This window comes from Apodemus sylvaticus, chromosome 2 (assembly GCF_947179515.1).
Source record: "Apodemus sylvaticus chromosome 2, mApoSyl1.1, whole genome shotgun sequence".
NCBI lineage: Eukaryota > Metazoa > Chordata > Mammalia > Rodentia > Muridae > Apodemus > Apodemus sylvaticus.
Genome location: NC_067473.1, coordinates 47,743,350 through 47,887,528, shown reverse-complemented (window position 1 = coordinate 47,887,528; position 144,179 = coordinate 47,743,350). Strand labels below are relative to the sequence as shown.

The window sequence follows — 144,179 nt, the reverse complement described above, 5'->3', positions numbered from 1 at the left end:
TGTATTGTGAGTTAAAGGCATTATTTTTCAACATAGTATTTTTTTATTATTTTGGATTTTCAAACAATGTACCCAATCATACATGCTTCACATCTCTTCCAGATCCATGCCCTTGTGTTCTTTCCTTCTCCAAAAGCAGAAAAAGAAGAGGAAGAAGAAGAGGAAGAAGGAGGAGGAGGAGGAGAAAGAAAAATAAAACAAATCCAATTTATATTGCCCATATACTCACTACCACAAGTCAAACTCCCAGTGGCCAGATTCTTAAAGAAAACTGAGCCCCTGTGAAGAGCTACATTCAGCATCCCTGCCACAATTTTTAAGGGCTCTCTTCAATAGCTTCCTGTTTAGACTGTTTCTTTTCTTTTTTTAGGAAGCAGGAAGTTGTCGCAGAAGCCTTCAATGTCCCTCATTCTCACTGTGAGCTTGTAGTCATGGACACAACTACCAGAGAAGCGTTCTTGCCTGTAACAGACAGAGGTAGCATGGATCATGGACTTCCATGTGGTTTCTGACAACAACACAGCCCACCAACAGCCACTCATCCTTCAGTAGCAACATGGATTACAAACCGCAACATGGCCCTTGATGGGTATAGGGGTACATGCCTTTATTCCCAGGATTCAGGAGACAGAACCATGCAGATCTCTGAGTTCAAGGTCTACATAGCATGTTCCAGGACAGCCAAGATTAGGCAGTAAAGGAGTTAGAAAACTGAAAACTGGTAAAAAATGTAATAGAACAAGGGGCATGTTCCAGCCCCAGCAAGCAGTATAACTTGACAGCTTTGGCCACGTGGCTCTAGTTTTAGAGTTAAGAATAGAAGAAGTTACTGGGACAGATGGTGTTTGTTATCTGGAGCTAAGAAATTAATGGTGATTAAGAAGAGATTTCACTGAGGTGAAATCTTCTGGGACGTTGTTCTCTGAGAGCACAAAGAAGCTGTGTTCCAGAAATAGCTAAGGTTGTACCTTGTGCTGCAGCTGAACTTGGTAATGTGTAAGAGTCACCCAGATGGTTCTGGTTTTTAGGGGATGAAGGGCTTATGGAGAACAGCTGAGGTTTGGTACCGTGAGAGGCCAGGTAAGCCCATTGGTGAAGGTTCGGGTTGAATTTCAGTTGATGACCTAGGACTAAAGGGGTACTGCAAAGGGGTTGAGGCTTTGCACCATGAAGGGAGCCTATGAGAGGCTATTGGTGAAACCTAGTTGCATCAGAAGACTCCAGGTATTGGAAATGCCAGTACAATGGAATGGCCACTAAGAACAGCAGCAGCACTACAGTGGAGTCAACCAGAGTCTAGAGTACTACAGGAGTCAGAACTGGAAAGGTGACACCAGCCCTTTGGAGAAGCCCAGAAGTTAATGTGTGAATCCCAGAGACTGGAACAAGAAACTGTGAAGTTCAAGTTACCTTGGAGACACTAAGATGTTAGAGATGCCCCAGCCCTGGGATACCTGCCAAGGAAAGCTGCTAATAGGAACTGGAACCAGCCCAAAATAAAGAAATGTGTTGTAGTCCTCAAGGCTGAAAGGAGTTGGACATCAGACAAGGAGATGCAGAGTTTAGATTTTGCCCAGCTGGGTTTTGGTCTTGCTTTGTTCCAGTATTTCCTCACTATAAAGCTTTGGAATGATAATGTATATCTGTCATGTTGGAGGTATGTAATCTGCTCTGTGATTCTGATTTTATAGTGGATTACAGTTAAGTGATTGGATGAATCTCAGAAGAAACTTTGAACTTTATACTTTTAACATTGTTGAGACTGCCATAGACAATGGTGGACTTTTGGAATTGGACTAAATGTATTTTTTTATTATGCTATCACTAGGTATGGCCCACAGAGATTCATGTGTTTGAATAAGCTTATGGGATCCAGTGAATGGAATGTGGTGGTTTACAGTAATAGAAACCCTTGGCTCATGGGAAGTGCTACCATTAGGAGGTGTGGCCTTTTTGGAATAGGAGTGATCTTGCTGAAGGAAGTGCATCATTGTGGGGGTGGGGATGGGCTTTGAAACTCTGCCTAGTGCAGAAGAAAGTTTCCATTTATCTTCTTGAGGATGCCAGTCTTCTCCTGGTTTCCTTTAAAACAAGTTGTAGAACTCTCAGCTCCTCCAGCACCATTCCTGCATAGATGCTGTCATGGTCCCACCTTGACAATAATGGATTGAACATTTGAACCTGTAAGCCAGCCCCAATTGAATGTTGCCCATTATAAGAGTGGCCTTAGTCATCGTGTCTCTTTATAGCAATGGAAACCCTAAGACACACACAAATGTATACCCAACACACACACACACACACACAAGCACTAAACAAATATTTTATGAAATATAAGCCAACTGATTGTACAAAACTCATAAAAATGCTGTGTTTATCTTATGAAAATGTATATAGAAAATAGAGATAATAAATACTCATGTAAGTACTTGTTGCCATAATTTACTTCTATACTTCATATGGAACGTGCTCTAAATCTATGTTGCACTGTACATATTGCAATAGTGACTCCATAATAACTTTTACACAAAAGTTGAAATAAAATTTAAATTAAGATTTTTGAGTGTCTGTTTATGTAGTGGATTACATTGATGGATTTCCATATATTGAACCATCCCTGCATCCCTGGGATGAAGCATACTTGATCGTGGTGAATGATTGTTTTGATATTTTCTTGGATTCAATTGGCAAGAATTTTATTGAGAATTTTTGCATCAATATGCATAAGGGAAATTGGTCTAAGGTTCTCTTTTTTGTTGGATCTTTGTGTGGTTTTGGTATCAGTGAAATTGTGGCTTCATAGAACGAGTTGGGTAATGTTCCTTCTCTTTTTTTATTATATATTTTTTCTATATTCTTTGTTTACATTCCAAATGATTTCCCATTTCCCAGTTTCCCCCTCCCCATATGTCCTATAAACCTTCTCTCCACCCATTCTCCAATCGCCTCTCTCCTTTTTCTCTGTCCTGATACTACCCTCCAATGCTAGATCAAGTCTTTCCAGGATCAGGACCCTCTCCTTACTTCTTCATGGGAGTCATTTGTTATGCTAATTGTGCCTTGAGTATTCAGAGCTTCTGGGCTAATTAATATCCACATATCAGAGATTGCATTCCATATGTATTCTTTTGTGTTTGGGTTATGTCACTTTGGATGATATTTTCCAGATCCAACCATTTGTGTAAAAATTTCGTGAATTCATTGTTTTAAATTTCTGAGTAGTATTCCATTGTGTAAATATACCACATTTTCTGTATCCATTCCTCCACTGAGGGACATCTGGGTTCTTTCCAGCTTCTGGCTATTATAAATAAGGCTACTATGAACATAATGGAGCATGTGTCTTTATTGCATGCTGAGGAATCCTTTGGGTATATGTCCAGTAGAGGTATAGCAGGGTCCTCTGGAAGTGTCATGTCCAGTTTTCTGAGGAACCACCAGACTGATTTCCAAAGTGGTTGTACCATCTTATAACCCCAGCAGCAGTGGAGGAGTGTTCCTCTTTCTCCACATCCTTGCCAACACCTGCTGTCTCCTGAGATTTTAAACTTAGCCATTCTGACTGGTGTGAGGTGAAATCTCAAGGTTGTTTTGATTTGCACTTCCCTAATGACTAATGATGTTGAGCATTTCTTAAGGTGCTTCTCGGCCATCCAAATTTCTTCAGGAGAAAATTCTTTGTTTAGATCTGTACCCCATTTTTAATAGGGTTATTTGGTTCCCTGGGGTCTAACTTCATGAGTTCTTTGTATATATTGGATATTAGCCCTCTATCACATATAGGGTTGGTGAAAATCTTTTCCCAAGTTGTTGGTTGCCATTTTGTTCTTTTGACAGTGTCCTTTGCCTTACAAAAACTTTGTAATTTTATGAGGTCCCATTTGTCAATTCTTGATCTTAGAGCATAAGCTATTGGTGTTCTGTTCAGGAACTTTCCCCCTGTGCCTATGTCCTCAAGGGATTTCCCCAGTTTCTTTTTTATTAGTTTCAGTGTGCCTGGTTTTACATGGAGGTCTTTGATCCACTTGGAGTTGAGTTTAGTACAAGGAGATAAGAATGGATCAATTCGCAATCTTCTGCATGCTGACCTCCAGTTGAACAAGCACCATTTGTTGAAAAGGCTATCTTTTTTCCACTGGATGTTCAGCTCCTTTGTCGAAAATCAAGTGACCATAGGTATGTGGATTCATCTCTGGGTCTTCAATTCTATTCCATTGGTATACTTGCCTGCCACTGTTTCAATACCATGCAGTTTTTAACACTGTTGCTTTGTAGTATTGCTTGAGGTGTGGGATACTTATTCCCCCTGAAATTCGTTTACTGTTGAGAATAGTTTTAGCTATCCTGGGTTTTTTGTTAATCCAAATGAATTTGAGAATTGGTTTTTCTAACTCCGTGAAGAACTGAGTTGGAATTTTGATGGGGATTGCATTGAATCTGTAGACTGCCTTTGGCAAGATAGCCATTTTAACTATATTAACCCTGCAAATCCACGAGCATGGAAAATTTTACCATTTTCTGAGGTCTTCTTTGATTTCCTTCTTCAGAGACCTGAAGTTTTTGTCATATAGATCTTTGACTTGTTTGGTTAGAGGCACACCAAGATACTTTATATTGTTTGTGGCTATTGTGAAGGGTGTCTTTTCCCTACCTTCTTTCTCAGCCTGCTCATCCTTTGAGTATAGAAAGGCAACTGATTTGCACTTTGCTGAAGTTGTTTATCAGGTGTAGGAGTTCTCTGGTGGAGTTTTTTGGGTCACTTAAGTACACTATCATATCATCTGCAAATAGTGATAGTTTGACTTCTTCCTTCCCAATTTGTATCCCCTTGACCTCCTTATGTTGCTAATTGCTCTAGCTAGAACTTCAAGTACTATATTGAAAAGATATGGAGAGAGGAGGCAGCATTGTCTAGTCCCTGATTTTAGTGGGATTGCTTCAAGTTTCTCTCCATTTAGTTTGATGTTGGCTACCGGTTTGCTGTATATTGCTTTAACTATGTTTAGGTATGGGCCTTGAATTCCTGTTCTTTCTAAGACTTTTAGCATGAAAGGATGCTGAATTTTGTCAAATACTTTTTCAGCATCTAATGAAATGATCATATGGTTTTTTCCCTTGAGTTTGTTTATGTAGTGGATAACATTGATGGATTTCCATATATTGAACCATCCTTGCATCCCTGGGATGAAGCCTACTTGATCATGGTGGATGACCGTTTTGATGTGTTCTTGGATTCAGTGGGCAAGAATTTTATTGAGTATTTTTGCATCAATATCCATAAAGGAAGTTGGCCTGAAGTTCTCTTTCTTTGTTGGATCTTTGTGTGGTTTTGGTATCAGCGTAATTGTGGCTTCATAGAATGAGTTGGGTAGTGTTCTTTCTGTTTCTATTTTGTGGAATAGTTTGAAGAGTATTGGTGTTAGGTCTTTTATGAAGGTCTGATAGAATTCTGCACTGAAGGCATCTGGTCCCGTGCTTTTTTTGGTTGGGAGACTTTCTCTGATCCCCTTTATTTCTTTAGGGGTTATGGGACTGTTTAGATGATCTATTTGATCCTGATTTAATTTTGGTGTCTGATATCTGTCTAGGAAACTGTCCATTTCCTCCAGATTCTCCAGTTGTGTTGAGTATAGGCTTTTGTAGTAGGATTTAATGATTTTTTGAATTTCCCCAATTTCTGGTGTTGTATCTCCCTTTTCATTTCTAATTTTGTTAATCTGGATACTGTCTTTGTGCCCTTTGGTTAGTCTGGCTAAGGGTTCATCTATCTTGTTGATTTTCTCAAAAAACAGCTCCTGGTTTTGTTGATTCTTTGTATGGTTCTCTTTGTTTCTACTTGATTGATTTCAGCCCTGAGTTTGATGATTTCCTGCCTTCTACTCCTCCTGGGTGAATTATCTTCTTTTTTTTTTTTCTTTTTCTTTTTTTTTTTTTATTATTCGATATAATTTATTTACATTTCAAATGATTTCCCCTTTTCTAGCCCCCCCACTCCCCGAAAGTCCCACAAGCCCCCTTCTCTTCCCCTGTCCTCCCACCCACCCCTTCCCACTTCCCCGTTCTGGTTTTGCTGAATACTGTTTCACTGAGTCTTTCCAGAACCAGGGGCCACTCCTCCTTTCTTCTTGTACCTCATTTGATGTGTGGATTATGTTTTGGGTATTCCAGTTTTCTAGGTTAATATCCACTTATTAGTGAGTGCATACCATGATTCACCTTTTGAGTCTGGGTTACCTCACTTAGTATGATGTTCTCTAGCTCCATCCATTTGCCTAAGAATTTCATGAATTCATTGTTTCTAATGGCTGAATAGTACTCCATTGTGTAGATATACCACATTTTTTGCATCCACTCTTCTGTTGAGGGATACCTGGGTTCTTTCCAGCATCTGGCAATTACAAATAGGGCTGCTATGAACATAGTAGAACATGTATCCTTATTACATGGTGGGGAGTCTTCTGGGTATATGCCCAGGAGTGGTATAGCAGGATCTTCTGGAAGTAAGGTGCCCAGTTTTCGGAGGAACCGCCAGACTGATTTCCAGAGTGGTTGTACCAATTTGCAACCCCACCAGCAGTGGAGGAGTGTTCCTCTTTCTCCACACCCTCTCCAACACCTGCTGTCTCCTGAATTTTTAATCTTAGCCATTCTGACTGGTGTAAGATGAAATCTTAGGGTTGTTTTGATTTGCATTTCCCTAATGACTAATGAAGTTGAGCATTTTTTAAGATGCTTCTCCGCCATCCGAAGTTCTTCAGGTGAGAATTCTTTGTTTAACTCTGTACCCCATTTTTTAATAGGGTTGTTTGGTTTTCTGGAGTCTAACTTCTTGAGTTCTTTATATATATTGGATATTAGCCCTCTATCTGATGTAGGATTGGTGAAGATCTTTTCCCAATTTGTTGGTTGCCGATCTGTCCTCTTGATGGTGTCCTTTGCCTTACAGAAACTTTGTAATTTTATGAGGTCCCATTTGTCAATTCTTGCTCTTAGAGCATATGCTATTGGTGTTCTGTTCAGAAACTTTCTCCCTGTACCGATGTCCTCAAGGGTCTTCCCCAGTTTTTTTTCTATTAGCTTCAGAGTGTCTGGCTTTATGTGGAGGTCCTTGATCCATTTGGATTTGAGCTTAGTACAAGGAGACAAGGATGGATCAATTCGCATTCTTCTGCATGCTGACCTCCAGTTGAACCAGCACCATTTGTTGAAAAGGCTATCTTTTTTCCATTGGATGTTTTCAGCCTCTTTGTCGAGGATCAAGTGGCCATAGGTGTGTGGGTTCATTTCTGGATATTCAATCCTGTTCCATTGATCCTCCTGCCTGTCACTGTACCAATACCATGCAGTTTTTAACACTATTGCTCTGTAGTATTGCTTGAGGTCAGGGATACTGATTCCCCCAGATTTCCTTTTGTTGCTGAGAATAGTTTTAGCTATCCTGGGTTTTTTGTTGTTCCAGATGAATTTGATAATTGCTCTTTCTAACTCTGTGAAGAATTGAGTTGGGATTTTGATGGGTATTGCATTGAATCTGTATAGTGCTTTAGGCAAAATGGCCATTTTAACTATATTGATTCTACCGATCCATGAGCATGGGAGGTTTTCCCATTTTTTGAGGTCTTCTTCCATTTCCTTCTTCAGAGTCTTGAAGTTCTTGTCATACAGATCTTTCACATGTTTGGTAAGAGTCACCCCAAGATACTTTATACTGTTTGTGGCTATTGTGAAGGGGGTCATTTCCCCAATTTCTTTCTCAGCCTGCTTATCCTTTGAGTATAGGAAGGCCACTGATTTGCTTGAGTTGACTTTATAACCTGCCACTTTGCTGAAGTTGTTTATCAGCTGTAGGAGCTCTCTAGTGGAGTTCTTTGGGTCACTTAGGTAGACGATCATGTCGTCTGCAAATAATGATAGTTTGACTTCTTCCTTTCCAATTTGTATCCCTTTGACCTCCTTATGTTGTCGAATTGCCCGAGCTAGTACCTCAAGTACAATATTGAAAAGATAAGGAGAAAGGGGGCAGCCTTGTCTGGTCCCTGATTTCAGTGGGATTGCTTCAAGTTTCTCTCCATTTAGTTTGATGCTGGCTACCGGTTTGCTGTATATTGCTTTTACTATGTTTAGGTATGGGCCTTGAATTCCTGTTCTCTCCAAGACTTTAAGCATGAAGGGATGCTGAATTTTGTCAAATGCTTTTTCAGCATCCAACGAAATGACCATGTGGTTTTGTTCTTTGAGTTTGTTTATGTAGTGGATTGTATTGATGGATTTCCGTATATTGAACCAACCCTGCATTCCCGGGATAAAGCCTACTTGATCATGGTGGATGATCGTTTTGATGTGTTCTTGGATTCGGTTGGCAAGAATTTTATTGAGTATTTTTGCATCGATGTTCATAAGGGAAATTGGTCTGAAGTTCTCTTTCTTTGTTGGATCTTTGTGTGGCTTTGGTATCAGCGTAATTGTGGCTTCGTAGAAGGAATTGGGTAGTGTTCCTTCTGTTTCTATTTTGTGGAATAGTTTGAAGAGTATTGGTGTTAACTCTTCTTTGAAGGTCTGGTAGAATTCTGCACTGAAGCCATCTGGTCCTGTGCTTTTTTTGGTTGGAAGACTTTCTATGACTCCTTCTATTTCTTTAGGCATTATGGGACTGTTTAGATGGTCTAGTTGGTCCTGATTTAATTTTGGTATTTGGTATCTGTCAAGGAAATTGTCCATTTCCTCCAGATTCTCCAGTTGTGTTGAGTACAGGCTCTTGTAGTAGGATCTGATGATTTTTTGGATTTCCGCAGTTTCCGTTGTTATATCTCCCTTTTCATTTCTAAGTTTGTTAATTTGGATACTTTCTCTGTGCCCTTTGGTCATTCTGGCTAAGGGTTTATCTATCTTGTTGATTTTCTCAAAGAACCAGCTCCTGGTATTGTTGATTTTTTGTATGGTTCTCTTTGTTTCTACTTGATTGATTTCGGCCCTGAGTTTGATGATTTCCTGCCTTCTACTCCTCCTGGGGGAAATAGCTTCTTTTTGTTCCAGGGCTTTCAGGTGTGTCATTAAGCTGGTAATGTATGCTCTCTCCATTTTCTTTTTGGAGGCACTCAGGGCTATGAGTTTTCCTCTTAGCACTGCTTTCATTGTGTCCCATAGATTTGGGTATGTTGTGTTTTCATTTTCATTGTGTTCTAAAAAGTCTTTAATTTCTTTCTTTATTTCTTCCTTGACCAAGGTATCATTGAGTAGAGTATTGTTCAGTTTCCACGTGTATGTGGGCTTTCTGTTGTTTCTGTTGCTATTGAAGACCACTTTTACTCCATAGTGATCAGATAGGAGGCATGGGATTAGTTCGATCTTCTTATATTTGTTGAGGTCTGTCTTGTGACCAATTATATGGTCGATTTTGGAGAAGGTACCATGAGGTGCTGAGAAAAAGGTATATTCTTTTGTTTTAGGATAGAATGTTCTATATATATCTGTTAAATCTAATTGGTCCAAAGCTTCAATTAGTTTCATTGTGTCCCTGTTTAGTTTCTGTTTTCCTGATCGGTCCATTGAGGAAAGTGCAGTGTTGAAGTCACCCACAATTATTGTGTTAGGTGCAATGTGTGCTTTTAGTTTTAATAAAGTTTCTTTTACGAAAGAGGGTGCCCTTGCATTTGGGGCATAGATGTTCAGGATTGACAGTTCTTCTTTTTGTATTTTTCCTTTGACCAGCAAGAAGTGTCCCTCAGGGTCTCTTTTGATGACTTTGGGTTGAAAGTCAATTTTATCTGATATTAAAATGGCTTCTCCAGCTTGTTTCCTGAGACCATTTGCTTGTAAAATTGTCTTCCAGCCTTTTACTCTAAGGTAGTGTTTGTCTTTGACCCTGAGGTGTGTTTCCTGTAAGCAGCAAAATGTAGGGTCCTGTTTACGTATCCATTCAGTTAGTCTGTGTCTTTTTATTGGGGCATTAAGTCCATTGATGTTAAGAGATATTAAGGAATAGTGATTGTTACTTCCTATCATTTTTGACGTTATTTTAAAAATTTGATTGCTTAACTTCTTTTGGGTTTGATGAAAGGTTACTATCTTGCTTTTTCCAGGGTGAAGTTTCCCTCCTTGTATTGGTGTTGTCCTCCTATTATCCTTTTTAGGGCCGGGTTTGTGGATAGATATTGGGTAAACTTGGTTTTGTCATGAAATATCTTAGTTTCTCCATCTATGGTGATTGAGAGTTTTGCTGGATATAGTAGTTTTGGTTGGCATTTGTGTTCTCTTAGAGTCTGCATGAGATCTGCCCAGGACCTTCTAGCCTTCATAGTCTCAGGTGAAAAGTCTGCTGTGATTCTGATAGGTCTTCCTTTATATGTTACTTGGCCTTTTTCTCTTACTGCCTTTAGTATTCTTTCTTTGTTTAGAACATTTGGTGTTTTGATTATTATGTGACTGGAAGTATTTCTGTTCTGGTCCAGTCTGTTTGGAGTTCTGTAGGCTTCTTGTATATTCATGGGCATCTCTCTCTTTAGGTTAGGGAAGTTTTCTTCCACAATTTTATTGAAGATATTTGCTGGCCCTTTAAGTTGTAAATCTTCACTCTCATCTATGCCTATAATCCTTAGGTTTGGTCTTCTCATTGTGTCCTGGATTTCCTGGATATTTTGGGTTACAAACTTTTTGCATTTTGCATTTTCTTTAACTGTTGAGTCCATGGTTTCTATGGAATCTTCAGCATCTGAGATTCTTTCTTCTATCTCTTGTATTCTGTTGTTGATATTTGTATCTCTGTCCCCTGATTTCTTCCCAAGGCTTTCTATCTCCAAAGTTGTCTCCCTTTGAGTTTTCTTAGTTGTTTCTACTTCTGATTTTAGATCCTGGATGGTTTTGCTTAGCTCCTTCACTTGCATGTTTGTGTTTTCCTGTAATTCTTTAAGAGATTTTTGTGTTTCCTCTTTCATGAGCTCAGCCTGTTGACCAAAGTTCTCCTGTATTTCTTTAAGAGATTTTTGTGTTTCGTCTTTCATGACCTCAGCCTGTTGACCAAAGTTCTCCTGTATTTCTTTAAGTGTTTTTTGCATTTCCTCCTTGTTGGCTTTTGTATTCTCCTGGATTTCTTTCAATGATTTTTGTGTTTCCCTTGCAAGGGCTTCTAACTTTTGATCCATTTTCTCCTGAATTTCTTTATGTATGACCTTCATGTGTTCCTGTACCAGCATCATGACCAGTGATTTTAAATCCAAATCTTGTTTTACTGGTGTGATGGGGTATCCAGGACATGTTGGTAGAGGAGAATTGGGTTCAGATGTTGCCATATTGCCTTGATTTCTGTTAGTGACGTTCCTGCGTTTGCCTTTTGCCATCTAGATCTCACTGGTGTTAGTTTATCTTGTCAGTGCTGGACTCACCAGTGCAAGCTGCCCCTTCCCAGTTGGCCTCTGGTGCACAGCTTACCTCCTGCACTGCTTGTAGACAGTGTGCTGCTGCCCAGGCTGTTCCGATCCCAAAGCAGGCACCCGAAGGCTCTCGCTGGGGCCCGCTGGATTCACTGGAGCACACTGACTTCTCCCAGCTGGCCGCCCGGAAGCCCAGCTAGCCACTTGCAGGACTTGGAGATGTAATGCTGCCGCCCAGACTGATCTGGATCCGGAAGCGGAGAGAGTAGAGCTAAGGGCTTCTGCCTGAGGCCTTGCCCCAGATTGTGTCTGTGGAGCAGATGGAGCCCGTGTGCACTCCCAGGGAGTGCCGACGGTGTATGCTACTGTGACCTCCCCTGTGTTCTGCTCACTCCGCTGGGCAGCCGATCTGCCAACCGGGCTGTCGCACACAAGGTTAGCCTGGCCGCCCAGTCCCTGAGTCCAGGCAAAAGCCTGGGAGGCCAAGGTCCGAGCAAAGTTCCCCTAGGGCTATGACTGTTAATTGGGTTTGCCAGGTGACTACGATGGCGGGCGTGCGCGCCCGCGCTCCCTGAAAGCGCCGGGAGAGTCTGCTTTGCTAACAATCACCTGGGCGGGTTGACTCACAGATGGCCCACCAAGCCGCCCAGTTCTTGGGGTCAGTCCTGTGCCTTTTGGGGCCTGGGCCCCTGCTTTGTTAGCCTTAGGCTATGCCTGTTACAGGTCTGCCCGCCTGAGCTCTCTGTCGTCCTGCAGGCAAAATGGCGGCGGCGCGCTCGCAGGCCTGGGCAAAAAACCTCCTGGTTGGGTTGGCACCCCGATGGCCCCCCGACCCGCCCAGGGCCTGGGTGCAGGCCAACGCCCGTCGGGCTCAGACCACCACGGTGTTGGCCTCGGATTATGTTTGTGTACCTCAGTCTGTCCGATTCCTGGAGTACGGAACCAAGATGGATACTCCTCTCCTGACTGGTGGGAGGCCGAGTTCTGAAGTGGCCTCCGTGCAGGAAAGGCGCCGCACAACTGCAGCTGCTTGCTGCCCGGCTGGTCAGCGAAGGTCAGTGGTCGTGGGCGCAGGGCCTAACTGGTCCCTGTGACGCCTTGGTTCCACTGCTGATGGCCCTTCAGCTGGAGCAGCCACTGCTGCCGCTGCCGCCGCTGCCCGAATTATCTTCTTTTTGTCCCAGGGTTTTCAGGTGTGTCATTAAGCTGCTAGTGTATACTCTCTCCATTTTCTTTTTGGAGGCACTCAGGGCTATGAGTTTTCCTCTTAGCACTGCTTTCATTGTGTCCCATAGATTTGTGTATGTAGTGTCTTGATTTTCATTAAATTCTAAAAAGACTTTGATTTTTTATTTCTTCCTTGACCAAGGTATCATTGAGTAGAATATTGTTCAGTTTCCACGTGTATGTGGGCTTTCTGTTGTTTTTGTTGCTATTGAAGACCACTTTTACTCCATAGTGATCTGATAGTAGGCATGGGATTATTTTGATCTTTTTATATTTGTTTAGGTCTGTCTTGTGACCAATTATATGATCAATTTTGGAGAAGGTACCATGAGGTGCTCAGAAAAAGGTATATTTTTTTGCTTTAGGATAAAATGTTCTATATATATATCTGTTAAATCTAATTGGTCCAAAGCTTCAATTAGTTTCACTGTGCCCCCATTCAGTTTCTGTTTTCCTGATCGGTCCATTGAGGAAAGTGCAGTGTTGAAGTCACCCACAATTATTGTGTTAGGTGCAATGTGTGCTTTGAGATTTAGTAAAGTTTCTTTTATGAATGAGGGTGCCCTTGCATTTGGAGCATAGATGTTCAGGATTGAGAGTTCTTCTTGTTGTATTTTTCCTTTGACCAGCAAGAAGTGTCCCTCAGAGTCTCTTTTGATGACTTTGGGTTGAAAGTCAATTTTATCTGATATTAAAATGGCTACTCCAGCTTGTTTTCTGAGACCCTTTGCTTATAAAAATTTCTTCCGGCCTTTTACTCTAAGGTAGTGCTTGTCTTTGACATTGAGGTGTGTTTCCTGTATGCAGCAAAATGTAGGGTCCTGTTTATGTATCCAGTCTCTTAGTCTATGTCTTTTTATTGGGGCATTGAGACCATTGATGTTAAGAGATATTAAGGAATAGTGATTATTACTTCCTGTCATTTTTGATGTTATTTTTTAAATTTGATTGGTTATCTTCTTTTGGGTTTGATGAAAGAAAGTTACTATCTTGCTTTTTCCAGGGTGAAGTTTCCCTCCTTGTATTGGTGTTTTCCTCCTATTATCCTTTGTAGGGCTAGGTTTGTGGAAAGATATTGGGTAAACTTGGTTTTGTCATGGAATATCTTAGTTTCTCCATCTATGGTGATTGAGAGTTTTGCTGGGTATAGTAGCGTTGGCTGGCATTTATATTCTCTTAGAGTCTGCATGAGATCTGCCCAGGATCTTCCAGCTTTCATAGTCTCTGGTGAGAAATCTGGTGTGATTCTGATAGGTCTTCCTTTATATGTTACTTTGCCTTTTTCTCTTACTGCCTTTAATATTCTTTCTTTGTATAGTACATTTGGGGTTTGATTATTATGTGACGGTGGGTATTTCTGTTCTGGTCCAGTCTGTTTGGAGTTCTGTAGGCTTCTTCATATACATCTCCCTCTTTAGGTTAGGGAAGTTTTCTTCCATAATTTTATTGAAGATATTTACTGGCCCTTTAAGTTGTAAATCTTCACTCTCATCTATGCCTATAATCCTTAGGTTTGGTCTTCTCATCGTGTTCTGGTTTTCCTGGATGTTTTGGGTTACAAGCTTTTTGCATTTTGCATTTTCTTTGACTGTTGAGTCCATGGTTTCTATGGTATCTTCAGCATCTGAGATTCCTTCTTCTATCTCTTGTATTCTGTTGTTGATATTTGCATCTATGGCCCCTGATTTCTTCCTAAGGTTTTCTATCTCCAAAGTTGTCTCCCTTTGTGATTTCCTAGTTGTTTCTACTTCTGATTTTAGATCTTGGATGATTTTGCTTAGCCCCTTCACTTGCTTGTTTGTGTTTTCCTGTAATTCTTTAAGAGATTTTTGTGTTTCCTCTTTCATCACCTCAGCCTGTTGTCTAAAGTTCTCCTATATTTCTTTAAGTGATTTTTGTATTTCCTCCTTATTGGCTTCTGTATTCTCATGAATTTCTTTCAATGATTTTTGTATTTCCCTTGTAAGAGCTTCTAACTTTTGATCCATTTTCTCCTGAATTTCTTTAAGAGATTTATTTATGTCCTTTGTGTGTTCCTGTAACAGTATCATGACCAGTGATTTCAAATCCAAATCTTGTTTTTCTGGTGTGTTGGGGTATCCAGGACATGCTGTTAATGGAGAATTGGGTTCAGGTGCTGCCATATTGCCTTGATTTCTGTTAGTAAGGTTCCTACATTTGCCTTTTGCCATCTCGTTCTCACTGGTGTTAGTTGGTCTTGTTGTCAATGCTGGACTGACCAGTGCAAGCTGTCTCTTCCCAGCTGGTCTCCAGGTACACAGCTGACCTCCTGCACTGCCTAGAGATGGGGTGCTATGGCCTAGGCTGTTCCAGATCCTGAAGTGGAGACCGGAAGGCTCCCACCAGAGGCCTCAGGACTGGATCCTGTGGCCCAGGCTGTTCCCGATCCTGAAGCAAAGACTGGAAGGCTCCCACCAGAGGCCTCATGACAGGATCCTACAGGTAATGTTCCTTCTGTTTCTATATTGAAAGCTTTCTATATTGAAAGCTTCAGTATTCATATCTTTGGCAAAAATGACTCAAAATGGATTATAAAGCTAAGTGTAAAATATAATATCATACAACTACTAGAAAGACTCAGAAGAAAGTTGTCTAGGACTGGGATTGGTGAGGACCATGCAGGCTTCATACTGAATGTTAGTCCCTGGAAGAAAAAGAAAATACTTTTTTAAATTGACTTCATCAAAATGAAAAACTTGCCCTCATCAAAAGACTACATGTAAAGAAACTATTCCCCAATCACATCTTACCCAAATCAATATCTAAAGTACATAATGAAGTCCTAAGGGTCAATAAGCAATCAACAAAACTTAAAATGAGCAAAAGATACAAACAGACATGTCACAGAGAAAATAAAGATGTCAAATAAACTCATGAGAAGCCACTCAACACAACAACAAGAACACTGTGCTTAGGGGTGGCCTTCTGTCTGACATGCACAGGACCTGGGCTTGATTCCAGCCCTGCAAAGCAGCTTAAAGAATTTACATCACATAATCACACTACCAACCATAATCTAAGCACAAATTAAAACCATGAGCTATTACTACACAGTTGCTGGAATAGCTGAGAAAGAACAAAGGGGATGCCAAGTTCAGGTAAGGAGAAACTCAATGACTTAGTCAGCCCTGATGAGAATGTAACAGCCTCAGCCAGAGTAAGAAACAGGAATATGTTCTAAAAACAAAACTAGCACGTGACCCCACAAATATTGTCTTGAGAAAGCAAAATTTATGCTCAAACCAAAACCTACATCTGAATATTTATAGAAGCTTGTTTGTGATATTAAAAAAAAATTAGAAATCTGGATTCTTCAAACATATCAACAGCTAATTATAAATTATAGGCCACATCTCTGTGTTCTTACCAAGTTCTTTTACTATCTATCTATGTTAGATGCAGTTGGATTCACAAATTGTTTCTGACCCCACCCAGTGAAAGCAACTTCAGTGCTTTTGCTATTTGTGTTACCAATGTGAATGATAATTAGAGGAAAATCTATAAATATTCTTTTATAGGACTAGTACCTCTAAAACTGACAGCCCTCCCTGCCCCCCCTCCTCCAGCCACCAAAAACCAAACTGTGAAGACTGAGGCTGGGGAAGAAAAGAAATGTGATGCTTTAGTGAAGAATGTTGCTAGCCTTCCTGGCTATCGTTGAAATAAGGGTTAGCCGAACAGACAGATCCGACGCTCTGAACGTGCAGTAATGCCACCGTTCCTCCCTTTTCCTTCACAGCTTTCCGTTTCTCAATTCATCTGAGTTTTCATTACTTTCCTCAAAATGGCTAGTGAGCATCTCCTTAACACACTCAGCACATCAGTGCATTAATTGATAAATGTGTTGCAGTATAATTGCACGTTCTCAGAGGGTGTTCACACTGTTCAATTTTATGACTGTCTGATGAAGTACTCTTTATCAGATAAAGTGGCAGCCATGATTTGTCAAAGCAGACATTCCTGGTGTATTTCCATGTCTTCTCTATGAAGAGATGAAAATCTACATATTAGGATCTGTTCCAAAAAAATTGTTGATGTTTTCTCATCCCTCTCTTTATTCTCTCTGGAAAAATCTGATGTTTTCACAGTGCTGTCATCCTTTCAATTATTGCTTTAAATACTTGGGAGTGTATACAAATGATGACCAAGAGAACTGGAAGTTTTGGAAATCTCCAGTCATTTGGGGCTGACTCATTGTGGCAAGCATTGTTAAAAACCAAAAGTCTGTAATGAGCTTTAGGTTTTCTCTTATAATCCTTGTTTCATTTCTTCATGAAAATGTAGTGTCATCATAAATATTCCTACTGTACTGAGAAGGGTATATGAAAATTGGTCATGATATTTGGGAGGAATGCTATTCTATGGCTTTGCTAGTATGAGTTCATAAATACTTTGTTTATTATGAAAACGTATGCTCCGTTGATTCTAAAGAAAGCATAACTAAGACATTCTTTTGAAGATTTAACTGAAGGAAAGAGGGCCTCAGAATGGAAATGGTGGTGGAGAAAAATGTCTGAAAATTATGTAGGATGAAGACTTTGGTGCAATATTATCTAACATTATAGTGCATTCAGGTAATTTGCTGGAGTACTGTTATCTAATTTAATAGAAGGGGGGAAATTTTAAAGTACTAAGAGCCTGTGTTTGGTATAAAAAAAAATCCAGGTCTGAATGTTCTTGCTGCATAAACTTTGGTTGGGTTATTTAAAACCCTTTTCCTACTCTGTAAATTATCATAATTCTAGTGCACATCCCATTATGAGTCCTGATTTTGATTCTAATTTATCTGTCCAATTTTTTTCATTTAAAATTTTAATTTTAAAGAGTGTTCATTATCTTACCATGGCAGAGAAGATGTACTTTTGCCTGCATGGAAGACATTTTTATGCCAGAGTAGGACTGAGGACTCAATACCTTGTTTAATCCTCTTGGTAACTTGATTTTCCAGGTTTTGTCATGTTTGCTTGTCAAGGGTCATTTATATTAAGGTGTGTCTTTTTTTTTTAACTTCATCACACAATTTCACTTTGTAGTGTGCATTTATTTTAAATTAATAAAGACAGACATAAAAATCTATGCCTGAGATTAGGTTCCCAAAATGTGTTCATTTCATGACTGCAAGTTTGTACTGTTTGATCACATTCTCTTCCTCTCCCCTATGCTCAACCACCACCAGCCACTGTTTCACTCCCTGTTCCCATGAATTTAATAATTTTATACTATACCTGCATATAAAGTCTACAGTGCATGTCTTTCTGTGTCTGACTTATTTATCCTAGAATAATAGTCCCTCCATTCTTCAGTGTTGCTTCAAAATGGCTCAGTTTCCTTCCCTTTCATGCATACAGGATATTTGCCTATCAATAGACATTTAGGTAATTTGTATATGATAGCTACCCCAAAGTATGCTGCCACAAATATAAGGGTGCAGATATTTGTTTTTGAAATAGCAGCTTCATGTTCTTTAGATACAGACACAGAAATGGAATTGTTAGAGCAGACAGGCATTCTGTTTTTATTCTTTTAAGAAACTTCAATGGTCTTTCCAAACTGATTTCATCAATGTACAAGGCCACTATAAGACAAGAGTTCTAACTCCCCTGTAGCCTCACCACTGGCTATTCTTATCTTTGTAACAGTAGCCATTCCAACATGAAGGAAGTGTGATCATACTGAGGTTCCAATTTATATGGCTCTGATAACCAATTATATTGAGTATCTTTTCATTTATCTGTAGACCATTTGTGTATATTCCTGTGAAGTGTGTCAACTCAGCTTTTCTGTACAATTTTAATTTACTCTACACATTTTCATTTTATTATTACTATCATTTTCTTTTTAAAATTGTACCCACGTTACTTCCCTCCTCTATCTACTCTCTCCTTCCCCTCACAATGATGTAGTCCACTACTACCAACAATATGATAGCTTCCCCTTCTTTAACCATTGTTATACACACACACACACACACACACACAAATGTAAACTAATGCACAAATAATAATCTGCTGAGTCCATTTAATGTTGCCTGCATATTTCGAGGGCTTATCATTTGGTTTTGAATAGTTAACTGGGAGATCCTCTCTCAGCAGTTGATCATTTGTGGTGAGTCCCTGTGGGATTTTTTTCCATATAAGTTGGAATGGCAACTGTTATTAGAATTGTTCACTTCACATTTAGGAAGCCACGTGGCTGATACATCGTAGGTATAGCTAGAAAACACAACCTCACAGCAGACTTTTGGTCCTCTGGCTCTTACAACCTTTGCCCCCCTCTTCCATAGTGTTCCCTCAGTGCTGGGTGCAGCAGCTGTGCTGTAGATGTAGCAACTGAGCAGCGTGCCCCCAGACCGCTGTTCTCTGTATTTTGACTAGTTGTGGTTATTTGTAATAGTCTCCCTCAGCTTTAAAATTGATGAAGGAGGGAAAACCAAATTTATCTATGAGTATGAAGAAAAGTGTTTCAAATGCAGTTAGAAATTATACTGGTTTAGGAAAGTGGTGGTAGTGCGTTCTCCTCTAAGGTTCTTGACCTTACTACCCAGTGTTCACTTGATTCATAGAACCAGACATAATTTCTCTCCTGTTAAGTGGGCCCTGAGATAAATCAGATGTCAGTGGGTTACCAACAAGACATGAGTGTCCCTATTGCACCTTTAGGGATATCTTATCATGATGGTCACAGTTGTGGTTTATAGGTATCACTAGGACTGTTCCTTGCTGTCTTCCATTAGAAGCTTACATAGAACCTTCTGATATTATAAAAGGTAGTCCTCAGGAGGAGACTTAGAGTCAGTTCCAGCTCAAAGCTTTTAACTCCTGTGTCTAAGGTACATGGCATTTTTAGTAACAGGGACTCACTTTAAATAGGCTTATTTTCTTGCTTGTGCTTGCTTTGCTATTGAGTTCTGTTATACACAATATTAGTAGACTAATGGATAAAAATCAGGTTATCATGTCAATAGGTGTGACAAAATTCAGTAGCTGTTTATTGTAAAAAAATAATTCCATAAATTCGGCATACACTAAGTATGTCTCAAAAAAAATAAGATCATTGTGTTACACAAAGGCAGCTAGCACTATAGCTGAGGGTAAAAACACAGAAGTTTTCCCTTTAAGATCAAGAAGCATTCTCTTTAGTAGGGAGTGTAGATCCTTCTTCAAATGATCAGACAAGAGACCAGAGAAAAAGAGGAAGTGCAGCAAAACTGAAAAGAAAAAAGTTCTATTGTCTTTCTTTGCAGATGGTGATGGTCTAGCTAGAAAACCCAAAAGGCTTCTCCAAAACACCTTTAGAAATAATGAATAAATTCAGAAAAGTTGTAGTAACAAATCAATAAATATATAAAAGTCAGTAGCATTTCTACATATTAAGAATATATTTTCTGAATTGGTATTTTTTCTCATTGTAGTCAAAACTACAGACATAAACACCATGATGTGGGAAAATTAATGTGGGGTCAGAGTCACAGGTCTTTCTATCATTGTCTGGCCACATTCACTTGGGCAGAACACTGTAGCATTGTGTCAGAAAAGACTTACCAAGAGAAACCAGAAGTGCTAGGGACCATTTGGCACACTCCCAGTGCACTGTTTTCCCCGTTCCCATTAGCTCTACTCCATCTTTAAGAGGTTTATGACTTTTCAAACTGACTCCTTGTCTTAGTCAGGGTTTCTATTCCTGTACAAACATCATGACCAAGAAGCAAGTTGGGGAGGAAAGGGTTTGTTCACCTTACACTTCTGCATTGCTTTTCATCCCCAAAGGAAGTCAAGACTGGAACTCAAGCAGGTTAGGAAGCAGGAACTGATGCAGAGGCCGTGGAGGGATGTTTCTTACTGGCTTGCTTCCCCTGGCTTGCTCAGCTTGCTTTCTTATAGAACCCAAGAATACCAGCCCAGAGGTGGTACCACTCACAAGGGGCCCTCTCCACTTGATCACTAATTGAGAAAATGCCCCACAACTGGATCTCATGGTGGCAGTTCCCCAACTGAAGCTCCTTTCTCTGTGATAACTCCAGCCTGTGTCAAATTGACACACAAAACCAGCCAGCACACTCCTCTAGCTGCAGAACAAGTGTGCAACCCATTAAGCTCTGGAAGAAATTTCATATCGAAACCACAAGACTGTCAGAACAAGAAATATTACTACAGAGCAATAGTGATAAAAACTGCATGGTATTGGTACAATGACAGGCAAGTGGATCAATGGAATAGTATTGAAGACCCAGAAATGAACCCACATACCTATTGTCACTTGATCTTCGACAAAGGAGCTGAAAAGCATCCAGTGGAAAAAAGATAGCCTTTTCAACAAATGGTGCTGGTTCAACTGGAGGTCAGCATGCAGAAGAATACAAGCTCAACTCCAAGTGGATCAAGGACCTCCACATAAAACCAGACACACTGAAACTAATAGAAAAGAAACTGGGAAGACCCTTGAGGACATGGGCACAGGGGAAAAGTTCCTGAACAGAACACCAATAGCTTATGCTCTCAGATCAAGAATTAACAAATGGAACCTCATAAAATTACAAAGTTTCTGTAAGGCAAAGGACACTGTCAAAAGGACAAAACATCAACCAACAGTTTGGGAAATGATCGTCACCAACCCTAAATCCGGCAGAGGGCTAATATCTAATATATACAAAGAACTCAAGAAGGTAGAACCCAGAGAACCAAACAACCCTATTAAAGAGTGGGGTATGGAGATAAAGAATTTTCTTTTTTTAATTTATTGATATATTTATTTACATTTCAAATGATTTCCCCTTTTCTGGACCCCCCACTCCCCGAAAGTCCCATCAGTCCCCTTCCCTCCCCCTGTTTTCCCACCCAACCCTTGCCACTTCCCTGTTCTGATTTTGCCAAATACTGCTTCACTGAGTCTTTTCAGAACAAGGGGCCACTCCTCCGTTCTTCTTGTAACTCATTTGATGTGTGGATTATGTTTTGGGTATTCCAGTTTTCTAGGTTAATATCCACTTATTAGTGAGTGCATACCATGATTCACCTTTTGAGTCTGGGTTACCTCACTTAGTATGATGTTCTCTAGCTCCATCCATTTGCCTAAGAATTTCATGAATTCATTGTTTCTAATGGCTGAATAGTACTCCATTGTGTAGATATACTACATTTTTTGCATCCACTCTTCTGTTGAGGGATACCTGGGTTCTTTCCAGCATCTGGCAATTATAAATAGGGCTGCTATGAACATAGTAGAGCATGTATCCTTATTACATGGTGGGGAATCCTCTGGGTATATGCCCAGGAGTGGTATAGCAGGATCTTCTGGAAGTGAGGTGCCCAGTTTTCGGAGGAACCGCCAGACTGCGTTTCAGAGTGGTTGTACCAATTTGCAACCCCACCAGCAGTGGAGGAGTGTTCCTCTTTCTCCACATCCTCGCCAACACTTGCTGTCTCCTGAATTTTTAATCTTAGCCATTCTGACTGGTGTAAGGTGAAATCTCAGGGTTGTTTTGATTTGCATTTCCCTAATGACTAATGAAGTTGAGCATTTTTTAAGGTGTTTCTCTGCCATCCGGTAGTTCTTCAGGTGAGAATTCTTTGTTTAACTCTGTACCCCATTTTTAATAGGGTTGTTTGGTTTTCTGGAGTCTAACTTCTTGAGTTCTTTATATATATTGGATATTAGCCCTCTATCTGATGTAGGATTGGTGAAGATCTTTTCCCAATTTGTTGGTTGCCGATTTGGCCTTTTGATGGTGTCCTTTGCCTTACAGAAACTTTGTAATTTTATGAGGTCCCATTTGTCAATTCTTGATCTTAGAGCATATGCTATTGGTGTTCTGTTCAGAAACTTTCTCCCTATACCGATGTCCTCAAGGGTCTTCCCCAGTTTCTTTTCTATTAGCTTCAGAGTGTCTGGCTTTATGTGGAGGTCCTTGATCCATTTGGATTTGAGCTTAGTACAAGGAGACAAGGATTCCAAGAATTTTCACATGAAGAACTTCGGATGGCTGAGAAGCACCTTAAGAAATGTTCAACATCATTAGTCATAAGGGAAATGCAAATCAAAACAACCCTGAGATTTCACCTCACACCAGTTAGAATGGCTAAGGTTAAAAGCTCAAGAAACAGCAGGTGTTGGCGAGGATGTGGAAAAAGAGGAACACTCCTCCACTGCTGGTGGGATTGCAAGATGGTACAACCACTTTGGAAATCAGTCTTGCAGTTCCTCAGAAATCTGGACATGACACTTTTGGAGGACCCTGCTATACCACTCTTGGGCATATACCCAGATGATTCCCTGGCATGCAATAAAGACACATGCTCCACTATGTTCATAGCAGCCCTGTTTGTAATAGCCAGAAGCTGGAAAGAACCAAGGTCTCCCTCAATGGAGGAATGGATACAAAAAATGTGGTATATTTACACAATGGAGTACTATTCAGTCATCAGAAACAATGAATTCATGAAATTCTTAGACAAATGGATGGAGCCAGAGAACATCATACTAAGTGAAGCAACCCAGTCTCAAAAGATCATTCATGGTATGCCTTCACTGATAAGTGGATATTAGCTTAGAAACATGGAATACACAAGACATAATCCACATATTAAATGATGTCCAAGAGGAACTGAGTGGCACCTGGTTCTGAAAAGACTCAGTGCAGCAGTGTAGGGCAATACCAGAACAGGGAACCTTCGGGGACTGGGGAGCCAGAAAAGGGGAAATCATTTGAAATGAAAATAAAAAATATATCGAATTAAAAAAAAGAGATCTCTTTTTCCTCTGGTCAAAAAGTTATTTTAATGTTTTCTAGAAATGTTCATATATGAAATTTGACTATACTTTCCCTACACATTCCTGTTCAGTTTCATTGTCAAGATTATAGTATTATTATATGTCAGCATGACTTTATTGATATTAGACTCCTGTTGCTACTTTCTTTTGTTCTCACAGATCATTTATATTGGATGGATTACCTTTCATCTTCAGCTTTGTAAAAAATGATTGAATGAATCCATTTTTCCCTTACCATGTTCTAAAGAACATTCTTAAACATAAGCACAATTAAAGTAACTTTATGAAGTAATCCTACATATATACCCAATCTACTTACTATTCTATTAACATTTTACCATCTGATTTACTATATATATTATCTATTCATTGTTTAATATTTAATAGGCTTCTATTAGTTCTAAATTTTGATGCATAATACTATAAATCAATTGTTTTTATTTTTAATTATTTTATTTCATTCATTTTTACCTTAGTTTTTTATATTTTTTGGTCCTGAAATGGTTTTGTCTATTTATTTATTTATTTATTTATTTATTTATTTATTTATTTATTATTTTCTATATCCTTTGTTTACATTCCAAATGATTTTCCTTTCCCAGTTCTCCCCTCCCCCTAAGTCCCATAAGCCCTCTTCCCTCCACCCGCTCCCCAATCAATACCCTCCCCCCCACTTCTCTGTCCTAGTAATCCCCTATAATGCTGGATCAAGCCTTTCCAGGACCAGGGCCTTCTCCTTCCTTCCTTCTTGGAAATCATTTGATATGTGAGTTGTGTCTTGGGTATTCAGAGCTTCTGGACTAATATCCACTAATCAATGACTGCATTCCATGTGTGTTCTTTTGTGAATGAGTTACCTCACTTAGGATGATATTTTCCAGTTCCAACCATTTGCCTAAGAACTTCATGAATTCATGGTTTTAATTGCTGAGTAATATTCCTTTGTGTAAATATACCACATTTTCTGTATCCATTCCTCCATTGAGGGACATTGGGTTCTTTCCAGCTTCTGGCTATTATAAATAAGACTGCTATGAACATAGTGGAGCATGTGTCCTTATTGCATGCTGGGGAATCCTCTGAGTATGTGCCCAGGAGTGGTATAGTAGGGTCCTCCAGAAGTGTCATGTCCAGTTTTCTGAGGAATCCGAAACTGATTTCCAGAGTGGTTGTACCAGCTTGCAATCTCACCAGCAGTGGAGGAGTGTTCCTCTTTCACCACATCCTTGCCAACGCCTGCTGTCTCCTGAGTTTTTAATGTTAGCCATTCTGACTTGTGTGAGGGAAATCTCAGGGTTGTTTTGATTTGCATTTCCCTAATGTTGAGCATTTCTTAAAGTGCTTCTCAGCCATCCGAAGTTCTTCAGGTATCTTTGTTTAGCTCTGTACCCCATTTCTAATAGGGTTATTTGGTTCTCTGGGGTCTACCTTCTTGAGTTCTTTGTACATATTGGATATTAGCCCTCTGTTGGATGTAGAGTTGGTGAAGCTCTTTTTCCAATTTGTTGGTTGCCATTTTGTCCTTTTCTCGGTGTCCTTTGCCTTACAGAAACTTTGTAATTTTTGATGATGCTATTTGCTGTACTAGAGTGCTACCACATTCTTGCCTTGTATCTTCAAATGAGTTGACCATAATCTAGTTCATAAAACAAATTGCATTGAATAATAACAAACCAATGTTTGATATATCTTCTAAGCGCAATGAAATAAAAATAACATTGACTAAGACAGAAGTTGGCTCCAGAGAGGAGGGTATTGCTCAGACAGCTAAGACCATGCTTCCTGTTAGCAAAATGTGGATTTTGGACTTTGCCTTAGAATAGCAATTGAACATGTTAAGTGGGGATTCTGAGCCATACTAGAAGGAACATGGAAGACAGTGGTTCTGAGAACAATGTAGATTATGACAGCCTGATTCAAGAGATTTCAGAGAAGACGAATATTAGGACGTGGCCCAGAGACCATTCTTTTGATATTTTGGCAATGAATGTGAGTACTTTCTTCCCTGATCCAAAAAAAGTCTCTCTGAGACTAAATTCAAGTATGTTAGATTAATAATGTTGGCAGAGAAGACTTCAAGACAGCTAAGTATTGTCTTTGTAGTATGGTTGTGGTCATTCTTGTGAAGATGTATAATAAGAAGCAAACTGAGCAAGGAAAAATTTAAAATGTACAGTTTGAGGAGAAAAGGTGCATGAGGAAGTGTAATGGAGCTAATCCTATGCTCAAAGAGATAAAAGATCTAAAGAAAGGCCTGATGCTAAATGGAATAAAGAGAGTGAGATGGCTCAGCCTTTAAAAGTACTGACTGTTCTCCCAGAGGTCCTGAGTTCAATTCCCAACAACCACATGGTGGCTTACAACCATCTATAATGAGATCTGGTGTGTCTGAAGACAGTGACAGTGTACTCAGATACCTTAAATAAACAAATAAACAAATAAATAAATAATTTTTTTTAAAAAAGGGCAGAAGAGGGACTGGTGACCTAAGGGAAAGAACCTATCCAGCTGAGCTTTCACCTTGTGAAAGAAATTAAAGAAAAAATATTAAACAGAAAAACCAATCAACATCAACAAAAAGCAGATGCAAAGGTAAGTGAAAGAGGAGGTCAAGTTCCAGGCCCAGAAAGCAGCTAAACTCAGCAACTCTATGCTCCTGGCTTTAGAATCAGGGTACAAGAAAGGGATTGTGGAATTTTTCTCCAAGGCTAAGGAAAGCTGCTGAAATCTGGCATGCGTCAGGGGTGTCCCCATCTGTCAGGGGTGTCCCTGCCTGGAGGCCCAGAGAGGCATTTCATGAAGCTATGAAAGTGACCCCTGAATTTTGGTGGCGATGCTAAGACACTGGGAGATGTTGGAGTCGTGGGATATTTGCCAAGGAAAGCTGCACAATAGGCACTAAGCCCAGTCAATGACATGGGAAAGATTTACAAACCGGAAGAATGCTTTGACATCACATAGCAAGATGGCAGAATTTGGGGTTTGCTCAGCTGATTTTGGTCTTGCTTTGGTCCAGTATTTCCTCATTATGTTCCTTTCCTCCATTTTGGAATGGTGATATAGATTCTGTGACATTGTATGTTGGTAGTATATGAGCTGCTTTTTCATTGTGATTATATTTATTTATTTATTTATTTATTTATACACTCCGGATTTTTATTCCCCTCCCAGTCCAGCTGTTCTAGATCCCATACCTCCTCCTGCCCCTATCTCCATGAGGATATTCCTAACATCCACCCCCACCCAATCAGACCTTCCAAAAGGGCATGCATCGTATGTACTCACTAATGAGTGGATACTAGCCAAAAAAATAATAATAAAGTATAGAATATGCAAGATACAGTCCACAGAACTCAAAAAGATCAATAAGCTGAAGGGCCCAAGTGAGGATGGCTCAGTCCAACTTGGGAGGGAGAAGAAAGCAATCACAAGGCAGGAGGGAAGGACCTGGGAGGGAACGTGGACTGTGGGAGGGGCGACAGGGGAAGAGGAACCAGCTCTGGTGTTGGGTAAGGAAAAAGGACTGAAGCCCTGAGGGCCAGTAGAAAGAATGAAAATAAGAAACCTTGGGAGGTTGGGGGATCCTCCAGAATGCATTAGAGACCTGGGATACTTCTCAGGACTCAAAGGATGAGACCTAAGATGAAATGCCTGAGAGCAGGGAGAGGGAACTTACAGAGCCCACCTCAAGCAGAAAGACAGGTCATCAAGTGAGGGAGGAGGCCATCCCACAGTCAAAACTCTGACCCATAATCATTCTTACCTGAAAGAACTGCAGGGATGGAAATGAAGAGAACCTTGAGGAAAAGGAGGTCCAGTGACAGGCCCAAGTGGAATCCAGCTCAATAGGAGGTTCCCAAGGTCTGACGCTATTACTGAGGCTATGGAACACTCACAGAAAGGCACCGATCATAATCTTATTGGGAAAGACCCAACAAGCAGTTGAACAAGTCAGATGCATATATTTTCACCCAATCAATGGACAGAAGCTGCTGAGCCCTATGGTTGAATTAGGGAAAGACTGGAAGAAGCTGAGGAGGAGGGCAACCCTGTGGGAAGACCAGAAGTCTCAATTAACCTGGACCCCTGACATCTCTCAAACACTGGACCAACCACCGAACAGCCAGCATACACCAGCTGATATGAGGCCCTCAACACATATACAGCAGAGGACTGCCAGGTCTGGGTTCAGTAAGAGAAGATACACCTAACCCTCAAGAGACTGAAGGCCCCAGGGAGTTTTGAGGTCATTGTGATTTTATGAGGCGTTACAGTTAAGAGATTGCAATGAATCTCCAAAGAGACTTTGAACTTTAGACTTTTAAACAATGTTAAGACAGTGATAGCACTGTAGAAACTTCTGAAGCTGGACTAAATGCATTTTTGCATTATGCATGGTTACAAATCTATAGGTTCCAGGAAATGGAATGTGGTGATTTGAATAAGATTGGGCTCCACCTGCTCAAATACTCTTAGGGCTTGGTACTGTTTGAAAGGATTAGGGGGTGTGGCCTTGTTAGAGTGTGTGTGGCCTCATAGTGAAAGTGGCCTTGTGGGAGAGGGAGAGGGTAGGTGTGCCCTTGCTGAGAGAAATGTGTCTCTTGGCATATAAGTTTTGATTTTTCTTTTTCTTTTCTTTTTATTAGATATTTTCTTTATTTACTAGATAATTTCTTTATTTACATTTCAAATATTACTCTCCTCCTTTCCCCTCTGAAAACCCCCTATCCCCTCTCCCCTCCCCCTGCTCACTATTCCACCCACTCCTGCTTCCCTTTCCTGGCATTCCCCTACCCTGGAGCTTTCACAGGACCAAAGGCCTTTTCGCTCATTGATGTCCAACAAAGCCATCCTCTGCTACATATGCGGCTGGAGCCGTGGGTCCCTCCATGTGTACTTTTTGGTTGGTGGTTTAGTCCCTAGGAGCTCTGGGGCTACTGGTTGGTTCATATTGTTCATTCTTCTATGGGAATGCAAACCTCTTCAACACCTTGGGACCTTTCTCTAGCTCCTCCATTGGGGAGCTTGTGCTCAGTCCAGTGGGTGGCTGTGAGCATCCACTTCTGTCTTTGTCAGGCACTGGCAGAGCCTCTCAGGGGACAGCTGTATCAGGCTCTTGTCAGCAAGCACTTGTTGGCACCTACAATAGTGTCTAGTTTTGCTAACTGTATATGGGATGGATCCCCACGTGGAGCAGTCTCTGGATGGCCTGTCCTTCAGTCTCTGCTCTATACTTTGTCTCTGTGTCTCCTCTCATGGCTATTTTGATCCCTCTTCTAAGAAGGACTGTAGTATCCACACTTTGGTCTTCTTTCTTGAGCTTCATGTGGTCTAGAAATTGTATCTTGGGTATTCCAAGCTTCTGGGCTAATCTCCACTTATAAGTGAGTGCATACCATGTGTATTCTTTTGTGATTGGGTTACCTTACTCAGGAAGATATTTTCTAGTTTCATTCATTTGCCTAAGAACATCATGGATTCATTGTTTTTAATAGCTGAGTAGTACTCCATTATGTAAATGTACCACAAGCCCATGCTAGGCTCAGTGTCTCTCCTTCCTGCTGCCTGTAGATCTGGATGTAGAACTGTTACTTCTCCCATACCATGTCTGCTGCATACTGCCATATTCTCCACCATGGTGACAATGGATTAAACCTCTGAAACTGTAAGCAAGCCTACACAATGCTTTCCTTTATAAGAGTTTCTGTGGTCCTGGTGTCTCTTCCTAGCAACAAGAGTGAATGCGACCCCTAACCGTGAATGGCAAAAAGATATCTCAAAGAACTCCTACATGTATAGAGATTAAAGGCATTTCTAGGAAGCTTTAGTTCACATGTGTTTATACATGGTTAATCTTTAGTTCATGTTTTATCAGTGACTCGCCACTAACATCCCGGTGCCCATTACATTTGAGTATTTGAGTATATGCCAGCATGTACTTTTCTTTTATATTATATTATTCCAGCCTTCATTTTATGTCCTGTTATAATATGCAACAGTATTGTTTTTGTAGGTAACACTCTAGCATCATCAGCATGGGGCTGATGTTCTCAAGAGAGCAATGCTTTTCTACCAATGTCCCCCACTGTGGGATTCCACGCAGAGTTCAGTGGGACTTTCCTAGTCCGTGCATGCCTTCCTTCACATGTTTCATCATGTCTAAAAGCTGTCACCATCTGTTCCTGCTGTGAGTTGCTAAGAATCACTGATTTTTATTACTCAGATTTGCTCCTATCCAGATCTCTTGTTGTGCTTCTGGCTCTGAAGAGTGGTTCTTCGGGAAGTGGCCACTTAGACTGATGGTTTTGCATTTCTGTGATGACCTCTGCAAGTCAGAAGAGTATATTCCTCCTCCTTTAACTAGAGGATTTTGTTGTTGTTGTTGTTGTTGCTGTTGTTGTTCTAGATCATTTCTCCTGCTGCCCAGAACCAGTAAAATGAAGACTTGTGCCCTAAGAATATCATACGCCATGTGATTTCCTGAAGAGACAAACATCCACCTATGCCAGATAGGACACTAATGATAGAGTTAGAAGAAAAATTATTCTACTCAAGCTTAGCTCCATGAAAACAATGAGTTTAACTACAGTTATGAACAAAAGAATGGATGAAAGGTTACTTGCATGGGCAAGTTGTGAGCCTCTATACCACTCAAAAAAGCTCTCTGACGCCGGCTTTATGCTCTTCTTTCGTTCAGATACATTGAGTCCTCTCCCTAGTAACCATTCGCTGCCTATAAATTTTGGATAGGGGAAGAGGTCTTGTGAGTCCCTTTCCAACTCCTTTATAAAAAATCATGAAGCCTTCTTCAGGTCTTCTTGGATCTATACAAGCATAGATGCTGACAGTTCAAAAGATTAGTGTCCATCCATGCCCAGAGGACAGCACCTCCAATGCTGTACTTAAAGTCTCTTCCTTTTGTTAGTTGCAATATGTATAACAAATATAGTATATTTATTTACACGGATTGCATACTTTACTTCAAAGTAACATTTTTAACCTTCTTTCTTCATATACATTCAATGTTGGCCTCAACGATGTGTTCAAGGTGAAAAAATTAATTTAGTTCCGATTCAGTATTAGCAAGGTTGATGGTAAACAGGTTTTCAGCATTTCCTCTTGGCCTTGATATGCGGATTGAATTAAGATTTCCACAATACGTTAAAATTTGCATAATTTCAGTTATTATTTGCATAGACTATGGAAAATATGCAAAGATGTCTGAATGTAATTTACAACTTGGCTTTTAATGCACTTGAACTTATTCTATTGATGGTTTAAATTTTTAAATGATCTTTGCAGTTTATTTTGTTATTTTCCTTCTCCATTCACTTGATGGCATTTAGAAAAGTTAGACTCACTGCTTTGCATATTTATTGGCAGGTTTTTACTAACGTTTAAATAGCTTAGAGAAAGTATACATACAGCTTTTATACAGACTATGGAAACAGAGTTTTATTATATTTTCCAGCAAAATGGGATTTCCAATAGACTGTTGATTACAGACATTGGAAACTATGCACTTGTATTTGTTTTATGACTCCTGATGTAGTCATAGGTCACAGAAACAGCATATTCAGCTTTTAACTCTCTTTTGACTCAAATTACTTTGGCTAGTCCTTACTCTCCTCTGTAATAAGCAAGATTTCCTTTCTTACCAGTCTATACATACTATTAAGTGTTTACCTCATTTTCAGTTCTTTAAAATATCCTGGTAAATGTAGGACCATTTCTGCCAACTGTTATTCAGGCAGAGAAGGAAAGCAAACAAATTTAAAACCTCTAATGTGTATTGAAATTTAAAGCCTCTAATGTGTATTGGAATCCTCTGTGCCAGGAGATTCTGGGTTTTTTTTGTTCCATGTTTTTCACTTTGGAGCATGAGCTTGTCAGCTAATCCCTGAAAGCTTCCTTTTTCTCTCTCCCTTCAGTTTAGATAAGGATTTGTAAAAGTATCCTTATTGGCATATTAGTACATTTCTCCATTCTGAGTCTATTTTGTACATAGTAAGGTGCTTAGCAATGTATCTACCCTCTATCTTCTCAGTGCCAGGAGCAGCTTCATCTAATTCTGACAAAGAAAAATATACCTGAGCCTGTCCAACTGTCTCCTTGAGAATCAGAATAGCTTCCAGATCAGAGTAGCTGATGTGTGCCATATTTATTTGAAGATACGGTGCATCTAATTACAATTATACATTCAACTGACCCAATGTACAGAAACTACAAAAACAAAGATGGACGGTGTATAAGAAAATGTTTTCAAAGTTTACATTTTAAAAGAATAGGATTTTTTAATATCCTATTTCGACATTGATCTGATTTGTAAAAATAAATAATTCCAACGTGGAAATGATATTAATGGGACCAAGAGCATGTCATTAGAGCCACCAAGCTCAGCAGCTGCCTGTTAGGCCCTTCGTATTACACCAGTTGACATGCACTGCAATTTATTACTTTTCTCGGTAATTTTGAAATGGTTACTGTGCTCCAGAGATGGCTCAAAGCACAGTCACGAAAACAAAAGGGCACGGAGTCCTGTCTTCAGGGAAAATGGACAACAAATGCATTTTCTAAGCATACAAATTTAAAAAGCTTAATAATGTAGTCATAGCAGGAAAAACATGGATTACTATTTGCTAATCCAGTGCCTACTTTTTCATATGCCCCATAAAAGTAAACTTTCTGTGTATGTGAGGGCGTCCTATTCTACAAAAAGGGTTCTAGGCTGACCATGACAACATAGAGTGAGACCCTGTCTCAACAAAACAAAATAAAAGTAAAATTTTATTAATTAGTCAGTAAAACTGCAAAGTACAAAAAGATACATAATACACCCCCTTTAGCTTTTTATTGTTCAAACACAATTATTTTTAAATGATCGGTTTAAGACAACTGCCTTTATGACTAGATCAAATTACATTTGAGGGTTTAGAGGGGTTGTTTAATTAATCTTATTTTTCTTTCATTCAATATATTTCAGTTATATTCTTTATTCTCCCAAATCCTCTCAGATCCTCCCCTATCACTCTACCAACTCAATTACATGCCCTCCTAAAAATAACAAAAACTGTAAAAAGCAAAAATAAAAAAATTAAACTAAAACCCACCAAAACAAAATGCACTTGCACACACACACACACACACACCAAACAAAACCAACCAACCAACCAACCAAAAAACCTTGGGTTCCATTTTGTGTTGCCCTCCTCCTCCTAGGCATGAGGCCTGCATGAGAGTATGATTGACACACCCAGCGGCACAAATAGAAGAGAAATGGTGTTCCCTTTCCCAAAAGATATTACTTGCAAATAGCTTCATGATTAGGGGTGCAGCTTTGTGTAGAGATTCCTTTCTGCTTGCTGAGATTTTGCCTGGTTTAAACCTATACAGGTCTTGTATATTCATTCTATCACAGCTTCTGTTAGTTTTTAATCTGTATTAGTCCTGTCATATCTAGAAGACAAAAGAGTTTCTTTGGGGTCATCTACTACCTCAGGCTCTTAAAATCTTTCTGCTTCCTCTTCTGCGTGGATCTCTGATACCCTAAGGGAGGCTTTTGGCAAAGGCATTTCATTCAGGACTTATTGCTCTAAAGTCTCTCACTCTCTGCACATAACCCAGTTGTGGGTTGCTGTGATAATTACAAGCTACTGAAGAAGATTATCACCTATTATTGAGGGTTGAGCAATGCCCAATTTATGGGTATAGAAACTGAAGGAGCATTTCCTAATTTATTTTGTGAAATCACTATTATCTTGGTGTCAAACTACATAAAGACCCAATAAAAAGAAAAGTATAAATCAATAGCTCTTGAGAACATTGATGCAAAATTTCGCATTAAAATATTTGCAAAATGGGATCTAAGAACACATCAAAAAATATTGTACACTATGGTTGTACATCCTGAAGATTCACAAATAGTTTAACATATGTAAATAAATAGACATAAATATCACATAAACTAAGTCAGAGACAAAATACACATCATCATTGCATTAGATGCAAAAATGCTTTCAACAAAACTAAACATATTTTCATGGTAAAAGTCCTTTAGAGCCTAGGGGTGTAAGGAATATACCTCAAAACATTGAACCAACTAAATAGCAAGTCCACAGCCAACAAACATCATGCTAAATGGAAAGAAACTCAAAGAATCACCACTAAAATCAGGAATAAGACAAAAAGATTTATGCTCTCCATTCTGATTCAATATAGCAATTGAAGTATAAGTTAAAGAGTTAAGACAACTAAAAAGATCAAAGGGAAACAAATAGGAATAATTCAAATTATCCATATTTGCAGATGATATTCTATACATTAAAAAACCTATAAATCTTCTGCAATAGATAAATACCTTCAGCAAAGTAGGAGGATACAAATTTAACACACAAATATCATAACCTCTTATATACAAATGACAGATACACTGAGAAGAAAGTCAGAGAAAAGATACCTTTCACAGTGCCTTCAAAAAAAATCTTGGGATAACTCTCACTAAACACGTAAAAGACTTGTATAATAAAAATTTAAGACATTGAAGAAAGAAATTGAAGAAGACACTAGAATATGAAAATATTCCATGCTGAAGGATAGTAGGATTAATATTGTGAAAATGTCCATCTTACCAAAAACAATTTATATATTCAACGCAATTCCCATCAAAATTACATCACAATTCTTCACAGAAACAGACAAACCAATCTTCAACTTTATATGGAAACACAAAATCCCAGGATAGCTCAAACAATACTGAATTATATAAGAACTGCTAAAGGAATAACCATTCCAGATTTCTAGTTGTATTACAGACCTACAGTAATAAACACAATATCATACTGTTTTTTTATTTTATATGTGTATGTGTATGTATGTAAATATCTATCTGTATGTATATATACACATATATATGTAAACATATATACATTTATATATAAGTTTATATATAAATATATATGTAAATAAATATGCATTTATATATCATTTTATAAAATCATGTTTCCTGTGGCTTTATTTTATTTATCTCTTCTTTATCCCCTTCTCTCTGTAACAATATATAGTTAAGATATATCATGAAAAGATATATTTTATTCATGAGTAATGAATTTAAAATTTCTCTATAAGAATATGCTGGAAACATTTCCATTTACCAACTGTCTGTTTTGCATGGGCATAACAGAAGATCTATGATTGGGTAATATATAATGAATAGAAACTGTTTTATAGTTCTGAAGGTCAAAGTTCATTACACTCAATCTTTGAGAACGTGGATAATTTCTTATCAGATAATCTGATGGCTATCTAGGTAATTAGTGTCTCATGACTTCTGCTTATATCAGGATATTTTCTTAGCACAAGGATTATCTTAGTGAAAGCTATTAAGAGGTTATGGGACAATGACTTGGCTATGCAAACCTGAACTCTGATGTTCATACATACTTGCTCTCAAGAACTCTAGGAAGGAGAAAACAGCGTATTTTGGCTAAATTCTACAAATGGGGATCAGTGGCTTGCTTTTCTTGAGCCATAACACACTGACTTTCATTCTTTCAAATGCTAGAGCTGTTGTGTTTGGTATACTTACTTCTAAGCTTTCTGTCATGTTTTATTGCTTGGTTTTTCAAGTCCTATATCTGTTTCACCACCTTAATTAATGTGACAACCAATCAGAGGAACTATTTTTCTACTAATTTTATTTAAAAATATTTACTCATGTCCCAATTTCCTTCCTCATAAATATTCATATCCATTTATCTACTTCAAAGTAAACTATCAGTTTAAAAAATACTTCATTCTCTTTCAATATTTTCTTTAGCCTAACCTGTGGGTGTCCTTCCTGATCTTTTACCTTCCACTAAATCAGTGGTTCTAGAAAAAGAGCAGATTTGTCCATGTATATAGCATCTGTTTTTATCTGGAAAGCCTTTTATTTTCTCTGCTGGAGGGAGAGGTTCCCCAAGCATGGGGACAGAGACCTTTGTTACTGGAAATGCTAGAGTACACAGGAGAGCCTGCAAGAGACTTTCTGACTTCAAAACATAAAGGTACGGAACCCTGGTCCTTCAATGCAGGGAAATGAAGAACCCATTAGTTTGTGTATGCATGAGTACCTGTGTATTCATACAGATGCTACTGTGTAGTAATCAGAGTAGCTGGTTTTTACTTCTTTGTGGATTCTTTTTTCTCCACACTTTATCCACCCCCACCCCACCTGTTTTTCACCTCTATCACTACATAGGAGAGAAAGAAAGGTGAAGGGAGGAGAGAACTGAAGTTCTTTCTTCTTGTTTCTTCTTTGCTTGCAGCTGTTTTTTGATACTTTGTGGGTTCTTTTTTTCCCACCCTTTATACCCCACCCCCACCCCCACCTGGTTTCATCCCATATCTCTTAAGTATGAGAGAAAGAAGGATACAGGGTAGAGAAGGAGAGAGATCCTTGAATCTAATTTCTTTCTTCTTGTTTCTTGAACATGACTACTAACAAACTACTAACTCCCACCTGAACAACCAACAACCAACCATCTCACCCCCAATCATGGCTCTAGCATTTATAGACCCTCTGAAAATGCTCAGAATTCCAAATACTATAAAACTGCAGAAACTATTTGCAGAACTATGCCTCTGCTAGAGCACGAGGCAAATCATAGTCATCAGCTGTTGTGAAGCAGCCCCATATGTCCCAAACCTGGACTTAAAACCAAAGTGTATTCTTATAGTATTTCTGTTTTGTTTTGTTTTTTTAAGAAATTAGGGAAAGTCTAGAAGAAGCTGGAGAGGAGGGTGATCCCATAGGAAGACCAGCAGTCTCAACTAATCTGAGATGTCTCAGGCAGCATACCCTAGCTGATCAGACGCCCCAGACACATATTCAACAGAGGACTGCCTGGTCTAACCTCAGGAAGAGAAGATTAGCTTAACCCTCAAGAGACCTAAGGCCTCAGAGAGTGGGAAGGCCTGGCAGGGGACAGTGGGGATTGGGGGTTGGGGGGAATATCCTCTTGGGAAGGAGGAATGGGATGAGGAACTATGGGAGGGCAGACCCGAAAGGGGGGTAGTGACTGAACTGTAAATAAATAAATAAATAAATAAATAAATAAATAAATAAATAAATAAATAACAAAGAAAGAATGAAAAGAAACCAAAAGTTCAGAATTCTCCCTACAAATCAGTACCTTCTTAGCTGTTTTTCATTTCAATATTCTTCATTTGAGATTCTCATGGTAATTCTTAGAGCGATCAGCATTACAATGTTCATCTTGGCCTCGTGCCCTACAACTAGAAGAGAACATGATTGAATCATTAAGTAATTCAGAACCACAAAGTATTCACTGTGTTTGGGGCAGGGTTTAGGGAGGGGGCTTTGAGAAGATTATTTCTCTAAGTCTTTTGTTTCATTCATTATATAATATTTGTTTACTTGTTTTTATTTCTGATTATAAAAGATAAATAACTTTTTCCAGGTAATAACACACTTCCTATTTTTTAACATGTTACTGATATCTAAACACCTAAATCTAAGCATAGAGAGAAATTTTGTCTTCACATTCGTTTTAACACTTGATTTGGGAAGCAAATGTCTTTCCCTACTTGAAATAGAATCTAGAGAAAAACTTATAAAACATTGTAGTGGTTTACTGATGTAGAACCACCTGACAACTCGTTTTTTGTGGAGAAATTTGTGTATTACAGCAGGATGCCATTAAGCCTTAAACTCACTATCTGGTAGTAAACTGATCTGCAAGAGTTCTGACATTCTTTTCTACTAAAATCACTGATTTTTAAGAAATCATAAAGCTAGATATGGCTTATAGCCACATATGGAGGGCACAAGTCACAAGGGCAAGTCTGTCCACTTTGATATCAGACCTAGTGGAGTTATGCTTGAGTGTGCAAATAAATGCTTTATTGATTATGTGTCAACAATATGCAGAAAGACAGAGTTATGGACATACCTTCCTTTAAGTGGATTATTCTGCAATTCCAAGTACCTGGTTGGGTTCCCTTTGTCAATGTTTCTACTTGCAGATTCTGTATATGCTCTGTAATTATCATAGTATGCTAGGAGAAATGCTACATACCCATCTCCTGTGTGGCAAGCCAGAGTGGGGCATGCTCATATTAATAGCCTGGGCTACAAAAATTTGAGTGGAAATGGCACGTCACCCCCCTAGACTTTAGCAGGGGAAAGAAGCTATGTAATTCCCCAATCTTCTCTTCCTTCCTTGTATTACCTTGTATTGAGATATCAGTTTCTCCCTTAACCAAGATCACGAGTGACTCTGACACATCTTACTGTGAACATAAAATACGTTACAGAAACAAACCTACAGTGCAATCCTGGAATTAGTGTTAATGTCACTACCACGGCAAAACCTCATTTATCTGATTAATGCATGAGACAATGCTTCCTTGCTGGTGCTGTATGGAAAGAAATGTTAACTGTAACTATATTGTTGGAAAACAGAACCCTTCACTGTAAAAGTAATAATTACAATTCAGAGTTAACAGTTACAAATTCTATTACTAACACTATCATTATTTTCTGATGGAATTCGATTTCTGACTGTATTCAAATGTAATTCCAGTTTAGATACACAGATATCATCCAAGTCATTTGTCTTCTCATCAATAATAGCTTATAGAAATTAGGAATGACTATACAAGATGAGACTGTTCCTTTTGGTTGAGTCCTCGGCTGAGGAGGTTCCATGGAGATCCCTAAACAACCCAGACAAATGCTAAAAAGCCACACCTGTCGCTGAGGACAACTTCCACTCAGTTAATTGAATATAGGGAGATTCTGCTGATGCAGTCTTGAAGATATAAGATTCTCCTTTCTTTGGTGCAAGAAGGTACTCCAAAAACTACAGAAAGAGAAATACACCAACCCAGCCACAAGGCACTCTACTTACAATATATCCTTCCTGGAAGATGTGCCAGGGCAATCGTTGGTGCAGACTATATGGGAGTGGCCACTAGTGGTTGAACTTGACTCCTATGTCTCAAGAGGGAGCTCATACCCTATAAGGCCTGGATGGCCAGGAACCAGAGACAGGATAGCCTAGGACAGAAACAAAACAAAAACAATGAAATGATTTCTAATGCTGTTCTGATATACTCGAATATCTGTACCTTGTGAAATCATCATCTGAGTAGCTTTCTCTGTCAACAGATGGGAGTGGGTGCAGAGACCCACAGCCAGAAAATATGTGGCAAGAGAGTCTAAATTAGAGGTCTCCATTATGTTCCTTCCCTCAGAGATTGGGGAACCCCATGGAAAACAGGGAGGAAAGACGATAGGAGTCAGAAGGGATGGAGGACACCAGGAAAACATGGCCCACTGAATCAACTAAGCAGGGCTCACGTGTGCTCAGAGACCAGAGCCTGCGTGGATCTGCACGAGGTTCTCCTTGTATGTATCATGGCTGTTAACTTGGTGTGTCTGTGGGACTCCTAAGAGTTGGAGCAGGTGTGTCTCTGGTATTTTTGGTATTCTTGGGACATTTTTCCTCCTGTTGGGTTGCCTTGTCTAGCTTTGATTCGTGAGCTTTTCTATTGTCTTATATCTTATGTTCTACTTTCTCTTGAAGACCTCATCTTTTCTGCTAAGGAAACAGAGGAGGGATATATTTGAGAGTGGGGGGAAGTAGTGGGGAGACAAGACCAAAGGAGAGAGGAGAAACTGTGGATGGGATGTATATTATGAGAAAAGGATCTATTTTCAAAAAAAGAAAAGAAATTGGGAATGATGGCTATATACTACAGGCTGGGCTTTTTTTGTATGACATATTTAAATACAACCTAGATCTTGTCAGATCTTCCTGGGTGCATACAAGCAACTATGGATCCAGAAATATAACAGAAGATGATATGAGTTGACATTGTGTGCCTAAACTGCTTCCTTTCTTCTGCTTCCTTTCCTGACAATCAGAGAATATCTAGTATTTCTTTCCTATCTGACTAGCCATTTCATCTACATTTCAGAGGGAGAAGTGTTTTTGTTGTTGTTTTTTTTTTTTTACTAAAGCAAAGCTAAATCAAAAACTTTCATTTAAATTAAAAGAGAAACTTTACATTTCAAACACTCTAATATCAATAGGGACCAGATCTCAGTCATTTGTACAGCCTGAGTAATCCTTTTACCAAATCTCAGATGAGAAGGGATTTGTCTTCCTTTTCTGAGCAAGCCCCAGATCTTTAAATGCACCAGATTGTTATGCTGATCAAGTCTCTGAATCTTCTTTTCTAGTAATTGTCACATCAGGAAATGCACTTGTATGTATTTAACTCTAGAACTCTGTGCTACTAAATTACTCAAAATTACTCAGTTAAATAGAAAAATATATGGGTAGACCATAAGTTTAGAAAAAACTATATTGGTGAAAGGTTATGTAAATGATATATGCTAGCTGGTACAAAGATACAAACTATTATCAACAAATAAAGTAATTTTTATAAATTTTATTTATTTTCCCTTTTTATTAAAAATAGGTTCTGTTCTCATATAATCTAATCTAAATACAGTTTGCCTTCCTATAGAAGTAATTTATGGGGGCTTTCTGTTCCTACACCATCTTGTTTAGCTCTCAAGTAAACAACACAGAGACGGCAGAATTTATTAAAAAGCTGCAAACATAAACTGGGCAGGTTCTGAGACTATTATAACCTGGCTAGGCTAGTGATAATGGGACAAATGCCCCATTACTTGCCAACTGAGTCTTTCTCTGTTTTATGTGTGTCTTCCTTTGACTAAGTGTTCATGTTTTATCCTCATGGTTCATCCTGCCTCATGGCAACCTCCTTCTTCTACCTCCTCCCTCCTCTTTCCCTGATCCATACCTGAGACCCCTACTTGATCTCAAGTCCTATCTTCCTCTTCATCTTTGGCTGAGTCACAAGCTTGAGCCTTTTATTTTCCAATCAGAGATTATTGGGGATCATTTTTACAGCACATTAGTCAATACAAAACCCATGTCCAGACTGCAACCTGGTTTTAGGGCACAGAACTTAGCATCTGAATACACAGCACACAACCCCAACATCTTCCCTCCACTTCTCCCAGTTTCTCCAATCCTCCTCTCCCATTCAGGTTTTCTCCCTTTCTATCTCTCATTAGGAAGGAAGTAGCTTCTCAGACATAACAACAAAACATAACAAAATAAAATACAATACAATAAAATGAAATTGGACAGGATAAGCCAACAGAAAAATAAATGAGCCTCAAGAGAAGATAGAAGAATCAGAGACCCACTGGTTTACACATTCAGGAATCCTGTAAAAATACTAATCCTAAAGCTATGGTATATATGCATGGGAACTGGTGCAGAATCACACAGGCCTCATGCATACTGCTTCAGCCTCTGAGTTCAGTTGAAAAAATAAGGTATTTAAAAGCACAGTGTGTGTGTGTGTGTGTGTGTGTGTGTGTGTGTGTGTGTGTTGGTGCATATTTATGCAGGTGAATATGAAGGCCTGAAATCAGTCTTAAAAGTCATTCCATGGATCCTATCAATTTTTGGTTCTTGTTTTGTGGTTGGTTGTTGGTTGGTTGGTTGGTTGGTTGGTTGGTTGGTTGGTTGGTTAGTTGGTTGGTTAGTTGGTTGGTTAGTTGGTTGGTTGGTTGGTTGATTAGATTTTAGGCAGTGTACACTGTGTAGCCCTGGCTGATCTAGAATTCACTATGTAGACCAGTATACCCCTGAACCCATATAGATTCACCAAACTTTGTCTCTGAGTACTAAGATTAATATTTTGTGCCACCGAACCTAGTTTGTTTGTTTTTCTGTGTGTTTTTAATTCCGTTGTTTAAGATTTGGTTACTCGGTTGCCAGGGCTTCACTGATTAAGCAGGTCAGTGGGCCCCCCACCCCAGGATCCTTTGTCTCCACCTTCCAAGGCTGAAATAATGAGTGTGTGACACTGTGCATGGCTTTTTAGGTGGGTGCTAGAGATAAAATTTATGTCCTCAAGCTTATATGACTAAGGGATCCAGAAAAACAAAGACTTGCTTAGAAGCCCCAGTGTAAGGACAAAGGGAACTTTAGTTCTGTGTGCCCATCCAGGAGTAGACTTGAAAAGGCTAGTCTGACAAGGAACTCAGAAAAGACAAGGCTGTGACTTCTAAGACCTAACTCTTCTCCCTAAGCTATGGTTACCAGTCTTAGGGCAGGTGTGTCTGAAGTATCTCGTGTTCTCCTTGCCAGCATTGTCTGACTTAGCTCTCTGTTGACCTGGGCAATTCCACCCTCTACAAATAGTATACATGGTGCTGTACTTTATAAACTTGCTTGGCATGATTCATCAGTTTATGCAGGAACCTCTGGTCCTACTTACTGCTTTTGTCTTCTTTACTCCTCACTTTCTCCATTTCTCATCCCTGGTCTTCACATTTAACACCTTACCATTAGAGACCCTTGTTGCTTCTGGTTCAGATCATACAGCAAGCACTTTACCAACAAATCATCTCCTTGCCAGAAACATAACACTTGTGCTAGGTGGGTGTTCAGATTTTGAGTTATCAACACAGAAAAACTCCTATGGGTGCTATCATCATGTAAGACTTTTTTAAAAGTTGACATTTAAAAAGTTGAAATTGAAAGACATTTAAAAGTTGAACTCCTTCACTTATCAAGAAAGCATCAGGGCTCCTGCACCTTGTTCAGGATATCCCTAGAAAAGCTCGCTCATAGCCTGCTTGGACTTCCTAGCAAAGTGAGGGTTCTGCATTAAGGAGATAACAAGAGCAGATTTTGTTGACTTTTAAGGGGGAATTAAGAGGTGTTTATAGACTTCATCTTCTCACACTCATCTTTTATGGAGGAGGCTGCCAGCAGAAGATTCATTCCCCAGTTGGGCTACTGGGCAGATTCTTCTCAACACACACACACACACACACACACACACACGCACGCACACTGTGTGTATGTATGTATGTATGTATGTATGTATGTATGTATGTCTGTCTGTATGTATGTATGTATGTATGTATGTATGTATATAATTTTTCAGCCTGAAGTGGCACAAGAGTTTATTTAATTTGTGGTAGAGTTGAGGGCATTGTTATCTTCTGAATGTCTAGAAATCACTGTTACTTCAAATCTGACCTCCAAAGAAACTCTTGGCTCAGACATCAACTCCAACCTCAGCATCCCCTGTTCTTCTAGAATCTGGAATCATTTTTATCACCATGACTGATTTTAATATTCAAACAACATTAGATGCACTTGGCAATTTACTGTAATTTATGAAATTGATCTACAGCTATTAAATTAAACTATTTCCATCTCTAGGAAAAAAAACACAATCCAGCCAGATAATGACTGGTAATTAAAATCATACAATTTCTTCAATGTTTTGTTTTGCTTGCTGCTGTTTCAAACTGAATATCACTCCTTTGAACATATCCTTCCATCCCCCATGTCTGCCATCAGCATGATTTTGTTTTAATCAAGACATCTTTGTGATGTTTTGCAAAATGAAGAGCATTTTCTAAATTTTTTCAATTAAAATTAATAACTATGTATTTTTGTGCCTTTTCAAGGCAGTATTTTGGTTAGTCTTGGTTGTTAACGTTATTGAATCTGGAATCAACAAAGATTCAAACCTCTGCACAAATCTATGTCAGTTATTTCCTGGAAGGATTTACCAGGTGGAGACCTTCCCCCACAGAGTGAGCATACCTTCTGGAACTGGTCCAGACATAAAGAGCTTTCAAAAGGAAAACATGCATTTTTTTTTTTATCTGTTTGCCTTCACTTCTTGATGACCAGCAAATCTAATCAATCCCTACAACTACAAACATCATTTCCTGACATGGGAGCCCAGTTTCTTCCCTTTTAACACCTCCCAATTTGGGCTGAAGACCAGGAGCCCTCTGGCATCATAGGCACCTTCAGTGACATACTGAGGCCGCTAATGCATACAGCCTTATGGCTTGGAAAAGTATTTATTCTCAGCCTCTGTGGTATGAAAACAGCCAATATATGCCCAGGAGTAGTACAGCAGGGTCCTCCGGAAGTCGTGCCCAGTTTTCTGAGGAACTGCTAGACTGATTTCTGGAGTGGTTGTACCAGCTTGCAATTCCACCAGCCCTGGAGGAGTTCTTTGTTTAGCTCTGTATCCCATTTTTAATAGGGTTATTTGGTTTTCTGGGGTCTACCTTCTTGAGTTCTTTGTATATCTTGGATATTAGCCCTCTGTCAGATGTAGGGTTGGTGAATATCTTTTCCCAATTTTTTGGTTGCCAATTTGTCCATTTGAAGGTGTCCTTTGCCTTACAGAAACTTTGTAATTTTATGAGGTCCCATTTGTCAATTCTTGATCCCTACAAAGAATTTTCACCTGAAGAACTTCAGATGGCTGAGAAGCGCCTTAAGAAATGGTTGACATCATTAGTCATTAGGGAAATGCAAATCAAAACAACCCTGAGATTTCACCTCACACCAGTCAGAATGGCTAAAATCAAAAACTCCGGAGACAGCAGGTGTTGGCAAGGATGTGGAGAAAGAGGAACACTCATCCACTGCTGATGGGATTGCAAGTTGGTACAACCACTCTGGAAATCAGTCTGGTGGTTTGTCAGAAAACTGGGTATGATACTTCTGGAGGACCCTGCTATTCCACTCCTGGGCATATACCCAGAGAATTCCCCAGCATGTAATAAGGATACATGCTCCACTATATTCATAGAAGCCCTATTTTATAATAGCCAGAAGCTGGAAAGAACCCAGATGTCCCTCAACGGAGGAATGGATACAAAAACACTGTGGTATATATACACAATGGAGTAGTATTCAGCCATTAGAAACAATGAATTCATGAAATTCTTAGACAAATGGATGGAGCTGGAGAACATCATACTAAGTGAGGTAACCCAGTTTCAAAAGAACACTCATGGTATGCACTCACTGATAAGCGAATATTAGCCTAGAAGCTTGGAATACCCAAGTCACAATCCACATATCAAATGATATCCAAGAAGAAGGAAGGAGTGGCCCCTGGTTCTGGAAAGGCTCAGTGCAGCAGTGTAGGGGAATACCAGAACAGGGAAGTGGGGAGGGGTGTGTGGGAGAATAGGGGGAGGGAAGAGGGCTTATGGGACTTGCAGGGAGGGGGATCAAGGAAAGGGGAAACCATTTGAAATGTAAATAAAGAATATATCAAATAAGGCTAAACCAGAACAGGCAAGTGGGAAGGGGTGGGTGGGAGAACAGGGGGAGGGAAAGGGGCTTATGTGATTTTCGGGGAGTGGGGGACCAGAAAAGGGCAAATCATTTGAAATGTAAATAAAAAATATATCAAATAAAATAAAAATAATAAAAAAAAAAAGAACCGGGCATGGTGGCACACGTCTGTAATCCCAGTACTTGGGAGGCAGAGGCAGGTGGATTTCTGCGTTCGAGGCCAGCCTGGTCTACAGAGTGAGTTCCAGGATAGCCAGGGTTACACTGAGAAACCCTGTCTCAAAAAAAAAAAAAAAAACCAGCCATTATTGGACAACACAGCTTATATCATGTAGGCCAACCTAATGAATCCTCTTTTAATATATATTCTTTCTGCCCGTCTTGTTCCTCTACAGAACCCCAACTAATATTGGTAGTTTTTAATAGCAGTTGTAAAGATCTTGAATTGTAGCCCCTGGACAGCCCATAAAAGGAAGTGTGCAAATGTCTTTTCTTAGTCTTTTCTAAGTCCAATGATGTTTCAGAAAAAAAAATGCAAGCAAGGATTTCTCCCTGTATCTCTTGTCAGTCTAACAGTTAGGAAGATATGGTTTCATTCCCCAGCAAGTAATGGTTTGGAAAGAAAATAAACAGCTGACATCAGAAAGTGTTAAATCAAATTAATAAATTACAAAAAGTGGCTCATAGTTTTATTTTGTTAATTTCTTTAAGATTATGGATGTGGTGGCTAATCTTGGCTGTCAGCTTGGCACTCCCCTTAAGGGGGAACAACATCTGTGGAAATGCTTTGATCAGATTGGCCTGTGGGCATGTCTCTGGGGCACTTTCTTGATTGCTAATCAATATAGGAAATCCATGTCCATCATGGACACTCATATCCTTAGTGTGGTGATTTGAGTATACTTGGCCCATGGGAAGTGGCACTATTTATTGCCTTGTTAGAATGGTTGTTGGCTTGTTGGAGGAAGTGTGCCACTCTTTGAGGTCTCTATGCTAGAGCTTTGCCTAGTGTGGAAAGAGAGCCTCCTCCTGGCTGCCTGGGGAAAAGAGCCTCCTCCTGGCTGCCCTTAGATAAAGATATAAAACTCTTGTCTCTTCTAGCACCATGTCTGCCTGGTGCTTCCCACCATGAAGATAATGAACATCTCAAACTGTAAACCAGCCCCAAATTAAATGTTTTCCTTTATAAAAGTTGCTTTGGTCACGTTGACCCTTCATAGATAAAACCCTAAGACACTTGGGAAAGGGGGCTTCTTTGTATGTGGAAGGTAGCTTTGATGTTCTCCACCTCAGCAGGGTAGAGAAACTCCTGTTTCCAAGTTTCATTATAGAATACTATCCTGGCTCATTTGATAGTGGACTATAATACATATAAGCTGAAACTAACCTTTGCCGCCTTGAGTTGCTCTGGTTAAATTTATCACAGGAAGAGAAATCAAACTAAGAAACAAATTGGTACCAGGAATGTGGAGTTTTGCTTTGACGGACATTACCACATGCCTTTTATGTCATTAACTGCTTTGGGTAAGGATGATGTAGGACTTTGGAGTTGTGGTAAAGCAAAGCCATTATGTACCTATAGCTTAATGTACTCATATGAAAACTTGGAAGGCAAGCTGAGAGAATGCAGATGATGGAGGCCTGGCTTGTGAAGCTTCAAAGAGAAGCGTGGAGGCCCCTCACTACCATTCATGTGATAATGTGAATTAAGAATCTGTAGTTTCTGGTAAACTAGGTCTGGAAAATGAGCTGTGATTAAGAATAGGCTGTCACCAATATGGAGAAATCTTCTGGAATTTCTTCAGAGTCAACAGGGATGCAATGGTCCAAAGAGGGCCAAAGCTATATCTTTCTTATTTTTTATTGGAGGCCAAATTTAGAAATGGGAGAAGAACTCCCAAATTGTACTAGTTTAGGCATGAAGGTTGCAGAATTAAGTGGTTCATGGAGAGAGGCTTAGGCATAACACTATAAGAGTCTGGGAGAAGCCATTGGTGAAGATGAGCTTGGTTAAAGTAGATGCCACAGGTTACTGGAGCTGTACAGACCATGGATGTTTACCAAAAGGCAGCATCCCTCCATGGTTTCTACTTCAGTTCCTGCCTGAAGCTCCTGTCTTAGCCTCCCTTGATAAATAGCTATGATCCGTAAGCTACAATAGACAAGATTGTTGTGTCTTAAACCAGATTTTAAGTCAGTGAAAACAGATGAATTACATCTGATTGAAAATCACCTTTCATCCCTGCAAGTGTAACACCCATTATAACAAATAGTGTTTCTTAAAAGACAGTTTTCCATGTATAAATCTCGCAGTATCTCTCTGTTCTTATTCAAAGTCTCATAATCAGAGAATTAATTAGAAGAAAGTTCAGCTTGCAAGATTGTGATCTCCATTTCCTAGCAAGCATCCACCATGCCTCAGCTGGGTGCTGTACCTATTGTTCTTAAAGAACTCAAGAAGGTAGACTCCAGAGAAACAACTAACCCTATTAAAAAAAATGGAGTACAGAGCTAAACAAAGAATTCTCAACTGAGGAAATTCAAATGGCTGAGAAACACCTAAAGAAATGTTCATCATCCTTAATCATCAGGGAAATGCAAATCAAAACAATCCTGAGTTTTCACTTCACACCAGTCAGAATGGCTAAGATAAAAATCTCAGTGGACAGCAGATGCTGGCGAGGAAAACTCCTCCATGGCTAGTGGGATTGCAAACTGGTAAAACCACTCTGGAAATCAGTTTGGTGGTTCCTCAGAAAATTTGGCATAGTACTACCTGAGGACCCAGATATATCACTGTTGGGCATATACCTAGAAGATGCTCCAATGTGTAATAAGGACACATGCTCCACTATGTTCATAGTAGCCTTATTTATAACAGCCAGAACCTGGAAAAACCCTGATGTCCCTCAACAGAGGAATGGATACAGAAAATGTGATACATTTACACAATGGAGTACTACTCAACTATTAATAGCAATGAATTCATGAAATTCTTAGGCAAATGAATGGAACTAGAAAATATCCTGGGTGAGGTGACCCAATCACAAAAGAACACACATGGTATGCACTCACTGATATTAGCTGTGGATATTAGCTGAAAAGCTCAGAACACCCAAAATACAATTCATAGACCACCAGAAGCTCAAAAAGAAGAAGGAAACCAAAGTGTGGATATTTTGGTCCTTCTTAGAAGGGGGATCAAAATACCCACAGCTCACAGACAACCAAGAGACTGAGCATAGGTTCCCCAATGGAGCAGCTAGAGAAAGGACCCAAGGAGCTGAAGAAGTTTGTAGCCCCATAGTACCAACCAGTACCACCAGAGCTCCCAGGGACTATATCACCAACCAAAGAGTACACATGGAGGGACCCATGGCTCCAGCTACATAGCAGGTGATAGCCTTTTCAGACATCAGTGAGAGGAGAGGCCATTGGTCCTGTGAAGGCTGGATGCCACAGTGTAGGGAAATGCCAGGTCAGGAAGTATGAGTTGGAGAGTTGGAAAGCAGGGGAAAGGGAATGGGATAGGAAGTTTTCAGAAGGGAAAGGAGGAAAGGGGATAACATTTCAAATGTAAATAAAGCAAATATCTATCTATCTATAAATTTTATATATATATAAGTTTCGGTTGCACTGGCAACAACTAACATTAGCTAAGAACTGTACTGAAATGTTGCCTACTTGCTATTTCCCATAGCTTCCTCCATGACCAACACCAATGACAGGGCATCTTTTTTTTTAAGAGGGATGGTTTCTTCCATGTCCTGTATATTTTCTGAAGAAGAAATTCTCTTCTGTGAGGTTGGATTCATGAACTTAAACTTTGAGTTAAACTTTATAAAAGCTCCAGTTGCCCACATTTACTCTTACTACAAATCCAGATGTTTCTATATAAATGATGACAATGAGCATCTAAACTGAAGAAAGTAATAACTGTTTAATTTCTGCACGCCATGCGTTAGGAACTGTCTGAATTCTACCTGCAGTGTGTGGGTGGATGTGTGTTTTTTATTTGTCTTTCATTGACTTTTGTCCATTCTCATGACTTTTACCAATTGTAAGGTTTGTGAAGGCTTTTAAAAATTCTTTTTATGACATACTTTTTTTTTTACTCAAAATAGGATAACATCACTTTCCTTCCTCCATCAACTCTCTTCCAGCCACCCTCCATTGAATCCCTCCTGTCTTCCCACCTCTCAAGTTGGTAGTTTCTTTTTTATTGATTGTAATTGTTCCATAAATGTGTGTGTGTGTGTGCATGTATGTGTGTGCATGTATATGTTTTCACCACAAATTTTTATAAAAACAACCTGCTGGCTCTTTTCTGTTGTTTGTGTTCATGTGGTTTAAAGGCTTACCACTTTGAACTCGACAAGCAATAAGGGAGCTGATCCTTGGGAGTAGATAATTCCACTCCAAACAGTCATTAGTTTTCTGTAGTTCTTTGCATTGAGGTGGAACCCTGTGAAATTTTCTCTATCACCATTATTTGAGCCATTTTTAGGAGAGGCTGTTTCATAGGCATGCTGCTTCCTCAGACCCATCTTTACCAAAGAAATCTCTCTTTTCGGCAAATGGAAACCATCTGCAAATATCTAATAAAAAATAAATATAAAAACCACAATTGTACACAAGACAGAGATCAGCAGATTATGTGGGCCCCAGCCCCAATAAATATATCTGCTTCACAGCTCTTGCATCTAGGGCTCAGGGACCATCATCAAAAGGTTTATGTCAGTTTCTTTTGTATTTTTATTTAACAAAATAATGCAGATGTTTTTTCTTTCCTCTGGCTTCTCCTACATAAGTAATCTTTCTCCCTGAGAACATTTTGTCCTGCATATGATGAGTAAGAGATAAATAAGATTCTCTTATTAGAATTTTTCAACAGGCTTTTCCTATGTGAAAAGGTATCAGTTTTAAATGTTTGGATATTAAATATACCCAAAGTTCATGCATTGAGGCATGGTGTCCCGGCAGTTGCAGTATTGAAAGGTGTTTGTGTTGTGAGGGTGTTAGCTCAGTGAGCTATTGGGTAGTGGGCATAGGAGAGGAAAGTGGTCACTGGGTCACACCTATGAAGTCCATCATGTCTCTCCTTCTCTATGCTTCCAACTGTGATGAGATGATCAGCTCTTCTCTACCACACCCACACCCAGGCAATATTCTACTTCCCCATAGCCTAAAAACAATGGGTCCAGTAACCATAGAGCAAAATCTCTGAAACCAGAAGCCAAAGTAGATGTGTCCTCCCTTAACCTGTTTCCTTGGGTCCTCTCCACAGCAAAGGAAAGCTGACAGTTGTTTTTCATTTCACTATTCTGATTGGTATTCTGAATACCCAGCCTTCCCATTTTGTTTAGTTTGATATGAGTGTTGAATAATGTTTTCTTTCTTTTCTAAAATTTATTTATTTATTTATTTATTTATTTATTTATTTATTTATTTATTTATTTATTTTGTGTCTCAGTTGCTGCCTTCACCCTGGTCCAGTCCCTGCACAACACAGTCTCCTATAACACAGTCCCTCCTCCCATTCCCATCTCCTCTGAAAGAGTGGAGATGCTTGTTAGGTACCCTTCACACACACACACACACACACACACACACACACACACACACACACACACACACACGGGCACATCAAATCTCTATAGCACTAAGCACATTCTCTCCCACTGAGGCCATACAAGTCACCCAGTTAGGGGAGAGTATTCCATAGACAGGAAAGAGCTTTAGGGATAACCCTCACTCCAGTTGTTGGGGATCCACATGAAGACTGAGCACCACTGTGCAGGGTCCTAAATCCACCCTATATATGCTCTTTGGTTGGTATTTCAGTCTTTGAGAGCCCTTAAAGTTTCAGCTTAGTTAACACTATTGGTCTTCCTGAGGAGTTCCTATGTACTTCAGGGCCACCAATTCTTCCTCCAACTCTTCCATAAGAGTGTCAGGGCTCCATCCAATGTTTATCTGTGGGTCTCTACATCTGTTTTAGTCAGTTGCTGGATGGAGCATCCCAGAGGATAGCCGTAACACAGTATTATTAATAGTGTCAGGGATTGATGCTTGCCCATGGGATAGGTCTCAAGTTGGGCTGCTCATTAGCTGGTCATTCCCTCAGTCTCTACTCCATTCCCCCATCCCTGAATTTCCTGTAGACAGAATAAATTTGGGGTTGAAAGTTTTGTGGGTGGGTTGGCTGAGTAATGTTTCCAATGATAAATGTTGGCAGTAGAGATGAACTGGTATCCACTTTTCATCAAGTATGTGTGGGGTTTCCTAAGGGAAACAGCCCTTGCCAATTTCTAACATAGCTGCCCATTTTAATACATGCTCTATTCACTATGTCTTTCCAAAGTAAATCTGGAAAATACAAGAAAAACATAAATTTGCTCACTTCTATTCTGGCTTATATGAGTACATCCTAACTTATTTTATTTTCTCAATGTATTTATTTTTGTTTGAATAAAATTTGAAAGGCCACAATAAATCATCTTTGATTATTTCACAGCAATAACCTGTCCCCACCCATAGACCCACAGACACACATACACACACACTCAGAGTGGAAAATATATTTACACATCTATTCTAGAGAGACTCAGATATAACAATATTTATTATCGATTTGTTCTAATTCTTATGCCTTTGTGGAATACCTAATATACTCCTCAGCATTATATGGTAGCAGGTTTTCAATATTAGGAAGAGACAGTGTTCAGGCTAGAACAAACTATAGAGATGAAAACAGAAAGTCTTTTTGAGCAAATTATTCTCAAGAATTTTCACACACAGGTCATCCCATAGTAAAACTATACCTTTGGTGTTTTTCTAGGAACAGCATGACCTTCAGTGGTGATATCTTGAATATCCCAGTTTGGTAGATGACCACGAACATTGGAGCAACACATCACAGATATCTGTGAGCCATTTCTCTACCCACCCCCCACCTTAGCCTTTCAAACATCCTTACCCTAACCTGGAAGTTCACCAGAGCATCTGAGAGGAGCAAAGTGACTCTCAGAACAAAGAGTCTCTTTGCTTTATTTGTGAGGTACAATGATAGGATGGAAGACAAAGATGAAAACAAAACACACAAGCAAACAAACAACAAAATTCTGCAGGGGGAATGGTCACACACAAGGCTAAGTTCCTTGAGATGATGAATCACATACATACCATAAACTACTGTCTTCCAGGGTATTTCTTGACACGTAGCAGGTACTCAAACAAATGCATGAATCACTTCTATGTTTCCTTTTAATAGTTCACAGACTGTGAAACTAACAGTAAAATGTGTTATTGAACAGAATTTGTAATGACTACAAGCAATGTTTTCTCTTTAATTTAGTGGCTATTAAATGAAAATAAAATAAAGTCTTTAAAGAGAAGCAAATGAAAATTTAAAAATTCCACTCTGTTTTAAAATCTTTTAAGAAGTCTCCATTATACACAGTGCTTGAATCTGTAAAACATTTTAATATTCCTCATGATATATTTAAAAGAAACATGAACATAAGCAGAATGATTCATACCACTTTTCACTGTTATAAACTATGAGATAGAGTTGATGCAACCTGAACTGGTAACCCTAAAACCTCATGTTATACATTTGGTTCAGGATCATCTATTGTCAATTATTAATGACATCTTCTGATACCCACTGGGTCTCTGGTTCCCCTCCAGAAATACAAATTAAACAATCTCAATTGATTCAAAGAAAATAAAATTAAATGAGTTCTAGCAAATTAAAACAACTGAAAGTCTGTAGTTCCAATTTATCTGATTTGAGACAGGTATTTGACCAACTTCACAATGCTCTCACCAACCAAACTCTGAATTAGTTCAAGAATAGTGTAAGCTCCTAATGTAACATGAAGCTTTCTGCTACAATAATTTAAAGAAACAGAAACATTGGTGACTAAAATTATTTACAATATGTTTTATTTAATCCAAAATACTGTACAGTTTCATCATGTATCAATCCTGTTTTCAGTGTTCATTTAAATACCGCTCAAGTGCTAAAGAGAATAATAGTAGCTCATTTCATCCAACAGCAAAAACATGGATTTAGGTTGCCTTGAATGGTATGTTCTATTGTGGAAGAAGTTACATGACCAGGCACAGAATAAAACAGTGTTATAAACCAATGCTTTACCATATGCTTTAGTGGAAGCAAGAGTAGGCAGATTATAGCACAACAGGGAAATCGCTTCTGTGGGTTTCACATGCTATGTTACAACAGTCTTAGCTATAGAGTTGGTCAAAGCATGGAGTCGACTAAGTTAATGCATTCTAGATCTTTGAGCTAAGTATCACAAGGTGTTGAGCCAGCCATAAAGATTGTGAATAAACAGTAGCTCACAAGCTGCGCATGCATAATGGCTACCCTTTGCTTAGTACAGACCTAGAATTTTTTTTTTAGTACAACAAAGCCTATGACATATTCAAATATATATCCCACCTTATCTAATAGAACTCCTACAGAATAAGCACTCTGTATCAGCAGCTAGAAACAACCCAACTTCAGGTCACTGGACTTCTTGAGCATTTAGATTTGAGGAATGTTTTACCATTGTTTTCAAATAGTTTCTTCTACCCACTTTCTGAATTTAGCCTGGGACTTTTAAGAAACATAAAAGGTTAGATGATTTGATATTCCTGTCAGATGATTTGATATTCCTGTACTTGCTTCATCCCTACTTAAGGACCTTCTGATTCCAAACACTTCAGACAAGAAAAATACATGTACCATGTTCTGGCTGCTGTGAAAGATCTATCCCCAGAGATATATTTATCTCTGTATTTTTCCAAGAAAGTGTCTCAGATGTGTTGAGATCCTTGACTCTGTTCTACCATCTCAATTTTATGTTAATCATAGTCATGATTCTAGAACTTGCATTCTAAATAAATTTTAAAATGAATTACAGAGAACAGCAGGGGAAGAGACTCCCTGTGGCCATATTTGCTGCCTGCCTGCCTGGGCAGAAAAGCATCACTAGGTACAGTATTACCCTCCCCCCCCCCCAGCTTAAGATCTCTGGGGGTGCAAACCGCCAGGGGTGTGCCTGCGCCCAGGACCTGAGCACATAGCTGGTTCATCTGCCAGCCGATCAGGAGTGGGGCCTGTGTCCTGCTTGGAGAGCAGCAGAGGGAGCAACTTCCCACAGCCATCTTCGCAGCCAACTGGAGCAGAAAAGCATCATTAGATACTGTATTATCCCCAGCTTAAGATCCTTGGGGGTGCAAAATGCCAGGGATCTGCCTACACCACCAGTTGTGGGGCCTGTGTCCTGCCTGGAGAGCAGCAAAGGGAGAGACTCCCTGCGGCCATATTCGCTGCCTGCCAGGGCAGGAAAGTATCACTAGGTACTGTATTACCCTGAGCTTAAGATCTCTGGGGATGTAAACCGCCAGGGGTCTGCCTGCGCCCAGGACCTGAGTACATAGGTTGTTAATCTGCCAGCAGGTCAGTCATGGGGCCTGTGTCCTGCACAGAGAGCAGCAGAGGGAACAATTCCCCACAGCCATCTTCGCTGCCTGCCAGGGCCAAAAAGCATCACTAGGTACTGAATTATCCTGAGCTTAAGATCTCTGGGGGTGCAAACCACAAGGGTTGTGCCTGCACCCAGGACCTGAGAACATTGGCAGTTCATCTGCAAGCCAGTAGATCAGGTCGTGGGGCCTGTGTCCTACAGGAGAATCAACAGAGGGAGTGCTGTGCCAGAGGAAACCCAGTCATCCAGTATCATGGAAATAGCCTTAAAGGTCCACAGGAAGTTGAAGCACCAGCCAGTGACAATAATACCATCTAACACCAGTAAGAACTAGATGGCTAAAGGCAAACTTAGGAACTTAACTAACAGAAACCAAGGCATTAAGGCAGCATCTGAACCCAATTCTCCAACAACAGCTAGTCCTGGATACCCCAATACACCAGAAAAACAAGAGTTGGATTTAAAACCACTGGTAAGGATGCTGCTAGAGGAACACATGAAGGACATAAATAAATCTCTTAAAGAAATTCAGGAGAAAAATGATCAAAAGCTAGAAGCCCTTACAAGGGAAACACAAAAATCACTTAAAGAATTTCAGGAGAATATGGGTCAAAAGTTAGTAGCTAATAAGGAGGAAATGCAAAAATCACTTAAAGAAATACAGGAGAACTTTGATCAACAGGCAGAAGTCATGAAAGAGGAAACACAAAAATCTCTCAAGGAATTACAGGAAAACACAAACAAGCAAGTGAAGGAACTGAGCAAAAACTTCCAGGATCTAAAAACAGAAGTAGAAACAACTAAGAAAGCACAAAGGGAGACAACTTTGGAGATAGAAAACCTTGGAAAGAAATCAGAGGCCATAGACGCAAATATCAACAACAGAATACAAGAGATAGAAGGAAGAATCTCAGATGCTGAAGATACCATAGAAACCATGGACTCAACAGTTAAAGAAAATGCAAAATGCAAAAAGCTTGTAACCCAAACCATCCAGGAAATCCAGGGCACAATAAGAAAGCCAAACCTAAGGATTATAGGCATTGATGAGAGTGAAGACCTACAACTTAAAGGGCCAGCAAATATCTTCAACAAAATTATGGAAGAAAACTTCCCTAACCTAAAGATAGAGTTGCCCATGAATATACAAGAAGCCTACAGAACTCCAAACAGACTGGACCAGAACAGAAATACTTCCCGTCACATAATAATCAAAACCCCAAATGTACTAAACAAAGAAAGAATACATAGGGCAGTAAGAGAAAAAGGGCAAGTAACATATAAAGAAAGATCTATCAGAATTACACCAGACTTCTCACCAGGGACCATGAAAGCTAAAAGATCCTGGGCAGAGCTCATGCAGACTCTAAGAGAACACAAATGCCAGCCAAGACTACAATACCCAGCGAAACTCTCAATCACTATAGAGGGAGAAACCAAGATATTCCATGACAAAAACAAATTTACACAATATCTTTCCACAAATCCAGCCCTACAAAGGATAATAGGGGGAAAACACCAACACAAGGAGGGAAACTATACACTGGAAAAAGCAAGATAGTAACCTTCTTTCATCAAACCCAAAAGAAGATAACCACTCAAATATAAAGTTAACATCAAAAATGACAGGAAGCAATAATCACTATTCCTTAATATCTCTTAATATCAATGGACTCAATTTCCCAATAAAAAGACATAGACTAATAGACTGGATAAGGAAATAGGACCCTACATTTTGCTGCATACAGGAAGCACACCTCAGGGTCAAAGACAAAAATTACCTTAGAGTAAAAGGCTGGAAGACAATTCTACAAGCAAATGGTCTCAGGAAACAAGCCGGAGATGCCATTCTAATATCAGATAAAACTGACTTTCAACCTAATGCCATCAAAAGAGACACAGAAGGACACTTCTTGCTGGTCAAAGGAAAAATCCAACAAGAAGAACTCTCAATCCTGAACATCCATGTTCCAAATACAAGGGCGCCCTAATTTATAAAAGAAACTTTACTAAAGTTCAAAGCACACATTGCACCTAACACAATAATTGTGGGTGACTTCAACACTCCACTCTCCTCAATGGACCAATCAGGAAAACAGAAACTAAACAGGGAGACAGTGAAATTAATTGGAGCTTTGGACCAATTGGATTTAACAGATATATATATATATATATATATATATATATATATATATATATATATAACTTTTCATCCCAAAGCAAAAGAATAAACCTTTTTCTCAGCACCTCATGGTACCTTCTCCAAAATTGATCATATAGTTGGTCACAAGACAAACCTCAACAAATATAAGAAGATTGAAATAATCCCATGCCTTCTATCAGACCACTATGGAGTAAAAGTGGCCTTTAATAACAAAAAAACAACAGAAAGCCCACATACACATGGAAACTGAACAATACTCAATGATACCTTCATCAAGGAAGAAATAAGGAAATCAAAGATTTTTTTAGAATTTAACGAAAATGAAGGCACATCATACCCAAATCTATGGGACACAATGAAAGCAATGCTAAGAGGAAAAGTCACAGCTTTGAGTGCCTCCAAAAAGAAATTAGAAAGAGCATACATTAGAAGATTAACGGAACAACTGAAAGCCCTGGAACAAAAAGAAGCTAATTCACCCAGGAGGAGGAGAAGACAGGAAATCATCAAACTCAGGGCTGAATTCAATCAAGTAGAAACTAAGAGAATCAACAAAACCAGGAGCTGGTTCTTTGAAAAAATCAACAAGATAGATAAACCCTTATCCAGACTAACCAAAGGGCACAGGGACAGTATCCAGATTAGAAATGAAAAGGGAGATATTACAGCATAAACTGAGGAAATTAAAAAAAATCATCAGATTCTACTACGAAAGCCTGTACTCAACAAAACTTGAGAATCTGGAAGAAATGGACAATTTCTTAGACAGATACCAAATACCAAATTAAATCAGGATCAACTAGATCATCTAAATAGACCCATAAACCCTAAAGAAATAGAAGGGGTCATAGATAGCCTTCCGACCAATAAAAGCACAGGACCAGATGGTTTTAGTGCAGAATTCTATCAGACCTTCAAAGAACACCAATACTCTTCAAACTATTCCACCAAATAGAAACAGGGGGAACAATACCCAACTCCTTCTACGAAGCCACAATTATGTTGATACCAAAACCACACAATGATCCAACTAAGAAAGAGAATTTCAGGCCAATTTCCCTTATGAATATCGATGCAAAAATACTCAATAAAATTCTTGCCCACCAAATCCAAGAACACTTCAAAACGATCATCCACCATGATCAAGTAGACTTCATCCCAGGGATGCAGCGAGGGTTCAATATACGGAAATCCATCAATGCTATCCACTATATAAACAAACTCAAAGAAAAAAACCCACATGATCATTTTATTAGATGCTGAAAAAGAATTTGACAAAATTCAGCATCCTTTCATGCTAAAAGTCTTGGAAAGGACAGGAAATCAAGGCCCATATCTAAACATAGTAAAAGCAATATACAGCAAACCGGTAGCCAACATCAAACTAAATGGAGAGAAACTTGAAGCAATCCCACTAAAATCAGGGACTAGACAAGGCTGCCCCCTCTCTCCATATCTTTTCAATATAGTTCTTGAAGTCCTAGCTAGAGCAATTAGACAACATAAGGAGGTCAAAGGGATACAAATTGGAAAGGAAGAAGTCAAACTATCACTATTTGCAGATGATAGGATAGTATACTTAAGTGACCCAAAAAGCTCTACCAAAGAACTCCTACAGATGATAAACAACCGCAGCAAAGTGGCTGGCTACAAAATCAACTCAAGGAAATCAGTAACCTTTATATACTCGAATGATAAGCAGACTGAGAAAGAAATTAGGGAAATGACATCCTTCACAATAGCCACAAACAGCATAAAGTATCTTGGTGTGACTCTAACCAAACAAGTGAAAGACCTGTATGACAAGAACTTCAGATCTCTGAGGAAGGAAATTGAAGAAGATCTCAGAAAATGGAAAAATCTTCCATGGTCATGGATTGGCAGGATTAATATAGTTTAAAATGGCTATCTTGCCAAAGGCAATCTATAGATTCAATGCAATCTCTATCAAAATCCCAACTCAGTTCTTCATAGAGCTAGAAAGAGCAATTCTCAAATTCATTTGGAATAACAAAAAACCCAGGATAGCTAAAACTATTCTCAACAGTAAAAGAACTTCTGGGGGATTCAGTATCCCAGACCTCAAGCTTCACTACAGAGCAATAGTGATAAAAACTGCATGGTATTGGTACAATGTCAGGCAAGCGAATCAATGGAATAGGATTGAAGACCCTGAAATGAACCCACACACCTATGGTCACTTGATCTTCGACAAAGGAACTGAAAGCATCCGGTGGAAAAAAGATAGCCTTTTCAACAAATGGTGCTGGTTCAATTGGAGGTCAGCATGCAGAAGAAGGCAAATCAATCCATTCTTAACTCCTTGTACTAAGCTCACCTCCAAATGGATCAAGGACCTCCACATAAAAGCTGACACACTGAAACTAATAGAAAAGAAACTGGGGAAGACCCTTGAGGACATGGGCACAGGGGAAAAGTTCCTGAATAGAACACCAATAGCTTATGCTCTAAGATCAAGAACAGACAAATAAAACTACATAAAACTACAAATTTTCTGTAAAGCAAAGGACACTGTCAAAAGGACAAAACATCAACCAACAGATTGGGAAAGTATCTTCACCAACCCTAAGTCTGACAGAGGGCTAATATCTAATATATACAAAGAACTCAAGAAGGTAGAACCAAGAGAACCAAATAACCCCATTAAAAATTGGGGTACAGAGCTAAACAAAGAATTTTCATATGAAGAACTTCGGATCGCTGAGAAGCACCTTAAGAAATGTTCAACATCATTAATCATTAAGGAAATGCAAATCAAAACAACCCTGAGATTTCACCTCACACCAATCAGAAGGCTAAGGTAAAAAACTCAGGAATCAGCAGGTGTTGGCGAGGATGTGGAGAAAGAGTAACACTCCTCCACTGCTTGTGGGATTGCAAGATGGTGCAACCACTTTGAAAATCTGTCTGGCAGTTCCTCAGAAAACTGGGCATGACACTTCCGGAGGACCCTGCTGTACCACTCCTGTGCATATACCCAGAGGATTCCCTGTCATGCAATAAGGACACATGCTCCACTATGTTCATAGCAGCCCTATTTGTAGTAGCCAGAAGCTGGAAAGAACCCAGGGGTCCTTCAATGGAGGAATGGATACAAAAAATGTGGTATATTTACACAATGGAGTACTATTCAGCCATTAGAAACAATAAATTCATGAAATTCTTGGACAAATGGATGGAGCTGGAGAACATCATACTAAGTGAGGTAACACAGTCTCAAAAGATCAATCATGGTATGCACTCACTGATAAGTGGATATTAGCCTAGAAACTTTGAATACTCAAGACATAATCCACATATTAAATGATGTCCAAGAAGAATGGAGGAGTGGCCCCTGGTTCTGGAAAGACTCAGTGCAGCAGTATTGGGGAATACCAGAACAGGGAAGTGGGAAGGAGTAGATGGGGGAACAGGGGGAGGGAAGAGGGCTTATGGGACTTTTGGGGAGTGGGGAGCCAGAAAAGGGGAAATCATTTGAAATGTAAATAAAGAATATACCGAATTAAAAAAAGAAAAAAAGAAATGGATAATTGGAGTGTTTCAGGTCAGAAGTATTGCTAGGTTGATGAAGAAAAAGTGGAGAAGATTGTTGAGAATATTTTGGGGTACAATAAACCATAGGTCTAAAGCATTGAAAGGAAAAGAAGATAGCAGGGAAGAAATGGATGGCAGACTTAAAGTTACATTCATGATGATCAAAAGGACTACTTGAATTTATCAATAGTTATAAAAGTTTTGAGATGAAGATCTAAAGAATATCCCATTAGCATGGTAACTGAAACTTTATCTGGCTCTAAATTATGTGCACACAAAATTGGCTATCAAAATATTCTCAAGGTTAAGATATTATAATTTCCAGGTGAAAAATAACAGCATGACTTTTAATGCCCCACTCTATGTGAGATTCGAGCATCCTTGCTTGTGCCTTTATTCTTTTTTAGCTTCTTTGAGTCAGTGGAGTACACCACTGTACTATCCTAAATAGTCATAAGAGACAGATGAAGAAAGGAAACAGAATGGGAGAAGGGATAGGAGAAAAAAATGAATTACTTATAATTTTCATGCAATATATTTTGAACATGTTAACTTACCTCAAACCCTCCCCACTTCCCACCCACCCATCCCTTCCCATTCAATTATGAGATTGCTGTTTTCTTTCTTTTATTTCCTCATTGAGTTCAGTTTGTCTTTACTTCTTTGGGGGTTCGACCTTCTCTGACTGTGGTCATCCTACCATGGGTTGGATCATTTTAAAAACCTGACTCTCCCTCTCCCAGCAGCTGTCAAGTGGCACTATAGCAACTCTGGTAGTGGGAGAAGTGCTTATTCTCCTCCCCACTCAGGACTTGGATTTGTTATGGAAGGAGCATGCATTGGTCTTGTTCATGCGGCCACAACTGCTGTGAGTCCATATGAGCATCAGTTCCACTGAGTCTGGAAGAAGCTGTTTCCTTGATCACCCCAAACCTCTGACTCTCAAAATCTTTCTGTCCTCTTCCACAAAAATCTCTAGGCCATAGGATGAGATTCTATTTCCTTACTTATTGAAACATTTTATTTCTCTTTTCTTAAGAAAATACTTTTCTTTAGTATGTGAATATATATTTCTATAAATATTTAAATGTATTTTAATATCAATTTTACACAATTGTCTATTAACCTGATATGTATTTATATCTTAGTGAGGACAGAAAAGGGGGAATTTACATCTGTTTTTCTTAGAAATTTATCAGGCATTTTTTAAAAATTCTATAGTGGGCTATTAGGATAATATATTATAATGACTCTGGATTTTGTTATTTTTCTATGAATTTGTATTAAGTTTTACTCAATAGATAGTTCCACAATTGTCTGGTTACCTTGAATTTGAAGTTTGATTTTATATAATATGTAGCATATATGTAAAATTGCCAGTGTTTCCCAAGTCTCTTTAATTTGCTGGGTCTAAAACTTCAAAGGCTATTTTTTTGTGTGTGTGAATTTATTGTTTCTACCCTACAAAATGCTCCAGGTCAACAACTAGAAGTTATTACATCTCAAATGAGATCACATGACTATTTGCAAAGTTTTTCAAGTATCTCCTAATGGCTGAACTGGTAGTATCCATGTGCTCTGAGACATTCTCAACCCAAAGTACTCCAGGTTGTACCAAAACCTGCCATTTTAGGAGGATTTGGGAATAGGCAATTTTCAGTAAAGTCTATGAAAATATTTTGAAATCTGAAAAAAAAAAATTCTCCAAAAGCTTAAAAAGTTCTGGTTCAAGCATTTGTTTCAACCTGTATTATGTCCTACATGATTTTGACATATTGGATTGTTCTTTTCTCTTTAACCTCATAATCTCAATTCTCACTCATTTCTTTTTCCCTAAAGCATTCTTTTATCTTTTTCAAAACCTCCAAGTTCAGGGATACCTCAGACTTTCTTCACTAATATCATGTCCATAAAAATTATATGGTTGGCTCTCTTTTTCAGATTTAAGCTCAGATGCTGAATCCTTGCCTCTACCTAGATGGCTCAAGAACACTCCAAAAATTCTGTTTCAATTTCCTGATAGCAGTTATTAGTAGCTGGAATTTGTGTATTTATGTTACGTTTCACCCAAATTTGGATACAGAAACTGTGAGAGGAGGAACTTCCTTTAAGTTAGATCTCTAATTCCTGAAGCAATAGCTGGATCAATGCAGTACTGAATATTTGTTTTATAAAAATAATGATCTTAATTTTTCCTTAATGTTACTCATATTTCAGATGTACATTGTGCTACTTAATTTCAATATTATAAGTATACATATATCACAGTAGGTAAAATGTCTATATTAGTGTGTGTGCACTTGGGTATTTAGAACTAACATGCTATCTTGAGACTGAGCAACCAGGAACTATTGGGATTCATCAGACTTGACTGAGCTCCACTACATCTTTGCAAATGATCCCAGAACAGCATCACTGTTGCCTTTCTCTTGGTATTGACTTTGTCAGCACTTGTCCTTCCTCACTGAAACTCAACCAAATTAGGTACAGATGAACAATTTTTGTCTTTTGATGATTCTTTGTGTTTCTGACATTATTTCTGAACGTCTCATACACACAAAGTGCTTGAGAACTTGCTACAAATACCAGTGTTTATCTTATTTAGGAACAATCCTCCTAATCTGGAAAACAGGAGAAAACCTGGTGTGATATAGATGTCTAAAGAGTTGGAGATGCTGACTCTGAGTCAGGTAGTGTTGTACACTGAAGAACTTAACGGTTGGGGAGTCTGCAGGTATAAGCTGATGCTTTGGTCAAAAGCTTCTAGTTATTCTAAAACCACTTTGTTTTTACTTTACCTTACTCATGTAATAACAGCAGTATTATTTTTCAAAATGTGGACTATAACATGAACCTAAGTATTGCTAACCTGGACCCACAAAACTCATTAAAAACTCATATAATTCAATACAATTTCTATCCTTGAAACAATGCCTTCTCTGCCTCCTTCCTAATACTTGTGACATTCCTAGTGGCAAGCAGCCTACAGCAGTGCTATGGAAACCCACCTGCAGCCTGCCTGGGACATGCTCTCAGCCTTGGTAAGGTGCCAACCTAATTATGTATGTCAGGAGCCTTAACTCCCTCTCCAGAGAGGATTCTGACACTCTGCACAGGGTGTCTGAATAGACAAGATAAACCTCATTTCCAGCCTGCAAGTTTAAAGCAGTATTTTTTTTTTAAAAAAAAATGAGGTTTCCATCTGGATATCTCATAAAACACTACCTAAAACTAATTCAGCTATGTGCGAGAAAATATTAATAAAAACAGACTTGACATTTTGGAATGTTTTTATACATATTCTGGAAGACATGAGATCAGCAGCAGAGAAAAAGTTCCACCAAAGCTCATTAGTTGACATTCGAGTGGACATTCCAATGCTAGCTTCCTCCACATAAACTCCCAGGAATTGCTTTTGTAACCACAGGGGAGGGTAGTTTGCTTTTTAATGTTCTACATGATTTTACCAAAATAGAACCAACTTAATAAGGCTACTATATTTCAGAGGAGATGTAAACATATATTTTAAAAAAGGGTTGCTAAAATGATCAAAGAAAGTGAGGGTCTATGATGATGTTTTGATGTTTAATAGTGGGTATAAAGCCCTGAGGATGTTTTCACATTGATTTTTAGCATTTGGAGTGTGGCAATGTTCTGCTGGCTTTAAAAGGGTTGATTTCTTATTCCGTTTCCTAATACGTAGAATTGAATGAAATCCCATGTGCTACATTCTCACAGAGCTTGGAACTCCTATTTGGGACTAATACACGACTGTTTATTCCAAGGTGGCTGGTTGACAACAATTCTCCTAAAACTATAAACCAAACTTTCAGGGAAATGTGATGGAGGCATCTCTGGTACTAGCTGGAGACCTGGCATGAGGGAGTCTGTGGTGGGGTAAGCCCAACTAAGATTCCTACCAACTGGGGATATGAAGACTGAAGTGGCCACCTCCTGTAGCCAAGCAGAACTTCCAGTGGAGGAAGGGGGACACTAGCCCAACACCAGAACCTTCATCCCAGAGTTTGTCATACCTACAAGATGGCATGGCTGGGGATGGAGCAGAGACTTGAGGGAACAGCCAACCAAGACTGGCCCAACTTGGGACCCATCTCATGGGAGAGAGTCAACCTGACATTGTTGGTGATGCTCTACTGTGCTTGCAGACAGGAACCTAGCATAACTGTCTCCTGGGAGGTTTTGTCCAGTGCACATGGAAACAGATGCAGAGACCCACAGCAAAACATGAGGAAGAACTTGGGGAGTTTTGTTGAAGAGAACTGAGGCCCAACCAAACAGCTCAGGTAAGAGAAGGGGACCTAATGGCAGGCAACAGAGTCAGAGACAGTTGTTAGGGCACCCGCATGAGGACCAATTGTGCATCTGCTACAAATGTGTACTGGGCCTAGGTCCATCCCATTCATGCTCTTTGATTTGTGGTTTGGTCTCTGTAAGTCTCCACAGGTCCAGGTTAGTTGACGCTATAGGTCTTCTTATGGTGTCTTTGACCACCCCAGCATGTTCAATCCTAAAATAATCCAAATGTAAGCATTTGGCCTCCTCCACCTTCAACCCCATGAATAAATGCAAGGCCAGACAAATCTAAATTCTAACATTTCATAGCTGAAAGTCCTTTGATCCAAAGCTAAATGATGGTGTTCAATACCTGATAGGCTTTAAAGACTGTGTGGGTCCTGACAACAGATTCTGACCCTCTAAGAAGCAAAAGATCCGTACTCACTGTATAAATTCTGAGACTCCCAAATCTACAGCCAAGGCTAGAACTGCTCCTAGCCCCCACTTCTGTATGAAGGCCCCACTTCTGTATGAAAGAGAATGGATGACCTGTGTATGCGTAGGGAGCGGCAAAGCTGCTGCAGAGACTTTGCCCACAGGCTTTCCCATTTGTAGGTAGGTTAAAGCCATTGCTGCATTTGAAGCTGGAGCCATGGTACCCTCCATATGTCTTTTTTAGTTGGTGGTTTAGTCCCTCAGAGCTCTGCCTTATCGGGCATCAATGAGAAGGGAGGCCCTTGGTCCTGTGGAGGCTCGATGCCCTAGCATAGAAGAATACTAGGGGGGTAGGGAGGAATGGGTGGATGGGTGGGGGAGCACCCTCATAGAAGCAGGATATAGGGAGCAAGGGATAGGGGGTTTGTGGAGGGGAAACCAGGAAAGGGGATAACATTTGAAATGTAAATAAATAAAATAACCAATAAAAACATTAAAAAGTAATAAACAAAACAAAGCAACCTCTTTGCAGAGTTCACCTGAGGACCTCTGTGTAGGGGTGGGGGTGGGGGGCTGGCTGGCTGGCTGGCTGACTGACTGGCTGAAAGATTCTAATATCATTCACTTGAAGAAATCTGGGACAGTCTTAGTCTCTACCTGCCTTCTTTTTTCTTTTTTGTATGAAGCCACTTTAATGTTGCCCAAAAATGTTTTTTAAAAGGACAAAATGTCAACAAACTGTATTCAATCTTGATGTTTCATAATAGGACTGCTTGAAAGAATTAAACAGCTTAGACTTCTCTGAAAAAAATCTAGATAGGCATTTTTCACTCAGCTCCAAGTTTTAAATTTCTTTGAGGAAATCTGGGTGCCCTGGTAGAGAAAGTTGTAAGAGTGTCATTTAAAGTTTTCATCCTTGTCAAAGAGAACTAATACAGCAATCATATTTCCTGAGTTTACTTTTTATATGTTACCCTTTTTATTATGTGAACTTTATAGAAGAAAAAAAGCCAAAATAGGGAGAAACTAGTTCACTTCCTTTCTCCAGAGCATACAATTTTAGTGCCTAGTAAATGTCTTTTCATGATTATTTTTAGCAAAATTTTCTGTTTGAAGTATAGTTCATGGTGGTTTTATAAACATTCCTGTCCCTAGAATGCATATGAACAGACATCCAAAAGCATTGTCCTTCAAAAATGATGTTTAAATGAAATTTTCAACAGTACAGTGTAAGACTATGATTAATAGAAGATACTGAAATGATACATGTGATGCATTTTACATTCTGTAGACCATGGTGAGCTGATTTGAAGGAAAACCACACTTTTGTACACTGTCTTTGAATTAGAAATTTAGGTTATTTAGAATTAGGTTTGTTCTGGCTTTTTGTTTAAATGAAATTACCACCTTGGAAACAAGGTATCAAATGTCTATTTGGAATGGGTCTATGAAAATGTAGTGTAGACTTTGTGTCTTTTAACAATTAATGAAAGAAGAGCTCATGAATTTGAAAGTGACCAAAGAAGTATTTATGAGAGGATTCAGATTTTAAAAAAGAGAAATATTCAAGAGTCCTCCCTTAGGCCCTCCTGGTTATTTGGCTTCTTTGGATCTGTTGATTATACCAAGGTTACCCTAAACTTTATGGCAAATATCTACTTATAAGTGAATTTTGGCAATCTGGGTTACCTCACTCAGGATGATATTTTCTAGTTCCATCTATTTACCTTCGAAATAAATAATTCCCTTGTTTTTACTGGCTGAGTAGAATTCCATAGTGTAAATGAACCACATTTTCTTTATCCATTCTTCAATTGAGGGACATCTAGGTTCTTTTCCAGTTTCGAGCTATTACAAATAAAGCTGCTATGAGCATAGTTGAGCAACTATCCTTATGGGATGGTGGAACATCATTTGGGTATAAACCCAGGACTGGATCTTGAGGTAGAACTATTCTAAGAAACTCGCAAATTGTTTTCTAGAGTAGTTATCCAAGTTTTCACTCCCACCAGCAGTGGAGGAATGTTCCCTTTGCTCCACAACCTTATAACCATGTGCTGTCCTTCGAGTTTTTGATCTTAGCCAATCTGATGAGTTTAAGATGAAATCTCAGAGTCCTTTTGCTTTGCATTTCCCTGATGACTAAGGACATTGGACATTTCGTTAGGTACTTCTTGGCTATTTGAGATTCCCCTGTTGATAATTCTCTGTTTAACTCTGTACCCCATTTTTTAATTGGGCTATTTAGATGATTGGTGTCTAACTTCCTGAGTTCTTTATAAATTTTGTATATTAGCCTTTCTTTGGAAGTCTAGTAGAATTCTGCACTAAAACTATCTGTCCACCTTTTCTTTGAGACTTTTAATGGCTGCTTCTATTTTGTTAGGGGTTATAGGACTATTATCAAGATAGTTTACCTGATCTTGATTTAGTGTTGATAATTTGTATATGCTGTCTGGAAAATCATTTATTTCATTTAGATTTTCAAATTTTGTGGAGTACAGACTTTTGAAGTAAGATCTAATGATTCTTTGAATTTCCTCTGTGTCTGTTGCTGTTTCTCCTATTTCATTTCTGATTTTGTTAATTTGGGAACCGTGTCTCTGTCTTTTAGTTAGTTTGACTAAGGGCTTTTCTATCTTGTTCTCAAAGAACCAACTCTTAGTTTCATTGATTCTTTGTATTGTTGTCTTTGTTTCTAATTTATTGATTCCAGCCCTGAATTTGATTATTTCCTGTGATCTATTCCTCCTGGGTGTGTTTGCTTCTTCTTTTTTTTTTTCCTAGAGCTTTCTTTTTTTTTTAAATATTTTTATTTTCTATATTCTTTGTTTACATTCCAAATGATTTCCCCTTTCCCGGATCCCCCCTCCCCATATGTTCCAAAAACATTCTTCTCTCCATCCATTTTCCAATCACCTCTCTCCTTTTTTTCTCTGTCCTTATATTCCCCTCCGATGTACTTTTTGTTTTGTTTTGGATTTTGTTTGTTTGGGTTTTTTTTTGTTTTTTATTTGTTATTTTATCCTTTTACATTTCAAATGTTATCCCCCTTGACAATCTCCTTTCCACAAGTCCCCCATCCCCTCCTCGCTCACCTCTGCCTCTAGATGTACTTCTAATTTATTTGTATGAGAACTCTCCAATTTCATTATGAGGGAACTAAGTGCTATGAAATTTCCTTCTAGCACTGCTTTCATAGTGTCCCATAAATGGGTATGTTGTACACTAGTTTACATTGAATTCTGGAAAGTCTTTAATTTCTTTCCTTCTTCCCTGATCATTGAGTGGAGCTGTTCAGTTTCCATGAATATATAGGCTTTCTATTTTTTCAGTTGTTGTTGAAGTCCAGTTTTAATCCATGACAGACCTGTGATAATTATACCCAATTTCTCATCTGAGACTCTAAAAGCTAAAAGCCTGGACAGAGGTTTTACATACCATAAAAGACCACAGATGTCAGGCCAGACTACTCAGAATAATTTTCAAGCACCATAGATGGAGAAACCAAGATATTCCGTGACAAAAACAAATTTAAACAATACCTTTCCACTAACCCAGCCCTACAGAGGCTACTAGAAGGAAAACTCCAACACAATGAGACTAACTTCATCAAGAAAACATAAGAATTAAGGAATTTCACACCCTTAAAGACAATAGAAGAGAAACACACAGGTGTGCATGCATACACACACACACATACACTCAACTACCACCCGCATCAAAATAACATTATTAGCCATAAATATCTTTCAATATCAATAGACTCAATTGCCCAGTAAAAAGGCACTGGCTAACAGAATGGATATGTAAACAGAATCCATCATTCTGGTTTATGTAAGAAACACATCTCAGCAACAAAGATAGTCATTGTCTTAGTATAAAGGGTTGGAAAAAGTTTTCTAAGCAAATGGAACCACAAAACAAGATGGAGTAACCATTCTACTATCTAATGAAAAAAACTTTCATCTGAAAGCAATCAAAAGAAATAGGGAAGAACATTTAATACTCATCAAAGGAAAAATTCACCAAGAAGACAGTTGAATTATAAACACCTATGCCACAAATACAAGGACAGCCACATTTGTAAAACAAACATTACTAAGGCTTAAGTCATACATTGAACCCCACACATTAATTGTGGAAGACCTCAACATGTCACTCTCACTAATGGGCAGGTCATTGAGACAAAAGGTAAACAGAGAAATAAAGACACTAACAGAGGTTATTGTAGTAAGCCACCTTTTGTTCATCTCCATTACAAGATGACACTGGCCAGATGCAGCTGCCTGGTAGTAAATTACTTTAGTACATGCGCAGTGTGCTGTATTCATTATCACACTTACATGCTAATGAAGAATTCACTTAGTTTACCTATGAGGAAGCAGTGGGCTATCTCACTATGGCAGGCGGGGCTGAGTAGGCTATATAAGGTCAGGCAGGGAGAGGGCTCGGGGCCACCAAAAGAAGAAAATAAGCTTTGTTCAAGGTTCCCAAAATAAACTGCAAGGAGGAAGAAACTCCTGGTGTTGCGTCTTCCTTGCTGGCGAGGTTGGGCGTGACAGGTTATGATCCAAAAGGAACTATCAGATATCTATAGAACATTTCACCCAAACACAAAAGAATATATACCTTCTTCTCTGCACATCACATAACCTTCTCCAAAATTTGCCATATAATTAATTGCTCACAAAGCAAGCATTAATAGATATAAGAAGATTGAAATAACCCCATGCATCTTATCAGATATCCACAGGTTAAAGATGAATTTCCATTTTTATTTTAAATTTTCACAGTGTATTTTTATTGAAAATATATTTTTTTCTATAATACATTCTGATTCTTCACAACTCTACCCAGTTCTTCACAACTCTACCCAGATCCCATCCACATCTACACCCATCCAATACACATTCAATACATTTTTCTCCGTGTCATTGGATACAAAGAAACATTTAACATGATTATGATGATGATAATGATGATGATGATGATGAAAAAAGAAAATAGGTTAAATGAAAACAAACAAACCAGAAGAGGATACCAAACAAACAAACTAAAAAAACCTAAAAAAAAAAAAAAAAAAAAGCACAAGAAACTCAGGCAGACATGAAGTTACACACACATTCACACACAGAGAAATCCCATAAAACCACAAAACCAGAATCCATACTATATATGCAAGGATTTATGAGGGAAACAAACAAAAAAGTTACAAAGCATTATAAGGCAAAGAACCTCCAAAACTGCCATTAGGTTCTTTTCATATTGGCTATCTACTATTGGTCATGGGGCCTGGCCATAAAAGTACACCTGGTGGACTTTATTGGAGAAAACTAAATTATGAACAGTTACCAATTGGAGATAACTTCTCGGTTAGGGATGTTGACTTTCCCTCTCCAAACTAGGACCATATCTTAGACAGACATCTGCAGGTCCTATGCATGCTGCCTCAGTTTCTGTGATTTCAAAAAGTGCTTTGATTGTGTTGATTTAGAAGGCTTTGTTTCCTATATGTCCTCCATCCCTTCTGGTTCTTACATTCTTTTGACATCCTTTTCTGTAGGGTTCCCAAAGCCCTGAGGTGAGGGATTTGATGGAGATATCCCATTTAGAACTAAGTGTTCTGGGTCTCTCACTCTCTGTATATTGATTAGCTGGAAGTCTATATTTAGTCCCATCTATAACAGAGGAAGCTTTTCTGGTGATACTAAGCAAGATACTGATATATAGGTATAGCAGAATGTTGCTAAGAGTCATTTTTTTTTCTATTATCTTTCAGCAGGACCATAGTACCCTAGGCTTGTGGGCTGTCTAGTCTCAGGTTCTTGTCCACCTGAGCAGTATCAGGGTTGGGTTTCCTCTAATGGAATGGGCCTTAAGGTCAACCAGATATTGGTTAATCATTCCCACAAGCTCTGTGCTACTACTACACTAGCACATTTTTCAGGCAGGTTACCCATATGGATCAAAGGGTTTGTGGTTGGGTTGATGTCTACCATTATCCTTTGGTAACATGCAAAGTATTTCCAGTTACTGTGGACACTCGTCAGTAGGGTGGGCATCAGCTCAACCTTCTCTGTGTCCAATGTGTTGTTTTCTTTGGCAATAGTGTGGCAGTCCCTATTGGACTCCTGTGGCCAACAACACAATTGAGAGTAACCATTTCCAGAACTAGAGGCTTCATTTTGTGGTGAAAGGTATCCAGTTGGGACTTTGTCTACCCAGCCATTTGACTATTCCAATTAGATTACCTTCATATATTCATGCAATTTATTTTGACTATGTTTTTCTCCTTCTCCGAATCACTCAAGATCCTACCCATGTGTTCTCTCTCTCTCTCTCTCTCTCTCTCTCTCTCTCTCTCTCTCTCTCTCTCTCTCTCTCTCTCTCTCTCGAAGTAAAAGTCCATAAAAATAAAAATAAAAATAAAAACAAACAATAGAACCAGTAAGACAAAAATATGCCAAAAGAAAACAAACCAAACGTCAACAGACACCATGGGGTTCATTTTGTGCTCACTTAACTGCTCATGGGCATAGGACCTACCCTGGAGTATGGTTAATATACTCAGTAATATTCCACTTTAAAATAATAGACTTGACATTTTACATCAGGTACCAATTGCAAAGAGCTTCTTGGCTAAGTGTGGGCATTCTGCTCATTATTTCAGTGCTAGGATTTTGTCTGGCTTGAACCTGCCCAGGTCTTGTATTATGCTGCCACAGTCTTTATGAATGTGTATATACATCATTCTTGATGTGTGTGGAAGACACTGCTTTCAGGGAGTCATCCATCCCCTCTGGTGGAACAAAGGTTCTAGGGGTGACCAATCACAATTTGATTGGATTTAAGGATGTGATGGTATTCATACCTGATTAAAGTTGCCAAGAATTTAAGATGAGAAAGGGCATGAGCAAAGAGGGAAGCATGCTACTATTATTCCACCAAAGGAAATTAAAAATTTTTTAATTTAAATTTTTAAATAAATGTAATTGAACAACCTCAAGTCCAGCTATATGTTAAACTCATGTAGGGAATTTTATTTGCTAATTTACCATGAGTAGAGTAAGACAATGAGAACCTTCATTTCATTGGGCCAGGAAAGCTTTAAGGACTGGATTATTAGTTCTCCTGACATGGAAGTGTTTAAAAGTGAGAGGAAACACACAGGGATACCACAGAAGTCTGTTTGCATGTTCATGGATATCATTTTATCCTATGAACGTTTTAAGGTTAACCAAGATATTAAAGTGTCTTTTCTATTTTTAAACATGGGATATTGCTCTATATTTTTTATAAGTTACTTTGTACAAATTCATGGAGGACTTTGATTTTGATCTAAAATCTTACATACATATTTGTTTGGGCAGGGCTGTGAGTGATTTCTTTATACTCTTAGCTCAGGGTTTTGTACAGAAAAGTCTAAAGGTTGAAAAGGTGAACAGCCACAGAAACCTTCATGTATCTGATTCTAAATTGACAATCCGAAGATATTTTATGTATGATTTTCAGCTAAAGGTCCCCCTTCAACTTTGTCCAACTAATCTAGAACTCCACCAGTATGTTTCTCTCCTAACTTTGTATACTCTTTGGTTTTATAAAATAACTTACTGCATTGGTTATTTCTTTGTTGCTGTTATGAAGCACTATGACCAAGGGAAATTATGGAAGAAATAATTTGGGCTTATGCTTCCAGAAGGTTGGAGTCCTGAAAAAACAACATGGCAATTGAGAAGCAAGGGCAACAGGAGCCAGATGCTGAGAGTTTGCATCTCAAGTCACAAACACACAGAGCGGACACAGTGAACATCCAAGTAAGATGAGACTTTAAACTCTCAAAGTAAACCACAGTGACATTCTTCTTCTAGCAAGGCTACAGCTCCTAAACCTCTCCAAAGGGTGCCACCAACTGGGGACCAAGTGTCCACACAAGGGAGCCTATGAAAGACACCTTTCATTCAGATCAGCTTACATTGAATTCACTTAGTGTTTCCCATGTCTGCATGATTATGAAGGTATCCACTGGACCACGAGAAACCTACCAGTGGACAGAGTGCAGAGAAGAATGGCATTCCACAAAGAAGTTCTTAAGTTAGGGTTAGAGTCTTGAGATTTTCCTGGAAAAGTAAATAAATAAATAAATAAATAAATAAATAAATAAATAAATAAATAAATAAATAGCAATAATGGTAAAAACACAAAAATAACACACACACACACACACACACAAATTATGGAACCTTTTTCTTCTCAAACAACTCCTAAGACCATGAGTCCTGCTCTGGAGTGAAGTTGATAAATCCAGTGACACTCCACTGGAAGAAAATACATTTTCCTCTTCCCAGTAGTTATCAGTTCCAAATAGCTTCTTGGTTAGGAGTGGAACATCCCCTTCTCGGTGTTGGGATTTTGCCTAGCTTCATCTTGTGTATGCTCGTGTATGCTGTCACTGTCTCTATGAGTTTATATGTGCACAAGCTCTGTTGTGCCTGGAAGATGCTGTTTCCTTGGAGCCATTCACCATCTCTGACCCTCTCAATGTTTCTGCCTCCTTTTTCACATACAACCCTGAGCCTCGAGGGGGAGGGTTTTGATGAAAGCATCCCATTTAGCCTGAGTGTTCCAATCTCCCTTACTCCCTGCATAATGTCCCCTTGTGGTTATCTTGGTTAATTATTGTCTACTATAAGAAGCTTCTCTGAGGAGGGTTGAGTGATACATTGATCTATGGACACACAGATTCAAATCCTACTCACCAGCTAGGATTTTGTGTCCAGTGAGTTTCTATCAATGGTTTCTGGTGCCCATGAAACTCCATTATATTCGAAACAATTCAGTTCTACAAGATGTCACCACTATTCCCTGTAACCAAACGTCCCTTGAAGTTCTTTCCAAGAATTTCCCACTGTGACCATGTGACTCAATACTCCACAGGACTGTGGATGCTCCATTTTACATGTACTTCTAAAATAGATCATCCTCTATATGGACTCATTGCTGTCATGAGCTTTTTGCCTGGAAACCCATCACACTGTCCCTTTGACATGCTCAATGTCTCCTCCCAGTTTGAGTCATTATGACACTTTCTACTCCTTATGCCTTTCTCAGAGCAAAAAGGATGAATCAGGCAAGTGAATCCTCCTAAGGTGTACTTCAAAGGCTTTATTTAAGACTTGCCATAGTAGTTGTCTCTACACATCTATTCCTTCTGTAAGCATTTATCAAGACCTTTAAATGCTCCACTGCATTAGAAAAATTGGCCATACAGGGTCAAGAGTGATGACAGGATTCTAAGGATGGTAAACATACAATTGAGATCATGTCTCACCTAAACTAGATGAGCAGAAGGGTGTGTGTGTGATTATATCAAATACCTGCTCTTATGAATTGCTTCTAGATGACTTTCATTTTAAAGTTTAATAACAACAATTCCATCTCTACCTCAAAGTTTTATGACCATATCTAGAGGCGTATTTGAGGTGTACACTCAATAAATCCAGCTAATAGCTAATAACTCTCTAAGCTCACTCAATTGCTAAAGAAGACAGCACATAGTAAGTGTGTATTTGCAGGCACTGAAGGAAATTACTGCATTTTTATTTCATATAGGTAGAGGTTGAAATTACTAAAGATTTTAAACCCATTGCTAATCTATTTCTTTCACAATCAGTAACTACATTTTAATCTCATAATCAAAGAGTTAAACTGGCTCTTTTGGTGCACTAAAAAGTGAAAATTTAATATAAAAATAGTTAAAATCTTAACTTGGGGAGAAAATTTGTATGTGTGCCTGTGTGTGTGTGAAAAATCTCAATATGTCTATATTTCAAAGTAACATACTATGATCTAAATGAATATTTTGATAAAATTATGGAGTTATACACACAGAGACGTGTGTGTGTGTGTGTGTGTGTGTGTGTACATGTGTATGTGTGTTCTTGATTCAAGAGTTTAACCTTCTAACTAATAGTTGTCTAATAGCAATAGGTTTTATCCTTTGTCATAAGAATTGTATGTAGTTTGAAAAACTGACTAGTCACGGGGGAACAGAAAAGGGGAAATAATTTGAAATGTAAATAAAAAATATTTCGAATAACATAAAAATACATCGAAAAAAAGAAAAACTGAAAGAAAAACTGAAAAAAAGAAAATCCTTATCATTAGTAAATGAACTTCATTCCATTTGAGCATGATTTCCTTAAAATTCATTCCTCCTGTTTTTTTAATAGGTAAAAGAAGTATATGCATTTAGTTGTTCTTTGCAAAACTGAAATATACAAATAATGAAATCTAAACCCTCTCCTCTCAATCACCATTGTAGCCTCTGAGTAACTTATTTCATTAGTTTCTCATGCATTTTCTAAAGAAGCATTTTATATATATATATATATATATATATATATATATATATATATATATATCACATATACAAATATATTCACCACTGAATATGTAAACTCTTGCATACCTGTTTTTCCATTGAAGATTTTGTTAAAGGTATATTCACGTCACACTATAGCAAAGTGGATATGACATTTATTTAATCAATAAGCATTGAAGAAACTTTAGTTATTGTCTGAATTTTGCTAGTATACAATTTTAAATGAATGTTTCTTTCCATTATTTCAGTTTTAGAGTGAAATCATTGGGAGAACATAATCCTATAGATCCTTAACCTACATACATTAAACACATTTTAAGCATTCCATGCACTGTCTTCATGTGGTTCTTTACTGCACATATAAAATCATTCATTGGACAAGGGAAGGGCAGTGGACGTGAAGGGGGGATGCAGCCTGTGGTATATTTGTAATGAAAGCATACTAGATCCTGGAAAAGCTTAATAGGATTTTTGTATCTTCCAAGCTAAACTTTACTAAATGATGATCTGTGTCAAACCCACCATCAGAATCCGATACAGGTACACAGTCCAGAAACTACATGTACCTGCAGTAGCTGGAAAGACTATAAAAGGCTCTGAGCAGGTCACTCTGGATACATAGTGAGAACCTATGACTTCCAAAAACCCCATAAATTTCTATGTGCATCATAGGAACAAAGTAAAGATATACAACTCTAGACAGTAGAGAAGGGTTTTTTTTTAAACCTTTTAAGCCAGTGAATTATATTCCATTTAGAAGGATCATGGGGAACAGAGAATTTTGCAGAAGTTCATATGAAAGATACTAAGGGTTTAAAGGCCAGATATGAAGGTCAGAGCTGATAACCAGGAAGGAAAATTTTAACATCTACAGTTTTGCTTTATTGACTAAGAGAATAATAACAGCTTTATGGAGTTCAATGAAGGGAACCTTTGAAAAGGATGAGATAAATTTGAGTTCCTATGCCAGTGAGACATGTGACACATAGGGACATCAGGGTAAATATCCAACATTACCACTGGGTAAAGGACTACTTTAAGTAGCGGAAGGCATAGATATGATAATTTTTCTAGCTCAGCTAGAAATTGCCCTGTGTACCAGTGTGCATTAAAAATACAGAAATAGTTTTCGATGAGAACCCCCAGGCTAAGGTTGGGTGTTCTAGGGCTTGATGCATCCACTCCAGGACATGATGGTTATTCTTAGCATCCCGGACTTCCCACTCTACTAACCCGCCCAGCTGTTTCCAATCTTAGAGTCACTACCAGGCCATGAGATGGCTATTGTAGCTGTATTGTATGAAAGCATACACATTCAGGAATAAAAAATAAGGAATAACGGAGGACAGCCCCGTTCATGTTGATTATCTTTATTCCTTCTTTTATGAAGCTTTCTACAGAGGAGTCTGATATGGCTTTAGTGTATGTGTTTTTGGTGGCACACTGCCATCGTGATAAAACCAAAACTTTGGCAAAGGAAGAATATGAAACACTAAAGGTATAACTAGCCTCTTTTATTTTATTCAAAATATGTGAATTAAGGGTGGGGTTCATTTGAAGGCTGATTACTGTACAATTAACCTAAATATGTTCAGAATGTTCAAAGCCCCCCCCCCCTTTATTAGTCAAGATTTGCTGTTTACAGCAATCAACCGAGTTCATGGAAGGAGCAACATCAGGGGTAAAATGCTGTACGCTAAAAATAACACTCAGAAGCAAACTCTGTAAGATCAAGGCCTTATCATGGTTATAAGCAGTAAGACTGATTGCATTTTCACTGAACTGACAGAATACTTTTAATTTCACATAGGCTATTTCTCCACCCTCCATAAAGTACAGGAAATTAGAGCAGTTTATTTCTAACTTGCTATCAGAAAAGAATCTACAATATGCCTAAATTATTAAAACACACACATACACACCAATAATGCTATGAGTCTCCAAATCTCTACAAACAGATGGTGATCAAATGTGTTTTGGGTTTGGAGAGATCAGAAGTATAGGTGGGTAGGCAGATTCTCCCTTCTCTCCTCTATTTCCATATGTTCCCTACTGTGCGGTGGTGTTGTAGGATATTTAATAACTCCATTAGTTCCTATATGACCCTACCAGCCCCCCAATAATCAAGACATAGTCTTTACCAATTTATTTAATCAGCTTTACCACAAATACTGGGTGATTGCCCCTAAACTGTTTTTCTGCACGAGACTATTTCCCAGCTGTTTCTCCCTAATTACTAGTCAAGACCCTTCCTGTTTGTGTTTGATTCACTCCATTAGGCCGTTTCTGCCTTCCCATGCCCCACAGGCCTTGTGGTCCCTACCTTCAATTCCCAGCCCAGGGAACCAAAAGCCCACCTACCTCTCTTCTCTCCAGTAATTGGCTATCAACCACTTTTGTTAAGCCAGTCAGAGAATAAAAATGAGCAACATTTACATAATATCATTTGGTGTACATAAGAAAGAGATCATCTAGACTACAGCCCAGATTTAAGGCCAGTATTCGGAGATTGGGCGGCGGCGGCAGCGGCGGCGGCGGCAGCAGTGGCTGGTCCAGCTGAAGGGCCATCAGCGGTGGAACCAAGGCGACACAGGGTCCAGTTAGGCCCTGCGCCCACGACCACTGACCTTCACTGACCAGCCGGGCGGCAAGCAGCTGCGGTTCTGCGGAGCCTTTCGCTGCACGGAAGCCACTTCAGAACTCGGCTTCCCGCCAGTCAAGAGAGACTCACCTCCATCTTGATTCCGGGCTCCAGAGATCAGACAGACTGAAGTACACAAACATAATCCTAGGCCCAACACCGCAGGGGTCTGAGCCTGACGGGCGTTGGCCTGCACCCAGGCCCTGGGCTGTTCCAGTGGCCATCGGGGCGCCAACCCAGCCAGGAGTTTTTTTTTGCCCTGGCCGGCGCACGCGCCGCCATTTTGCCTACAGGACCCAGAGTGCTCGGGAGGGCAGAGACAGCTAACAAGTGTAGCCTGAGGCTAACAAAACGGGGGTCTAGGCCCCAAAAGGCACAGGACTGACCCCAAGAACTGGGCGACTTGGTGGGCCATCTGTGTGTCAACCCGCCCAGGAGGTTATTAGCACAACAGACTCTCCCGGTGCTTTCGGGGAGCGCGGATGCGCACGCCCGCCATCCGGGTCACCTGGCGGACCCAAATAACAGTCATAGCCCTAGGGGAACTTTGCTCGGACCTTGGCCTCCCAGGCTTTTGCCTGGACTCAGGGCCTGGGCGACAAGGCTAACCTAGTGTGCGCCAGCCCGGTTGGGGAAATCGGCTGCCCAGCGGAGTGAGCGGAACACAGGGGAGGTCACAGCAGCATACACCTTCGGAGCTCCCTGGGGGTGCACATGGGCTCCATCTGGTCCACAGACACAATCGGGGGCAAGGCCTCAGGCAGAAGCCCCCAGGTCAACTCTCTCCGCTTCAGATCAGCCTGGGCGGCCACACCACATCTCCACTTCCCTCAAGAGTCTAGTGGGGGCTTCCAGGCAGCCAGCTGGGAGAAGTCGGTGTGCTCCAATAAATCCTGCGGGCCCCAGCGGGAGCCTTCAGGTGCCTGCTTCGGGATCTGAACAGCCTGGACAGCAGCACCCTGTCTACAGGCAGTGCAGGGTATAAGCTGTGCACCAGAGGCCAACGGGGAAGGGGCAGCTTGCACTGGTGAGTCCAGCACTGACAAGACCAAGTAACACCAGTGAGAGCTAGATGGCAAAAGGCAAACGCAGGAACGTCACTAACAGAAATCAAGGCAATATGGCAACATCTGAACCCAATTCTCCTCTACCAGCATGTCCTGGATACCCCATCACACCAGTAAAACAAGATTTGGATTTAAAATCACTGGTCATGATGCTGGTACAGGAACACATGAAGGACATACTTAAAGAAATTCAGGAGAAAATGGATCAAAAGTTAGAAGCCCTTGCAAGGGAAACACAAAAATCATTGAAAGAAATCCAGGAGAATACAAAAGCCAACAAGGAGGAAATGCAAAAAACACTTAAAGAAATACAGGAGAACTTTGGTCAACAGGTTGAGGTCATGAAAGACGAAACACAAAAATCTCTTAAAGAAATACAGGAAAACTTTGGTCAACAGGCTGAGGTCATGAAAGAAAAAACACAAAAATCTCTTAAAGAATTACAGGAAAGCACAAACAAGCAAGTGAAGGAGCTAAGCAAAACCATCCTGGATCTAAAATCAGAAGTAGAAACAACTAAGAAAACTCAAAGGGAGACAACTTTGGAGATAGAAAGCCTTGGGAAGAAATCAGGGGACAGAGATGCAAATATCAACAACAGAATACAAGAAATAGAAGAAAGAATCTCAGATGCTGAAGATTCCATAGAAACCATGGACTCAACAGTTAAAGAAAATGCAAAATGCAAAAAGCTTGTAACCCAAAATATCCAGGAAATCCAGGACACAATGAGAAGACCAAACCTAAGGATTATAGGCATAGATGAGAGTGAAGATTTACAACTTAAAGGGCCAGCAGATATCTTCAATAAAATTATGGAAGAAAACTTCCCTAACCTAAAGAGAGAGATGCCCATGAATATACAAGAAGCCTACAGAACTCCAAACAGACTGGACCAGAACAGAAATACTTCCCGTCACATAATAATCAAAATACCAAATGTTCTAAACAAAGAAAGAATATTAAAGGCAGTAAGAGAAAAAGGCCAAGTAACATATAAAGGAAGACCTATCAGAATCACAGCAGACTTTTCACCTGAGACTATGAAGGCTAGAAGGTCCTGGGCAGATCTCATGCAGACTCTAAGAAAACACAAATGCCAACCAAAACTACTATATCCAGCAAAACTCTCAATCACCATAGATGGAGAAACTAAGATATTTCACGACAAAACCAAGTTTACCCAATATCTATCCACAAACCCAGCCCTAAAAAGGATAATAGGAGGACAACACCAATACAAGGAGGGAAACTTCACCCTGAAAAAAGCAAGATAGTAACCTTTCATCAAACCCAAAAGAAGTTAAGCAATCAAATTTAAAAAATAACGTCAAAAATGATAGGAAGCAACAATCACTATTCCTTAATATCTCTTAACATCAATGGACTCAATGCCCCAATAAAAAGACACAGACTAACTGACTGGATACGTAAACAGGACCCTACATTTTGCTGCTTACATGAAACACACCTCAGGGTCAATGACAAACACTACCTTAGAGTAAAAGGCTGGAAGACAATTTTACAAGCAAATGGTCTCAGGAAACAAGCTGGAGTAGCCATTTTAATATCAGATAAAATTGACTTTCAACCCAAAGTCATCAAAAGAGACTCTGAGGGACACTTCTTGCTGGTCAAAGGAAAAATACAACAAGAAGAACTCTCAATCCTGAACATCTATGCTCCAAATGCAAGGGCACCCTCTTTCATAAAAGAAACTTTATTAAAACTCAAAGCACACATTGCACCTAACACAATAATTGTGGGTGACTTCAACACTGCACTTTCCTCAATGGACCGATCAGGAAAACAGAAACTAAACAAGGACACAATGAAACTAATTGAAGCTTTGGACCAATTAGATTTAACTGATATATATAGAACATTCTATCCTAAAACAAAAGAATATACCTTTTTTTCAGCACCTCATGGTACCTTCTCCAAAATCGACCATATAATTGTTCACAAGACAGACCTCAACAAATATAAGAAGATCGAACTAATCCCATGCCTCCTATCTGATCACTATGGAATAAAAGTGGTCTTCAATAGCAACAGAAACAATAGAAAACCCACATACACGTGGAAATTGAACAATACTCTACTCAATGATACCTTGGTCAAGGAAGAAATAAAGAAAGAAATTAAAGACTTTTTAGAACACAATGAAAATGAAAACACAACATACCCAAATCTATGGGACACAATGAAAGCAGTGCTAAGAGGAAAACTCATAGCCCTGAGTGCCTCCAAAAAGAAAATGGAGAGAGCATACATTACCAACTTAATGACACATCTGAAAGCCCTAGAACAAAAAGAAGCTATTTCACCCAGGAGGAGTAGAAGGCAGGAAATCATCAAACTCAGGGCCGAAATCAATCAAGTAGAAACAAAGAGAACCATACAAAAAATCAACAAAACCAGGAGCTGGTTCTTTGAGAAAATCAACAAGATAGATAAACCCTTAGCCAGACTGACCAAAGGGCACAGAGAAAGTATCCAAATTAACAAACTTAGAAATGACAAGGGAGACATAACAACGGAAACTGAGGAAATCCAAAAAATCATCAGATCCTACTACAAGAGCCTGTACTCAACACAACTGGAGAATCTGGAGGAAATGGACAATTAACTTGACAGATACCAAATACCAAAATTAAATCAGGACCAACTAGACCATCTGAACAGTCCCATAAAGCCTAAAGAAATAGAAGGAGTCATAGAAAGTCTTCCAACCAAAAAAAGCACAGGACCCGATGGTTTCAGTGCAGAATTCTACCAGACCTTCAAAGAAGAGTTAACACCAATACTCTTCAAACTATTCCACAAAATAGAAACAGAAGGAACACTACCCAATTCCTTCTACGAAGCCACAATTACGCTGATACCAAAGCCACACAAAGATCCAACAAAGAAAGAGAACTTCAGACCAATTTCCCTTATGAACATCGATGCAAAAATACTCAATAAAATTCTTGCCAACCAAATCCAAGAACACATCAAAACGATCATCCACCATGATCAAGTAGGCTTTATCCCGGGAATGCAGGGTTGGTTCAATATACGGAAATCCATCAATACAATCCACTACATAAACAAACTCAAAAAACAAAACCACATGGTCATTTCATTGGATGCTGAAAAAGCATTTGACAAAATTCAGCATCCTTTCATGCTTAAAGTCTTGGAGAGAACAGGAATTCAAGGCCCGTACCTAAACCTAGTAAAAGCAATATACAGCAAACCGGTAGCCAGCATCAAACTAAATGGAGAGAAACTTGAAGCAATCCCACTGAAATCAGGGACCAGACAAGGCTGCCCCCTTTCTCCTTATCTTTTCAATATTGTACTTGAGGTACTAGCTCGGGCAATTCGACAACATAAGGAGGTCAAAGGGATACAAATTGGAAAGGAGGAAGTCAAACTATCATTATTTGCAGACGACATGATAGTCTACCTAAGTGACCCAAAAAACTCCACTAGAGAGCTCCTACAGCTGATAAACAACTTCAGCAAAGTGGCAGGTTATAAAATCAACTCAAGCAAATCAGTGGCCTTCCTATACTCAAAGGATAAGCAGGCTGAGAAAGAAATTAGGGAAATGACCCCCTTCACAATAGCCACAAGCAGTATAAAGTATCTTGGGGTGACTCTTACCAAACATGTGAAAGATCTGTATGACAAGAACTTCAAGACTCTGAAGAAGGAAATGGAAGAAGACCTCAAAAAATGGGAAAACCTCCCATGCTCATGGATCGGTAGAATCAATATAGTTAAAATGGCCATTTTGCCTAAAGCACTATACAGATTCAATGCAATACCCATCAAAATCCCAACTCAATTCTTCACAGAGTTAGAAAGAGCAATTATCAAATTCATCTGGAACAACAAAAAACCCAGAATAGCTAAAACTATTCTCAGCAACAAAAGAAAATCAGGGGGAATCAGTATCCCTGACCTCAAGCAATACTACAGAGCAATAGTGTTAAAAACTGCATGGTATTGGTACAGTGACAGGCAGGAGGATCAATGGAACAGGATTGAAGATCCAGAAATGAACCCACACACCTATGGCCACTTGATCTTCGACAAAGAGGCTGAAAACATCCAATGGAAAAAAGATAGCCTTTTCAACAAATGGTGCTGGTTCAACTGGAGGTCAGCATGCAGAAGAATGCGAATTGATCCATCCTAGTCTCCTTGTACTAAGCTCAAATCCAAATGGATCAAGGACCTCCACATAAAGCCAGACACTCTGAAGCTAATAGAAAAGAAACTGGGGAAGACCCTTGAGGACATCGGTACAGGGAGAAAGTTTCTGAACAGAACACCAATAGCGTATGCTCTAAGAGCAAGAATTGACAAATGGGACCTCATAAGGTTACAGAGTTTCTGTAAGGCAAAGGACACCATCAAGAGGACAGATCGGCAACCAACAAATTGGGAAAAGATCTTCACCAATCCTACATCAGATAGAGCGCTAATATCCAATATATATAAAGAACTCAAGAAGTTAGACTCCAGAAAACCGAACAACCCTATTAAAAAATGGCGTACAGAGTTAAACAAAGAATTCTCACCTGAAGAACTTCGGATGGCAGAGAAGGATCTTAAAAAATGCTCAACTTCATTAGTCATGAGGGAAATGCAAATCAAAACAACCCTAAGATTTCATCTTACACCAGTCAGAATGGCTAAGATTAAAAATTCAGGAGACAGCAGGTGTTGGAGAGGGTGCGGAGAAAGAGGAACACTCCTCCACTGCTGGTGGGGTTGCAAATTGGCACAACCACTCTGGAAAGCAGTCTGGCGGTTCCTCCGAAAACTGGGCACCTCACTTCCAGAAGATCCTGCTATACCACTCCTGGGCATATACCCAGAGGATTCCCCACCATGTAATAAGGATACATGCTCTACTATGTTTATAGCAGCCCTATTTATAATTGCCAGATGCTGGAAAGAACCTAGGTATCCCTCAACAGAAGAGTGGATGCAAAAAATGTGGTATATCTACACAATGGAGTACTATTCAGCCATTAGAAACAATGAATTCATGAAATTCTTAGACAAATGGATGGAGCTAGAGAACATCATACTAAGTGAGGTAACCCAGACTCAAAAGGTGAATCATGGTATGCACTCACTAATAAGTGGTTATTAACCTAGAAAACTGGAATACCCAAAACATAATCCACACATCAAATGAGATACAAGAAGAAAGCAGGAGTGGTCCCTGGTTCTGGAAAGACTCAGTGAAACAGTATTTGGCAAAACCAGAAGGGGGAACTGGGAAGGGGTGGGAGGGAGGACAGGGGAAGAGAAGGGGGCTTACGGGACTTTCGGGGAGTGGGGGGGCTAGAAAAGGGGAAATCATTTGAAATGTAAATAAATTATATCGAATAAAAAAAATGACAATAAAAAAAAATAAGCATGGGTGGACCTAGGCCTCTTGCACAAAAAAAAAAAAAAAAAAAAGGCCAGTATTCACATTTGAATACATACCAGCACCAGACCAACCCCCAACAGTGAGTAGACAAGTCTTTGGTAAGACAGAGGCTTTTTCTGTTGCTTTATAATAGGTTGTCATAAAATATAAACTGAATGCAGACATTAAGATAATCCATTCTTCAATCCCTAGAAGAAGGAAACTCTTATTTCACAGACAGTAACATCATTACAATGTGACTGACTATGGAGCTGTCAATCACCAGTGTATTAGGGACCTTGAAACTTGTCTCTAGAATTGATCTGTCCCCTATTAATGATGTCATCACACTGGAGAGCACAAAGGGACAACAAGAGGTCAGAGAAGTGAGGTTTTAAATGTAGTTTAACTGCTCATGGAGTGGAGGTTTAAGCTACCCACTTACATTTGAACCAGCTACTTGTGATTTTTATTTTTTCTCGTGATAAAAATAAATTCCATCTATAAATATTATGATCAGGAAATAAGTCATCAATCAAAACAATAAATTTTTAAAGCTAGCCTTCAAATATGATTCAAATCGTAAAATGTCTAGCATTTTTTATTCATATTTACCAATGCTTCCTTTTATAGTATTATGCTTTATAAAAGAACACAAATACTGTTAAAAGTACATATACACATACATATATGCACAGAGATGCTTTTAAAAGAACACATTTCTTGCTTTAGATTTTGACTTCACTCACTGTCAAATAGTCAAGCAATGTCAAAGTATGCTAAATATTGCATTTAACTCCAGACAACCTTTTTCATAGTCTCTGCCCATTATACATAAAAACAATTTGCTATACCTCGAATATTATCTAAAGAGATTAACTTTTGACATTCCTGATTTAAAAACATTGGTCCAGCTAATCACCCTATTTCTTTCACCACTTCTGCTGGGACACATTAATTTCCTTTTGAGTTGCACTTCTCTTTATCTTTTAAATTAACGCTGAGTCAAAATGTAAGTTTTATGTTTACATTATGGAAATTACCCCCATAAAATCTTCAGGAACTTTATTTTTTAGTAGATTTTGCTTCTCATAAACCACAACTCACTAACCAACCAACCAACAACGAAAATTCACATCAATTTCGGAAGCAAAAATGGTGAAAGTGTTTGCTTTGGCCTGACCCAACTTGTCTGAGCTGGTCTAATTTGATTGGCCAGTTGAGCAGGTCACATCCTCAGTCATCTTATAGTTCCTGCTATCACCTTATAATGATGCCTGCCTTTAAGAAGCAACAAATGTTCTTGGCAGTTCAGGTAACTTACATATATTATTTCTTTTTTCATTGGTAGGATTTAGATCATTTTTTGTGGGACTTACCTGTTTCTTCTGCCTTCTATTTTCTTCCCGGGCTTCTGACAGCCAAGGTATATAGAATGTGGCTTTTACTTTCATTCTCAAACTTTCACTCTTTCACGCAAAATAAAAAAAGAGTCTAAAGTTAATGAAAGGCAATTTTTCCTTCACCCACTGGGGAAATTGAAAATATGACCTTTCTGAGAGACATCCTGAGAGGCAGGCTTAAAGTGCGGTGAAAATCTATGTCAAATTAGGTGGTCTCCTCCCTATCCTATAATCACCCATCAAGTAAGTTAGTGCAGTCAGTCAGGATTACTAGGGAGCAGTGGTTCCATTTTGTACAATCTACAAATACTCCTTGCCTGTGAATTATACTTTCCTTTCAGCATCATTACTTCTTTCTATCATCCTTCGGTTTCCACCGATTTGCTGATTAAATGACACATCACACATCAGTAACCTTGAGCAGAAATTCTGAGTATAGCAAGTTGAGATGAAGAAGCTCCTAGCTATGTCCCCTCTACCTCTACCTAAAGGATAAAATCAAACACAGACAAACAAACAACAAACAAACAAAAAACCCACGTTTACTTCTGTGCCAAGGAAACACTGCGTCCTGTTCCAGGTTTAGTCATGACTAATAATTTAACTAGAAATAACAATGGATGAGTAATCCCTTTAGAGAGGGAAGCAGAGTAAGTACCTATGGTCAGATCAATAAAAAAATTTATAGTAGAAACAGTGACAGCAAATATGTGATTGTCTAGATTTTTAAATGGTGCAAAAGGCTTGATGTATGTTTCTATTCTAATTTGACACCATAGCAAACTCATAAGGAAGGTAGCTAAAAGGTATTGGAGTTGAAGAGGGTTCTTTATTTGTTTTGCTTTTTTTTTTTTTTTTTTTTTTTTTTGTTCTTTTGAAGCCCTGGCTAGGCTGGAACTACCACAGTGAGAACCATAAATCTCTGCTTCCCAAATTCTGGGATTAAAGAAGTAAACTGATATGCCCAGTCTTATATTTTTTTAAAGATTTATTTGGTATGTATATGAGTACACTAGAGCTGTCTTCAGACACACCAGAAGAGGGCATCAGATCCCATTACAGATGGTTATGAATCACTATGTGGTTGCTGGGAATTGAACTCAGTACCTCTGGAAAAGCATTCAGTGCTCTTATACACTGAGCCATCTCTCCAGCTCCTGACCAACAGAATTTTAAAGCACTTACTTCAAAGAAGTTGATTGGTTCCACTTTCCAGACTATAATCTTATAAATTAAAAAAATATTATCTGTGCTTATCTTCATTCATAATACCCTACTGTTCCACCCCTCCCCTGAGAAACAGACTCTTGAAATCAGTATTGTCTCTGAATGAATGAACAAATACATAGACAATAACTAATAGAGAGGAGGTAGCAGCCAGTGTTTCTTGCAAAGACTTCTGTAGTGGCTATTCCTGGTTGTCAACTTGACTATATCTGGAATGAACTACAGTCTAGAATTGGAAGGCTCACCTATGATCCTAATTTGGAGGCTCAGAGATATAAGTTTCTGACCTGGATCTTGGTATGGAGATCTTGAAGCATAGTGGCTAAGACAAGGAGATCTCTGAGTTCAAGATCATTTGGGATTAAAGGCATGGATGCACACACCTTTAATCTGGGCCACACCCTCTGCTGGAGACCCACACGCCAATAATCTGGGCCACACGCTCTGTTGGAGACCTACAGCGTTTAATCTGGGCTATACCCTCTGTTGGAGATATATAAGAACATTGGAAGAAAGAAGATTCTCTCTCACTCTTCCTTGCCTGCTTGCCTCGTGAGACTGAAACTGCTAGATCCTTGGACTTCCATCCACTGCTGTTGCTGATCATTGTTGGGGAGTTGGACTATAGACTGTAAGTCATCAACAAATTCCCTAACTATATAAAGACTATCCATATGTTCTGTGACTCTAGAGAACCCACAACTTCCAAATCTATGATCATAAAACAAAAAGTCCTTAGGAAGGAAATGCCCCATAGCCTTCAAAATAGTCAACCTCTATCATGTTCAGAATATAGAACCCAGAGCCCTCAGCCAGCCCCTCTGTGGGACAGATATTGCTTTGGAATCAATTAGGACACAGCCCGACTGCTCCAATATCTTTCAGCATTTTTAATATTTTTAATATTCCCAATTTAATTGTTTTTAAGAGAAAAGTGAGCTGGACATTCTGGATATGAAGGAACAGAATCATGCTCAAGGTATTGTCTACCACTACCATTTAATACTTGATGAAATGATCAAAGTAACATTGTATGTGTTCATACTGATGGAAGTTCTTTTCTCAAAAGAGCCAGGCAGACAACAAAGTTCTATGTTAGTTCAGTTTCCTGAGAAACTGATATCAATATTAGATTAAATGTGCATGAGATGAAGTAACGGAAACTCCCATGCGAAAGGAATGAGGGAATTGAAGAAGGCTAGGAGGCACTGAGTGAAGAGCCTTATTTGACAGGCAAAAGGGAGCAAGAAAAGTTTGATATGTGTTCCAGGGTCCTGTGAAATCTCAGACAGGCTTGAAAAATTCACTGTGGACCAAAGTCAGCAAATAGAGTCCATTGCCTCCCTAGACACATTCACATCACAGCACACTCAAACATATGAGAGAAGGAACTCTGCACAAATACAGTGGTTGGCTTCTGCCACATTCTACAGATGGTTACACATCTTTGGGGTTCTGGTAATATTCCTTATGGATTAGGAGGTCTTCAGGCATATTACAGTCTTGCTATCTGCACAATGCTTTGTGTAAAATGACTTTCTTACAGGCTATATGTCTTTCTGGAAAACATACACACACACACACACACACACGGGATCTGAGCATTTGTCTTTTCTCCCTCAACTTTTCTTCCAGATCTAGTTTGGCTTTGGGATTGTCCAAGGGCTATGACCCATGTCAACATGTTAAGGTTCTGCATATTTGACATTCATATCCTTTTCAGTTCAACATTGTGACTTATTCATTCAGAGTTACAGAAGAAGAAGCACATGGCCAGAAAGCACTCTCACAACATCATGTGAGTTCCCTGTGCAGGATCGCCCACCCCTGTTATCTAAAACTAGCACTTCCTCCTATGCTGACTATGGTCAATCACCCCAGGAGTGTAACTACTCTTTTTTACCTGAGGATCCACAAACTCCAAGTCAATAATACCCAAAGGCAGTCATATTTTTATTTATATTAGACCCTTATGGAATATCTTTGTAAAGTAGGTGCTCTTTGAAGATTCGAATGACTAATCCTGAAGGACCAACCGAGAGTTACAGTAAAAAAAAAAAAAAAAAAGAAAAAAGAAAAAAAAATTCAGTGACTAGGAGTTCTGCATTCCTTGGTTTCTAGACACACCTATCCTCCATTTTGGTGATGTGTGTCTATAAATGTCTCCTATTTGGTAAATGAATTCCATCAGGAATGTCAGAATTCCATGCTTTCAGTGTGTTACTCCAAGACTGATTTTCAAGTCTATATTTGAAGGTCTGTTTTTAATCACCCTCATTGTATAATATAACCAATAAATTCCATGGTGATGGACCAGAATGTAGCATCTTCATTCTAAAAGTAGGTTTCCTGTATAAATGATATAATGTATGGAATTCCATGGTTCTATATCAATATCCTCATAGCCTCTCTAAAATGGTGGTGCCAAACAAGGTTCTCCAAGTGGGAAAGTCAAACCTGTGTCAAATAATTTATGCCATGCCTGTGAAGGGAGAATGGAACCATAACTCTTCTAGGAAAGGAGAGGGACAATATACTCAACTTGCCACCAAGTGACCACCAGTTGGTCGTCGCAAAACTTAGTACTATGTCAGAATCTGTCTTTTTCTCTGTTGCGGGCCTTGTGGACATGTGGCAGCTGCAGTAGTTAAATCAGCTACATACATGTGAATGCATGCCTTTGGTTCCATTGCTCACCCCTGTCTCTGCCTCCACGGCTGTTTCCTCCCCATGTTTATCATTGATGCTCTACACTGAATATTAATGAAGACTCGAAACCTCGATGTGTTCAGTTATTTTGTCGTTTGACTTTTTTCACATGGTGAATGATTTGTGATGCACATTAATATGTGATATGAAGCCTTCCTATTCTGTACACGCTCATGCTGCCAACCATGCACCTGTATCCTGGATGCCTTAGGTGCTATTTTCTGCTCATTTTATTTTGATTCATTTCTACTTAGCCATGATATTGGGTTTTTTTTATCTGTTTTGTTTTATTTTTGTGGATTTGTTTTTTAGAAAATTAGAAATAGTACTAATTTTTTTATATTAGTGAGCTTTTATTGCTTGTGACAAAATACATGGTATAGTTAAAAGAAAGATATATCTTGACTCATGCATGCAGAGATGCAAGTTTGGCTGGTTTCTTTGCTTTGGGCCTAGTGTGAGGAAGAATATTTTGGTGACTTAAAATGCTGTGTACCTCATCAGAGACAAGGAAAAGTGAGAGTGAGTATAATGTATGCCCAAGATGAAGATGATGATGATGATGGGGGAGAGACAAAGAGAGGGGGGAGAGAAATGAACAAAATACACCATTTAAAAGCATGTTCCCTGGTGATCTACTTCCTCCAACCAGGTATCCCCTCCTAATGCCATGGTTATTATGAATTCACCAATGTATTAATATGTTTTCAATTTTATGCCTTGTGATCCAATAATCTCTGAATAGTTTCAACAGCTACATACCAATCCTCAATGCATGAGCCATTGGGGTTATCCTTTATCCAAAGTACAAAAGTCTTCCATTTCTTTTCCTCTTTCTGCACAGTAGATGACTAACTATATTTCCTATGGTTTCACTCAAGCGTATTTCCTTTTTCCAGTGGTCTTTAACATCTGGAATGAAGCTGCAACTCAGACACAGTCCTTTTCTGTTTTGTACACATACACTAAGTCAGCTTATGGATAAAATCATTGGACACTTTTTAAATCTTTTTAAATTATTTTTATTTTTAGAGATTATAATATAATCTTATCATTTTCCCCATTCTCTTTCCTCCAAGCTGTCAAAGTCATCTCTCTTTACTCTCTCAAATTTATGGTTTCTTTTTTCATTAATTGCTACATAAATACATGCACATATATATATATATATATATACATATAACATGTAAATTATATAATTGTTTTATATATATATACTTGCTTATATATTTCTAAGTATAAGCTGATTAGTGTGTATAATGTTATTTGTGTGTATGTTATACAGGATGACCATTTGGCATTGGATAAGCGTATGGGGCATTCTTTCCTGGGAAAGACTATTTCTCCGGCTGAGCTTTCTTATTTTTTTTTGAAAGAATGTTCTTTTATTGAAAAAAGAAGTAAAAACATTTTATGACAAAATTGAAGATTTACATGGAAATATTTCTGATAAAATACAAGAGATATATAGAAAAACATTTTAAAATTGACACTTTTCATGGAAAATAAAAGAGTAAAAGTGGTGGACATAAAAATCACTGCTAAGTTAATTGAAAAAGGAAGTAGAAACATTTTATGATAGAATTGAAGATTTACATGGAAAATATTTCTAATAAAAATTGTAGAAAAATGCAGAGACACAGGTTAAAATTCAAGATTATTATGGAAAATTTTATATAGATATAATAATGGTAGGCATAAAAGTATCCCTAAGTTGATTGAAAGTAGAATTATAAGCATTTTCTGATAAGGATGAAGATTTACATGGAAAATATTTCTGATAAAATTGAATATATATATATATATATAAAATATTTATATATATATATATATATATATATAAAATGTTAAAATTGAAGATTATCAGGGAAAATTGCAGATAAAATGGTAGGCATAAAAATAATTTTAAGTTGATTGAAAGTGGAATTATAAACATTTTCAGGTATTCAGGTAACGAAGATTTACATGGAAAATTTTTCTGATAAAATTTAAGATAAAAATTAAGAAATATAAGGACAAAGAAAAAAAGGAGGGAGGTGATTGGAGAATGGATGGAGAGAAGAAGGTTTATGGGACATATGGGGAGGGGGGATCTGGGAGAGGGGAAATCATTTGGAATGTAAAGAAAGAATATAGAAAATAAAAATATTAAAAAAGAAATATATAGAAAACCACGTTAAAATAGACTATTTTATGAAAAATTATACAGATAAAATGGTACACATAAAAAACCTTTCTAAATTAATTGAAGGTAGAATTAAAAATATTTTGTGATAAAATCAGAGATTTACATGGAAAACATTTCTGATGAAATATAAGAAATATATAGAAAAATATGTTAAAATTGAAGATTATCATGAAAAATAACACAGATAAAATGGTATACATAAAAAATTACTAAATTAATTGAAAGAGGAATTACAAACATTTTCTGATAAAATTGAAAATTGACATGAAAAATAATTCTGTTAGTCTTTTTATTGAGGAATTGAGTCCATTTATGTTAAGAGATATAAAGGAATAATGATTGTTGCTTCCTATTATTTTTGATGTTATTTTTATGTTTGTGTGGACATCTTCTTTTGGGTTTTTTGGAAGAATACTTTCTTGCTTTTTCTAGGGTGTAGTTTCCCTCCTTGTGTTGACGTTTTCCATCTATTATCCTTTGTAGGGTTGGATGTGTGGACAGATATTGTGCAAATTTGGTTTTATCATGAAATATCGTGATTTCCCCGTCTATGGTGATTGGGAGTTTTGCTGGGTTTAGTAGTCTGGGCTGACATTTGTGTTCTCTTAGGGTCTGTATGAGATCTGCACAGGATCTTCTAGCTTTCATCATCTCTGGTGAGAAGTCTGGTGTAATTCTGATAGGTCTGCCTTTATAAGTTACTTGCCCTTTCTCCCTTACTTTTTGTAAAATATTCTTTCTTTGTTTAGTGCATTTGGTGTTTTGATTATTATGTGCCAGGAGGACCTTCTGGTGTGGTCCAGTCTGTTTGGAGTTCTGTAGGCTTCTTGAATGTTCACAGGCATCTTTTTCTTTAGGTTAGGAAAGTTTTCTTCTGTACTTTCATTGAAGATATTTACTGGCCCTTTAAGTTGTAAATCTTCGCTCTCTTCTATTCCTATATTCCTTAGGTTTGGTCTTCTTATTGTGTGCTGGATTTCCTGGATGTTTTGGGTTACGAGCTTTATGTATTTTGCATTTTCTTTAACTGGTGAGTCAATGTTTTCTATGGTATCTTCAGCACCTGAGATTCTTTCTTCTATCTCTTGTATTCTGTTGTTGATGCTTGCATCTATGACTCCTGAATTCTTTCCAAGGTTTTCAATCTCCAGAGATGTCTCACTTTGTGATTTTTTTTTTGTTTGTTTCTACTTCCACTTTTAGATCCTGGATGGTTTTGTTCAGTTCCTTCACTTGATTGTTTGTGTTTTCCTGCAATTCTTTAAAGGATTTTTGTGTTTCCTCTTTAAGAGCTTCTACCTGCTGATGCATATTCTCCTGTATTTCTTTAAGGGATTTTTGTGTTTCCTCTTTAAGGGCTTTTACCTGTTCTGATGCTGCCTAATAGCCTTGGTTTCTGTTGGTAGGATTCTTGTGCTTGCCTTCTTCCATCTGGTTATCTCTGGTGTTATTTGGTCTTGCTGTCTCTGGTGTTATTTGGTCTTGCTGTCTCTGGCTGGAACTTGTCCCCCACCCCACCCCACCCCCCGGGGACCTGTAAGCCTGTGTTCATACTCCTGGGAGACCAACTCTCTTCTGGCAGGGTTTGTGCACAGAAGGTTGTGGAGCTGCCCAGCTCCCTGGTGCAAATGGAGGTGGGAAGACTTCTGTACCAGTTCCCTGCTGAGCATTCTTGAGTTACCCATAGTTCTTTATAGGACTGATGCCCTGTGCCCTTTCCTCTATCCACTATAGCTATTGTTGATCATATTCCACTCATGTTTATGCTGTCATGTCACATTTTATATGACCAGCGGAAAGGGGAAATTTGACCACAGAGGATCTCTTAAAATAATCAGTGAAGGTCATTTGCAAAAGTGGAAGGTCATGTGTACATGCTAATGTATATCATCTTGATCTCTGTCGTGAGATATCATTTCCATATTTCTGTGGAATGCCAGTGAGTTCTCTAAACAGATGACAACTCTTAATAGAAAGTTCCAGAAATATGGGTACTTGCTTGGGTAAACAATCAACATTCAGCAGGAGCTAGCCACATGCTAAGAGTTTTTTTTTTTTTTTCAAATGACATGAAATTTCTTTGATTGGGTGATATGACACTACACTAAACTATCAGATGTCTTTAATGTGATTTTTCATACATATTAATTGCAGGAACTGCTGACCACATCCTTGTTCATTTTAGTTCTGACATTGTGGTGACTGCTGGATTTCTCAGTCCAAATAGTAATGGCTATCCCATGGTGTCCTTTTATGCTGAGGCCCCGCTAATAGAGCAGCCTTCTGTTTCCAGGTATATTCATCAAGACAATATTCCTAAGAATAGAAAATGTGTCCTTTGTAGTACTTTTTGTTGTTTATTTCCTTCTAGGAGTATTATACTTTATTCACCATCTCTACAATGACTTTGATAGCCATTGGCCATTAAGCAGCACACCTAACCTCTATTACAGTGTGACTCCATCATTCCCACAGACGGCAGGCAGAGTACCTTCACAATGCCTGTCCTCACGTGTCTATATTTAACTTCTTTTTATTTTTTTGTCATTTTATTGAAAATGGATTGTTTCGGGCTGCGGCGGCAGTGCAGCAGTGGCTGGTCCAGCTGAAGGGCCATCAACAGTGGAGCCAAGGCGACACAGGGTCCAGTTAGGCCCTGCGCCCACAACCACTGACCTTCGCTGACCAGCCGGGCGGCAAGCAGCTGCGGATTTGCGGCGCCTTTCGCTGCACGGAAGCCACTTCAGAACTCGGGCTGCACGGAAGCCACTTCAGAACTCGGCCTCCCGCCAGTCAGGAGAGGCTCATCTCCATCTTGGTTTCAGACTCCAGAGATCGGACAGACTGAGGTACACAAACATAATCCGAGGCCAACACCACCGGGGTCTGAGCCCGACAGGCGTTGGCCTGCACCCAGGCCGTGGGCTGTTCGGGGGGGCCATCGGAGTGCCAACCCAGCCAGGAGGTTTTTTGCCCGGGCCTGCGCGCGCGCCGCCATTTTGCCTGCAGGACGACAGAGAGCTCTGGCGGGCAGAGCCTTAACAGGCATAGCCTGCCTGAGGCTAACAAAGCGGGGGGTCTAGGCCCCAAAAGGCACAGGACTGACTGCAAGAACTGGGCGGCTTGGTGGGCCATCTGTGAGTCAACCCGCCCAGGAGGTTGTTAGCACAGCAGACTCTCCCCGGCGCTTTCAGGGAGCATGGGCGCACACGCCCGCCATCCGGGTCACCTGGCGGACCCAATTAACAGTCATAGCCCTAGGGGAACTTTGCTCGGACCTTGGCCTCCCAGGCTTTTGCCTGGACACAGGGTATGGGCGGCCAGGCTAACCTTGTGTGCGCTAGCCCGGTTGGGGGGATCGGCTGCCCAGCGGAGTGAGCAGAACACAGGGGAGGCCACAGCAGCATACACCATCGGCGCTCCCTGGGGGTGCACATGGGCTCCATCTGGTCCACAGACACAATCGGGGGCAAGGCCTCAGGCGGAAGCCCTCAGCTCAACTCTCTCCGCTTCCTAATACAGATCAGCCTGGGCGGCCACACCACATCTCCAGGTTCTGCAAGAGGCTAGCTGGACTTCCGGGTGGCCAGCTGGGAGAAGTCAGTGTGCTCCAGTGAATCCAGTGGGCCCCAGCGGGAGCATTCGGGTGCCTGCTTCGGGATCTGATCAGCCTGGGCAACAGCACCCTATCTACAGGCAGTGCAGGGTATAAGCTGTGCACCAGAGGCCAACGGGGAAGGGGCAGCTTGCACTGGTGAGTCCAGCACTGACAAGACCAAGTAACACCAGTGAGAACTAGATGGCAAAAGGCAAACGCAGGAACGTCACTAACAGAAATCAAGGCAATATGGCAACATCTGAACCCAATTCTCCTCTACCAGCATGTCCTGGATACCCCATCACACCAGTAAAACAAGATTTGGATTTAAAATCACTGGTCATGATGCTGGTACAGGAACACATGAAGGACATACTTAAAGAAATTCAGGAGAAAATGGATCAAAAGTTAGAAGCCCTTGCAAGGGAAACACAAAAATCATTGAAAGAAATCCAGGAGAATACAAAAGCCAACAAGGAGGAAATGCAAAAAACACTTAAAGAAATACAGGAGAACTTTGGTCAACAGGCTGAGGTCATGAAAGAGGAAACACAAAAATCTCTTAAAGAATTACAGGAAAGCACAAACAAGCAAGTGAAGGAGCTAAGCAAAACCATCCAGGATCTAAAATCAGAAGTAGAAACAACTAAGAAAACTCAAAGGGAGACAACTTTGGAGATAGAAAGCCTTGGGAAGAAATCAGGGGACAGAGATGCAAATATCAACAACAGAATACAAGAGATAGAAGAAAGAATCTCAGATGCTGAAGATTCCATAGAAACCATGGACTCAACAGTTAAAGAAAATGCAAAATGCAAAAAGCTTGTAACCCAAAATATCCAGGAAATCCAGGACACAATAAGAAGACCAAACCTAAGGATTATAGGCATAGATGAGAGTGAAGATTTTCAACTTAAAGGGCCAGCAAATATCTTCAATAAAATTATGGAAGAAAACTTCCCTAACCTAAAGAGAGAGATGCCCATGAATATACAAGAAGCCTACAGAACTCCAAACAGACTGGACCAGAACAGAAATACTTCCTGTCACATAATAATCAAAACACCAAATGTTCTAAACAAAGAAAGAATATTAAAGGCAGTAAGAGAAAAGGGCCAAGTAACATATAAAGGAAGACCTATCAGAATCACAGCAGACTTTTCACCTGAGACTACGAAGGCTAGAAGGTCCTGGGCAGATCTCATGCAGACTCTAAGAGTCTGCCAACCAAAACTACTATATCCAGTAAAACTCTCAATCACCATAGATGGAGAAACTAAGATATTTCATGACAAAACCAAGTTTACCCAATATCTATCCACAAACCCAGCCCTAAAAAGGATAATAGGAGGACAACACCAATACAAGGAGGGAAACTTCACCCTGGAAAAAGCAAGATAGTAACCTTTCATCAAACGCAAAAGAAGTTAAGCAATCAAATTTAAAAAATAACGTCAAAAATGATAGGAAGTAACAATTACTATTCCTTAATATCTCTTAACATCAATGGACTTAATGCCCCAATAAAAAAACACAGACTAACTGACTGGATACGTAAACAGGACCCTACATTTTGCTGCTTACAGGAAACACACCTCAGGGTCAAAGACAAACACTACCTTAGAGTAAAAGACTGGAAGACAATTTTACAAGCAAATGGTCTCAGGAAACAAGCTGGAGTAGCCATTTTAATATCAGATAAAATTGACTTTCAACCCAAAGTCATCAAAAGAGACTCTGAGGGACACTTCTTGCTGGTCAAAGGAAAAATAGAAGAAGAACTCTCAATCCTGAACATCTATGCTCCAAATGCAAGGGCACCCTCTTTCGTAAAAGAAACTTTATTAAAACTCAAAGCACACATTGCACCTAACACAATAATTGTGGGTGACTTCAACACTGCACTTTCCTCAATGGACCGATCAGGAAAACAGAAACTAAACAGGGACACAATGAAACTAATTGAAGCTTTGGACCAATTAGATTTAACAGATATATATAGAACATTCTATCCTAAAACAAAAGAATATACCTTTTTCTCAGCACCTCATGGTACCTTCTCCAAAATCGACCATATAATTGGTCACAAGACAGAACTCAACAAATATAAGAAGATCGAACTAATCCCATGCCTCCTATCTGATCACTATGGAGTAAAAGTGGTCTTCAATAGCAACAGAAACAACAGAAAACCCACATACACGTGGAAACTGAACAATACTCTACTCAGTGATACCTTGGTCAAGGAAGAAATGAAGAAAGAAATTAAAGACTTTAGAACACAATGAAAATGAAAACACAACATACCCAAATCTATGGGACACAATGAAAGCAGTGCTAAGAGGAAAACTCATAGCCCTGAGTGCCTCCAAAAAGAAAATGGAGAGAGCATACATTACCAGCTTAATGACACACCTGAAAGCCCTAGAACAAAAAGAAGCGATTTCACCCAGGAGGAGTAGAAGGCAGGAAATCATCAAACTCAGGGCCAAAATCAATCAAGTAGAAACAAAGAGAACCATACAAAAAATCAACAAAACCAGGAGCTGGTTCTTTGAGAAAATCAACAAGATAGATAAACCCTTAGCCAGACTGACCAAAGGGCACAGAGAAAGTATCCAAATTAACAAACTTAGAAATGAAAAGGGAGATATAACAACGGAAACTGAGGAAATCCAAAAAATCATCAGATCCTACTACAAGAGCCTGTACTCAACACAACTGGAGAATCTGGAGGAAATGGACAATTTCCTTGACAGATACCAAATACCAAAATTAAATCAGGACCAACTAGACCATCTAAACAGTCCCATAATGCCTAAAGAAATAGAAGGAGTCATAGAAAGTCTTCCAACCAAAAAAAGCACAGGACCAGATGGTTTCAGTGCAGAATTCTACCAGAGCTTCAAAGAAGAGTTAACACCAATACTCTTCAAACTATTCCACAAAATAGAAACAGAAGGAACACTACCCAATTCCTTCTATGAAGTCACAATTACGCTGATACCAAAGCCACAAAAAGATCCAACAAAGAAAGAGAACTTCAGACCAATTTCCCTTATGAACATCGATGCAAAAATACTCAATAAAATTCTTGGCAACCGAATCCAAGAACACATCAAAACCATCATCCACCATGATCAAGTAGGCTTTATCCCGGGAATGCAGGGTTGGTTCAATATACAGAAATCCATGAATGCAATCCACTGCATAAACAAACTCAAAGAACAAAACCACATGGTCATTTCATTGGATGCTGAAAAAGCATTTGACAAAATTCAGCATCCTTTCATGCTTAAAGTCTTGGAGAGAACAGGAATTCAAGGCCCATACCTAAACATAGTAAAAGCAATATACAGCAAACCGGTAGCCAGCATCAAACTAAATGGAGAGAAAATTGAAGCAATCCCACTGAAATCAGGGACCAGACAAGGCTGCCCCCTTTCTCTTTATCTTTTCAATATTGTACTTGAGGTACTAGCTCGGGCAATTCGACAACATAAGGAGGTCAAAGGGATACAAATTGGAAAGGAGGAAGTCAAACTATCATTATTTGCAGACGACATGATAGTCTACCTAAGTGACCCAAAAAACTCCACTAGAGAGCTCCTACAGCTGATAACTTCAGCAATGTGGCAGGTTATAAAATCAACTCAAGCAAATCAGTGGCCTTCCTATACTCAAAGGATAAGCAGGCTGAGAAAGAAATTAGGGAAATGACCCCCTTCACAATAGCCACAAACAGTATAAAGTATCTTGGGGTGACTCTTACCAAACATGTGAAAGATCTGTATGACAAGAACTTCAAGACTCTGAAGAAAGAAATGGAAGAAGACCTCAAAAAAATGGGAAAACCTCCCATGCTCATGGATCAGTAGAATCAATATAGTTAAAATGGCCATTTTGACAAAAGCAATATACAGATTCAATGCAATACCCATCAAAATCCCAACTCAATTCTTCACAGAGTTAGAAAGAGCAATTATCAAATTCATCTGGAACAACAAAAATCCCAGGATAGCTAAAACTAGACTCAGCAAAAAAAGAAAATCTGGGGGAATCAGTATCCCTGACCTCAAGCAATACTACAGAGCAATAGTGTTAAAAACTGCATGGTATTGGTACAGTGACAGGCAGGAGGATCAATGGAACAGAATTGAAGATCCAGAAATGAACCCACACACCTATGGCCACTTGATCCTCGACAAAGAGGCTGAAAACATCCAATGGAAAAAAGATAGCCTTTTCAACAAATGGTGCTGGGTCAACTGGAGGTCAGCATGCAGAAGAATGCGAATGATCCATCCTTGTCTCCTTGTACTAAGCTCAAATCCAAATGGATCAAGGACCTCCACATAAAGCCAGACACTCTGAAGCTAATAGAAAAGAAACTGGGGAAGACCCTTGAGGACATCGGTACAGGGAGAGGGGTTCTGAACAGAACACCAATAGCGTATGCTCTAAGAGCCAGAATTGACAAATGGGACCGCATAAAATTACAAAGTTTCTGTAAGGCAAAGGACACCATCAAGAGGACAAATCGGCAACCAACAAATTGGGAAAAGATCTTCACCAAGCCTACATCAGATAGAGGGCTAATGTCCAATATATATAAAGAACTCAAGAAGTTAGACTCCAGAAAACCGAACAACCCTATTAAAAAATGGGGTACAGAGTTAAACAAAGAATTCTCACCTGAAGAACTTAGGATGGCAGAGAAGCATCTTAAAAAATGCTCAACTTCATTAGTCATTAGGGAAATGCAAATCAAAACAACCCTAAGATTTCATCTTACACCAGTCAGAATGGCTAAGATTAAAAATTCAGGAGACAGCAGGTGTGGAGAAAGAGGAACACTCCTCCACTGCTGGTGGGGTTGCAAATTGGTACAACCACTCTGGAAAGCAGTCTGGCGGTTCCTCCGAAAACTGGGCACCTCACTTCCAGAAGATCCTGCTATACCACTCCTGGGCATATACCCAGAGGATTCCCCACCATGTAATAAGGATACATGCTCTACTATGTTCATAGCAGCCCTATTTATAATTGCCAGATGCTGGAAAGAACCCAGCTATCCCTCAACAGAAGAGTGGATGCAAAAAATGTGGTATATCTACACAATGGAGTACTATTCAGCCATTAGAAACAATGAATTCATGAAATTCTTAGGCAAATGGATAGAGCTAGAGAACATCATACTAAGTAAGGTAACCCAGACTCAAAAGGTGAATCATGGTATGCACTCACTAATAAGTGGTTATTAACCTAGAAAACTGGAATACCCAAAACATAATCCACACATCAAATGAGGTACAAGAAGAAAGGAGGAGTGGCCCCTGGTTCTGGAAAGACTCAGTGAAACAGTATTCGGCAAAACCAGAACAGGGAAGTGGAAAGGGGTGGGTGGGAGGACAGGGGAAGAGAAGGGGGCTTATGGGACTTTCGGGGTGTGGGGGGGCTAGAAAAGGGGAAATCATTTGAAATGTAAATAAATTATATCGAATTAAAAAAAAAGAAAGAAAGAAAATGGATTGTTTCCTTACACAATATATCCTGATTATGGTTTCCATCCCTCAAGTCTTCCCAACTCCTCCCCACCTCTCCTTCCATTTGGATCCACCCCCTTTCTGTGTCTCCTGAGAAAACAAACAGGTTTATTTTATAGTAAAATAAAATAAAACAAAAACTAATGCATCGTTTATACTCTGGTTTTTCTTCAGTCTGCATAAACCTTTCACTTTTATCTTCAAGTTCTTAGCACTGCAAGTTCTTAGAACTGCTTTCACAATGACCTCAAGAAAGGCACATTCTCTTGGGTTATATTTTGTTTCATAATGTTCTTTTTGGATCTTTCAGTAATATAGAATATAACCATTCCACTATAACAACTTCCTCCAGTCTTTTTATTTCTTCCTCTTCCAGTCTGCCATGTGACAGGTACTTTTTTTCCTAAGAGAGATGATTTCTCTCATATCCTGCTTTATTAGTCAAACATTACCAAACTCTTGGTCCAAATTTACTTGTGTTTTATCATTATAAAGATTTTTTCACTGATAAAAAAGACATCAACTAGTCTTTATATTCTGTTTTGTGGATGGAAGGATTTTGTTTATAAGGTAAAATGATTATGTATTTAGAACCAAACACATACACACACACACACACATACACACACACACACAGAGAGAGAGAGAGAGAGAGAGAGAGAGAGAGAGAGAGAGAGAGAGAAGAAGAAGAAGAAGAAGAAGAAGAAGAAGAAGAAGAAGAAGAAGAAGAAGAAGAAGAAGAAGAAGAAGAAGTAAGTGAAATGCTGTACTCACAGATCAGCATTTTGTCCAGTCTTCATCAGAGACTTCCTCCAACAGCTATGGACACATATGCAGAGACTCACACCTGAACATTAGGCTGGGTGCAGGTCTCACACCAGAGAACCCTACAGAAGAGAGCAGGAAGGATTATAGGAATCAGATGAGTCATAGACACCAGGAGAACACATCCCACACAATCACCTAAGCTCTGCTTAGGTATAAAGGTTCACAGAGACAAAAGAACTTGCACTAATCTGTGCTAATTTAGCTTGGTTTCTGTTGTCATTATTCTTGTATGTTTTGTTTTTTGTTTGTTTGGTCAGTTGATTTTTGGTTGGTTGGTTGGTTGGTTGGTTGGTTGATTGGTTGGTTTGGTTTGGTGGGTAGGTGTTTGTTTATTTCTTGGTTTTTTTTTTTTTTTTTTTTGGTGGAATGTCTAACTTTGAGAGTCAGAATGTCTCTGTCTCTTTGGCCTGCTCTTTTCCTTCTATTGGATTGCCCCACCCAGCCTTGATATGACAGTTTGTGCCTCGTCTTATTGAAGCTTGCATTTTTGTGTGTGGTTGATCGCTCTGGGAGGCCTGATTTCTTTTCTGACGGTAAATGGAGGAGTGGTGGATCTGTGCAGAGGAGAGGTGGAGGGAGACTGCAAGGAGTGGAGGGAGGGAAGGAAGCCTATGGTCAGAATAAATTGTATGAGAGAACAAATAAAATGAAAAATGAAAAAAATTATATGTAATTTTCCAAATTTGTACTTTCTATACTTCAAAACCCTGTATGGGGAGAACATTTGATTTTTAAATAAATTGTATGTATAAAACTCATTTAATACTCTTTTCTATATTTTTCTAACTTTTTTTCTTTTCCCGGTTCTTCAAGAATTTCATACAAGTGATTTAATCATATTTATTTTCTCTGCTTCTCCTCCAAGACACACCTCCTAGGCTTATTATTCTTTAAAATTCTTAATTGCAAACATTTTGCTTGGATGAAATTTGACAATGTCGAAAAATACTTTGATTTGACACAACTAAGGATATATTACTGCTATTACCTCCTAGATAGTGATCAAATATGACAGTGGACACTCTACAGTGTCCACACACATACTTAAATCTGTTCAATATGAACTTCGGGAATGATAGCCAGAGGGTTACGGAGACAGCTCAGTGGTCAGGAGCATTCATTGGCTCTATCCCTGGCAGAGCTCAGTTTGATTCCCAGTATTCACATGGTGCCTCACAGCCATCTCTGGTCTCAGGAGATCTGACACCCTCTTCTGTCTTCTGCAGGTGCCAGGCATCACATGGTACACAGACATGCATGTAGGCAGAAGAGTGGCACACATAAAAATAAATATTATGTTCATAAAGAATGCCAGCCAGCCAATAACTTGATATTATCTGCTTCTTGTCTTCTTCCTTCCTGTTCACATGTAGCATGTCTCAGGTAGGTTACGCTAGGATTCAGCCTTGAGAGTCAGTCTGACAACCAAAAAAGGAAGCAATTGAAATGTTTTAGGAACACTTGTTGATTTGTCTGAAGAAAGGAAGGGAGAGGTTTGCTGCAGAATCTTGTAACAAAGCAATGAAATCCACTCAGGAAGTGAATCACCAACTCATACCACATATTGTGCATGTACCATCTGTCAATCAGTGGGTCATCCTCCTCATCTGCTGGTGCTGGCTGCCTATATTCTTAGACTGCTCTTTTTATTCCACTTTTGCCAACCTGGATTCCCCCAAGAAACAGATGCTAAGACAGGATTAGAAATCCAAGAGGGATTTCTAATTCAGGGAAAACCCATGTGAGAGGAAGGAGAAAGGCACCCGACCATGATAGGAACCTGAAGACTAGAAAAGAAGACTGCAATTTTCACTAAGTTTGTGAACTTGACAGGCCACAGTTGACCAGTAGAAAGAAATCACATGTCCTTCCCCACAAATGTCTCCATTTCACTCGTCAGTGTTGTGAAGCAGTCCACAAGCGATAGGCTACTTCATAGATGCAATGCTGTATTTTATCTGTCTCAACATCTGAGGCACCAATGTCAGCCAAAGACATTTCCTTCTGGTTGGAGAGTAGCTGTGGGGTCACTTTGGCAATCTTCAAGTGGCCAATGCACAATTCTGCAACTGCTTCAAAGCGGGAGATTTTATTTGCACTTAGAGAGTGCTAATAGGCATCATCATAGCCAGTAAGAGCCATGGTCTCTTATGATTTTTGGAGAAAGGTTGCCTCGATGGACAGCAACATTCCCTTTCTGTTCTCCTGGTTTGTGACACTGAATAGCCTGTGACAAGGATAAGCTCACTGAAAGGTGAGGAGTCTCAAAGGAATTTGAGGGAGCTCCATCATTACCCCTTTTACAATGTGTTGCAATTTATCACTCCTAGAAATAAGCATAGACCTTGGCCCAACTGAATTAATCAACATAATTTTTCAATTGTTAACTTTTCCCCAAGGGAAAGTGCCAAAAATACTATTAATTATGTGATAAATATCAAAGAGGTTTTGAGGTCTACTGAAGTTTCTTTAGAGATTTTCAAAAAATATACTCCAATCTGCCCAAGATACCATGCTCTAGAAATAAAAATGTCACTTCTGAATATAGGCTCTACTCCATCATTTGAAAGTTTTTGACTACCAATGGGATATTAGTGACATTCCTCTACTATATACAGCATAAAACAATGTCTGTAAGTCTAATGAAGTATTTGGCATAGGCTCAAAGCATAAAGCTATAGTAAACATAACTTGATTGTGCTACTTCCCTATGAATTATAAAGTAGATTAAAAATATTTCTATATTGAGATGTGGTAAGTGTGGTGTAAGATATTTTAAAAGGTATAGAGTATAATTCTGGAGCTAAGAGCGGGAATCACAGTTTATGATATGGATGCTTGATACTGTCCTGGAAATTAAATTATTTGACATTTTCCTCAATTATATAAACATACTATTTCTACTTACAGATATTTTCAAAGTTAAGTGATCTTAATAAGTATATTTAAAATGTCTGCCCAATACCTAGTACACAGTTGTCACATAGTAACAACTAGTTACTATGAATTGCTTTATTATAAATGTGGTCCCTCATGGTGGGAAAATTCATTATTGACATTTATTCCTCATGAAAATATCTGAAAATCATTATCCCCCAAAATTCCATCATCCTTATCAAGTGTATATTATTTAGTGTCTAGTCTCTTTTCCTTTTTGCTATTTATCATTCAGATACTAATCACCCACATGGTGACATTCAACATCCACAACAAATTTTTAAAAGAACCAAGTGTGTTTATTAACGAATAATGATATAACTTAGAATCATAATATACAGTTTTAAAAGGGCTTCTTGGTATTTTCAAATTACTGGCATACTACTCTTTGAAATTTGAGTACAAATAAGATAGTTTCCCAAGACATTCTCAGAGTTTTCAAGATTATGCTATTTTAAACATAGTTCTGTTAATAATTGCATTCTATGACTTTGAAGCAGCTTGATTCCTTCTGTCTTAGATTTTACATCTAATTGACTAGGTTCCTGATATTCTATTTTGGGCTGGTGGTATATAAAAAAGGAATCAATATCTTACAAAGAGGAGTTTGAGAGAATTTTCTCATGCAAATGGATGAGATGCAGCTTCAAACTTCCCAGAGATGCATTTTATTCCACTGGATCTCTGCACCATCTTCCAAATGGTACATTTTTCCAGAGAGTTCGGTCACAATTGCTAACTACAGCCCTTTGCAAATGTAAGATGTGAATGAACGGTTTCTAACTTTATATGTTGTAAATAATTATATATAATAAATTGAGCTCACTTAACACTGGGGATTGTCCTTTTTTGGCCCAACCATATTTATCCATTATTTTATTTCAATCACTACATATAACTGGTCATTGCACTGTACATATCTGGTCATGTGTTTTAATGCCTTTGATGTTCTATCTCCTGTACCAACAGAAGCACCAAGTATGCTGCTTGTCCTGTGAACCGTCTCTGAGGGCTCACTCCTGCATCTGGTTTGAAAAGCACAGGCATATTGCTTTGCTTTCAGTTGGGGCACACATTCAATACCTCTCTGCTAATTTGTATTTAAGAAGCTTTCTGCAGTTATGTCTGAGTATTTTCAGCACTTCACTTTCCTTCTTTTCCAGGTGGCATTTACTGCAAAACAAAAACTGATCGGGGGTTTAGAATTATCCTTGGCTTATTGTGTTTCCATAGTTACAGGTCTATGTTGTTCATCTCCCTAATTCAGCCTCAATGACTTGCCCTGCCTTTGTGACCCATACTTATTAAATTCTGATGACTGTGTTCCATCGGAGCTGGCCTCCTCCTTACACACTACAATCACTTATAAAGCAGACATTCTTCTTACATTGTGATTGAAGCTTTGGAGCAAAACCACCACTTTTTCAATATTTCTCACTCCTCACGATAAACTCCATCCTAAAATAAATGGTTCTTTTTCATAGTACTCTTTGTGGAAGCAAAATAGTTTTTTTAACATCTTGGTTTGTCAAGGTTTTCCCTTTATTCTCCAAACTGTGATTAATCATCCACTTTCTACCTTTTCATCTAAAAAAGCAATTATTTCTTTGGAGATTTTTGGTACCACAATAATAAATGAAGATAATAAAGAAATAAAGCAATAAGATTGTGCTGGATAAGTAGAACATAATATGAATCAATAGAATATATTTTGAAAATTAAAACTTTAATTCAAATACCTGTTGCCTTCTGTGAGTGAAATTTGGAAATCTTAAACCAGTTTACAAATAAAATGGGGAAAATCGAACAAAATTATTGAGGAAGGTAATTGAAAAGCATGCTGTTGGACAGATTTGGACACAGCTGCACGTAGCACTAGCAATAGTTTATTTTTAATAAACTATGTTACTTAGGACTGTTATTTTTCTCAAAAGGAATCTAAAAGCAAGCAGTTCATAAAAAGATGCTGTTATAGTGCCTTCTGTGTCCAGACCTTTGAGACCACAGAATCTTTACTGGTGTGATTTGTGACCAAGTATGGCTCCTCAAATATCTTATATCAACATTGCAGGCCACAAGAGTAAAAAATTAAAAATGAATAGTCTTTTAAAGTCTTCATGAGGTGTCCTTAAATCTCATTGGCCGTACACAGTAATAGGTTCCCATGTTGTTGCAAAGAAGCTGGAAAAGGAAATCTCTTTAGTGAACCACACAGTAAGCAACTCTGCTACAGGAGAAGAATAGAGATACCATGATCAACTATCAATTTCTATTACCGGTCCTCAAAAAATTAAGATGATGAATGGATAAGCATTAGGCAATACAGAGACAATCGTACTGAAATAAAAGCTGTAACACACACACACACACACACACCACACACACACACACACAGCTATTTCAGACATTCTCCATCCATTTCAATTATTCATTTGTAGTAAAGGGCATTTAGTGCATGGAAAGCCAATCTCTTCCCCTGTCTCATTTTGCATAGTACCAGTGGTATTTTCTGTCCACAATTTGATAATGAAATAATTGACAGTTATTAAGGTTTAGGCAAATAGATGACTTATTCAAATAATTTTTTTATTCTCTAAGCTAAAATATTGAAGTGTAACTATATTTGGAATTCAATTATATTCCCACTTGGGGAAGAGAAGTTCTCCAAGAAGGGAAATTCAGTGAGCATGGAAGACACTGCACTTCTAAGGAACTAGGGTTGACTCCATGGGATCCTAAGTTAGTTACTGGGAAAGTTGTTACAAAGATGCCCCTCCCTGTCTTCTTGACTACTGCTTGCCATGGCCTGGACTGCTCTGTATGTGAAACTGGCAATGTGATAACATCCATAGGGAAAGACGCTAAGAATATGTCTCAGCAAGCCAGGACTATGCTGTGGGGATGCTCAGTGCCCACACTTTGAGCCAAATAAGCTTCTTTTCTTTAGAAAGTATATAGCCTTAGCTATTCCGTTATAGCAGAAAATAGACAAAGTTCACCTTGACAAAGGTTATGAAGAGCAAAGTGGAGTCCAGGATTCCAAATGAATTGAACATACCAATTCTCATTAAAAAGTCAGTTCTCACTAAACCACAGCTCTCTTCACTCACTATGTTTGTTTGTGTGGGTTGTAATATATAACATAATCCCCTTATCATATGCTTTTATAGTTGACTGTATTTTCCCCACCTGTTTCCCAACTAGCACTAGGTAAATAATGTAACCTTCCTATTTAGAAACAGTTTGGAACTTGTATGTTCAGTATTTTGTGCTTTACCATAGTCTGATGTATAAATTAGATGCCAGATAATGAATAAAGAAAAGAACAAAAGAACATATTGGTGATTCAGTGGTAAGTGGTTCTGCTGAGTAGTTTCAGGTAAAAGGCAGAAGAAGAAAGTGTAAGCAGAAATAAAAAGCATAAACTTTGGTTGAGTTTTGTACCCCTGGGTCTTTCATTATAATCTTGAAGGTTAAATAAAAGTTTAAGTATTAACAAAGTTCTATGCAATTTTGTTTTTGAGTGTTTGGTTTTGTTTGTTCTGATTTTATCATCTGGGAATATGAGAACGAGCCAGAATATAAAAAAGTCTGAGGAAATAATGAGTGAAATGGTGTTTACAAAGAAGAAGGCAAACTATAAAAATGATGAGATGGGGGAGGGACAACGATCAAAGCAGCAAAGAGAGTTCAGTTTTTAAGAGCAATATGAAGAAAAGGGAGCTGGGAACTGTGATTATTAACCTCTAACCTCTTCTATAGGCCTAGTGAAGCTCCATTGCTCATTTAGGAATTGAGGGAAGGTCAACATATATGACTGACAGGGAATAAAAGTAAAAATAGGTTTGTGTCCTGCAAGAGGTGACCTATGTCTGTGGACTAGTCATGTGATATCAGGCATAGAACAAAAATCAAGAAGAGTGTGGGGGATGGAGGAAAAAATATGGGGGTGAACAAAAGTGATGGGTGGGCAGAAAGGATGCTAATGTGATAGGAAACACATGGCAAGAAGATGAAGGGGTACCAGAAATCAGATTCCTGATTTCTGAAGGAGAAGACTGCATAAGTGGGGGGAGAAAAGGGCAGACATATTTCTGTGAAATGCAGTCCTTATTCAGGCCATGGCATTCCAAGGTAACTTTTTAAAATGTGCTATTTTAGCACATGACAACAGAAAGAGAAAGAAGAACATCCTGTGCAAATTTAATCTTTGAGCATATTCAAAGCAACAGCATATTGTTTATTATCATATTTCATAATCACAGAGTCATTATGCCCAACTGACATTCTCCTCAAGTCCTTTTATTTTTCTTACATCCACAAAATGTAATTTGGGTGACACTTTCACAAACAGTTTGAAGGAACAGCATATTGCTCTACAACATCATGAATGAACTACTTATACTCCAGATACAATAGCACACAAAAATAGCTTACTTTTAGCTTTGTTAACACAGATGGTGGAATTTTCCATGAACACATCCCTAATTTTAAATCCTATCACAGCCCTCATATTAATCATTTCCTTAACATATAGATTCTCATCATCTGTCCACTGTTTTGTCTATTCCCCTTATATTAATGAATCATTACTCTCAAGAATTCATAAATAGGCCTAATATTATGATGGTACTTTTTGCACAATTCAATAAGATATTTGCCAGATTTTTCTTATATCCCAGATACTTTTGTAGACAGTAAAGTAATAGTGTTACTCAAAGCCAAATCTTTACCCCATTGGCTTATATATTCTGGTACAGAAAGTAGAACATGAAGTGGATAATATAGTATGTGAGATGGCAAATGATAATAAATCCCATAGGCAAAAATAAAGGAAAGAGAGGTAGGGTCAAGTGGATATAGAGCTAGAGTAAATAAAATCTAAAATGGGATGAAAATCCAAGCTTCCTAATGATGGTAATATTTGTGCATAAATTAAGAATGATCACAAATAAACTAGACATTGGTTAAGTGAGAGACCCTGAGGTTGTTAATTTGTTTATCCAAAGAAGCAATGATTTACTTTAGGAAAAGTTTTAGAAGGCCTCATAAGCAATTCATCTTGGCAAACCACTAGAAGATTTTATGTGAAGAATTAACACTACTGAGCTTTAAGATCAGGTGTTTGCTCCAGGACATTCAAATGTTAAAAGTGTAGGGTTACTTGTATGTTTTGAACATTCATATTTGCAACAGATGGGATATAGAACATGAAAGAAGGCTCTAGAAGTGACTAGAAGAGAAGCAGAAGGCTGGTGCTTTCCTAACTATAGAACAATATGCTGTTAAATACGAGAAGCTCCAGGACAATGAATTGAATGTAAAAGAAATGTCATATAATTTTAATAGATGGCTTGCGTTAACCTAGAAGAATAGGTTGTTGAAGAATACTCTAGAATCCATTTGAATCCTCATTAAATTTAAATTCAAATGCAAATATTTAAGGCAAAAATCAATTTTGTAGCATAGTAGGAAGTAGGAGGGGACAGTCAAGTCCTTGACTGTGACTTGTGGGTTACAAGTTTCCCCTCAGTCCAAGGCACTGAGTGAGCCAATGAGGATGGGATTAGACCTTCCTCTTTTAGACGACTTTGGTGATGGCTAAGTTCAACAATATTTTTATTGCCAAGCATAGAGAGTGAGTCAACAAAAATTCAAACTGGAGCTCAACATTTTATTGAATGGATAGTGTGTGCAGGTTTTTGTGTAAAACTCTTTTCTCTCTCCTGCTCCAAAATGTTTATGTCATAAATGGCAGACTAGGTGGGTATTTGCTCTGCCAAGATGGAACTATATAATAAGCGAAGATGGCTATGTTAGTGTCACTAATACTAGGCTCTCAAGTGTCTATGGTCCTATTAGCTGGATAGATTCCATGGCTCATGATTTTCAGACAACTAGAGATTTTCAGATCCTAGCCCTTCCAGCAAGAGACTTACAACTCCTGGAGCTCAGCTTAAATCCAGCAGGGATTCTAGTAGGCTAGCAGCCAAATATCCAGTGGCTTCCTGTGGAGGTAACATCTACAGTGCCATGCGCTGTTTCAGATTGCAGTCCCTGAGTTTGGGCACCAGCGTCCTTGACTCATAACAGCTGCCCACATTAGCAGCAGTCAGAACTGTCTAGTGTTATTGATTTTTTGTTGTTGTTGTTGGTACATAACAACTTTATATTTTCATTAGATATTTATTTGTTTACATGTCAAATGTTATTTCTGTTCCTCCTTTCCCCTACGAAAACTCCCTATACCATCCCCCCTCCACCTGCTCACTAACCCACCTGCTTCTGCTTTCCTGGCCTGACATTCCCCTACACTAGGGCAACAAGCCTTCACAGGTTCAAGGGCCTCTCACTGATGTCCAACAAAACCATCCTCTGCTACACATGTGGCTGGATCCATGGGTCCCTCTATGTGTACTCATTGGTTGATGATTAAGTTCCTGGGGGCTCTGGGGTACTGGTTGGTTCATATTGTTGTTCCTCCTATGGGGCTGTAAACCCTTTCAGCTCCTTGGATCCTTTCTCAATCTCCTCTATTAGGGACCCTGTGCTCAGTTTCAATGGTTGGCTGATAGTATACCCCTCTGTATTTGTCAGGCATTAGCAGAGCCGCTCAGGGGACAACTATATCAGGGTCCTGTCAGCAAGCACTGTTGGCATCCACAATAGTGTCTGGGTTTGGTAACTGTATATGGGATGGATCCCCAGGTGGGATAGTCTCTGGATGGCCTTTCCTTCGATCTCTGATCCACACTTTGTCTCTATATTTCATTCCATGGGTACTTTGTTCCCCCTTCTAAGAAGGACAAACATATCCACACTTTGGTCTTCCTTCTTGAGCTTCATGTGGTCTGTGAATTATATCTTAGGTATGGACTTTCAGTGAGTGCATACCATGTGTGTATTTTTTTGATTGGGTTAACTCACTCAGGATATTTTCTAGTTCCATCCATTTGCCTAAGAATTTTGTGAATTCATTGTTTTTAATGGCTGAGTAGTATTCTATTGTGTAAATGTACGACATTTTCTGTATCCATTTCTATGTTGAGGGACATCTGGGTTTGTTCCAGCTTCTGACTATTATAAATAAGGCTGTAATGAACACAGAGGACCATGTGTCCTTATTACATGTTGGAGCATATAGCTGGGTCCTCAGGTAGTACTATGTCCAATTTTCTGAGGAACCACCAACCTGATTTTCAGAGTGGTTGCACCAGCTTGCAACGGAGGAGTGTTCGTCTTTCTCCACATTCTCACCAGTACCTGCTGTCTCCTGAGTTTTTTGATCTTAGCCATTCTGACTGGCATGAGGTAGAATCTCAGGGTTGTTTTGATTTGCATTTCCCTGATGACTAAGGATGTTGAACATTTCTTTAGGTGCTTTCCCTAAAATTCACACAATGGAAGGAGAAAGCAGATTCCTCCCAATTGCCCTGACCTCGTGCAGTGATATACAGGCCCTCATAGACATATACACATGTACATACATATACATGTGCACAAAATAAAAATGTTAAATATGATAATTCAAAAAATGGAACGGGCACTCAAAACTTTTTCAAATCTATCTGAGAAAAAAAATGTAGAGGCTACCCTAGCAATCATTTATAATTTTCTCCCCACACCTATCCATGATACTGACAAGTAACCTCTTTCAAAGAAAATAAAATTGGCTTTCTTCTGTCAAAAAAAAAAAGAGGAACATAAAGAGTAAATTAAAGCTGTGCATATGTTTTTTTTTTTATTTGATATAATTTATTTACATTTCAAATGATTTCCCCTTTTCTAGCCCCCCCCTCCCCGAAAGTCCCATAAGCCCCCTTCTCTTCCCCTGTCCTCCCTCCCACCCCTTCCCAGTTCCCCGTTCTGGTTTTGCCAAATACTGTTTCACTGAGTCTTTCCAGAACCAGGGACCACTCCTGCTTTCTTCTTGTATCTCATTTGATGTGTGGATTATGTTTTGGGTATTCCAGTTTTCTAGGTTAATAACCACTTATTAGTGAGTGCATACCATGATTCACCTTTTGAGTCTGGGTTACCTCACTTAGTATGATGTTCTCTAGCTCCATCCATTTGCCTAAGAATTTCATGAATTCATTGTTTCTAATGGCTGAATAGTACTCCATTGTGTAGATATACCACATTTTTTGTATCCACTCTTCTGTTGAGGGATACCTGGGTTCTTTCCAGCATCTGGCAATTATAAATAGGGCTGCTATGAACATAGTAGAGCATGTATCCTTATTACATGGTGGGGAATCCTCTGGGTATATGCCCAGGAGTGGTATAGCAGGATCTTCTGGAAGTGAGGTGCCCAGTTTTCGGAGGAACCGCCAGACTGCTTTCCAGAGTGGTTGTACCAATTTGCAACCCCACCAGCAGTGGAGGAGTGTTCCTCTTTCTCCGCACCCTCTCCAACACCTGCTGTCTCCTGAATTTTTAATCTTAGCCATTCTGACTGGTGTAAGATGAAATCTTAGGGTTGTTTTGATTTGCATTTCCCTAATGACTAATGAAGTGGAGCATTTTTTAAGATGCTTCTCCGCCATCCGAAGTTCTTCAGGTGAGAATTCTTTGTTTAACTCTGTACCCCATTTTTTAATAGGGTTGTTCGGTTTTCTGGAGTCTAACTTCTTGAGTTCTTTATATATATTGGATATTAGCCCTCTATCTGATGTAGGATTGGTGAAGATCTTTTCCCAATTTGTTGGTTGCCGATCTGTCCTCTTGATGGTGTCCTTTGCCTTACAGAAACTCTGTAACCTTATGAGGTCCCATTTGTCAATTCTTGCTCTTAGAGCATACGCTATTGGTGTTCTGTTCAGAAACTTTCTCCCTGTACCGATGTCCTCAAGGGTCTTCCCCAGTTTCTTTTCTATTAGCTTCAGAGTGTCTGGCTTTATGTGGAGGTCCTTGATCCATTTGGATTTGAGCTTAGTACAAGGAGACAAGGATGGATCAATTCGCATTCTTCTGCATGCTGACCTCCAGTTGAACCAGCACCATTTGTTGAAAAGGCTATCTTTTTTCCATTGGATGTTTTCAGCCTCTTTGTCGAGGATCAAGTGGCCATAGGTGTGTGGGTTCATTTCTGGATCTTCAATCCTGTTCCATTGATCCTCCTGCCTGTCACTGTACCAATACCATGCAGTTTTTAACACTATTGCTCTGTAGTATTGCTTGAGGTCAGGGATACTGATTCCCCCAGATTTTCTTTTGTTGCTGAGAATAGTTTTAGCTATCCTGGGTTTTTTGTTGTTCCAGATGAATTTGATAATTGCTCTTTCTAACTCTGTGAAGAATTGAGTTGGGATTTTGATGGGTATTGCATTGAATCTGTATAGTGCTTTAGGCAAAATGGCCATTTTAACTATATTGATTCTACCGATCCATGAGCATGGGAGGTTTTCCCATTTTTTGAGGTCTTCTTCGATTTCCTTCTTCAGAGTCTTGAAGTTCTTGCCATACAGATCTTTCGCATGTTTGGTAAGAGTCACCCCAAGATACTTTATACTGTTTGTGGCTATTGTGAAGGGGGTCATTTCCCTAATTTCTTTCTCAGCCTGCTTATCCTTTGAGTATAGGAAGGCCACTGATTTGCTTGAGTTGATTTTGTAACCTGCCACTTTGCTGAAGTTGTTTATCAGCTGTAGGAGCTCTCTAGTGGAGTTCTTTGGGTCACTTAGGTAGACGATCATGTCGTCTGCAAATAATGATAGTTTGACTTCCTCCTTTCCAATTTGTATCCCTTTGACCTCCTTATGTTGTCGAATTGCCCGAGCTAGTACCTCAAGTACAATATTGAAAAGATAAGGAGAAAGGGGGCAGCCTTGTCTGGTCCCTGATTTCAGTGGGATTGCTTCAAGTTTCTCTCCGTTTAGTTTGATGCTGGCTACCGGTTTGCTGTATATTGCTTTTACTATGTTTAGGTATGGGCCTTGAATTCCTGTTCTCTCCAAGACTTTAAGCATGAAAGGATGCTGAATTTTGTCAAATGCTTTTTCAGCATCCAATGAAATGACCATGTGGTTTTGTTCTTTGAGTTTGTTTATGTAGTGGATTGTATTGATGGATTTCCGTATATTGAACCAACCCTGCATTCCCGGGATAAAGCCTACTTGATCATGGTGGATGATCGTTTTGATGTGTTCTTGGATTCGGTTGGCAAGAATTTTGTTGAGTATTTTTGCATCGATGTTCATAAGGGAAATTGGTCTGAAGTTCTCTTTCTTTGTTGGATCTTTGTGTGGCTTTGGTATCAGCGTAATTGTGGCTTCGTAGAAGGAATTGGGTAGTGTTCCTTCTGTTTCTATTTTGTGGAATAGTTTGAAGAGTATTGGTGTTAACTCTTCTTTGAAGGTCTGGTAGAATTCTGCACTGAAACCATCTGGTCCTGTGCTTTTTTTGGTTGGAAGACTTTCTATGACTCCTTCTATTTCTTTAGGCTTTATGGGACTGTTTAGATGGTCTAGTTGGTCCTGATTTAATTTTGGTATTTGGTATCTGTCAAGGAAATTGTCCATTTCCTCCAGATTCTCCAGTTGTGTTGAGTACAGGCTCTTGTAGTAGGATCTGATGATTTTTTGGATTTCCTCAGTTTCCGTTGTTATGTCTCCCTTTTCATTTCTAAGTTTGTTAATTTGGATACTTTCTCTGTGCCCTTTGGTCAGTCTGGCTAAGGGTTTATCTATCTTGTTGATTTTCTCAAAGAACCAGCTCCTAGTTTTGTTGATTTTTTGTATGGTTCTCTTTGTTTCTACTTGATTGATTTCGGCCCTGAGTTTGATGATTTCCTGCCTTCTACTCCTCCTGGGTGAAATAGCTTCTTTTTGTTCTAGGGCTTTCAGGTGTGTCATTAAGTTGGTAATGTATGCTCTCTCCATTTTCTTTTTGGAGGCACTCAGGGCTATGAGTTTTCCTCTTAGCACTGCTTTCATTGTGTCCCATAGATTTGGGTATGTTGTGTTTTCATTTTCATTGTGTTCTAAAAAGTCTTTAATTTCTTTCTTTATTTCTTCCTTGACCAAGGTGTCATTGAGTAGAGTATTATTCAATCTCCATGTGTTTGTGGGTTTTCTGTTGTTTCTGTTGCTATTGAAGACCACTTTTATTCCATAGTGATCAGATAGGAGGCATGGGATTAGTTCTATCTTTTTATATTTGTTGAGGTCTGTCTTGTGACCAATTATATGGTCGATTTTGGAGAAGGTACCATGAGGTGCTGAAAAAAGGGTATATTCTTTTGTTTTAGGATAGAATGTTCTATATATATCAGTTAAATCTAATTGGTCCAAAGCTTCAATTAGTTTCATTGTGTCCTTGTTTAGTTTCTGTTTTCCTGATCGGTCCATTGAGGAAAGTGCAGTGTTGAAGTCACCCACAATTATTGTGTTAGGTGCAATGTGTGCTTTGAGTTTTAATAAAGTTTCTTTTATGAAAGAGGGTGCCCTTGCATTTGGAGCATAGATGTTCAGGATTGAGAGTTCTTCTTGTTGTATTTTTCCTTTGACCAGCAAGAAGTGTCCCTCAGAGTCTCTTTTGATGACTTTGGGTTGAAAGTCAATTTTATCTGATATTAAAATGGCTACTCCAGCTTGTTTCCTGAGACCATTTGCTTGTAAAATTGTCTTCCAGCCTTTTACTCTAAGGTAGTGTTTGTCTTTGACCCTGAGGTGTGTTTCCTGTAAGCAGCAAAATGTAGGGTCCTGTTTACGTATCCAGTCAGTTAGTCTGTGTCTTTTTATTGGGGCATTGAGTCCATTGATGTTAAGAGATATTAAGGAATAGTGATTGTTACTTCCTATCATTTTTGACGTTATTTTTTAAATTTGATTGCTTAACTTATTTGGGTTTGATGAAAGGTTACTATCTTGCTTTTTTCAGGGTGGAGTTTCCCTCCTTGTATTGGTGTTGTCCTCCTATTATCCTTTTTAGGGCTGGGTTTGTGGATAGATATTGGGTGAACTTGGTTTTGTCGTGAAATATCTTAGTTTCTCCATCTATGGTGATTGAGAGTTTTGCTGGATATAGTAGTTTTGGTTGGCATTTGTGTTCTCTTAGAGTCTGCATGAGATCTGCCCAGGACCTTCTAGCCTTCATAGTCTCAGGTGAAAAGTCTGCTGTGATTCTGATAGGTCTTCCTTTATATGTTACTTGGCCTTTTTCTCTTACTGCCTTTAGTATTCTTTCTTTGTTTAGAACATTTGGTGTTTTGATTATTATGTGACGGGAAGTATTTCTGTTCTGGTCCAGTCTGTTTGGAGTTCTGTAGGCTTCTTGTATATTCATGGGCATCTCTCTCTTTAGGTTAGGGAAGTTTTCTTCCATAATTTTATTGAAGATATTTGCTGGCCCTTTAAGTTGTAAATCTTCACTCTCATCTATGCCTATAATCCTTAGGTTTGGTCTTCTCATTGTGTCCTGGATTTCCTGGATATTTTGGGTTACAAGCTTTTTGCATTTTGCATTTTCTTTAACTGTTGAGTCCATGGTTTCTATGGAATCTTCAGCATCTGAGATTCTTTCTTCTATCTCTTGTATTCTGTTGTTGATATTTGCATCTCTGTCCCCTGATTTCTTCCCAAGGCTTTCTATCTCCAAAGTTGTCTCCCTTTGAGTTTTCTTAGTTGTTTCTACTTCTGATTTTAGATCCTGGATGGTTTTGCTTAGCTCCTTCACTTGCATGTTTGTGTTTTCCTGGAATTCTTTAAGAGATTTTTGTGTTTCCTCTTTCATGAGCTCAGCCTGTTGACCAAAGTTCTCCTGTATTTCTTTAAGAGATTTTTGTGTTTCGTCTTTCATGACCTCAGCCTGTTGAGCAAAGTTCTCCTGTATTTCTTTAAGTGTTTTTTGCATTTCCTCCTTGTTGGCTTTTGTATTCTCCTGGATTTCTTTCAATGATTTTTGTGTTTCCCTTGCAAGGGCTTCTAACTTTTGATCCATTTTCTCCTCAATGTCCTTCATGTGTTCCTGTACCAGCATCATGACCAGTGATTTTAAATCCAAATCTTGTTTTACTGGTGTGATGGGGTATCCAGGACTTGCTGGTAGAGGAGAATTTGGTTCAGATGTTGCCATATTGCCTTGATTTCTGTTAGTGACGTTTCTGCGTTTGCCTTTTGCCATCTAGCTCTCACTGGTGTAACTTGGTCTTGTCAGTGCTGGACTCACCAGTGCAAGCTGCCCCTTCCCCGTTGGCCTCTGGTGCACAGCTTACACTCTGCACTGCCTATAGACAGGGTGCTGTTGTCCAGGCTGTTCAGATCCCGAAGCAGGCACCTGAAGGCTCCCGCTGGGGCCCGCAGGATTTATTGGAGCACACCGACTTCTCCCAGCTGGCCGCCCGGAAGCCCCCACTAGCCTCTTGAGGGACCTGGAGATGTGGCGGCCACCCAGGCTGATCTGAAGCGGAGAGAGTTGAGCTGGGGGCTTCTGCCTGAGGCCTTGCCCCAGATTGTGTCTGTGGACCAGGTGGAACCCGTGTGCACCCCCAGGGAGCTCCGAAGGTGAATGTTGCTGTGACCTCCCCTGTGCTCCGCTCACTCCGCTGGGCAGCCGATTTCCCCAACCGGGCTGGCGCACACTAGGTTAGCCTTGTCGCCTGGGCCCTGAGTCCAGGCAAACGCCTGGGAGGCCAAGGTCCGAGCAAAGTTCCCCTAGGGCTATGTCTGTTATTTGGGTCCGCCAGGTGACCCGGATGGCGGGCGTGCGCTCCGCGAAAGCACCGGGAGAGTCTGTTGTGCTAATAACCTCCTGGGCTGGTTGACACACAGATGGCCCACCAAGCCGCCCAGTTCTTGGGGTCAGTCCTGTGCCTTTTGGGGCCTAGACCCCCGTTTTGTTAGCCTCAGGCTACGCTTGTTAGCAGTCTCTGCCCTCCCGAGCACTCTGGGTCCTGTAGGCAAAATGGCGGCGCGTGCACCGGCCGGGGCAAAAAAAAAAAAAAAAAAACTCCTGGCTGGGTTGGCGCCCCGATGGCCACTCGAACAGCCCAGGGCCTGGGTGCAGGCCAACGCCCGTCTGGCTCAGACCCCTGCGGTGTTGGGCCTAGGATTATGTTTGTGTACCTCAGTCTGACCGATCTCTGGAGCCCGGGATCGAGATGGCGGTGAGTCTCTCCTGACTGGCGGGCAGCCGAGTTCTGAAGTGGCTTCCGTGCAGCGAAAGGCTCCGCAGAACCGCAGTTGCTTGCCGCCCGGCTGGTCAGCGAAGGTCAGTGGTCGTGGGCGCAGGGCCTAACTGGACCCTGTGTCGCCTTGGTTCCACTGCTGATGGCCCTTCAGCTGGAGCAGCCACTGCTACCGCCGCCGCCGCCGCTGCCGCCGCCGCCGCCCCTCATGCTGTGCATATGTTTTAAAGGTCTCAATAAAGGAAAATAGATGAATAATCATGAAAGTTATTATTATTGTTGTTGTTGTTGTTGTTATTGTTGGAAAATGCTTTATACCCACAGGAAGGAGTCATAGATAATATATCACAAACTGTCCACCTCTTCCTGGTAGAACCCATCTCCTACAAATTATACGTCCTCTGTAAATAGTACCCTACTTGGGAAAAAAATTCAAACCATGAGCCTGTTGCAGACATTTCATACGCAAACACAACATCACACAGTAATGTCATCATAGGTTTCTATTTGAATATACCAGGAGTTTCCCATGATAGATTGCATTTTAGAAATCAAGTCCCCGTGGTTTTTTTTAAAGACAAACATTTTACAAAGTATCATTTCTGATCACAATGGGATTAAATTAGAAATCAACAACAGAAGTAAAACTGGAAGATTCATTAATCTTTGGAAATTCAATAATGGGCTTTTAAATAGCTAATATATCAAAGACAAAAATCTCAAACTAAATTTAGAAAATATTTGGAGGAAAATGATGATGAAAATATAGCATGCCAAAATGTGGAAAAACTGAGGGGGAGATCTGCAGCTCCAGGCACTTAGGCTAAATATGTATAATAATCATGTGTGTGTGTGTGTGTGTGTGTGTGTGTGTGTTCATGTCATGGCACACCACTCTAATTCTAGCACTTGGAAGGTGAAAACAAGAGGGTCATTGGTTTAAGGTCAGTGTGAGACAAAGTGATACCCTGTCTCAGAGAGAGCAAGGAGAAGAAAGTAAAGGGATGGGGTAGGAGAATTCACATCAGCAAACTTTGTGAACACTGGAAGAACACTCCCCAGCTAACTGCTCTCAAGTCAACATTAGTAGCAAAGCAAAAGGGCTATATACAAAAACTGAGTGGTACTGATGATTGTTAGTAAAAGTCAATGTATTGGTTTCACAAATGAAAATCGACCAATGCCAATGAACCAAGGAAGCATGTAATTATCTTTGATTTGAAAAAAAATATGTATCTGATAGAAGTCACATTTTCATGATAACAATCATGTGGTGTGTGTGTGTGTGTAATGTATTCCACAGGCTTGTGTGTTTGAATACCTTCTTCCCAACTGGTGACCTTATTTGGTCCTAAGTTGTGGAACAGTTTGAAAATAGCGCTTCACTAAAACAAGTAGGTGAGCAGGGGTAATCTCGAGAGAGTTTATAACCGGACAAAAGGTAAGGTAAGCAACCTGCCTCCACACCTTCCCCACCACGAGGGAATGCATTCCCTCACACTGTTAGATGGAATGAATTCCTTCTTTAGGCTGCTTCTTGACAATTCTTTTGCCACAGCATTAAAAATAAGTGAGAAATAAGTTTGATATGAAGAAGTAGAACCATTTCTGTGGTAATGATACCCAAAGAGCTCTAAGGTCAGCACACTCTATATCACAAGTCTAAAGACTTTCATTTTTTGCAGGAATTTTTAAAATCCCATACTAAAATTAACTGTGACTCTTCAAACATCCTATGAATGCTGGTATGGGAATAAAGATTTCATTTCCACAAAACATTCAGTGGTGAGCTAACCCGTCGATCTGTGCCATCTCTTTCTTTCCTATTGTGGAGTTCACTTTTCCTGTGTGTCTAGCACAAAGCAGAGAAGCAAGCAATGGATCACACAGAACTCACAGGCTACATCATAAAAAGCTGGGAAGAGAAATCAAAACTGCCACACTGTGTGATGTACTAACATCACAATAGCATATCTGGATGAGAATAATTAAATTAATTTCAGTCTTTTGTGCCTAATAACTTTCTCCTAAATGATACCAAAGGAAGATAGAAGAGATAAAGACTCAAATATACATCTATTTGAAAAGAAAGAATACAATGTAAATTTATATTTGTGCAACACTGAGTCATAGCAAAAATATATTAACTTAATATAATCTTTTTAAGTCTGTATCTTTCTTCTTGCTCATTGTCTCTTTTTTAGTACAATATTGTTCAACACTGTATGTATATGCAAACTGAAGTTAGAAAAGTATTTTATCAGAGTTTTTAAAAGTTGTGGATTTATTAATTGGTTGAAAAATCACACTTTAGTTGTTTTGATTACATATAATTTCTGATAATATTTTTACACAGAAAAGAAATACTCTTATTTTTGGAGCTTCAAACTATTGACAAAAGGATTTTAGATGGTTCAATTTTTAGATACTAGCACATTCCTTTTCACTGCACTCACATTCATTTTTTAAATATCATATTCCTGGCAAAATGAGGTTATCAATGATGTCAGCAACTTCCCATAATATTCTCACATCTACTTGGGACACGAGGTATTTCAGAGAGGAGAAAGTCGGATTACAGAACCTTCAGCTTGGACTGAGGTCAGCTTCTTCACTGGAACTGAGAGTGCAAAGAGAGAGTGCAATGGGAGAGTGCAAAGGGAGAGTGCAATGGGAGAGTGCAAAGGGAGAGTGCAATGGAAGAGTGCAAGGAGAGGGTGCAAAAGGAGAATGCAACGTGGCCATGCAATGTGAGAGTGCAAAGGCAGAGTGTAATGGGAGAGTGCAGTGGGAGAACAGGAGAGTGCATGTGAGAGTGCAATCACTCAGTATACCTCTCTGTCTCTGGATTTAGAGCTTTAATGACATTTGGAAATTAATTTTTTTGTATTCTGGATGCAGCTTACTCTCATTTCATAAATATGTCTGCGGCCTGCAGATTCAGCTACTCAGTAATGCTTGTGCAAAACCATGAAGATACAAGTTCAGATACCCACTATGCACTTAAACGTCAGGAGCATGGGCTAGAGATTTAACTCAATGGTTAAGGGCACTTGCTGGTCTTGTAGAAAACTCAAGTTCTATTCAAGCACACATGTGGCAGAACACAGCAGTCTGTAATTCCAGTTTCAGGGCATCCAGCACTCTCTTCTGGCCATAGAAACACATGATTTACAGTCATACACATTCATACAATCCAAACACCCATATACTTAAAGTTAAAAAAAATAAACATTTTTCAATTGTTATATATAGTGGTAAATGGCTGAAATCCTGGCATTTGAGAGAGCGGTCCAGAAACAAGATAACCTCTGGATCCCACTGGTTCAACATTCTAAGCGAATCAACTACTTCCATGTCCAGTGAAGAGATCATAATCTCAAAGAGACAAAGGAAAAGCAATCGAAGAAGACACCCAATATTGACCTCTGATGCCAACATACATACACATAAATGTACATACCAAGAGACACATATGCACATGCCATATGCACATACATATCACACGAACACACAAAATAAGCAAATAGGTTTTAATTACTTGGAACAGTTTTAGGATCACAGTGACGTTTAATAGAAATTACCTAGACTGCTCATATCTCCCCTCTCCCCTCAGAGAAGCAGCTTCGATTGACAACAGCCTCCAGCACACTTGATTAATCTGAGCTGTCACTCTCTTATGACCCAAAGTCCATAGGTTATATTAGGTTCAGATGGTGCTATACATTCTGTGGATTTCAACAAAGTATGATAACATTTATCCATCCATATAGAATCATACTGGTTGACTTTCCCAAACACAGTGGTCTGTGTCCCCCTAGTCCCTCATGACCACTGAGAACCGTTCCCATATTTCCATATCTTTCCTTTCCCAGGACATCACACAGTTGGAATTACATAGTATGCGGCATTTCAAATCAGCTTTTTGTACTTGGAAATATGTATATAGAATTTTGCCATATCTTTTCAAGCCTTAAGATCTCTAGACCTCTAGAGTACTAAATTATATCCCCTTGTCAGTTCAGCACAGTTTATATACCTACTTCCCTACTGAACATACAATTTTAAAAGATCATTAAACTATTTATTTTTGCCTCTCCAATCTTCTGATCTCTTTCAGCAACTCCAAGTACACAATTTGCCTACTTGAAGTCATTCCACAGCTTTGTCCTGTCTTTTTATATTTATGCATTCATTCACTCTAAGCTCTGTTTCGGATTTTTTATTATTACTTATTCAACTTTATTAATCTTTTTGTCCACAGATTTAATTCACTTGTTATTTTATCTAGACTACCTCAGCAGTTCCCTTTGTATTTTGTCTTCTCCACTTGCAAAAATCCCAACATGTCCTCAGCTAAGTCCTTCTGGGATATGATTTTTGTCATCAGCTTATCTATGAGAAGTTAGTACACCACACGAGTGCTGAATTTGTTGTTTTGCAAGGTAAACACATCCATATCTTCCAACTTAAGGGATAGTTTATCTGTTGGGCAACTCTGAAAGCTCTGAGTGCTTGGCAGTGTTTGTCAAAACCAAACTCACAGGAACAAGCACCCAGCTGTCCTCCAGCCCATGACTGAGGATTAAGAGATTTCCCGTACTCATGGATTGGGAGGATTAATACAGTAAAAAATGGCCACCTTGCCGAAAGCAATCTATAGATTCAATGCAATCCCCATCAAAATTCCAACTCAATTCTTCATAGAGTTAGAAAGAACAATTCTCAAATTCATCTCAAATAATAAAAAAAAAACTCATGATAGTAAAAACTATTCTCAACAATAAAAGAACTTCTGGGAGAATCACTATCCTTGACCTCAAGCTGTACTTCAGAGCAATAGTGATAAAACTGCATGATATTGGTACAGAAACAGGCAGGTAGATAATTGGAATAGAACTGAAGACCCAGAAACAAATCCATACACCTATGGTCACTTGATCTTTGACAAAGGAGCTAAAATCATCTAGTGGGGGAAAAAAAGACAGCATTTTCAACAAATGGTGCTAGTTCAACTGATGGTTAACATATAGAAGAATGCAAATTGATCCATTCTTAGAATTTCTCCCTCTACAAAGCTCAAGTCGAAGTGGATCAAGGACCTCCACATAAAACCAGATATACTGAAACTAATAGAAAAGAACATGAAGAGCCTTGAGCACATGGGCACAGGGAAAAATTTCCTGAACAGAACACCAATGGCTTATGCTCTAAGATAAAGAATCTACAAATGGGACCTCATATAATTGCAAAGCTTCTGTAAGGCAAAGGACACTGTCAATAGGACAAACCAACAAATTGGGAAAAGATTTTTACCAATCCTACATCCAATAGAAGGTTAATATGAAATATATACAAAGAACTCAAAGAGAACCAAATAACATTATTAAAAATGAGGTACAGAGCTAAACAAAGAATTCTCAACTGAGGAATACAGAATGGCCGAGAAGCACCTAAAGAAATGTCCAACATCATTAGTTATCAGGGAAATGCAAATCAAAACAACCCTGAGATTCCACCTCACACAAGTCTGAATGGCTGAGATCAAAAACTCAGGGAACAGCAGATGCTGGTGAGGATGTGCAGAAAGAGGAACACTCCTCCACTGCTGATGGGATTGCAAGCTGGTACAGTCACTTTGGAAATCAGTCTGGCAGTTCCTCAGAAAATTAGGCATAGTACTATCTGAGGACCCAGCTATACCACTCCTGGACATATAGCCAGAAGATGCTGCAACATGTAGTAAGGACACATGCTCTACTATGTTCATAGCAGTCTTATTTATAATAGTCACAAGCTGGAAAGAACCCAGATGTCTTTCAGTAGAGGAATGGATAGAGAAAATGTGGTATATATACACAATGGAATACTACTCAGCTATTAAAAAACAATGATTCATGAAATTCTTAGGCAAATGGATGGAACTAGAAAATATCATCCTGAGTGAGGTAAGCAAATCACAAAAGTACACATATAGTATGCACTCACTGATAAGTGGATATTAGCTGAAAAGCTCAGAATACCCAAGATACAATTCATAGACCACATGAAGCTCAAGAAGAAGGAAGACCAATTTGCGGAAGCTTCCGTACTTCTTGGAAGAGGGAACAAAATACTCACTGGAGAAAATATGGAGACAAAGTGTGGAGCAGAGACTGAAAGAAAGGTGCAGAGACTGCCCCATCTGGGGATCCATCCCATATACAGACACTAAACCCAAACGCTGTTGCAGATGCCAAGAAGTGCTTGCTGACAGGAGACTGATACAGCTGTCTCCTGAGAAGCTGTGCCAGAGCCTGACAAATGCAGAGGTGGATGGGTGGTTAGGTGGGGGAGTACCCTCATAGAGGCAAGGGGAGGGGGGAGCAGGATAGGCAGTTTCTGGAGAGGAGGCCTGGAAAGGAGATAACATTTTAAATATAAATAAAAGAATATCCAATAAAAGAAAAAATAGAAATAGTTTTACCGAAAGAAAGAAAGAAAGAAAGAAAGAAAGAAAGAAAGAAAGAAAGAAAGAAAGAAAGAAAGAAAGAAAGAAAGAAAGAAAGAAAGAAAGAAAGAAAGAAAGAAAGAAAAAAATTTTCTAGTCAGGGTCATTACACATGTTCATTGTTTACGCATTTAAATATCCAGTGTTTCTGCTTTGATAGCCATCGAATCTTCATATTTTTTTTTTTACTGCTCGGTTGGTCTTCTACAATCAAAGATAATGGCCTTATTTATTATAAGAAACTCAAAGTAGTTCTGTCCTTACACTTGGCCTTTAATGCTCTCTCTCTCTCTCTCTCTCTCTCTCTCTCTCTCTCTCTCTCTCTCTCTCTGTGTGTGTGTGTGTGTGTGTGTGTCCATGTCCCTCTGTGTCCCTTTGTGTCCCTCTGTGTCTCTCTTCCCTCTTCTCTCTTTCAGATCTAGATTATCCTCCTTTTACACAAATCTACTTTTATTTGTACATTTAAAAATGGCTCCCCCTTCAGGAAGTAATCAAATCTGTTACCTTGTAGCTGTCTCCACTTCTCTGAAGATTTTTTTTCTTGTGGGACTTCCAATAGAACTACTACACTTTTCATTATTTTTCTAAGACAGTTTTAACATGTTGTTTTAGTTTGTTAGGACTGACATAACAAAGTGCCAGAGACTGTGTGGATTAAACAACAGATATTTATTCCCTCATAGTTCTGAGACCTGGAAGTACGAGATAAAGTATGAAGAAAATAGCATTTCCCAAAATGTTCTTCTCCCTAATATCACTTTTCTGGGGTCTTTTCACTCTCTATGTGTCCATCTGTATCTAGATTTTCTTTTTTTGTGAGGACATTAGTCATTAACTCAGGGCTTAATCTAACTGATTCATTTTAATATTTAACATTATTTCTAAATAACCTATCTACAAATACAGTCAGTTGCATTCTGAATGAAGTGAGTGGGTAGTACTCCAATATACAAACTTTAAGGGGACCTACAGTCTGTACTGCATACTGTACAGTATTTTCCAATAAGCTAACTCCACATTGCTAAAATATAACAGTTCTCAGTGACTATGTGAATGCATCTATCTGTCACCTTGGACACAGCCGATAACTATGACTTCTCCGAAACTTTCTTCATTTTGACCTTGCTGCTATTTCTTTTTCTGGACTCTCTTGCCAGTTCCTCCTCAATATGACTACAAATGCTTGGTGCATCCCTGTGCTTAGTCCTTAGAGCTTATGTGCACACTCATTCTTTAGGGGATGTCATGAAACTCCAAATTTTAGGTAGTAGCCATAAGTGCTTAGCCATCTTAACTTTATACAGAAAACCAGACTTTATCCTTGAACTCTTAATATTTGTATTCAACTATGCACACACTGATCTAAAACCATGTCTAAAATAGACATCTCATACTTAGCGTGCACAGACTTCTTTCTTCCCAGTCCTCTGTTGTGAGGGCGTGACTTAGAATCCCAATAAATATTTGCTGAGTGAATAAGTGATGACAATTACAACCAGCACAGTTGATCTTCACAGAATACATTTTTTTCACTTGTTATTTAGGGTATGGCTTGACAAGTTTTTGTTTGCACTACTTTAGTTGAAATAAGAGAAGAGAATACTATCTTTCTTTGTTTGGAACTAAATTGTTGGAGCTAGAGAGTTAGCTCAGCGGTTAAGAGCACTGACTGCTCTTCCGAAGGTCCTGAATTCAAATCCCAGCAACCACATGGTGGCTCACAACCATCTCTAATGAGATCTGCTGCCCTCTTCTGGGCTGTCTGAAGACAGCTTCAGTGTACTTACATGTAATAAATAAAAAAAAAAAAAAAAAGAAAGAAAGAAAGAAAGAAAGAAAGAAAGAAAGAAAGAAAGAAAGAAAGGAAGAAAGAAAGAAAGAAAGAAAGAAAATTGCTTATATGAATCCTCTGGTTAAACCTAGAACCTAGTCTTCTGAAGAAGAAATTTGAAAATTGAATCTCTGGCTCTTTCATTTTATAAAGTTAGTTTCTGCCAATGGGAAGTGTGTAACCTGAGTGTGGCTGTTTCATTATTGATGGTAGAAGCAATCCTTAACTCCCTTTAGTCTGAACTTTATCAAGGTCCACTGAAAGGTGTAATGCTACTATTAAAGTCTACTTCTTGTATTTTCTATAATTTTCAACTTTCCAGTTGACTGTGTACATGCTCCCAGAGTTTCAGGAATGCCTCTACTCAATATGTTGGAGACTTACACAAATAAGTGCTGTGGATTCTTATTTGAAGGATGAGATAGAGAGCAAATAAGACTTGACTCTTCTTGGACAATGCAAGTGACAAGCAGAATCAGGAAGGGCAAGGAAGCTGCTTCGTGATGCTGGACCTGGGCCTCCTTGCCTTTCAGCAGCTACTAGATATTCTAGTGGCAAACTTTTTGGAAGTACACATGAAAAAGATAAAATCTGATTGCTAGTACTGTAGGTAACTGGCCTGGCCTCAGTGAGAGAAGATGCACCTAACCCTGGAGAGACAGGCCCCAGAGAGTGGAGCGATCTAGTGGGATGAGGGTTGGGGGAGGTGGGGACATCCTCTTGATGATGGGGGGGGGAGAGTCGCGAGGGAAGGAGGTATGAGATGAGGGTCAGTCAGAGGGTAGACCAGGAGAGGGATAATGACTGGACTGTAAAAGAAGATTAAAGGATAATAAAAGTAATAAAAAAAGAAAATTAATAATAAATAAAAATACAAGTTTAACTTACAAAAACGCAAAGATTACGAAATATAAGTAGCTACAAATTAAAAGCTAAGTAATTGTATGGTTTGGCCACTAGATTCTTATTTTTTTACGGCTACCATAACAAACCACCAAATGACAAATCAATTGTCTCACAGTTCATGTCTGCAAAAGTCCATTTTGCCACAACATATAACATATTCCCAATGTCCGGGCATTAGGATGTAGATATTTTGAAGGGCTATGTCTTATCACACCAGTATGGGCTAACTGGTGTCATGCTCTATGTCAGCTTGGGGTGGGGTCATGTGTTTTGGTTCCACTGTTCTAAGCACTCATTGGTAATGCACAGTCATATCAGTGAAGATCTTGGGAATCAAGCTCACCACAATGCCATATATGATATATATGAATTTATGAACATTGTTTCTTTCATCTGGTTTCATTTATTTCAACGAAATATAGCTGGATGCAAGTTTCTCCATTAAAAGTAACAATTTGGGTACCCATATTTTAGCATCTGTGCTACTTTCTTGTTAGAGTGATATAGGATTATCATCTTATTCATATAACATATCTGTTTACACTTAGTCTAACGGAGAGCTATGCTCTTCCCTGGTGCGGCTAACAATCAGGTCTGTTTTATAGTGCTTTGAAGTTTCCTTAAGTGCTGCATAAAGTGAGTGTTTGTAGGTCTCTTGACTCAGCAACCAAAATACTATATTTCTCTCTTACCCTCTATGTCTCTGCTTGGCGTTAGCCCACAGTCCCAAGCTTCTCCATGGCTTAAACTACAGGGATAAACTCTGCACACAAAACAGTATTTCAGAGTTAGTTCAATCCAAAGTTATTAAACATCTCGCCACAACATGAGCTTCCGTGTCCTTGCATGTGTATGTGTGTGCTTCCTCTGATTTCCCCTCAGGGCCGTCGTTATCCTCAGCATCACACGCCATTTAGAATAACGCAGGCTGAAAAGAAGGGCCTGTGCTTTACTGCTGAGGAGGAATATTCCCACAGAACATCTCAACAGGCTTCTCTCTGGACACTAGGCCCAGAATTGATTTTCATGCCCAGACTCAATATGCAAAGGAGATATTAAACTAAGTCTGGAATTTAAAGCCTCTCAGTAAAAGGCTTGGCCACGAGAATCAAGTGTAGTAAACCAGTTTGGAGGAAGGCAAATAAAAGTCGGTGTGGTTTTATGGTATCATATAAATGTGCCAAATTTTATCTCTTACTCACCTGCTGGCTGCTTACACAGTCTCTAGTCCATAGGTATTATGAGAATTTCTGAAAGAGATTTGTAAACATCTCTTCCATCATAAACACATATGAGTTTCTCTATAACATACACCCAAGAAGTAATGCCTTATCAATAGGAACAAATTGTTCTTCAATGCAGCACTGTTAATTTATATTTTTTCCAGAAGCGTATACAGCTTTCTATTGTCCCATAGTTTCCAACTCAAGTTAATAATACCAAAATTGTATTCTGTTTCTGAGATTAGAATGTTAAAATGTATATTTTTGTGAGATTATTGGTTATTACAGTTGGCCTTCTCTTAATTGAATGTTCTTAGTTTTTCCATTTTCAATAGTTTACAAAGTAAATATGCACACAAGCATATATATATCAAAAAAGATTCTAGTTTTCTAATGAAAGAGAAAGGGCAAGAGAGCAAGAAAAGGTGGGCGTTGGATGGTGGGGAGGTGTGGAAGATCTAGGAGGAGTAGAACGAGGTCAAACTATTATCAGAATATATCACATGAACAAAATCTATTTTCAATAATAAAAAGATTAGTGTCTAGTACTTCAGGAGTCTAGTTTAACAAGTACTTGTTCAAAATTTACAAGTAGGAGCAATTGGTGGTTTCAGATGAGACTAGGTTATTCCCTTGGGAACCAGCAGTGACAGACACAAAACCTTTAACTGTGAATATTATATTGTCCATGAGAGAAGAATAGAAACATATAGGAATCAAACTAGTGGACCTTTGCTCTATCTAAGGAGAAAGAGTACTGGAAGGAGTGAGCGGCTTGCAGATCCCACATTCCATTCCATAAATTTCAGAAGGCTGGAAAGCTCAATGGCCAGAGACACCAGCCACCAAGTTGACAAACTAAATGTGATTCCTAAGATCCCCGTGGCGAAAAGAGAGAATCCTGGTTCCCACGAGTTGTCCTCTGACCTCTCTACAACTAGGTTGTAGCGTGCATGTTATACACACAGGCGCAGGTATACACATACACACAGACACACTGAGTAAATGAATACATAAATAAAGGCAGCAGAATGTTTTGTTTGTTTTGTTGTTTTCTAGGGTTTTGGGGTTTGAGGGGGTGGCATTTTTTTTTTAATAATTAAGGATCCACCTGGAAGGGAAGATCTATGCAGAAATCTGGAAATCCTGTCAACTTGTCACCACTGGCTAATAGGCAACAATTTTCAGGGGTGTGGAAAAGGGATATAGGTGGCTGCTAAAGGAGGGTGGAAGAGGACAGACCCCACTACAGTGCAGAGTGAAGACATGTGGCCACACCACAGCAGAAACAGTCTTTGAAGTTCTAACCCTAACTCACTTTGGGCAAAATATTCCAAAAGGAATACTGAGGGCATTTAATTTCCATGATCATATAAAGAATGCCCTGTGAAGGAAGACAGCGTCGGGTGTCTCTTCAGCTGTAGGCTAGATATAAAACAGCGCCTTGGACAGAGATTCATTTCTCATAAAACTCTTGTAGCTATCATCAGTCCTGAGGGCTGCGACATGATATTGTAATTGAACAATTCCTGAGACAGAGGCTTGAAACATCACAGTGTTTGTAAGGTCACAGTATGTAGGAAGGAGCGTGCTTCGCAGAACAGTATACTACAAAGCAAATGTCATTGCTGTCATTGTGTATGTCTCTAAAGACATTTCCCATTTTCTCTCCCTGTTCCATTGGGTGCAGAGCCCATACTTCAATCCATCCATCCCTTAATTACAAGCTATTGTTTCATTATTTCATTTCCTACTTTTTTTTACATGTTTACTAAAACTCCAAAGCAGAGGTTTCTAATTACAATCCTATGTGCAGTCAAATTTTTAAAACTTATATACTATTTTTCTTTGCACCACTGAGTTCAGTAGGTTTTGAAGTTTATGCTTAACACTTGAACATTTCATGTTAAATTATTCCTGCTTTCCCAATCTTAAATAATTAAATGTCCATCCAGGCTTAGAATCCATAGAGTCAACAGCTTTCACTCTGCTTCTCTCACTAACTATCAATTACTAGAATCTGTCTGTCACATTTGAAACTGCTAATTAAATAGTTGGTGCTTATTTAAATAGTGCCCCATGTCAGGAGAAAATGTAGTTCTTCTCTAGCCTTCTGGCATATCTGTGAAAGAATGTCTTATTCCTTTAGAGGTGACACGCTTTACTGTGGGTGAGCTGGTTTTCTTCCAATTCATCTGGGGAAAGATGTAAGAACCTAGCCATGGAAGATTCTAGAAACAGAAGCAAAATTAATGAAACAAGAACAATTTCCAAAACATTGGAAAGAATGTAGTAAAGGCATTAGAATTAGCAAAAGAGTAAGTAGAGCAGCGAAAAATATTTCATCTCTGTACTGGCTAGTTTCGTGTGTCAACTTGACACGGGCTGGAGTTATCACAGAGAAAGGAGTTTCAGTTGGGGAAGTGCCTCCATGAGATCCAGCTGTGGGGCATTTTCTCAATTAGTGATCAAGTGGGGAGGGCCCCTTGTGGGTGGTGCCACCTTTGGGTTCTATCAGAGAGCAGGCTGAGCATGCCAGGGGAAGCAAGCCAGTAAGAAACATCCCTCCGTGTGGAGAAAGAGGAACACTCCTCCACTGCTGGTGGGGTTGCAAATTGGTACAACCACTCTGGAAATCAGTCTGGCGGTTCCTCCGAAAACTGGGCACCTTACTTCCAGAAGATCCTGCTATACCTCTCCTGGGCATATACCCAGAAGACTCCCCACCATGTAATAAGGATACATGTTCTACTATGTTCATAGCAGCCCTATTTATAATTGCCAGATGCTGGAAAGAATCCAGGTATCCCTCAACAGAAGAGTGGATGCAAAAAATGTGGTATATCTACACAATGGAGTACTATTCAGCCATTAGAAACAATGAATTCATGAAATTCTTAGGCAAATGGATGGAGCTAGAGAATATCATACTAAGTGAGGTAACCCAGACTCAAAAGGTGAATCATGGCATGCACTCACTAATAAGTGGATATTAACCTAGAAAACTGGAATACCCAAAACATAATCCACACATCAAATGAGGTACAAGAAGAAAGGAGGAGTGGCCCCTGGTTCTGGAAAGACTCAGTGAAACAGTATTCAGCAAAACCAGAACGGGGAATTGGGAAGGGGTGGGTGGGAGGACAGGGCAAGAGAAGGGGGCTTATGGGACTTTCGGGGAGTGGGGGGCTAGAAAAGGGGAAATCATCTGAAATGTAAATAAATTATATCGAATAAAAAAAAAAAATCCCTCCATGGCCCCTGCATCAGCTCCTGCTTCCTGACCTACTTGAGTTCCAGTCCTGACTTCCTTTTGTGATGAACTGCAACGTGGAAGTGTAAGCTCAATAAACCCTTTCCTCCCCAACTTGCTTCTTGGTCATAATGTTTGTGCAGGAATAGAAACCCTGACTAAGACAATCTCCATTGGGAAGTCAAGAAAGACTGTGTGGTGGTTTTGCTGAAATTTGCCATCTCTGAGTTTGGGAGATTCAGCACACCCTTTAGAGACTGATCTTTAACCGATGGGGCCAAAAGGCCTGAGCTAAAGCCTTAGCATTAGGAATGATAGGCATAATTCCCAAGCAACGACTTCCGTTACCTTTTTGATTTCCCCCTCACAATTCGGTTGCAAGGTTCACACCCCCAATTGTTGAAGTGCCTGAGAAAGGGGGATCCCGAGGCTGGCATTAGTATGTCATTTGACAGAATGGAAACATTGCCCAGGATATTCATGCACAGTAAAGGGTTCATCTTTTCTACTGTACAAATTTTAACTTTGTATATTTTTAGAGACATTATTTAAAGAAGATAGAGAGATGCCCAAAGAGTGTCTGGAGCAGACAGGTGAAGAACAAACACCATGCATGTATAGTGGATTTCTCTTTATGAAAATAATCAAATGATCTGAGAATCAAGGATCCACATGCAAACAAGATTTTCATGCATCCCTGTGTGAATTTAACCTAACAAGCAAAGCATAGACAAATCCTGTAGATAGGGAAATGTCTATGTCACACGTGAGTAAGGAGGATTTGCATCTGCAAAGGTGTGCTCTCTTATACTGAGAGTGGTTCATACAAATATGAAACACATACCTGTTTCATATTTAAAAAGTGGTTTAGAGCTGCTGAGTCTTTTGGTCAGGAAGAGACTTCAGAGTAGAAGCATGGTGCCACCCCAAGTCACCATCTTCTCCATCATCATGTATGTGCTTGAGTCCTTAGTAATAATTGTGCAAAGTTTCACAACGGTCGCAGTGCTGTTCAGAGAGTGGATGCACTTTCAAAGACTGTCACCGGTGGAAATGATTCTCATCAGCCTGGGCATTTCACATTTCTGTCTACAGTGGACATCGATGGTGTACAACTTTGGTACCTATTCTAGGCCTGTCATTTTATTTTGGAAGGTATCAGTCATCTGGGAGTTTATGAACATTTTGACATTCTGGCTAACCAGTTTGCTTGCTGTCCTCTACTGTGTCAAGGTCTCTTCCTTCACTCATCCCATCTTCCTCTGGCTAAGGCTGAAAATTTTGAAACTGGTTCTCTGGCTGATATTGGGAGCTCTGATAGCTTCTTGTTTGTCAATCATCCCTTCTGTTATCAAATATCATATCCAGATGGAATTAGTCACCCTAGATGATTTACCCAGGAACAGTTCTTTGATTCTCAAACTACAAAAGTTTGAATGGTATTTTTCAAATCCCTTTAAAATGATTGGTTTTGCTGTTCCTTTCCTCGTGTTCCTGGCTTCTATTATCTTACTCACAGTCTCACTGGTCCAGCACTGGGGGCAGATGAAACACTACGGCAGCAGCAACTCCAGTCTGAAAGCTCAGTGCACTGTTCTGAGGTCTCTTGCTACCTTCTTCACCTTCTTCACGTCCTATTTTCTGACTATAGTCATCTCCTTTATTGGCACTGTATTTGATAAGAAATCATGGTTCTGGGTCTGCGAGGCTGTTATCTATGGTTTAGTCTGTGTTCACTTTACTTCACTGATGATGAGCAACCCTGCATTGAAAAAAGCACTGAAGCTGCAGTTCTGGAGCCCAGAGCCTTCCTGAGGCGGGGAATACAGGAAAGCCTCTGGGGTAAGGAGACTTTGCATTGGCACAGTCCTTATAGTGGAATGCAAACTTGAACATGAACTTCATTCCCTTTCATGTCCACAGATGGCTGCATTTATCCATCATCACCCATCTCCCCTGAATTCTGACCCATTCCCTTCCTATCCTATCCATAGTCCCCTGGTTGGTTTTGATTTTTCTCATGATCACACCAACTCTGTTTAGCTTTAGCCACCACTGCAATATGACTGAAATACATTGAAAGTGTCTGGGATAGACTGAGGCTGTGTTCTAGTGACAAGGTAGGGAACACAACTCTCCAACTTTTATACATGGTGGACATATTTGGTGAACTGAACTTCTGACTCTTGCTTTAGAAGACTGATACAACTCCTGAAAGCAAACCATCCAATGGATATGTGGTTATGGGTGAGTCATGGTTGGTTGCGAAAGCAAATTGTGGTGCCTGAAAAGAAATGGATATTCTTTTTCTCTTGAGTGTGTCACTCTGACGTATTTCCCATGTTAAATCCATATTTGATATTAAGAGCACGAATGTAAGTAAAGCCTAAAAGACTACTTCCAAAGCTCCCATTCTGCTTTTCTCAGCAGTATCTCTGATATTGCATTGAAAAGAAAAACTGTGCTGCCCCACTTGAAGAAGGACCTGTGCCACGCAATGTAGACATCTCCCGGGCTACATCAGCTCAACTGCAGCTGAAGGTGGGATGGAAAAGGGTATACTTTTTCTTGCTGAATAGAGTCTCACCTGAAGGGATTCTGAGCAGAATAAATCTTAATATACCCAAGGTCTCCTAGGAGTGGTTTGTAAGCTTGTAAGGAGTTAGGTTGTAAGAGTTTGGGATCCTTTCAGAGTGGGTTGAGCAAGAGCCAGGAGAACTTGGATTATACCTTTGTTATTTGTATCTATATACAGAAGGGTCTTTGCATGTTCCAAAATCTCAGATATCTAGAAGGAAGGACTGTTCTCTTTACAAGTATATAAATAGAGAATGAGCTAAAGAACCCCCTAGCCCCCACCATCACACATGGATACTATTCCAGAAACTAGGGTATATTTTTAGTGTTCTCACTATTTTCCCTTGAAAAAAAAACTGCAATGGAAAACTTATCCATGACATACATGAGGTTGGAGTGTTAAAAACAGCTGAAGGATGAGGAAGTCTGAAAAAAAAATAGAAACAGAAATGATGCTTGTCCTATATATCTGTGACACCCACAAGTTCCCAAGGAAATCTTCCATCTATTATCGCATTTCAAGCTGGAAGGACAATTCAAGATCATTCAAGCAATCCAGCTGGAAAACAGACTTAAGTATGTTAAATCCATACTGATGATTATTTCTCACTCTAAAACCAATGAAAATGTATAGCAAACGAAGGGGTGCTTTTCAAGGGATGAAGGGGTTTTGATCTAGAAAGAAAGGATAAAAAGAGAGATGCTACAGAAAAAATAATAGAATGTGGCCAAGAATGAAGAAAATCTTCTGTTAGCTTGGCACTAAGGGGCTCATGTGTTTCTGTTGTTCAGTCTTCAATGTATGTTAGGCTCACTGTACTTTAGCAGTGAATGTGTTGTGCTTACTTGAATTGAGAAAGGTATGTTTCTAGGTTTTGGGCACAAATGTTTAGAAGCCCATTGGTAACATCAGTGAAATTTAGGAAAATCCCTGTGAGTACTGCAGGCTGGCACCTGCAAAAATCATTCACGATGTACATGTCAAATTATTAGCAACTTGAAAGTAAATCTTTGCCCTTTATCCAGTGCCCACGTGGTCTTGGTGAATGACTTGTAATATTGTGCAGACTGGCAACAATGGTGAATTCCTAATAACACTTATCATAGCGTCTATTCATAATTAAACTCACCCAGATCTTATTTGCTAGATAAAAATCTTTCTCCTTTACCGACATTCCTACTAAGTAGAGCGCATGGGTTCAGAAACTCCCATTGCATTGCTTGACTCCTCCTGGTAGTCAAGAGAGTCTGTCATCCGTCTCTGAAACATCTGCCAAGTCTGAACTCCCGATAATCTACAATGTAAACTTCAGTGTTTGCATGAGGGTTTATGTATCTCCTTGCTATTTCCTGAATGTCAATACCCATGCACAGGATATTTGCATAGGCTGCCTCCCAAGCCTGGGAAACACTCTGCTCACATTTGCTCCAGTTCACCTTTCCTGTTGAGTGTGCCCTTTTAAAGGGCACTGCCTTTTTAGGCCTAGCACTGTTGCTGTTTACGCATGGATGTCAAATCTACCACAGGTTTTTGCCCCTCAGAATTATTCCTCTTTCTACTATGCAATGTGGTATCAATGAGAGCATTGTCGCATTGTCAAATTCTACCTTTATTTTAAAGTGTGCCTTTGTAATAGTTCTCTGCACACAGCAATTAAATGACAATAAGATGGGTAACAATTCTGAATTCTGGAATTTAGAATTAAATAAATATTATGTAATATTATGATTTATTATACTATCAATCTACTGTACCCTACTGGGAATGCAAAGACAGACAGCAGTGTGATCAGCATGAGATCTTTCACACAATCAGGTTGTGCATGTCACTGATGATACCCACGGTAGATCTATCAGAATAATCTCTGACCATTTTTGCTTTTGAAAAGCCCAGGTCAGGGCTGGGATGTTTCGTATCAGGTCCATGTATACACATGTTAAGAGGAAAGCAGCCTCTTTTTTCTTTCCCAGCGAATAGTAGAAAAGGCTCTTGTGTTCTAAAGGACAGGAAATAGCCTGCATTTTCAACTACCTCCTATACGGAGGGCACCTAAACATACCACCAAGCAAGACACATCTTTACTTTCTCCTACTTCCTCAAATTTGATGACCATTTGGAAATAAAAGAAAGTAAAATATGTGATAGACCAATTAGAAACAACCTCATCTATCTCCTGTGCAATCTCTCAACTTAATTGGACCAAAAGTAGGTTAAAAAATAAGTTTTAATTGGGTATGAGAATAATGTTTAGGTTGATAACCTCAAAAACCTTAGCATAAAAACATTTTCATAGACCCATGAAATTTATAATATTATCTGTGGTTGAGAAAGACTAGTTATAGAAAAATGATTAGAATCAGGATATTTTGAGGGTTCTTTTTTGAGTTTTGCCTAATAATTAAGTTTGTTATAAGAAGTATAAAAGTTGGTAAACTATAGAAGGTCTTGACATTTTTTCCTAAGGTTGAATGTCAAGTACTATGCATCATATTTAGATCCTACTTAAAATTATTTTAAGATAATATCACTTCTCAGGAGCTAACCCAAGGGCCCCTTTCTGATTACCTTAGTTCTCTGTCACCAGAGTCACCATGGCTCATATGTCGGAATCCTGATGGACCATCACTTTACAACAGAATCTTTCTACCCCTAATAGACAACTCTTAACCTAGGGTTTTATTCTCATGCCATTCTGGTGCTCATGTTCAAATTTTATGTGTTTTTTTTATATGTACTCACATTTCTATTGTAAATTATGATGATACATTTTCAAATGTTTTGTTACTTTAAAAGGAGACAAAGAGAAACAAAGTGGGTAGGGTAGGGGAGATAGGCAAAGAGGCCTGATACTGTCAAGAAAGATGCTATTGAACGTATTTTGGCAATAAAATGTTTATAATATGATTGTAACTGTTAAGCATTTTTAAAATATTTTACAATTTCACTTGTTTCTGAAATGTTTATTAAGAGAGAGAATCTGAGGAACATTTTTTCATAGACTGTAGAAGAGTATATACAGCTAGTAAGGTATGACCCATTTCGGTGATTCAAAATAAAAACAAAAGCTTCCAAATAGGAAAAGATATACATTGTAGGCTTTCTCCATGGAGTTGCTGCTAAGACTCAGGACTTGTTTATCATTCACTTGCCAAATGCCCCAAACTCAGCGCAATACATCTCTGAGACAGTTTCCTCTATTTTAATAAAACTTACAGAATTGATCCTGAGTGTGAATTGGCTAGCTTTAATGGCAATCACTGAATTAAACAATTTCAATGCCAAGTTTCACTAAGTTGATACTTTTGATCATGTGTATATTAAAATGTCAGGCTATCTATCAATTGGATCATATATATTCTTTAGGCATCCTTTTTTTTAAAAAAAATTTGGCTTTAAATATGCATTCTTTTTCATAATAAATAAGTAAATGAGCATTTATTTTAAAACTATATTAGATGGAACTGAATTACAGCCAAGGTAGTCAAAATGAGTGAGAATAATCACTTACATATTTACAAGGGAAAGTGACTCTTCAGATTTACGTTTAAAATTAGAAAAAAGATAAATTTCGCAAGCTTTCACTCCTAAGGCTAAAGATAGGCTGTGTAGGTAGTTATTTCTGAGCATGTTGGCACATCACCACTGTCAGTAGTTGAGGTTTTGAATGAGGCTCACTCAAAGAACTTGGAAAGAAGGTGGTCGTCTTATATGAATCAAGAAATCTGCTTTCCTCCCTACTTCTTCCCTAAATGCAACAATCTAAGAATTATCCACAAGATGGATGAATCTTAAGGGTTCTTCAGTAAAATTTAGGATTTCTATCAAAGCACAGTTTATACTAGACCGAGAAAGAAATGGGTAGGTCTTAAAAAGAAAAGGGGAAATTAAAAAATTTCAGAACCAAAAATGTGGCACACATTTAAGCTAGATCTATGTTTGGTCAGTTATGCCTGAAGGAGGGGAACATTTGGTCTGCTCATTTGAACGGCACTGAGTTTTACCAACAATTCCTCTACCCATTAAACTTAGGTCACCTCAGTGCCCCCAGGTTTTACCTGGTTCACATGTTCACTTCCTCTGCTGATTGTCACTTCTGTCACATGTTAAATCCTACTTAAGCTTATTCCAACATAATATCACTTCTCAGAAACTAAACCAAGGCCCCTTTCAGATTATCTTAGTTTTCTATCACCATAGTCATCATGGTTTATACATTTGAATCCTGATGGACGCTGTATCCAGGAACAACGTAGGCCTGAGTAAAAAATTCTGTATCCTATAAAGAGTAAATACAAGATAAATAGGATACGGGGCAAAGAGGCACCACCAGATTTTGTGCCCAAGATTAGGATATTGGGATTGATGTTTGTCCCTCACACTAATTGATCTAACACCGTTTTTTGTTTGTTTGTTTGTTTGTTTGTTTTTTTATTCGATATGATTTATTTACATTTCAAATGATTTCCCCTTTTCTAGCCCCCCACTCCCCGAAAGTTCCCTAAGCCCCCTACTCTTCCCCTGTCCTCCCACCCACCCCTTCCCACTTCCCCGTTCTGGTTTTGCCGAATACTGTTTCACTGAGTCTTTCCAGAACCAGAGGCCACTCCTCCTTTCTTCTTGTACCTCATTTGATGTGTGGATTATGTTTTGGGTATTCCAGTTTTCTAGGTTAATAACCACTTATTAGTGAGTGCATACCATGATACACCTTTTGAGTCTGGGTTACCTCACTTAGTATGATGTTCTCTAGCTCCATCCATTTGCCTAAGAATTTCATGAATTCATTGTTTCTAATGGCTGAATAGTACTCCATTGTGTAGATATACCACATTTTTTACATCCACTCTTCTGTTGAGGGATACCTGGGTTCTTTCCAGCATCTGGCAATTATAAATAGGGCTGCTATGAACATAGTAGAGCATGTATCCTTAATACATGGTGGGGAATCCTCTGGGTATATGCCCAGGAGTGGTATAGCAGGATCTTCTGGAAGTGAGGTGCCCAGTTTTCTGAGGAACCGCCAGACTGATTTCCAGAGTGGTTGTACCAATTTGCAACCCCACCAGCAGTGGAGGAGTGTTCCTCTTTCTCCACACCCTCTCCAACACCTGCTGTCTCCTGAATTTTTAATCTTAGCCATTCTGACTGGTGTAAGATGAAATCTTAGGGTTGTTTTGATTTGCATTTCCCTAATGATTAATGAAGTTGAGCATTTTTTAAGATGCTTCTCCGCCATCCAAAGTTCTTCAGGTGAGAATTCTTTGTTTAACTCTGTACCCCATTTTTTAATAGGGTTGTTAGGTTTTCTGGAGTCTAACTTCTTGAGTTCTTTATATATATTGGATATTAGCCCTCTATCTGATGTAGGATTGGTGAAGATCTTTTCCCAATTTGTTGGTTGCCGATTTGTCCTCTTGATGGTGTCCTTTGCCTTACAGAAACTTTGTAATTTTATGAGGTCCCATTTGTCAATTCTTGCTCTTAGAGCATACGCTATTGGTGTTCTGTTCAGAACCTTTCTCCCTGTACCGATGTCCTCAGGGGTCTTCCCCAGTTTCTTTTCTATTAGCTTCAGAGTGTCTGGCTTTATGTGGACGTCCTTGATCCATGTGGATTTGAGCTTAGTACAAGGGCACAGGGATGGATCAATTCGCATTCTTCTACATGCTGACCTCCAGTTGAACCAGCACCATTTGTTGAAAAGGCTATCTTTTTTCCATTGGATGTTTTCAGCCTCTTTGTCGAGGATCAAGTGGCCATAGGTGTGTGGGTTCATTTCTGGATCTTCAATCCTGTTCCATTGATCCTCCTGTCTGTCACTGTACCAATACCATGCAGTTTTTAACACTATTGCTCTGTAGTATTGCTTGAGGTCAGGGATACTGATTCCCCCAGATGTTCTTTTGTTGCTGAGAATAGTTTTAGCTATCCTGGGTTTTTTGTTGTTCCAGATGAATTTGATAATTGCTCTTTCTAACTCTGTGAAGAATTGAGTTGGGATTTTGATGGGTATTGCATTGAATCTGTATATTGCTTTTGGCAAAATGGCCATTTTAACTATATTAACTCTACCGATCCATGAGCATGGGAGGTTTTCCCATTTTTTGAGGTCTTCTTCCATTTCCTTCTTCAGAGTCTTGAAGTTCTTGTCATAAAGATCTTTCACATGTTTGGTAAGAGTCACCCCAAGATACTTTATACTGTTTATGGCTATTGTGAAGGGGGTCATTTCCCTAATTTCTTTCTCAGCCTGCTTATCCTTTGAGTATAGGAAGGCCACTGATTTGCTTGAGTTGATTTTATAACCTGCCACTTTGCTGAAGTTGTTTATCAGCTGTAGGAGCTCTCTAGTGGAGTTTTTTGGGTCACTTAGGTAGAATATCATGTCGCCTGCAAATAATGATAGTTTGACTTCCTCCTTTCCAATTTGTATCCCTTTGACCTCTTTATGTTGTCGAATTGCCCGAGCTAGTACCTCAAGTACAATATTGAAAAGATAAGGAGAAAGGGGGCAGCCTTGTCTGGTCCCTGATTTCAGTGGGATTGCTTCAAGTTTCTCTCCATTTAGTTTGATGCTGGCTACTGGTTTGCTGTATATTGCTTTTACTATGTTTAGGTATGGGCCTTGAATTCCTGTTCTCTCCAAGACTTTAAGCATGAAAGGATGCTGAATTTTGTCAAATACTTTTTCAGCATCCAATGAAATGACCATGTGGTTTTGTTCTTTGAGTTTGTTTATGTAGTGGATTGTATTGATGGATTTCCGTATATTGAACCAACCCTGCATTCCCGGGATAAAGCCTACTTGATCATGGTGGATGATCATTTTGATGTGTTCTTGGATTCGGTTGGCAAGAATTTTATTGAGTATTTTTGCATCGATGTTCATAATGGAAATTGGTCTGAAGTTCTCTTTCTTTGTTGGATCTTTGTGTGGCTTTGGTATCAGTGTAATTATGGCTTCGTAGAAGGAATTGGGTAGTGTTCCATCTGTTTCTATTTTGTGGAATAGTTTGAAGAGTATTGGTGTTCACTCTTCTTTGAAGGTCTGATAGAATTCTGCACTGAAACCATCTGGTCCTGTGCTTTTTTTGGTTGGAAGACTTCCTATGACTCCTTCTATTTCTTTAGGCATTATGGGACTGTTTAGATGGTCTAGTTGGTCCTGATTTAATTTTGGTATTTGGTATCTGTCAAGGAAATTGTCCATTTCCTCCAGATTCTCCAGTTGTGTTGAGTACAGGCTCTTGTAGTAGGATCTGATGATTTTTTGGATTTCCTCAGTTTCCGTTGTTATATCTCCCTTTTCATTTCTAAGTTTGTTAATTTGGATACTTTCTCTGTGCCCTTTGGTCATTCTGGCTAAGGGTTTATCTATCTTGTTGATTTTCTCAAAGAACCAGCTCCTGGTTTTGTTGATTTTTTTTGTATGGTTCTCTTTGTTTCTACTTGATTGATTTTGGCCCTGAGTTTGATGATTTCCTGCCTTCTACTCCTCCTGGGTGAAATAGCTTCTTTTTGTTCCAGGGCTTTCAGGTGTGTCATTAAGCTGGTAATGTATGCTCTCTCCATTTTCTTTTTGGAGGCACTCAGGGCTATGAGTTTTCCTCTTAGCACTGCTTTCATTGTGTCCCATAGATTTGGGTATGTTGTGTTTTCATTTTCATTGTGTTCTAAAAAGTCTTTAATTTCTTTCTTTATTTCTTCCTTGACCAAGGTATCATTGAGTAGAGTATTGTTCAGTTTCCACGTGTATGTGGGTTTTCTGTGGTTTCTGTTGCTATTGAAGACCACTTTTACTCCATAGTGATCAGATAGGAGGCATGGGATTAGTTCGATCTTCTTAAATTTGTTGAGGTCTGTCTTGTGACCAATTATATGGTCGATTTTGGAGAAGGTTCCATGAGGTGCTGAGAAAAAGGTATATTCTTTTGTTTTAGGATAGAATGTTCTATATATATCTGTTAAATCTAATTGGTCCAAAGTTTCAATTAGTTTCATTGTTTCCCTGTTTAGTTTCTGTTTTCCTGATCGGTCCATTGAGGAAAGTGCAGTGTTGAAGACCCGAAGGCTCCTGCTGGGGCCTGCTGGATTCACTGGAGCACACTGACTTCTCCCAGCTGGCCGCCTGGAAGCCGCGCTAGCCACTTGCAGGACCTGGAGATGTGGTGCCGCCACCCAGGCTGATCTGGATCCAGAAGCGGATAGAGTTGAGCTGAGGGCTCCTGCCTGAGGCCTTGTCCCAGATTGTGTCTGTGGACCAGATGGAGCCCATGTGCACCCCCAGGGAGTGCCGAGGGTGTATGCTGCTGTGACCTCCCCTGTGTTCGGATCACTCCGCTGGGCAGCTGATCCCCCAACCGGGCTGGTGCACACAAGGTTAGCCTGGCTGCCCAGGCCCTGAGTCCAGGCAAAAGCCTGGGAGGCCAAGGTCTGAGCAAAGTTCCCCTAGGGCTATGACTGTTAATTGGGTCCGCCAGGTGACCAGGATGGCGGGCGTGTGCGCCCGCGCTCCCCGAAAGTGCTGGGAGAGTCTGCTGTGCTAACAACCTCCTGGGCGGCTTGACACACAGATGGCCCACCAAGCCGCCCAGTTCTTGGGGTTAGTCCTGTGCCTTTTGGGGCCTAGACCCCCCCCCCCGCTTTGTTAGCCTCAGGCTATGCCCGTTACGGCTCTGCGAGTCAGAGCTCTCTGTTGTCCTGCAGGCAAAATGGCGGAGCACGCACAGGCCCGGGCAAAAAACCTCCTGGCTGGGTTGGCGCCCCGATGCTCCCCCCCCCCCCCCCCCCCCGAACAGCCCAGGGCCTGCTCAGAACCCCGCGGTGTTGGCCTCGGATTATGTTTGTGTACCTCAGACTGTCCGATGTCACTGGAGTTCGAAATCAAGATGGAGAGGCCAAGTTCTGAAGTGGCTTCCGTGCAGCGAAAGGCGCTGCAAAACCGCAGCAGTTTGCAGCCCGGCTGGTCAGCGAAGGTCAGCGGTCGTGGGCGCAGGGCCTAACTGGACCCTGTGTTGCCTTGGTTCCACTGCTGATGGCCCTTCAGCTGGACCAGCCACTGCTGTACTGCTGCAGCCGCCCTACTCTCCCTCTAACACTGTTTTTATCATGGGAACATCTCAATGACAAAATGAAAAACCTGAAAAGCAGTACCTCTCACTCTATCTCTGTATTAAGCTGTTTTGATGCTTAATACACATTATTAATGTGTATGAGAGTGTTATATAGTGTTATTTTCTGCCCTCTTCACTCTCAATGAATTTTCTTTTTCTTTTTTATTTTTTTCTATTTATCTGTGTAG

At 39.3% G+C, this 144,179-nt stretch overlaps 1 protein-coding gene across 1 annotated transcript; it reads left to right on the top strand.

Annotated features, from left to right (window-relative positions):
• The first annotated feature begins 133,215 nt into the window (after positions 1–133,215).
• Tas2r16 (taste 2 receptor member 16) lies at positions 133,216–134,115 on the top strand. The gene has a single exon (XM_052172441.1). The coding sequence runs from the start codon at positions 133,216–133,218 to the stop codon at positions 134,113–134,115; it is 900 nt and encodes a 299-aa protein (XP_052028401.1).
• The last annotated feature ends 10,064 nt before the right edge of the window (positions 134,116–144,179 follow it).

Coding starts and splice junctions, on each gene's coding strand:
- Tas2r16 (XM_052172441.1), top strand. CDS start 133,216: ATGGTGCCACCCCAAGTCACCATCTTCTCCATCATCATGTATGTGCTT.